This window comes from Cupressus sempervirens, chromosome 4 (genome assembly GCF_028749045.1).
Source record: "Cupressus sempervirens isolate cs-2001-9-10 chromosome 4, ASM2874904v1, whole genome shotgun sequence".
Taxonomy (NCBI): Eukaryota; Viridiplantae; Streptophyta; class Pinopsida; order Cupressales; family Cupressaceae; genus Cupressus; species Cupressus sempervirens.
The window spans coordinates 671,674,339-671,818,517 of NC_143121.1; the positions used below are offsets into that span (position 1 = coordinate 671,674,339).

Genomic DNA, 144,179 nt, shown 5'->3' on the forward strand with positions numbered 1-144,179 from the left:
GTGACACATGTCACAAGGTGAGTGGATGGAGGAAAGGGGAAGGATGAGTCAACAAAGGAGGCTCAAAGGATAATATCTTCATAAAGACCCTTCATTATAGCTTGTAAGAGCTTGTAAGAGTCTTTATGGCTTTTGTAAGAGCATTCATTGTTGGGTGGGTGGGATATTTTGAGGGGAGTTGAGATTGTTGACTTTCTTTGGCTTAAGAAAGTCTTAAGCTTGTTTAGGGAATGTGACAACATTAAGGGGTGGATTAGGCTTGGGTTTAGGATTAGATTAGGGATGTTAGAGATTTGCAAGTGGATGGCATTCATGAGGGTGGGTGAGTTAGTGACTAAGCTTAGTTAGTATGGGTGGATGGGGTGGATTAGGCTAAAAAGAGGGTTTAGGAATAAGTTAGGGGCTTTTAGATTTGAGGGTTTTATTTATCAAATAGGTTTATTTAATAAATGGGGATTTTGGATTTAGATAGAAGAATAGGATTTAATTGATAAATAATAGGTTATTTGATTTATCAATTAGGACTATAGATGATTAATTAAATTAATCAGCTAGGGGATGGCAAAGGATTAATTAAATAAGCATTTAATTAATGATGCCTTTAGAGATAACTAAATAGGATTACCGAAGTGATGTAATCAAATTTAGGTGTCTACATTTTGCCCCTCTTTGACATAGTGTTGAGACAACACTATTTCAAAGAAGTTTGAATGAAGACGACACGAGGAAGATGTTTTAGCAACAAGGTTGCCCCAGTCTCGGATAAGAAGAGGAGAGACTAGACTTAGATGATGCCCCCTCAAGAAGGTGGTGGGGAGAGAAATGAGGCTCGACGACTTATTGAAAAGTACAAGAAATTGAGATGAGCTAAGACACAGGTTGGCAAAGAGAAGGGGCTGAATTAGCTCAAACTCTCACTATGGGAGGATGATAAAGGGAAATCAGGGGCACAAGAGGAAACAAGCTTAAGACTTTTGGGATTGGGTGGGGGGATGAAGGATCAAAGCACTATAAAAGGAATCCAAGATGGAGAGATGGATGAGGGGATTAAAAAGCTAATGCAACAGGATTTCAAAGAGTCAGATTGGCGGAAGATGGGTTTTTGGAGATCCCTAGGACTAGGATTATGGATCTCAAAAGATGAGGCTTGGTGGATTGATTTGATTGGTGGATCCCTCAGACTAGGATTGTGGATCCCTAAAGCTAAGCGTGAGGAGTGATTCAAAGAGGTACTGATGCACAAGCTGGGATAGGTGCTGGATATGGATGGGGGATAATGGAGATGAAGGAAAACCATTGAAGCTTTTTGAGCACGGGGATACTTCAAAAAGAAGTACCACCATGTAGTTGAGCACTAGATTTGCTATAGGACTGTTGGTTAACTTCCAAGGTTACCAAGAACATCAAGGCCTGTTCACCAACTATCCAGAGGATTGACAAACTGACTCGAAACAAACACACAAGGGTTGCCCCAGCATCACACATGAATCCCAGAGGAAGCAGTGCGAAACTGACACTGGGTAACCCACAAGCAGAAAAGAAAAACAAATGAAAGACTTGATCAATACCTTACACTCTAATTGCCCCATTCGCAGCATACCATGATATGGAAGATCGTGGCAACCTTGAGGAGGGAACAAGGAGATTGCTTGGAAAAGATATTTCAAGACCCAAAAGGGAAGATCCCAAATCAAAAGAAAACGCAAATCCAAAAGAGAATTGTTTGCCAATGAGATGGGTAGGACGAGGTACTAACGGACCAAGATCAGACATGAGGAAAGCTATATCCTACAAGGATCTATCGGAGAGCACCTAAGCTGATGGATCTGGATGAGTGATGCATCTGGCAAGCTGAACTAAGAAGGATAACACTTTGGTGACAAGAGATCTAGCTAAAGGATACATTGAAATAGCTAACCAAGCTATGCGGTGTGTGCAAGATGCTGATCAAGGAGGAACTGACACAAAAGCTGGATAGATACAATGGTACTAAGCTAAAGAGGATGTACAAGCTGATGGACCAAGATATGTTACAAATGTACAAGTTTGTTCATGTTTTGGTTTTTTGTGAGATGGAAATGTTTGTGAAGGATGGGATGTCCATAATAGTTGATAGGTGGATAGGTAGATGGTTTGCGAAAAGCTTAAGGAAAATGGGATTCTTTGTGTGCATGTGATAGGATACAAGCTAGGATACAAGATTATCTACAAGCTGGAGTATGGTACAAGTTTTGGACAAGATTCGGATATACAAGGTATGGTACAAGATTTAAAAGGTATAATAAAAGCTTTGGTACAAGATTTATAAGCTATAATACAAACTTTGGAACACCAAGGGAACAAGTGGGTGTTTTATGGGATGGTGGGTGAATGGATGAGGGATAGGATAGTGATAGATAATGGATTAGTCTTAGTACACAAGGTGCCTGAATTACCATGTTTTCACCAAGGTACCTATCCAAGGTGCTTGAATTGCCAAGTTTTCACCATTGGATGCTTATTTCTCTTTACTATTTTTATTTTTTTTTTGTATTTTTCAAAAGCTGGGTATACCAAGGATCTTCAGGCATAGAACTTCTTGAGATGAATGATGTTAGTAGGATCATTCAAGAGTTCTCCTTCTGGTGTAGATAGCTGATAGGCTCCAGAGCCAAAGGATGTAGTGACAACATAAGGACCAAGCCAGGTAGGTTCAAACTTGCCTTTCTTTTCTCGATCTGCTTGGACTTTCATGTTTTCTTTGAGGACCATGTCACCTGGCTGAAAGTGTCGTGGGAGCACCTTCTTGTTGAAATTCCTTTTGAGACGAGTTTGATAGACTGTGAGATGGTCATAGGCTTGTTGTCTCTTCTCGTCTAAGAGATCTAGCTGGGTGAACCGAGCTACTCTGTATTCTTCATCTGAGATTTGCCCTCGCAAAGATATGCATAGTGAGGGAAGTTCAAATTCTATAGGTAATATCGCTTCAGCACCATAGACTAGGGAGTATGGAGTTGTGCCTGTGGATGTACGGAAGGAGGTTTGATAGGCCCATAGAGCTCAATTTATTTGTAGGTGCCAATCGTGGCCGAAATCATTAACAACTTTCTTTAGGATTTTGAGGAGGGTTTTGTTAGTTGCCTCTGCCTGGCCGTTACCTTGTGGGAAATATGGGCTAGAAAAGCGGTGATGGATGCAGAGGGAAGTGCATAATTCTTCCATGTTGAGATTTTCAAAATTACCTATGTGGTCAGTGAAGATGGTGGATGGGATGCCAAAGCGGCAAACAATGTGGTACAAGATGAACTTGGAGACCTGAACTCCTGTAGCTGAGACTAGGGGGACTGCTTCCACCCATTTAGTGAAATAGTCTGTAGCTGTTATTATCCATTTATGTCCATAAGATGAGAGAGGAGTGATAGTTCCAACTAGATCAAGGCCCCAACAACCGAAAGGCCAAGGTGGTGCAATAGGCTGTAGATCTTGTGCTGGAGCGTGCACAAGATTTGCATGCTGCTAACATGGGAGACACTTTCTGACAAAGTCATAAGAGTCTTCTTCAATGGTAGGCCAATAGTAGCCTACTCTAAGGATTTGTCCTGCTAGGACAATACCACTCATGTGGGCACCGCAAAGTCTGGAATGTACTTCTTTTAATGCCATCGCAGCCTCATTTTCATCTAAACATCGAGAGAGAGTATCGTGATAACCCCGACGATATAGGGTATTGGCTATGATAACATAGTGAGATGATTTTCGGATGAGGTTCTGGCGTTGGGTATGTGTGAGGTGAGGGGATATGATACCATCGTTAAGGTAAGCATGAATTTCATAGTACCAAGGGGATTTGGGACCAACCAAGATACAAACACGGTTTGAATCCTCATTCGCATAGGCGGGTGTGAGGAGATGCTCCACTAAAAACTCATACTGTGTAGCTGCTTGGGGAATTTCCAAGAGTGAGCCTATAGTAGCCATAGCATCGGCTGCTTTGTTCTGTATCCAAGGCACTTGTGTAAATTGAAGCCTTGTAAAATGTTGGGTTAGCCGATCAACTAGCTCTTTGTAGGGTAATAGCTTTTCATCTTTGGTTTGATATTCATTTAAGACTTGTTTGATGATGAGTTGGGAATCGCCAAAGATTTCTAACTCAGTGATATTCCATTCTGCAGCTATCTTTAATCCTGCTACAAGAGCTTCATATTCTGCAATGTTGTTGGTGCTAGGGAATTGTAGCTTGAAAGCTTTTGGAATACAATCTCCCTGAGGTGTAACTAATAATATTCCTGCCCCTGATCCATGAGATGTGTATGAGCCATCAAAATAAAGCTTCCATGGGGGTTGTTCTTCAATTAGGCAGATATGCTCGTCTGGGAATTCTGTGAGCAAAGGATATGCATCTACTAGAGGTGCATCAGCTAGGTGATCCGCTATAGCTTGCCCTTTGATTGCCTTTCTATCCACATACTGGATGTCAAACTCACTTAGTAGCATAACCCACTTTGCTAGCTGACCTGTGAGTGCTCTTCTAGAGAGAATATACTTGAGAGGATCAATCTTGGAGACTAGTTGGATGCTATGACTTAGCATGTAGTGGCGAAGCTTTTGAGTTGAGAAAACAACTGCCAAACAAGCTTTTTCCATAGGAGTGTAATTGAGTTCATAACCAACTAGGGTTCTACTGATGTAGTAGATAGCTCTTTCTCTTTTGTAGTCATCAAGCTGTGCTAGAAGTGCCCCTAGAGCAGTAGGTGTTGCTGATATGTACAAAATCAAGGGACGACTAGGAACTGGTGGAACCAGGATAGGAAGATTGGCTAGATACTACTTGAGCTGATCGAAGCTACGTTGACATAAAGGATCCCACTTGAAGTTCTCATTCTTCTTTAGCAAGTGTGAAAATGGTGTACACTTATCTGCAAGCTGGGAGATGAAGCGCCGGACAGATTGAAGTTTTCCCTGAAGAGAGCGAAGCTGTTGCAGTGTTTAGGGAGGAGGCATGTCTAAGATAGCCTTGACCTTTTTGGGGTCGATCTCTATACCTCGTTTAGAAACTATGAAGCCTAGAAGCTTTCCAGATGTGACCCCAAAGACACATTTCTTGGGATTTAACATGAGATGATATTGGGCTAACCTATCAAAGACTTTCTCCAGGTCAGCAAGATGATCCATGAAGGTGTGAGATTTGACTAGGATATCATCCACATAATCTTCCAAAATGCTATGGATAAGATCATGGAAAATGGTTGTCATAGCTCTTTGATAGGTAGCCCCAGCATTCTTTAGGCCAAAAGGCATCATGGGGTAGTGAATGTTGTCTTATGCTAATCCTCTTCTGCAATCTTGATCTGATTATACCCAGAAAATCCATCCATAAGGGACAGAATTTCATGTCCAGCTGTAAGATCTATAATCATATCCATGTTGGGCAAGGGAAAATCATCCTTTGGACAAGCTTTGTTAAGATCTCTAAAATCAGTGCAGATTCTGATGTCACCGGAAGGCTTAGTGACGAGGACCATGTTGGAGATCCACTCTAAGTAGTCGATAGGTCGGATAACCTTAGCAGCTAACATTCTTTCTTGTTCAGCTTTGACCAGTAATGTCGCCTTGGGGTGCATTTTTCTAAGCTTTTGTCTGACGGGCTTGATCTTTGGATCGACTGCAAGATGATGAACTACAAGCTTTGGATCAAGTCCTAGCATGTACTGATATGACCATGCAAATCAGCCAATGTTCTCTCGTAAAACCTCAAAGAGGAGGTCAGCTTGGTCTTGTGATAGGGATGCAGTAATGTGAATAAGTCTAGGGATCTCTAAAGAACCAATGTTGACTTCTCTAGTATCCTCTATTAGAATAGAAGACACCTCTGGTTGATTATCTTGAGGAGGCAATACTAAATCCTCATGTTCTGCTTGTGGCTCTAGATTTTCTTGCTGAGGGGTTCTCTTCGCTGCCTTAGCTAGTCCCAGATTTACCTTAGTTCCAGTTTTGGGTGTATCGAAGCTAGGTTGGGTATTTTCTCCAAAATACCCCTTGGGATCTAGCTTGTAGATGTAGGCAGAATCTGGCTTTGTCTTCTTATGAGGAGTTTCGGCTCCCATGAATCTTAGAAGCACTTCCTCTGATGCGAACTCATCAACATGTATGACACTTGGTTGGTCCCAATGTATGAGTTGTGGATGAGCGAGTGGTAGGTCAATGAGATGGATGGATAGTTCTCGGAGAACAGAGTCTCCTAGAAAGATTTGGTCTGGGATATCGTCGTAGGCTCTCTTTTCTACTTCCTCAGGAATGTCTTCAATTTCAATAAGGTCGCGATGGATGTTTGAAAAAGCATGACCGTTCTCGTTGGTGCCCCCAGTTGTGGATATGCCAAAGCCAAGACCTGACTTTGTTTCCCACTTATGTGCTTCGATGGGACATTGCATGCCCTTTTCTTCTGGTCCTAGTCCACCACCTTGATAGTTCCATTTGTCAGTGATGAGCTTATGTTCTTCGGGATACTTTTGGCTAAAGTGATCAAGGCGTGCTTGATTTCTTTGAGGTGCATCCTTATGTAACCATTTGTTGATATCTGGCGTGAGCCCCTCATGAAGAGGGATTTTCGAGGATACAAAGGTTGTTGGGCCAAACTGTTTGTATCGAGGAGGTGGAATCTCCTTAGCTTTGTGATATGTCGGTCATCCATGGGCATGTGGATCAAGTGGGAGTGCCCCGACAGCAAATGCATCTGACAAACTATACTCTCCACAACCTTTGTTATTGATCTTCACGGTAGACAGGGTAGAGGCGAGGATGGTTTCTGGGTCATTATAAGTGTGGGATGAGCTGGCGATGGATGTGTTGATATCAATTCCAAGGTAATGGTTTGTATATGAAGCTTCAACCGCATTGCAGTAAGCAAAGGGTTCTGGATCGGCATGGATGGTTACCTCAGTGCCTTGATGCAGAAATTTGACGCACTGATGGTAAGTGGATGGAACGGCTTTCATGGCATGAATCCATGGGTGACCAAGGAGGATGTTAAATGGTAGGTTTAGATCAATAACATGGCAGAGTGTCTCTTGGATGACTGGCCCAACCTTGATTGGCAGCAAAATAGTTCCTTCTGTGGTTCTTTCCAAGTTGTCATAAGCTTTGATGGTGATAACCTCACTGATGATATCTGCCTCAGTATACCCAGCTTGTTTTATGAATTTTAGGGTGCAAATATTCAAGGCTGATCCATTATCTATCATTACTCTTTTCACTGCAAAGTTGGATACCATGATGGCTATGTGAAGTGGAAGGGTGTGATCTGGCTTGACCACGGGTATGTCGTTGGGTTTGAACGATAGGGCACATGAGGATGAGAGGTGTCCAACAAGATTACGAAAATCAGTAGCATTGATATCAGAAGGGACACGGGATTCTATGAGAGCACTGTCAAGGATGTTCTTGTACATAGGACTAGTGCGAAGAAGGTCTAAAATGGAGATTTGGGCTGGCATGTTCCCAAGGTGTTCCAAGATATTGTACTAGCTTTTTGATGGAGTTGATGGTGTTGGTGTAACGGGTGGGCGTACGATGTTAAATTGCGCTCTTTGAGTGGTGACTGCACACTCATTATTTGGTCCTTGGATATTGATAACATTGATAGAAGGCTCTTTCTCATATATACAACCTATAAGGCTACCATAGTCTATATAGGATGAAGTGTGGTCATTGTTCTTCCCATGCTGTTGGTTTGGCTGACGGTTGTTGGTGTTGTTGTTGTTGGTTTGGGTAGGTGCTTTTCCAGGATTTTGATTGTTGTGAGGAGGAAAAGCATTTTGATAGATCTGTAAGCCTGCATTGGGAGAGGTTTGGGCACCAACAGTGATTTCCTTCCGATCAATGAGGTCTTGCACATAGTCTTTCAGTTTCATGCATCTGAGGGTAGTGTGACCTTTTACCCTATGAAATTTTCAGTACTCATTGTCCTTGTACCATGTAGCTTTGGATTGGCTTGGGTCAATTTGCTGGGTAGGAGGAAATTTGATGAGGTTTTCCTTGACTAATTTCTCAAAAATGACATCCAATGGCTCACCAAGGGGTGTATAATTTCTAGGTGCAGGTTGGAATCTGGGCTTTTGTCCTGCAGCTACGTTGATGGCATTAGCTTGATTTTTAGACCCTTGAAAGTTGGGTCTTGGATTGTGGCCTTGATAGCTTTGGTGATTCTGCTGTTGGTAGTTGATAGCTTGTTGATTATGTGGTTGATATGGTGGGTTGGACTGGTTGTGAGAAAGACCAACAATATTCACATGTCTGGTGTCAGTGACGCCATCTGTTGCAACATGCCTATTTTTGTTCTCATATCTAGACTTATCATTGGAATGTGATTGATTTTGGTTGGCCTCTTTGTAAATTTTGACCACACCATCTTTAATGAGTCCTTGCTCAAGGATCATTCCTTTCTCTTTGATATCTTTGTAGGTCTGCAAACAGTTCATGGTCATGTGGTGAGCCAGGCTAGGATGGGCATTATCAATAAACATTTTCACCACATGGCGCTCTGGCAAGGTGCAGGATATGTGGGTGGTAAGGGTTTGCTATCTTTGCAGGTATTCAGCAAGGCTCTCTCCACCTTTTTGCTTAGTGTGGACAAGGTCAACTATTGATAGCTCTGTTTCAACAAGATGGGCATATTGGGCTACGAATGCCTCAGATAATTCAGCAAAGCTTTTAATTGTGCCATAGGGGATTCTATAAAACCATTCAAGAGCTGGTCCAACCAAGCTTTTGGGAAAAAGGCGCAAGAGGAAGACATCATTATATGCCACGTCCTGGTAGTGCATGTAAAATTCTTTGATATGTGTGACAGGGTCTCCTTTTCCTCTGAATTTGTCAAATTTGGGTACCTCAAAGTGTTTGGGAAATGGTGTCATGGTAATGGCTCTGTCAAATGGGTAAGGACACACATTCTCAAACTTGAATGTCTTCAGATCATTCCCTTCTTGGATGGCTTTCAGAGCTGTCTTCATTTGCTCCCATTCTGAATTGATAGGTGATGGCTAGGGTGCCCCCAATGTAGGAGTGCCCATAGGTAGGTATGCGCTAGATGGGACCACTGAATATGGATGGCTGTGAGGGATTTTCTGATAGGGATTGTACATTGTTTGGGCAGCTGCATGGTGGATGACGGGTTGCTGAGGGGGAGGTGGTGCATATTGTTGTATGTGTTGTGAAGCTTGCTGTTGATATGGGATTTGAGGTTGGGATTGAGGAACATAAGCTGGCTGTGGGATAAATGGATTGCTTTGTGGAGGTAAGGTATAAGATGGTTGTGAGGCTTGGAGAAAGGATCGGGGGGCTTGTGGGGTTTGACCAATATATGTGGGTTGTGCCCCCATTTGGGATGGTATCTGCAAATAATTGGTGGTTGGCTGGGGTGGTGGATTACCTCCTAGAAGTGGCATTGAAAAGTAGTTGGTAATTGGAGGTAATGGATTAGTTGGTGGTGGAGGTGGTGGGAATTGAAAGCTTGGGAATGGAACTGATGGGGTTTGATAGCTTTGTGGCTGGATTTGGAAGCTTGGTAGAGTGGTGGCAGGGGCTGGGGTCACTTGGGAGCTTGGTAGAAAATTGGCAGTAGCTTGTGGGATTTGATAGCTTTATGGAGTGAAGGTAGTAGCTTGTGGATTTGTGGCTGATGGTATTGAGCTCCCAAGACCTAATGGAAATGATGGGATTATGCTTTGGGTTGTGGTGAACAAGCTGGGGGTGATGAAAGGTTGATTACTTGGCCCCATGGGTGGCATCCCTGTTGTATATTGCTGAGGTTGGCCAAAGATGCTAGCACTGATTTGGGAGATGGGTGGATTTGGAAGGGTGGGTTGGGGAGTAGCAGCAATAGTGAAGGGGGTGAACGGTGAGGTGTTTTGGGTAAAGGGGGTTTGGAGCGGAGAGGCATGAACCAAGGATGGAGTGGTGGTGGCTGGGTTGGCTTGCGGCATGGAGATTTCAACTTGGGTGGATGATGGTATGTTTGGGTCTGTTGGATCATATGGATTGGTTGGAGGTTCTTCTTTTGGCATATATTGAGGATAATTTGGATCATAAGGACCTATGGGTGGTAGCAGTTGCCCAAACAATGGGTGAGATGGATCTGATAATGGAGGGGGTCTTCCAAAGTCAAAGGTTCCTACATTGTCCCTTCGAAAATTAGCCATTATTGTCTCTTTGTTCTTGTCTATAATGGCATTTACCAATACTACATTTCTTGGTTGGTTCATGAAAGCTTCAATGTCAGTAGATGATGGCATAGCTTTCTCTGGGCTGAAGGATGGTTGAGTGCTCAAGGGGGGTGAGGTTGTTCGATCTAAATGATAGGGCTCCATTGTTTCTTTCTTCTTGGCTAAGCGAGTGACAAGTGGCATGAAAAATGCTCCTAGGGATGAGATGCAACAAATGCTGGTGGATGCAAAAGGGAGGAAGGCTTTTCTATGCAAATGATTTCCTTGGTTGAGACAAAGCTATATGACAAAACCTAAGGAGGATTAGGTTGGGGATTCTAACTTCAAAGATATGTTGCCAAAGCACAAAAGGTCTGCTTTCCTATGTGCAAGCTTCGTGGTGATTGTGTCAACTTAAGGATAGACTAATGATCCTTTAGGAAGAACACGATATTGACCACTTGTGGATCCCAACCTTTAGCTCAGGGTGATGAGGGATAACAAGTGGCAAAGCTAAATTACCCTAGACAAAGCTTTGTCAAAAGGGATAACCTTGGTGAGATTGGTGGTTTTGAAAGTTTTTAGGAATGGCAAACTTTTAGCAAGGTGACAACAATTTTGAAAGCTTAGATGTGCAGTTTTTGGATTGCTGGCTAGATGGTTTGATTCTAAATGAGATGGATGAGCTAATAATGCTGAAGGGGATAACCTAAGATGGCTGGATTTTCTACAAAGATGACTCTAAAGTGAAGCTTATCCAAGAAGATGTGGAGAAACAAGGGTGTCTAATCATAGAAATCATGCCTAGTTGGTAAGGCATAAGAAGGATTAACTCCTGGATGTTGGCTAAATTTGATGGTGCACTCTAACCAAGCCTCTTGAAGTGCTTCGTCAGTAGCTTTTTCCTCTACTTTGTAGAGTTTGGCAATTCGCGGGCTTGGTGTTATTTCTTTTCTCTTGGCTGAAAGTTCTTGGTATGCCTGAGATGGCTTGAGTTTAACTTTGTGAAACTTTTTTTTGGGTTTGGATTGCTCTGACATGATTTCTTGAATTTTCTTGGCTTTGAGAGACCTCGATTATTTGGCTTCAACTTGTTCAACTTCTGGAATAGGCAGTGACTACGCTAAGTGTACCCTAAGCTAGGATTGACCGAGTTTGGCAAAAATTCATTTAATAAGTAAAAGAGCAAGCAATAGATAGAAACAACCAGATAGAAGTTTTGATTCCCAGAATGTGATACTTGCGCCAAGGAGTGTGTGTGCTCTACAAATGTTTCGATCAGTCACTTCAAACACATTAACATCTTAGATGGTTGTTTACAAGGCTGATAGTTGGTTTAGCTAGGGAGTCCTCCATATACCCAAGGTACGTGAGGCCCAAATCCGTAGATGAAACCAAAAAGATGTCACACAGCCGAGAGGAGCGGTAACCCACTTCTCCTCTTTCACTTCTCAAGGGTATAAAGTTCCTTGAGGCTTAGCCCGAGTGACAAAATCTTGATCCCAAGAGAGGTGTCTTTCAATTCACCTCTCGGTTCTTATACTCTGCCAGAACGCTGGAGTTGAGGTCGTCCCAAGGGGTGATGAAATCCTCAAGCAGGCCTCCTAAAAAGAAACAATATTTTGGATCCTAATCTTATGCACCCAAGATGGCCTTAAAAGACGACAAGGGGAGAGAATACTTGGATGACCTTGGGCTAAAAAACATGCTTGTTCTTTTACCAACTGACTCTTATGTGTACTAATCTAGACTTTGCAAGCACTCATGTTTAAGAGACAATGTTCAATTCCAATTTGAAGCGCCAACAAAAGTAAATCGATTGAAGAATGCAAACAAGAAGAAGAGTTAGGGTCAACAAAAGCAAACTCGCGCGCCCGGAGGCCCTCCACGTCAAGTATCAATTAATTTTCTTTCAGGCATTCAAGATTGAGTGTGAGTTTTGTTTTAAAGCCCAAAGCAAAGATGTGTGAGACTCGATTTGTCAAGCGCACGCCCGAAGGCCCTCCACGTCAATAGTTGTTCAATTTTAGTGCCCAAACTTGAAGTGTGATCGATTTAATCTAGAGTTTTGATCATTTAAGAATTTTGATAAAGTTAAAGCAAACGTTCAAAGACCAAGTGAGTGAGTTAGATTGTGGAACATTTAACACATTTTTCAAGTAGACCCATCCCCATAAATGGTGCTAAGATTGCAACCAATAGTTGAATTGATGGGTGATTACAAAAGAGGTGAGTCCAAGGAACTACTCAAATTGATTTTTGCAAATTTGTATTTTAACTTTAACAAAGTTTCTTAAGTGTCCAAAAATCAAACTTTACCTAGATTGCATGTGGAAAAGAGATTTGTTTTGTTCAGTTTTAGAAGCTCTAAATAAAGTGTTTGATATTGCAATGGTTAATTGATCCTTGGCATTCAAGATTGGATTTGTTGTTTTAATCATGCATTCAAGGAAAATTTGATTTTAACCCATGGCATTCAAGAGTGTGTTTTTTAGCAACATTCATTCAATAGAAAATGTGTTTAACCATTCAAGTTCATTCCATGAAAAACTTAAAAAACATGATTAGTCATCCAAAAAGTTGCTCCAACCTGCAATAAGAAAAAAAAGAAATTGATTAGTTACCAAAATCTTCAAAAAAAGGAAAGCTTAACTATGGAAGAAAAAAAATTTTAACTTTTTTTGTTGTTTTTCCTATGCATAAAAATCCTTAAAATGGTCTAAATCCTACGGAACCACTAAAAGTCAATTTTTGATTTATACTCTTTTTTTTTTTTTTTTTTTTTTTAAAACTACAAAGTGAGGAAATAAAGATTTTAAAGCAAACGTGCAATAGTGACAGGCGAAGACGACAATTCATCGGGCACAGATGTTGATCAGCAGAGACGCTAATCTATGAAGATGACAGAGGAAGATGCAGAGACGACAGATTAAGTTGGCGACGGCAGAGACAACAGTCTAGGTTGCAGAGACAACAGTTTGTTTGCTGGCGGCGGCGGAGATGACAATTTGACTGATGGCAGCAGCGGAGACGACAGAGTGAATTTTGAATGAGAAAATTGCCAGGTGGAAATGATGGTTAGAGGCGGAGACGATGATTAAAGCCAGGCGGAGACGCTGATTTGCGCAGACGACAGAATTCACTTCGGAGATGACAGTTGACCAGTTGGAGATGCCGATCTGCAGAGATGACACTGCGCAGAATTTGGTTTAAAACACGCAGCTTTTCTTCAAAAAAAATTTGAAATTTGATTTTTGAAGCTTCATTTTTTCTCCCTAATGCTTCCTTTAACCTGCAAGAACAAGATTAAACCCTACAACTCACTCAAATGACAAGAAACATTAGATTATTAGCAAAAAACAATATATAGATAGAAATAGAGGATTAAATGACCCATAGTGGGGTCCCACCGGGCATGCCAAAATGTATATGAGAAATATGTTAGCAAGTAATACTAATCTATTCAAAAACAAAAGCATTAACTAGCATATAAACCATAACATAAATGAGAGACTAAAGAGGAAACCCCAATTGGAAATGTGAGCCAAATGAATAGACTCTCCCAATGGGATTTAGCTCCTTGCTTGGTAGATGGGTCTAAAGATTGGGATGTATGCTCAAGGTTCCCAAAAACTAGCTTCAATGGAGATGAAAAATGGCAAATTGGTAGCTTTGTGAGCTCTCAATTTGGCATCATAAGGGTATGGTTGAGGGCTTTTTGGCTCTCAAAAGGGCATTATAACTTTAGCTCCAAGATTGTGATGAAATGGCTTGGGAGGGGATTCAATTTATAGGCTAAGGGCTTGAGAGATGGAGGGCTAAGATGGAAGGAAAGATGAAAGCTTAAGGAGGGCTAAGATGCACTCAAAAGGGAGCACATGGATTGTGCTTGTTTAGCACCAATTAGGGAGTGACACATGTCACAAGGTGAGTGGATGGAGGAAAGGGGAAGGATGAGTCAACAAAGGAGGCTCAAAGGATAATATCTTCATAAAGACCCTTCATTATGGCTTGTAAGAGCTTGTAAGAGTCTTTATGGCTTTTGTAAGAGCATTCATTGTTGGGTGGGTGGGATATTTTGAGGGGAGTTGAGATTGTTGACTTTCTTTGGCTTAAGAAAGTCTTAAGCTTGTTTAGGGAATGTGACAACATTAAGGGGTGGATTAGGCTTGGGTTTAGGATTAGATTAGGGATGTTAGAGATTTGCAAGTGGATGGCATTCATGAGGGTGGGTGAGTTAGTGACTAAGCTTAGTTAGTATGGGTGGATGGGGTGGATTAGGCTAAAAAGAGGGTTTAGGAATAAGTTAGGGGCTTTTAGATTTGAGGGTTTTATTTATCAAATAGGTTTATTTAATAAATGGGGATTTTGGATTTAGATATAAGAATAGGATTTAATTGATAAATAATAGGTTATTTGATTTATCAATTAGGACTATAGATGATTAATTAAATTAATCAGCTAGGGGATGGCAAAGGATTAATTAAATAAGCATTTAATTAATGATGCCTTTAGAGATAACTAAATAGGATTATCGAAGCGATGTAATCAAATTTAGGTGTCTACACTTTCAACTTCCTCTCTTCAATGGTAGTTATTCCATCTTTCCCAATAAAATTTTAGGTGAACCAAATGGGATTGGGATTTCCATTTTTCATTCTCATTCCCCATTCCCATTCTTATTCCCATTTTCCATTCTAATTTTCTATTCCTATGCTTGTAACCAAATGGGCACAAAGTGAATTTGACTTGACCTAATGTGATTCACACTTGAGATTTCTTCTTGGAGTCTTTTAATGGACCCTAGTCACATTGTTTAATCCATCAATAGGCCTTTCATATTAATTTTGATTGCTTCCATGAATCAAAAAATAAGAACCCCCATAGTTAACCTTAATTGAGTACACAACTATTAAAAACGATTAGTGAACCTAACAAGAAAGTGATTAGTGTGAGAAAACCCTTAAAAGATGTTATACATATGTATATGATGTAGGAGCATCTAATGGTGTAAGGGCAGTCCTATATCACCCAAAAGTATGCATAGTGTTAGTTTTTATTTAACGTGTTTTCATTTTTAGATACCCATTTAGGTCAAATAGAGATTCCAACTCTCATTGTTTCACTATTGGTTCTCTATGTTAGATTTTTTGAGCACCTTGGGATATGTGCCAATGCAAAAAATAGGTTATTTTGTAATCAATCCATAATTATGATGAGTTAGAGGGTTTAAGTTGAAGGGATGATTATACTTGTAATTTAAATCACTCTAGAAAAAGAATCAGGTCAAAAGGCTTTATGGTGTGAAAGTTATTGTAGTTTTAAGTTGCCTGGGGACCCCCTAAGAGTACTTCAAAGTCAAATTTGAGACACTAAATGGCCTTTTATAGGCTCAAAAAATGGGGGATGAGAAAAGCTAGTCAAAATGGTTATAGAGTGCTTGGAGAGATTTCCAAAAATGTAAACAGTTCATCAATTGAAGTCTTGGATCAAAAGTTATGCCTCCCAGAAGTTGGACTACCATTTTTGGATTCTTCTAATTTTACACTGACTTCTGACGTGTTTTTTAGAACCTTCTAATTTGACAGTGGATGCCAAATGGCATATTATAAAATGTATTCCTAACCCTAAACCTAATTTGGGTTACTTAAGGACATTTCTGGCATTGTAAACACAATTTTTGGTGGAGTTTGGGAGAAGATATTGGAGGATGGTTTTCCTCCAGAATTAGACAACACTGTAAGCCCTTAGGGCTTGTCATTGGATCTATTTTCATTGTACTAAATGTAATAGCATATCACTTCTAATAGTAGTATTCCCCTTTTCCTGTTGTGTTCATTTTGGTCTTGGATTGTGCCCTCATCAAGTGGTATTAGAGCGAGTTTTCCTGAGCGTGTAGATAGAGTGCCAACTATGAAGTAGTTTGCACCAATACTATGTGGTTGTGGGTTTTGATATAGCAAGAGGATTCCTCCATGAAGGGAGCGTGGAGGAAGGGTCAAAGTTGTTCCTCCTGGGGCTAGAGCCCTCCAGAGACAAGTTTGGGCATTGCAAGAGGAGATCCATAGAGGGTTGAATATAGCTGTAGGCGATGAAAGTGAGCAAGAAAATGAAGAAGAAGGAAATATTGTGTAGGAAGGGGAAGGATATGGAGATATCCTAAACTAGGTGGAGGAGAAGCTTTTTAGAGCCACTGCCAAGCTTGGAAAAAGACATAAATTGACATCAGCATGTTTTCGAGAAATCTAAACCCAGATCAGTTGATCAATTGGATTAATGAGCTAGAGGAATATTTTGAGTATGAGAATATTAGGGACCTTGATAGGGTTAAGTTTGCAAAGGCCAAAATGAAAATCCATGCCAAAATCTAGTGGCAAGAGATTCAATTGGAAAGAAATAGAAGAGGAAAGGAGAAAATCACAAGATGGGATCGCATGGTGGACAAACTAAAGAAGCAGTTCATTCTTGTTGATTACGAGCTTGATTTGTTCAAGAAGATGCAAGGATTAAAGCAAGAGGGAAAATTTGTCTAGGAATACATAGAGGAATTTTATCGAGTCCTTATTAGGATAGGGGATGCAAAAGAAAAAAAGGAGAAGGTTGCCTATTACCTTAGTAGGTTAAGACCTAGCATTCAGGAGGAGTTAAGTCTGGTTAGAATGACTAGCATTGAAAAGGTATACCAGTTTGCCTTGCAACTTGAGGAGAAGCTAAAAAAAAAGTTTGATGGAAGGAAAAAAGGGCATTTTCAAGGGGGAAGGGGCAGTGGCAAGTCATTTGTAGGCTAAAATGAGAACTAGAAGAAAAATGAAGATGTGGGTACTAGCTGAAATCAGAGGAACGAAGGTTTCAACTACTTCCATGATCAAAACTTTGGAGATTAGAGAGGAAGAGGTAGAGAACATGGACAAGGTTTAGGAAGTGGAGGCTTCCATGGTACATATTTTCATTGTAGTGAAGAAGGTCATCGTGCCTACCAATTGATGCAGGAGCATCTTGGGTTGCACTACTATCCCACATGTTTTAAGTTTTTACCTTGTTGTTGAAACTGTGTTTTCTAGTTTCTGGGTGTCTGTTGCAAACCATGTAACTAATTTTCCTTAGTGAATGAGAGGCTGCTTATGTCAAGTATTAAAGAGGGCCTAGAGCACTATCTATGATTCAAGGAGCAAGTTCTAACTCATTATAAGTTAGGAGATATGGCAATTCTCCCGGAGTATCAATTTTTGGTAGTTCTACGTGATAGTTTTCTGGCTTGACTTTCGAAATGGATGTGCACTTTTTCTTGATGAATCAGCCTTTGCACACTTAAGGGGTTGTAGAGGACCTAAATATCTACCCACATCTTGAAGCATGAGTTCTAACTCAATCGAAGCTAGGAGATATCGTGATTTTTCTCGGACATCAATTTATGGACACTTAATTGTTGATGCAGGTTGACTTGTGCATTTAATTTTAAGTTTATTTTCATTTAATATTTGTTGAGAGTCGACTTGTGGCTTCTCTATGTTCTAGAATTATTTGTAAGCCATTTTGGCTAGTATAAATAGAGTGTTTAGGCTTAGAGCTAGGACAATTTTTGGAGTTTTCTAGAGAAGATTAGAGAACAGAAGTGGAAAGTGTGAATTTGATGTTGGCTCTTTGTGTATGAATGTATTTTGTATCTGGTCATAACCCAAAAGGCCTTATAGCTAGGCATGTATGTTGAATATTTAAAGAATCAATGAAATAATTTTACTCTTCTTCCTCCTTTGGTTGATGTTCTTTGTGTTTACTTCCATTGTGTTAACTTTTGCAGGGTGGATTGGAGAGCTAGGTGTACCATTGGCCCTAGTTTTCCCTATCCTTCCTTGCATTAGGTGGTATCAGAGCTTGTGGTTCATCCTTGTCGAGATTGGATCGTATAGAACCCTATTTTGGATATTGGTTGCAAGGTTGCAGATCTATGGATTTGACCTATAACTTGCAGAGGGTTATGATCTTGCCAGAACCTAATTTGTAAAGATGGTTCATGGTAGAAGAAATATTGATAATGCTATATTGGATCAATTGAGACAAATTGCAGCCAAATTAGATGTTGTAGAGACAACCCAGAGGAGAGGAGCACATCTTGATGATGTAAGTGATGATGAAGCAGTAGCACCAAACCATAATCTAAAACTTGAAAAAGATCAACATGAGGAAATATTGTTGAGAGTGTTGTCTAGGGAAAATTTGAACCCTACTATAGAAGTTTTTCCTTATGATGGAAAATTGGATACCAATGTTGTGTTAGATTGGATCTCAAATATGGATAATTTCTTTGAGTATGAAAACACTCTTGATAATAAGAAGGTGAAGATTGCAGTCACTAAGTTGAAAGGTCATGCATCACTATCGTGGGAGCATTTACAAACTGATAGACAAAGGAGAGGAAAGGAGAAGATTAGAACTTTGCCAAAGATGGTAAACAAGGTAATGAACAAATTCATTCTTGATTACCAAAGATGGTAAACAAGGTAACTGATTACCAAGTTAGCTTGTTGAAAAAGATGCAAAATTTGAAACAAGTGGACATGACTGTGAAAGAGTATACTGAGGAATTCTATAAATTGGACATCAGATCTGGACATGTGGATGATGATGTTGAGAAAATTGCAAGGTACATAAATGGATTAAGATTTGGAATTCAAGATGAAATAAGTTTTGTAAAGTTAGAAAGTGTGGAAGAAGCCTATAAATATGCTTTGAAAGCTAAGGAGATCTTGACAAAGAAGCATGAAAAAAGACAAAGAGGTAGAGGTAGTAGATTCTAGAGAGGCAGAGGTAGATCTTATGGAGAAAGTGGTTGATCTGACAGTTTTATGTAGGATAAAGGAAAATCTAAATGGAAGAATGATGATAAATACAAGACTGAGTGGAAAGATGGTAGTTCTTACTGAGGAGGTACTGGATCTTACCGAGGAAGAGGTAATTCTTATTCTAGAGGTAGTTTTTGTGGTAATTGTTTCAGATGTGGCAAAGAAGGGCATAGATCTTTTGAATATAGATCTTCTGAAAGTAGGCAGAATAATAGAAATTTTGTGATTCAAGGAGACATTGAGAGTTCATCAAGTGGACCTGAGGCTAGAGAAAATCTAATAGTGAGAAGAACCTTATGTAATAAGGGAAGTGATGAGGAACCTATCCTTAGAAAAAGTATTTTCAAGACCAAATGTAAAATTGATGGAAAATGTTGCAAAGTAATCATTGATAGTGGAAGTTCTACAAATTTGGCATCAGAAGAGTTGGTTACAAAGTTGTAGTTGTAGAGACTAAAACATCCCAAACCCTATCATGTTTCATGGATCAAAGATGAGCATAAGATATTGGTAAGTGAGCAATGTATGATGAAGTTCAAAATTGGACATTACTTTGATGAAGTTTTGTGTGATATTATGCCTATGGATTTTTTTCATATTTTGTTGGGTAGACCTTGGCAATATGATAGATATGTTGTGCACGATGGAAGATTGAATCAATATACTTTTTGGTTAAATGGGAAGAAACAAATATTGCTACCTTTGATTGAAAGTCTAAATGAGGTCAATTGTACTACAATAAAAGTTTGCATGGTTATGGAAAGAAATTTGAAAAGGAAGTAAAGAAGAATCAAGTTTGTTTTGTTATAGTTCCTAAAGAACCGAGTGTTGGTAGTAATGACCAAGTAGGAGAAGTTGGTAATGATAGAGCACCAGAAAAAATTATAGAATTGTTGAATGAGCATAAAGATATTGTTGCTGAGGATATTCTTGACGGTGTACCTCCAATAAGAAGTATAAGTCATTGTATGGATCTGATTTCTAGAGCTAGTTTTCCAAACAAAGCATCATATAGATTGACACCTACAGAGAATTAAAAATTTAATAAACAAGTGCATGAGTTGTTGTAGAAAAGTTTGATCAGAGAAAGTTTGAGTCCATGTATTGTACCTATTGTATTAGCACCAAAGAAGAATGGAGAATGGAGAATGTGTATTGATTCCAGAGCTATTAACAAAATCACAGTGAAATATAGGTTTCCTATGTTGAGGATGGATGACATAATGGATTGTTTGAGTGGAGCAAAGTATTTTACCAAGATCATTTTGAAGAGTGGCTATCAGCAGATCAGAATCAAAGAAGGTGATAAATGGAAGACTGCTTTCAAGACAAAAGATGGTTTGTATGAATGGTTAGTTATGCCTTTTAGTTTGACTAATGCACCTAGTACTTTCATGAGGTTGATGAATGAAGTTCTGAAAAGATTCTTGGGTAAGTTTGTGATTGTTTATTTGGATGATATTCTGATATTTAGTAAGACTAAGGAAGAATGTATCTTGAGCATATTAGACAAGTATTATAGAGGTTGAAAGAGGAAAAGTTGTTGATTAATCTAAAAAAATGTTCTTTTATGCAAGAGGAGATTTTGTATTTGGGATTTGTGATTTCAGTTGATGGATTGAAGATGGGTCCTAAGAAGGTTAAAGCAATTTTGGAGTGGCCTACACCTAAGAATATGGGTGAGGTAAGATCATTTCATGGTTTGGCTAGTTTTTATAGAAAGTTTATAAAGAATTTCAGTGTTATTTGTAGCGCTATGACTGAGACAATGAGGGGAGATAAAAAGGAATTCAAGTGGACATATGGAGTTGATAAGAGTTTTGAGACTTTGAAACAAAAGGTTTTTGAATTACCCATCTTGGCTTTGCTAATTTCAACAAGGTATTTCAAGTTGAATGTGATGCAAGTGGTAATGCAATAGGAGTTGTATTAAGTCAAGGAGGTAAACCTATTGCTTTCTTTAGTGAAAAGTTGAATGATGCTAAAAGGCAATATTCTATGTATGATCAAGAATTTTATGTTATTGTTCAAGCTTTGAAGAAGTGGAGACATTATTTGATTCCTAAGGAGTTTGTGTTGTGTACTGATCATAAAGCTTTACAATATTTGGGAAGTCAACATAAATTGAATCAAAGACATATGAAGTGGGTTGAATACTTGCAGAATTTTACATTTGTCATTAAGCACAAGAGTGGAGTTACTAACAGAGTTGCTAATGCATTGAGTAGAAGACATTCTTTGTTGACTAAAATGAAGGTTGAAATTCTTGGTTTTGATGCAATGAAAGAGTTGTATGATGTTGATCCTAATTTTTCTGAGGTGTGGAGAGAGTGCAGAGCACCAAATCTGATAAATCACATAAGTAAGTATGATGAGTATTTCATTCAAGAAGGTATGTTGTTCAAAGGTATTCAGTTGTGTATTCCTCGAAGTTTTATGAGGTCAAATCTAATTAAGAAAAAGCATAATGGTGGATTGGATGGACAGTTTGGAATTGATAAGACATTGAGTTTTTTGAAAGAGAAGTATTATTAGCCACAAATGTATAAGGATGTTTAGAAATTTGTAAAGAGTTGTGGAGTTTGTTAAGTTTCAAAAAGAGTGAGTCAAAATACTGGTTTGCATACACCTATTACTATTCCTGAGAAACCTTGGAGTGACATCAGTATGGATTTTGTTTTTGGTTTTCCTAAAATAGAAAAGGGGTATGATTCTATAGTTGTTGTTGTGGATAGATTTTCTAAGATGGCTCATTTCATACCATGTAAGAAGACATCAGATGCTAAGCAAGTTGCTAAACTTTTCTTTAAAGAGATTGTGAGATTGCATGGATTACCAAGAAGTATTATTTCTGACAGAGATAGTAAGTTTGTTAGTTATTTTTAGAAGACTTTGTAGAAGAAGATGGTATTGAGTTGAAGTTTAGTTCTACAGTTCATCTGCAAATAGATGGACAGATAAAGGTTGTGAATGGAAGCTTGGGTAATTTGCTGAGATGTTTAGTTGGGAATAAGCCAAGTAATTAGGAGATGGTATTGACACAAGTTGAATTTGCATATAATAATTCTGTGAATAGGAGTACAAGGAAGACACCTTTTGAGATTGTTACTAGAATGAAGCCTAGAGGAGTATCAAATTTGAGATATATTGCTAGTGAAGAAAAGAGAAGTGTTGCAAGAGAAAAATTTGCTAATTTTATGAAATCTTTACATTAAGAAGTGAAGTTGAGGATAGAACAAAGTAATCAGAAGTATAAGAAGAATGTTGATCAGTCTAGGAGACAACATAATTTTCAAGTTGGTGATGAGGTGATGGTTCATCTGAAGAAAGGAAGATTTCTGATTGGAACATATAGTAAGATGAAGATGAAGAAGTTTGGACCTTGTAAGATCTTGAAGAAGTTTGACAGTGGAAATGCCTATGAAATTGAGTTACCTAATGACATGGATATATCTCCTATATTCAATGTCATTGATTTATACAAATATCATGAGTCAGATGATGAAGTTATTGTATCAGAGGACTATCCTAAGAAGCAGATTGAAGAAGTTGAACAAATATTGGACTAGAGAATTGGTAAGAGCACAAGAGGAAAAGATTATTATGAATATCTGGTGAAGTTGAAGAATAGACCTATAGAAGATGCTTCATGGATTTCTCAATCTGAGTTGGATTTAGCTAAAGTTGTGAGATCTCAATGATTTAGGAGAATCATTTCTTCCAACCTTGGTTGTCTGATGCAAGAGCATCCTAGGTTGCACTGCTATCCTACATGTTTTTAGTTTTTACCTTGCTACTAAAACTATGTTTTTCAACTGAAACTGTTTTTTTTGGTTTCTAGGTGCCTGTTGTAGACCATGTAACTAATTTTCCTTAGTGAATGAGAGGTTTTTCATTTCAAGGATTGAAGAGATCCTAGAGTGCTATCTATGGTCAAAGGCACAAGTTCTAACTATTTATAGGTTGGGAGATATCGCAATTCTCCCAGAGTATCAATTTCTGGTAGTTCTACACGATAGTTTTATGGCTTGACTTTCAAAATGGATGCACACTTTTCCTTCATGAATCAGCCTTTGTGCACTTAAGGGATTGTAGAGGACCTAAATATCTACGCACAGTTTGAAGCATGAGTTGTAACTCAATCAGAGCTAGGAGATATTGCAATTTTTCTTGGACATCAATTTCTAGACACTTAATTGCTAATGCAGGCCAACTTGTGTATTTAATGTTAGGTTTATTTTCATTTAATATTTGTTAAGAGCCAACCTATGGCTTCTCTATGTTCTAGAATGATCTATAAGCTTTTTTGTCTAGTATAAATAGAATTTTTTGGCTTAGAGCTAGGACCATTTTTTGGAGTTTTCTAGAGCAGATTAGAGAGTAGAATTGGAAAGTGTGAATTTGTTGTTAGATCTTTGTGTATGAATGTATTTTTTATTTTGTCATAACCCAAAAGGCCTTATAGCTGGGCATGTATGTTGAATATTTGAAGAATCAATGAAAGTATTTTACTCTTTTTCCTCCTTTTTTTGTTGTTCTTTGTGTTTGCTTCTGTTGTGTTAACTCTTGCAAGGTGGTTTAGAGAGTTGGGTGTGCCATTGGCCCTAGTTTTCCCTATCCTTCCTTGTGTCATGAATGCCCTCAATGCCAAGGAAGTACAAATAGGAGAGCTAATTGTCAAGCAAGGGTTGCTCATGTAGATGAGGATGCACAATCATCGCATTTAGAGGATGCAAAAAGAGGAGAGGTTCTAGTTAATGAAAGAGTCTTATTAAGTGGTAAGACTAAACCTGGACAAAGGAGGAGTTTTTCTAATACCAGGTACAAGTGCAAGGGTAAATTTTGTGATGTGACTGTTGATGGTGGAAGCACTGACAACTTGGTGTCAAAGGAGATGGTCTCAAAGCTAAAGCTCAAGAGGGAGAAACACCCCCAACCCTATCGTATTGCTTGGGTGCAAGATGATCATAAGGTTCTGGTTAGTGAGAAATGTTTGGTAAAGTTTAAGATTGGGAGTTACCATGACAAGGCTATCTATGAGATCATCCCAATGGATGTCTGCCATTTATTGTTGGGAAGGTCATGGCAGTTTGATAGGCATGCTATACATGATGGTCATGCAAATACATACTCTCTGACAAAGGATGGAGTTCACCACAAATTGAAGCCCTTGATAAAGGAGGGTGAAAAGGTATGCAGTAGTGCTAGGGTATGTCTTGTTGATGGAAGAAAATTTTTGCATGGCATGTGTATATGAGCAATGTTAGTATGCTAATAGAAACCAAATTTAAATAAAGCTTCTACAAACTAAACAAAATTCATAAAGTTCAAGATAGACTAAGATGAGCTCTCAATTGAGAATATGAGCCTTTAATGGACTCTCTCAATAAGAAGCTCTCTTGTTGAGTAGCTTTATCTAAATGGATAGGATGTATGCTCAATATGCTTCCAAAGGCTTCAATGGATGATTGTGGATTTTTGGTGTGGATAGATGGCTTTAGTATGGATTTGGCTCTCAAAATAGCATTATAACTTTACTTCATGGATTGTGTTATTTTGCAAAGGGGAAGGATCCAATTTACAGGCAAGAGGCTTGAGGGTTTGAGGGATAAGATGCAAGGATGGGAAAAAGCTTATGGAGGGCTCAGATTGCATGAGAGGAGAGCACATGGATTGTGCTTCCTTATAGCCAATCAAGGAGTGACACATGTCACATGGTGAGAGGATGGAGGAAAGGGGAAGGATGAGTCAACAAATGAGGCTCAAGGGATAAAATCTTCATAAAGACCCTCATAATGACTTGTAAGAGCAATAAAAGGGCTTGTAAGAGTCATTTATGACCTAGTGGACTTCATAAAGTTTTATGGTTGAGATATTTCGAGGGTGATGAGAGAAAATTTGACTTTGACTTGATTAGGAAGGTTTTAAGCTTGCTTAGGCTTGTGCAAATGATTAGAGGATGGATTAGGATGGTTTAGGATTAGCTTAGGGATAGGCAAGTGGATGGCATTTAATGAGGGTGGGTGAAGGAGGAGATATTTGTTAACTTTGGCTTGGGTTAGGAAGTTTTAACTCATGTTTAGGGAATGTGACAAGGTTAGGAGGGGATTAGGATTAGGTTTAAAGACATCTCTTAGAAGAGTCTAGACTTTGGATGAGGATAAAGACTTTCTAGAATAGTCTAGAATTTTCTAGAATGAGGATGAAGACTTTCTAGAAGAGTCTAGAACTTCTTAGGATGAGGATAAATTAGATTTTTAAGAAATAAATAAAGTTTTATTTATTTCAAGGGTTTGGGTTGAGGAGATATTTATTAAAACTTTTTTAATAAACATGAGGATTAATATTTAATCTTAATTAAATATTTTGAGTTGGGATTAGGGGTAGGAAATGATGGGATTAGCCTTTAATCAAAATTAAAGAAGGATTAGAAGATTTTGGAAGAGGTTAGTGGTTTTAAGGAAATTGGCCAAGTTTTGGGCAAAAAATAAATTTTTTATTTATTTTGAGTTTTTTGGTCAATTTATTAATTAAATAATTAATAAATAAGGAAATAATGTTTAAATAAGATTTAAACATTTTTGGGAGGGATTCTTTAATTAAATATTTTTAATTAAGATAAAGAGATTTAATGGAATAAAAATTAATTAATTAATTAATTAATAAATGATGATGTCATCAGGACTTTTTCAGAAAATAAAAATGCTTTATTTTCTAAAAGTTTTTAGGTGTCTACATTTTGCCCCTCTTTGATGTGATGCCGCAAGTGGCATGGCATCAAAGATAAGAAAATAAGATGCCCAAGGCTAGAGCAGAAGAGGAGAGAATGGACTGTGAGATGCCCCCTCAAGAAGGCAGCGGGGAGAGAAAGCGAGGCTCGATGGCTTCTTGAAAAGTACAAGAATCTCGAATGAGCAAGGAAACTTAGATTGGCAAAGAGAAGGGGCTGAATTAGCTCAAACTCTCACTATGGGAGAATGATAAAGGAGAATCAGATGCACAAGAGGAAGCAAGCTTAAGACTTTAGGGAAGGTGGAGGATGAAGGAGCAGAGCGCTATAAAAAGGAATCCAGGATGGGGAGATGGATGAGGGGATTAAAAAGCTGATGCAACATGATTTCAAAGAGTCAGATTGGCAGAAGATGGGTTTCGGAGATCCCTAGGACTAGGATTGTGGATCTCGAAAGATGAGGCTTGGTGGATTGATTTGGATTAGTGGATCCCTAAGACTAGGATTGTGGATCCCTAAAGCTAAAGGTGAGGAGTGATTCAAAGAGATACTGATGCATAAGCTGGGGTAGGAGAGACAGATGCTGGATATGGATGGGGGATAATGGAGATGAAGGAAAACCATTGAAGCTTTTGAGCGCGGGGGATACTTCAAAGAGAAGTACCACCATGTAGTTGAGCACTAGATTTGCTATAGGACTATTGGTTAATTGCCAAGGTTACCAAGAACATCAAGGCCTTTTCACCAACCGTCCAGAGGATTGACAAACTGACTCGAAACAAACACGCAAGGGTTGCCCGAGCATCACACATGAATCCCAGAGGAAGCAGTGCAGAACCGACACTAGGTAACCCACAAGCAGAAAAGAAAAACAAAAGAAAGACTTGATCAAGACCTTACGCTCTAATTGCCCCATTCGCAGCATACCATGATATGGAAGATCGTGACAACCTTGAGGAGGGAACAAGGATATTGCTTGGAAAAGATACTTCAAGACCCAAAAGGGGAGATTCCAAATCAAAAGAAAGTGAAAATCCAAAAGAGATTCGTTTGCCAATGAGATGGGTAGGACAAGGTACTAACGGACTAAGATTAGACTTGAGGAAAGCTATATCCTGCAAGGACCTATCGGAGAGTACCTAAGTTGGTGGATCGGGATGAGTGGTGCGTCTGGCAAGCTGAACTAAGAAGGATAACACTTTGGTGATAGGAAATCTAGCTAAAGGATGAATTGGAATATCTAACCAAAGTGTGCGATGTGTACAAGATGCTGATCAAGGATGAAATGACACAAAAGCTAGATAGATACAATGGTACTAAGTTAAAGAGGATGTACAGGCTGAGAGACCAAGATATGTTACAAATGTACAAGTTTGTTCATGTTTTGGTTTTTTGTGAGATGGAAATGTTTGTGAAGGATGGGATGTCTATAATAGGTGATAGGTGGATAGGTAGATGGTTTGTGAAAAGATTAAGTGAAAATGGGGTTTTGTGTGTGCACGTGATAGTATACAAGCTAGGATACAAGATTATTTATAGGCTGAAATATGGTACAAAACTTGGACAAGATTCGGATAGACAAGGTATGGTACAAGATTTACAAGGTATAATACAAGCTTTGGTACAAGATTTTACAAGCTGTACAGGAGGTATTTACAAGCTTCATCAGATTTTGGATATTTGGTTGGAACATCAAGGGAACAAGCAAGTGTGTCTAATGGGATGGTGGGTGAATGGATGAGGGATAGGATAGTGATAGATAATGGATTAGTCTTTAGTACACAAGGTGCCTGAATTACCAGGTTTTCACCAAGGTACCTATCCAAGGCGCTTGAATTGCCAAGTTTTCACCATTGGACGCTTATTTCTCTTTACTATTTTTTTTTTTTTTTTGTATTTTTCAAAAGCTGGGTATACCAAGGATCTTCAAGCATAGAACTTCTTGAGATGAATGATGTTAGTAGGATCATTCAAGAGTTCTCCTTCTGGTGTAGATAGCTGATAAGCTCCGGAGCCAAAGGAAGTAGTGACAACATAAGGACCAAGCCATGTAGGTTCAAACTTGCCTTTCTTTTCTCGATCTGCTTGGACTTTCATGTTTTCTTTAAGGACCATGTCACCTGGCTGAAAGTGTCGTGGAAGCACCTTCTTGTTGAAATTCCTTTTGAGACGAGTTTGATAGACTGTGAGATGATCATAGGCTTGTTGTCGCTTCTCGTCTAAGAGATCTAGCTGGGTGAGCCGAGCTACTCTATATTCTTCATCTGATATTTTCCCTTGCAAAGATATGCGCAAGGAGGGAAGTTCAACCTCTATAGGTAGTACTGCTTCGGCACCATAGACTAGGGAGTATGGAGTTGTGCCTGTGGATGTACAGAAGGAAGTTCGATAGGCCCATAGGGCTGGATTTATTTGTAGGTGCCAATCACGGCCGGAATCATTGACAACTTTCTTTAGAATTTTGAGAAGGGTTTTGTTAGTTGCCTCGGCCTGGCCGTTACCTTGTGGGAAATATGGGCTAGAAAAGCGGTGATGGATGCGGAGGGAAGTGCATAATTCTTCCATGTTGAGATTTTCAAAGTTACCTCCGTGGTCGGTGAAGATGGTGGATGGGATGCCGAAGCGGCAAACAATGTGGTACAAGATGAACTTGGAGACCTGAACTCCTGTAGCTGAGACTAGGGGGACTGCTTCCACCCATTTAGTGAAATAGACTGTAGCTGTTATTATCCATTTATGTCCATCAGATGAGAGGGGTGTGATAGTTCCAACTAGATCAAGGCCCCAACAAGCGAAAGGCCAAGGTGGTGCAATAGGCTGTAGATCCTGTGCTGGAGCGTGCACAAGATTTGCATGCTGCTGACATGGGAGACACTTTCTGAAAAAGTCACAGGAGTCTTCTTCAATGGTAGGCCAATAGTAGCCTGCTCTAAGGATTTGTCGCGCTAGGACAATACCACTCGTGTGGGCACCGCAAAGTCCAGAGTGTACTTCCTTTAACACCATCGCGGCCTCATTTTGGTCTAAACATCGAGAGAGAGTATCGTGATAACCCCGACGATATAGGGTATTGGCTATGATAACATAGCGGGATGATTTTCGAATGAGGTTCTGGCGTTGGGTACGTGTGAGGTGAGGGGATATGATACCATCGTTAAGGTAAGCGTGAATCTCATGGTACCAAGGGGATTGGGGACCAACCAAGATACAAACACGGTTTGAATCCTCATTCGCATAGGCGGGTGTGAGGAGCTGCTCCACTAAAAACTCATACTGTGTAGCTGCTTGGGGAATTTTCAAGAGCGAGCCTATAGTAGCCATAGCATCTGCTGCTTTGTTCTGTATTCGAGGCACTTGTGTAAACTGAAGCTTTGTAAAATGTTGGTTTAGCTGATCAACTAGCTCTTTGTAGGGTAATAGCTTTTCATCTTTGGTTTGATATTCATTTAGGGCTTGCTTGATGATGAGCTAAGAATCGCCAAAGATTTGTAGCTCAACGATGTTCCATTCTACAGCTATCTTTAATCCTGCTATGAGGGCCTCATAGTCAGCTATATTGTTGGTGCTAGGGAATTGTAGCTTGAAGGCTTTTGGAATGTAATCTCCTTGAGGTGTGACCAACAATATTCCTGCCCCTGATCCATGAGATGTGTATGAGCCATCAAAATAAAGTTTCCATGGGGGTTGTTCTTCAATTAGACAGATATGCTCATCTGGAAATTCTGTGATCAACGGATAAGCATCTATTAGAGGTGCATCAGCTAGGTGATCTGCTATAGCTTGCCCTTTGATTGCCTTTCTTTCCACATACTGGATGTCAAATTCACTAAGGAGCATAACCCATTTGGCCAAATGGCCTGTAAGTGTTGTTTTAGAGAGCATATACTTGAGAGGGTCAATCTTGGAGACTAGTTGAATGGTATGACTTAGCATGTAATGGCGAAGCTTTTGAGTTGAGAAGACAACTGCCAAACAAGCTTTTTCCATAGGAGTGTAATTGAGTTCATAACCAACTAGGGTTCTACTGATGTAGTAGATAGCTCTTTCTCTTTTGTAGTCATCAAGCTGTGCTAGAAGTGCCCCTAGAGCAGTAGGTGTTGCTGATATGTACAAAATTAGGGGACGACCAGGAATTGGTGGAACCAAGATAGGGGGATTGATGAGATACTGCTTGAGATGGTCGAAGCTGCGCTGACATAAAGGATCCCACTTGAAGTTCTCATCCTTCTTTAGTAAATGTGAAAATGGTGTACACTTATCTGCAAGCTGGGAGATGAAGCGCCGAACAGATTGGAGCTTTCCTTGAAGAGAGCGAAGCTGTCGCAGTGTCTGGGGAGGAGGCATGTCTAAGATAGCCTTGACCTTCTTGGGGTCGATCTCTATACCTCGTTTAGAAACTATGAAGCCTAGAAGCCTGCCAGATGTGACCCCAAAGACACATTTCTTGGGATTCAGCATGAGATGATATTTGGCTAACCTATCAAAGACTTTCTCCAAGTCAGCAAGATGATCCATGAAGGTATGAGACTTGACCAAGATATCATCCACATAATCATCCAAAATGCTATGGATGAGATCATGAAAAATGGCTGTCATAGCTCTTTGATAGGTAGCCCCAGCATTCTTTAGGCCAAAAGGCATCATGTTGTAGCAAAAGGTTCCCCAAGGGGTAGTGAATGCTGTCTTATGTTGATCCTCTTCTGCAATCTTGATTTGATTATACCCAGGAAATCCATCCATGAGGGACAAAATTTCATGTCCAGCTGTAAGATCTACAATCATATCTATGTTGGGCAAGGGAAAATCATCTTTTGGACAAGCTTTGTTAAGATCTCTAAAATCAGTGCAGATTCTGATGTCACCAGAAGGTTTAGTGACAGGGACCATGTTGGAGATCCACTCGGAGTAGTCGATAGGTCGGATAACCTTAGCAGCTAACATTCTTTCTAATTCAGCTTTGACCAATAATGCCACCTTGGGGTGCATTTTTCTAAGCTTTTGTCTGACGGGCATGATCTTTGGATCAACTGCAAGATGATGAACTACAAGCTTTGGATCAAGTCCTAGCATGTCCTGATATGACCATGCAAATCGGCCAATATTCTCTCTTAAGACCTCAAAGAGGAGGTCAGCTTGGTCTTGTGATAGGGATGCAGCAATGTGAACAAGTCTGGGGATCTCTGAAGAACCAATGTTGACTTCTCGAGTATCCTCAATTAGAATAGAAGACACCTCTGGTCGATTATCTTGAGGAGGCAATGCTAAATCCTCATGTTCTTCTTGTGGCTCTAGATTTTCTTGCTGAGGGGTTCTCTTCGTTGCCTTAGCTAGTCTCAGATTCACCTTAGTTCCAGTTTTGGGTGTATCGGAACTAGGTTGGGGATTTTCTCCAAAATACCCCTTGGGATCTAGCTTGTAGATATAGGCAGAATCTGGCTTTGTTTTCTTGTGAGGAGTTTCAGCTCCCATGAATCTTAGAAGTGCCTCCTCTGATGTGAACTCATCGATGTGTATGACACTTGGTTGGTCCCAATCTATGAGTTGTGGATGGGCGAGTGGTAGGTCAATGAGGTGGATGGATAGTTCTTGGAGAACAGAGTCTCCGAGGGAGATTTGGTCTAGGATATCGTCGTAGGCTCTCTTTTCAACTTCCTCAGGAATGTCTTCGATTTCGACAAGGTTGCGGTGAATGTTCGAAAAAGCATGACCGTTCTCATTGGTGCCCCCAGTTGTGGGTATGACAAAGCCAAGACCTGACTTTGATTCCCACTTGTGTGCGTCGATGGGGCACTGCATGCCTCTTTCTTCTGGTCCTAGACCACCACCTTGATAGTTCCATTTGTCAGTGATGAGCTTATGTTCTTGGGGATACTTTTGGCTGAAGTGATCAAGGCGTGCTTGATTTCTTTGAGGTGCATCCTTATGTAACCATTTGTTGATATCTGGGGTGAGCTCCTCATGAAGAGGGATTTTTGAGGATACAAAGGTTGTTGGGCCAAACTGTTTGTATCGAGGAGGTGGAACCTCCTTAGCTTTGTGATATGTCGGTCATCCATGGGCATGTGGATCAAGTGGGAGTGCCCCGACAGCAAATGCATCTGACAGACTATACTCTCCACAACCTTTTTTATTAATCTTCATGGTAGATAGGGTAGAGGCGAGGATGGTTTCTGGGTCATTATAAGTGTGGGATGAGCTGGCGATGGATGTGCTAATATCAATTCCAGGGCAATGGTTTGTATATGAAGCTTCAACCGCATTGCAGTAAGCAAAGGGTTCTGGATCAGCATGGATGGTTACCTCAGTGCCTTGATGCGGAAATTTGATGCATTGATGGTAAGTGGATGGAACGGCTTTCATGGCATGAATCCATGGGCGATCGAGGAGGATGTTAAATGGTAGGTTTAGATCAATAACATGGCAGAGTGTCTCTTGGATGACTGGCCCAACCTTGATTGGCAGCAAAATAGTTCCTTCTGTGGTTCTTTCCAAGTTGTCATAAGCTTTGATGGTGATAACCTCACTGATGATATCTGCCTCAGTATACCCAGCTTGTTTTATGAATTTTAGGGTGCAAATATTCAAGGCTGATCCATTATCTATCATTACTCTTTTTACAGCAAAGTTGGATACCATGATGGCTATGCGAAGTGGAAGGGTGTGATCTGGGTCGACCACGGGTATGTCGGTGGATTTGAACGATAGGGCACATGAGGATGAGAGGTGTCCAACAAGATTACGAAAATCAGTAGCATTGATATCAGAAGGGACACGAGATTCTATGAGAGCACTGTCAAGGATGTTCTTGTACACAGGACTAGTGCAAAGAAGGTCTAAAATGGAGATTTGGGCTGGCATGTTCCCAAGGTGTTCCAAGATATTGTACTGGCTTTTTGATGGAGCTGATGGTGTTGGTGTAACAGGTGGGCCTGCGATGTTAAATCGTGCTCTTCGAGTGGTGACTGCACACTCATTGTTTGGTCCTTGGATATTGATAACATTGACGGAAGGCTCTTTCTCGGATAAACAACCTATAAGGCTACCATAGTCTATATAGGATGAAGTGTGGTCATTGTTCTTCCCATGCTGTTGGTTTGGCTGACGGTTGTTGGTGTTGTTGTTGTTGGTTTGGATAGGTGCTTTTCCAGGATTATGGTTGTGGTGTGGAGGAAAAGCATTTTGATAGATCTATAAGCCTGCATTGGGAGAGGTTTGGGCACCAACAGTGATTTCCTTCTGATCAATGAGGTCCTGCACATAGTCTTTCAGTTTCATGCATCTGAGGGTAGTGTGACCTTTTACCCTATGAAATTTGCAGTACTCATTATCTTTGTACCATGCAGCTTTGGATTGGCTTGGGTCAATTTGCTGGGTAGGAGGAAATTTGATGAGGTTTTCTTTGACTAATTTCTCAAAAATGACATCCAATGGCTCACCAAGGGGTGTATAGTTTCTAGGTGTAGGTTGGAATCTAGGCTTTTGTCCTGCAGCTACATTGATGGCATTAGCTTGATTGCTAGACCCTTGGAAGTTGGGTCTTGGATTGTAGTTTTGATAGCTTTGGTTATTCTGTTGTTGGTAGTTGATAGCTTGTTGATTTTTTGGTTGATATGGTGGGTTGGACTGGTTGTGAGAAGGACCAACAATATTCACATGTCTGGTGTCAGTGACGCCATCTGTTGCAACGTGCTTGTTTTTGTTCCAATACCTAGACTTGTCATTGGAATGTGATTGATTTTGGTTGGCTTCCTTGTAAAGCTTGACCACACCATCTTTAATGAGTCCTTGCTCAAGGATCATTCCTTTCTCTTTGATATCTTTGTAGGTTTGCAAACAGTTCATGGTCATGTGGTGAACCAAGCTAGGATGGGCATTATCAATAAACATTTTCACAACATGGCATTCTGGCAAGGTGCAGGATATGCGGGTGGTAAGGGTTTTCCATCTTTGCAGGTATTCGGCAAGGCTTTCTCCACCTTTTTGCTTGGTGTGGACAAGATCAACTATTGATAGCTCTGTTTCAACAAGATGGGCATATTGGGCTACAAATGCCTCAGATAATTCAGCAAAGTTTTTAATTGTGCCATAGGGGATTCTATAAAACCATTCAAGAGCTGGTCCAGCCAAGCTTTTGGGAAAAAGGTGCAAGAGGAAGACATCATTGTATGCTACGTCCTGGCAGTGCATGTAAAATTCTTTGATATGTGTGACAGGGTCTCCTTTTCCTCTAAATTTGTCAAATTTGGGTACCTCAAAGTGTTCGGGAAATGGTGTCATGGTAATCACTCTGTCAAATGGGTAAGGACACACATTCTCAAACTTGAATGTCTTTGGATCATTCCCTTCTTGGATGGCTTTCAGATCTATCTTCATTTGCTCCCATTCTGAATTGATAGGTGATGGCTAGGGTGCCCCCAATGTAGGAGTGCCTTGAGGTAGGTATGTGCTGGATGGGGCCACTGAATATGGATGGCTATGAGGGATTTGCTGATAAGGATTGTACATTGTTTGGGCAGCTGCATAGTGGATGACAGGTTGCTGAGGGGGAGGTGGCGCATATTGTTGCATGTGTTGCGAGGCTTGTTGTTGATATGGGATTTGAGGTTAGGATTGAGGAACATAAGCTGGTTGTGGGATAAATGGATTGCTTTGTGGAGGTAAGGTATAAGATGGTTGAGAGGCTTGGGGAAAGGATCGGGGGGCTTGTGGGGTTTGACCAATATATGTGGGTTGTGCTCCCATTTGGGATGGTATCTGCAAATAATTGGTGGTTGGCTGGGGTGGTGGATTACCTCCTAGAAGTGGCATTGAAAAGTAGTTGGTAATTGGAGGTAATGGATTAGTTGGTGGTGGAGGTGGTGGGAATTGAAAGCTTGGGAATAGAACTGATGGGGTTTGATAGCTTTGTGGTTGGATTTGGAAGCTTGGTAGAGTGGTGGCAGGGGCTGGGGTCACTTGAGAGTTTGGTAGAAAATTGGTAGTAGCTTGTGGGATTTGATAGCTTTGTGGAGTGAGGGTAGTAGCTTGTAGATTTGTGGCTAATGGTATTGAGCTCCCAAGACCTAATGTAAATGATGGGATTGTGCTTTGGGCTGCGGTGAACAAGCTGGGGGTGATGAAAGGTTGATTACTTGGCCCCATGGTTGGCATCCCTGTTGTATATTGCTGAGGTTGGCCAAAGATGCTAGCACTGATTTGGGAGATGGGTGGATTTGGAAGGCTGGGTTGGGGAGCAGCAGCAGCAATAGTGAAGGGGGTGAACGGTGAGCTATTTTGGATAAAGGGGGTTTGGAGCGGAGAGGTATGAACCAAGGATGGAGTGGTGGTGGATGCGTTGGCTTGCGGCATGGAGATTTCAACTTGGGTGGATGATGGTATGTTTGGGTCTGTTGGATCATATGGATTGGCTGGAGGCTCTTCTTTTGGCATATATTGAGGATAATTTGGATCATAAGAGCCTATGGGTGGTGGTAGCTGCCCAAACAATGGGTGAGATGGATCTGATAATGGAGGGGGTCTTCCAAAGTCAAAGGTTCCTACATTTTCCCTTCGAAAATTAGCCATAATTGTCTCTTTGTTCTTGTCTATAATGGCATTTACCAATACTGCATTTCCTGGTTGGTTCATGAAAGCTTCAATGTCAGTACATGATGGCATAGCTTTCTCTGGGCTGAAGGATGGCTGAGTGCTCAAGGGGGGTGAGGCTGTTCGATCCAAATGATAGGGCTCCATTGTTTCTTTCTTCTTGGCTAAGCGAGTGACGGGTGGCATGAAAAATGCTCCTAGGGATGAGATGCAATAATGTTGATGGATGCAAAAGGGGGAAGGCTTCTCTATGCAAATGATTTCCTAGGTTAAGGCAAAGCTATACGACAAAACCTAAGGAGGATTGGGTTGGAGATTCTAACTTCAAAGATATGTTGCCAAAGCACGAAAGGTCTGCTTTCCTATGTGTAAGCTTGGTGGTGATTGTGTCAACTTAAGGATAGACTGATGATCCTTTAGGAAGAACACGAGATTGACCACTTGTGGATCCCAACCTTTAGCTCAAGGTGATGAGGGATAACAAGTGACAAAGCTGGATCACCCTAGACAAAGCTCTGTCAAAGGGATAACCTTGGTGAGATTGATGGATTTGGAAGATTTTAGGAGTGGCAAACTTTTGGCAAAAGTGACAACAATTTTTAAGGCTTGGATGTGAGGTTTTGATTGCTGGCTAGATGGTTTGATTCTAAATGAGATGGATGAGCTAATAATGCTTAAGGGGATAACCTAAGATGGCTGGCTTTTCTACAAAAATGACTCTAAAGTGAATCTTATCCAAGAAGATGTGGAGAAACAAGGGTGTCTAATCATAGAAATCATGCCTAGTTGGTAAGGCATAAGCAGGATTAACTCCTGGATGTTGGCTAAATTTGATGGTGTGCTCTAACCAGGCCTCTTGAAGTGCTTCGTCGGTAGCTTTGTCCTCTACTTTGTGGAGTTTGGCAATTCGTAGGCTTGGTGTTATTTATTTTCTCTTAGCTGAAAGTTCTTGGTATGCTAGAGATGGTTTGAGTTTAACTTTGTGGAACTTCTGTTTGGGTTTGGGTTGCTCTAACATCAATTTCTGAATCTGCTTGGCTTTGAGAGATCTTGGTTGTTTTGCTTCAACTCATTCAACTTCTGGAATAGGCAGTGACTACGCTAAGTATGCCCTAAGCTAGGATTGACCAAGTTTGGCAAACATTCATTCAACAAATAAAAGATCAAGCAATAGATAGAAACAACCAAATAGAAGCTTTTGATTCTCAGAAAGTGATACTTGCGCCAAGGAGTGTGTATGTTCTACAAATGTTTCGATCAGTCACCTCAAACACATTAACATCCTAGATGGTTGTCTACAAGGCTGACAGTTGGTTTAGCTAAGGAGTCCTCGATATACCTAAGGTACGTGAGGCCCAAATCCGTAGATGAGACCAAAAAGATGTCACACAGCCGAGAGGAGCGGTAACCCACTTCTCCTCTTTCACTTCTTAAGGGTATAAAGTTCCTTGAGGCTTAGCCCGAGTGACAAAATCTTGATCCCAAGAGAGGTGTCTTTCGATTCACCTTCCGATTCTTATACTCCGCAGAACGCTGGAGTTGAGGTCGTCCAAGGGGTGATGAAATCCCCAAGCAGGCCTCCTAAAAAGAAACAAGGTTTTGGATCCTAATCTTATGCACCCAAGATGGCCTCGAAAGACGACAAGGGGAGAGAAGACTTGGATGACCTTGGGCTAAAAAACACACTTGTTCTTTTACCAACTGACGCTTAAGTTTTCTGATCTAGACTTTGCAAGCACTCATGTTTAAGATACAATGTTTATTCCAACTTGAAGCGCCAACAAAAGTAAATCGATCGAAGAATGCAAACAATAAGAAGAGTTAGGGTCAACAAAAGCAAACTCGCGCGCCCAGAGGCCCTCCACGTCAAGTATCGATTAATTTTCTTTAAGGCATTCAAGATTGAGTGTGAGTTTGTTTTAAGCCCAAAACAAAAGTGTGTGAGATTCGATTTCAAGCGCACGCCCGGAGGCTCTCCACGTCAGTTGTTGTTCAATTTTAGTGCCCAAACTTGAAGTGTGATCGATTTAATCTAGAGTTTTGATCATTTAAGAATTTTGATAAAGTTAAAGCAAAAATTCAAAGACCAAGTGAGTGAGTTAGATTGTGGAACATTTAACACCTTTTTCAAGTAGACCCATCCCCATAAATGGCACTGAGATTGCAACCAATGGTTAATATTTGATGGGTGATTAGAAAAGAGGTGAGTCCAAGGAACTACTCAAATTGATTTTTTCAAATTTGTATTTTAACTTAACAAGGTTTCTTAAATGTCCAAAAATCAAACTTTACCTAGATTGCATGTGGAAAAGAGATTTGTTTTGTTCAATTTTTAGAAGCTCCAAATGAAGTGTTTGATATTGCAATAGTTAATTGATCCTTAGAATTCAAGATTGGATTTGTTGTTTTAACCATGCATTCAAGAAAAATTTGATTTTAATCCATGGCATTCAAGAGTGATTTTAGCAACATGCATTCAAAGAAAAGTGGTTAAACATTCAAGTGTTTTCTTTTGAGCATTCAAGATTGAGATTTTGTGTGTTGTTTTAAGAACTTTGAAGTGCTTTGTTTTAACCTTAGATCATTCAAGATTTTTTTGGACTCAAAAGTGAAAATGACTCTTTGGACTTTGGTTTTCATTCAAGATTTTGTGTTCTAGTTTGCATATTTTAAGCCCAAAAATGATATTCCTAGATTGTTTTGATGCATGAAAATCCTAAGAAACATTCAAAATTTTGCAATAAGACATTTGTTTGGAACAAATAACAAAGCTTTTAGGACAATTTTTGGCAACCATTTAGGACTCTTAGTTTTCATGAGATTTTTTAAAAGAACTTTAGTGTGCACTTAGTGTTGATTTTGAACCTTTTGAAATGGAAACTTGAAGTTCTTTTTAAATTTCCAAAAATGAAGTGTTCCTAATTTTGCATGAATGTATCTAAAACCTTGATGTTGCAAGGATGCAAATGATTAGATTGGTTTAGTTTCACTTGTTAAAAGATTTTTTCTTTTTTGCAAATTTTTAATTTTTCAATGGATTTAAGTATGATTTGGGGGTTCATTTTAAGCACTAAAAAGAAGTGTGTATGATTTTGCTTCCTTAAAAAAAAATGGCCAAGATCTCCCACAAGAAGAAGAAGAAGAAGTAGATGGAATAAGAAGAATATAGACAAGAAGAAGAAGAAGAATTTCAAGTTCTTTGTCCACCTATAAGCTTGAAAAATCTGCAAACACTATGAGATAGATTATGAGTTCCTTTGTCTTCTTCATGCTCATGTGGACCTACAAAACCAATTTATACAATCCTAACAATCACAAAAACAAGAAAAATTAGCCAAAATCAGCAAATGACATACAAAATTTGACTAAAAAAGCTAATGAAGATGACCCATGCGGGGTCCCACCGGGCGTGCCAAAATGTATATGAGCAATGTTAGTATGCTAATAGAAACCAAATTTAAATAAAGCTTCTACAAACTAAACAAAATTCATAAACTTCAAGATAGACTAAGATGAGCTCTCAATTGAGAATATGAGCCATTAATGGACTCTCTCAATAAGAAGCTCTCTTGTCGAGTAGCTTTATCTAAATGGATAGGATGTATGCTCAATATGCTTCCAAAGGCTTCAATGGATGATTGTGGATTTTTGGTGTGGATAGATGGCTTTAGTATGGATTTGGCTCTCAAAATAGCATTATAACTTTACTTCATGGATTGTGTTATTTTACAAAGGGGAAGGATCCAATTTATAGGCAAGAGGCTTGAGGGTTTGAGGGCTAAGATGCAAGGATGGGAAAAAGCTTATGGAGGGCTCAGATTGCATGAGAGGAGAGCACATGGATTGTGCTTCCTTATAGCCAATCAAGGAGTGACAAATGTCACATGGTGAGAGGATGGAGGAAAGGGGAAGGATGAGTCAACAAAGGAGGCTCAAGGGATAAAATCTTCATAAAGATCCTCATAATGACTTGTAAGAGCAATAAAAGGGCTTGTAAGAGTCATTTATGACCTAGTGGACTTCATAAAGTTTTATGGTTGAGATATTTTGAAGGTGATGAGAGCAAATTCGACTTGGACTTGATTAGGAAGGTTTTAAGCTTGCTTAGGCTTGTGCAAATGATTAGAGGATGGATTAGGATGGTTTAGGATTAGCTTAGGGATAGGCAAGTGGATGGCATTTAATGAGGGTGGGTGAAGGAGGAGATATTTGTTAACTTTGGCTTGGGTTAGGAAGTTTTAACTCATGTTTAGGGAATGTGACAAGGTTAGGAGGGGATTAGGATTAGGTTTAAAGACATCTCTTAGAAGAGTCTAGACTTTGGATGAGGATAAAGACTTTCTAGAATAGTCTAGAATTTCCTAGGATGAGGATGAAGACTTTCTAGAAGAGTCTAGAACTTCTTAGGATGAGGATAAATTAGATTTTTAAGAAATAAATAAAGTTTTATTTATTTCAAGGGTTTGGGTTGAGGAGATATTTATTAAAACTTTTTTAATAAACATGAGGATTAATATTTAATCTTAATTAAATATTTTGAGTTGGGATTAGGGGTAGGAAATGATGGGATTAGCCTTTAATCAAAATTAAAGAAGGATTAGAAGATTTTGGAAGAGGTTAGTGGTTTTAAGGAAATTGGCCAAGTTTTGGGCAAAAAATAAATTTTTTATTTATTTTGAGTTTTTTGGTCAATTTATTAATTAAATAATTAATAAATAAGGAAATAATGTTTAAATAAGATTTAAACATTTTTGGGAGGGATTCCTTAATTAAATATTTTTAATTAAGATAAAGGGATTTAATGGCATAAAAATTAATTAATTAATTAATTAAATAATTAATTAATAAATGATGATGTCATCAGGACTTTTTCAGAAAATAAAAATACTTTATTTTCTAAAGGTTTTTAGGTGTCTACAGCATGAAGCATCAACATATGTGTTATGCTTTAATTCCTAGAAAGGATAAGAAAATTCGTAGTGAAGTTCCACTTGAAGTTTCAAGTAGATTGAGTATGGAGATGTCATCTCTAATAATATTCTAGAAGAGTTTCTGCCAATAAGGAAAATCACTCATCAAATAGATTTAGTCCCTGGAGCTAGTTTTCCTAACAAGGTTTCTCATAGGATGACTCCTACTAAGACTAAGGAGCTAAACAGACAAGTTCAGGAGCTGTTGAGGAAAGGTTTAATTCGAGAGAGCCTGAGTCCATGTGCACTACCTGCAATGCTGGCACCAAAGAAGGATGGAGAGTGGAGAATCTGTATAGACTCTCGAGCTATAAATAAAATAGCCATCAAATATTGATTTCCTTTGCCAAGGATGGATGATCTTATGGACTACTTGAGTGGAGCTCAGTATTTCACAAAGATAGATCTCAAGAGTGGCTATCACCAGATATAGATACGAGAGGGAGATGAGTGGAAGAATGCATTCAAGACCAAGGAGGTTCTATATGAGTGGTTAGTCATGCCCTTTGGACTGACCAATGCACCAAGCACCTTCATGTGGCTTATGAATGAGGTACTAAAGAAATTTTTGGAAAAAATTGTTATTGTTTATCTAGATGATATTTTGATTTTCAATAAGTCTTTGGATGAATATTTATTGCACATTTGTAGTGTCCTTGAAAGGTTGAGGGAAGAGAAATTGTTGATTAATGTGAAGAAGTGTAGCTCTGTTAAAAGGGAGTTAGTCTATTTGGGGTTTGTTGAATTGGCTAAGGGCCTCAAAATGGACCCAGAGAAGGTGAAGGTCATCTTGGAATGGCCTACTCCAAGGTCTACCACTAAGGTGAGGTCATTTCATGGTCTAGCTAGGTTTTACAAGTTCATTAGGAATTTCAATAGTATATGTGCACCCCTAACTAAAACAATGAGGGGGGGGTAGAAAAGAGTTCAAGTGGACTATAGGAGCTACAAGGAGTTTTCAATTGTTGAAGAAGAGGGTGAAAGAGCAATCTGTGTTGGCACTTCTTGATTTCAACAAAGTGTTCCAGATAGATTGTGATGCTAGTAGCAGTTCTATTAGGGTTGTCTTGAGCCAAGAAGGTAAACCTATTGCCTATTTTAGTGAAAAATTGAATGATGCAAAGAAGAAGTATTTTGTTTATGATCAGGAGTTCTATGCAATAGTTCAGGCCTTAAAGAAATGGAGGCATTATTTTTTGCCAAAAGAAATTGTCTTGTATACTAATCATCATGCATTGCAATACCTAAATAGCAAAGGTAAATTGAATTAGAGACATTTGAAATGGGTAGAGTTCATGCAAAGCTATACATTTGTATTAAAACATAGAAGTGGAAGGTATAATAGGGTTGTAGATGCATTCAATAGGAGATAGTTGTTGCTGACAGAAATTCAGGCTGAAGTGGTTGGGTTTGATGAACTCAAGAATCTGTACCCTAAGGACCCTGACTTTGTAGAGGCTTGGAAGGCTTGTAAAGAACCTGTTACTCTAGATAGGACCAGGTGGCTAGATTACATGGTTCAGGATGGTATATTGTTCAAGGGTAGTCAATTGTATATTCCAAGGAGTTCCATGAGCGAGAACTTGATCAAGGAGAAACATAGTGGAGGGATGGTAGGACACTTTGGTCAAGATAAGACCATTGCTATTATTAGTGAACATTATTTTTGGCCTCAATTGTCACAGGATGTGAAGAAGTTTGTACAGAGTTGTCAAGTATGTCAAACAACCAAAGGATTTAGTCAAAATACTAGACTCTATAAGCCATTGCCTATTCCAACGACGCCTTGGGAGGACATAAGTATGGATTTTTTTCTTGGATTGTCGAGGACACAAAGGGGTAATGACTCAGTATTTGTGGTGGTTGATAGGTTCTCCAAGATGGCACATTTCATTCCATGCCACAAGACTCATGATGCAGTACATATTGCAGATATGTTTTTCAGAGAGGTTATGAGGCTACATGGTCTCCCAAAAAGTATTGTTTCTGACAGAGATACTAAATTTGTTGGGTATTTCTGGAGGACTTTTTGGAAGAAGTTGAAGATAGAATTGAAGTTCAGTTCTGCACATCATCTATTAACTAATGGACAAACAGAAGTGTAAGCAATTTGTTAAGATGTTTAGTAGGAGATAAGCCCAAGGGATAGATTTGATTCTACCACAAGCAAAATTTTCTTACAATAATTCTATGAATAGGAGTAATGGTAGATCACCATTCCAAATTGTGTATGGGAGTAGTCCAAGGACTATACTAGAGTTGAGGAAGATGGAGCAAGGGGAGAGGACAAGTGCTGAGGCAAAAGACTTTGCTAAACATGTCAAGAACCTATATGAGGAGGTACATGCACATATTACCAAGATGAACCTACAGTATAAGGCTAGAGCAGATCAAAAGAGGAGACATAAGGAGTTCCAAGTTAGGGATTTGGTTATGGTATACTTAAGGAAGGAATAATTTCCAGTGGGTACCTACAACAAGCTAAAGATGAAGAAATTTGGTTCCTGCACAATTTTGAAGAAACACGATTCAGAAAATGCATATGATGTGGAGTTGCCAAATGCGATTCACATTTCTCCTATTTTCAATATTGTAGACTTAATAGAATATCATGATGATGGTGCAGAGGAGGAGTTGATGCTGGAGCCATGTCCAATTCCTACTTCTGAGAAGGAAGAGATTGAATAAATTTTGGATAGTCGTGTGGGCCAGAGTTCTAGAAATAGGCAGTATGAAGAATACCTGGTGAAGTGGAAAGGACGACTAGTAGAAGATTCAACTTGGATATCTAAAATGGAGGTTGCCCATTTGGGTTTTCCTCTACCAACTATAAAGTGACAGAGTCACTTTTCAAGTTGCCATGGGTGTCTAATGCAGGAGCATCCAGTGGTGTAAGGGCAATCCTGTACCACCCAAAAATATGCTTAGTGCTAGTTTATGTTTAATGTGTTTCCATTTGTGAATACCATTTGGGTCAAATAGAGATTCCAACTCTCATAGTTCCACTATTGATTTTTTGGGTTAGAATTTTTGAGCACCTTGGGATACGTACCAATGCAGAAAATAGGTTATTTTGTAGTTAAGCCATAATTATGATGAGTTAGAGAGTGTAAGTTGGAGGGATGATTACTTGTAATTTAAAGCACTCTAGAAAAAAGAATTAGGTTTAAAGGCTTTACGGTTTGAAAGTTACTGCAATTTTAATTTGTCTAGAGACCCCTCTAAGAGCACTTCAAAGTCAGATTTGAGACACTAAATGGCCCCGTACATGCCCAAAAAATGGGGGATGAGAAAAGTCGATTTAAAAGGCTATAGAGTGCTTGGAGAGCTTCTTGGAAATGTAAACAGTTCATCAATCGGATTCTTGGATCAAAAGTTATGCCTCCCAGAAATTGGACTACCATTTCTGGATTCTTCTAATTTTACACAAACTTCTAACGTGTCTTCTAGAACCTTTTGTTTTGGCAATGGATGCCAAATGGCATATTCTAAATGTATTCCTAACCCTAAACCTAATTTGGGTTACTTAAGGACACTTTTGGCATTGTAATGCAATTTTTGGTGGAGTTTGGGAGAAGGTACTGGAGGAGGGTCTTTCTCCAGAATTAGACAACACTGTAAGCCCCTAAGGCACGTCATTAGGTCTATTTTCATTGTACTGAATGTAATAGCATAGCACTTCTGATAATAATATTCCCCTTTTTCCTGTTGTGTTCATTTTGGTCTTGGATTGTGCCCTTGTCGGTATAAAACAATACTTCACTTTAATAACAATTTAACTCAAAATGTGAAAGAAATATGATTTGATTTGTTCTAAATGATCATAAATTTAATTATATCCAAAAGACAAAATCACAAATTCAATCCAAATTTAAAATGTAGAAATAAATATAACTAAAAGATGAACCTACATGTTTAAAATGGAAAACACTATAAAAATGAAATTTCTCTAAATCTTATCAACCTGCTCACAAAATAAATCTAATATATATATATATATATATATATATATATATATATATATATATATATATATATATATCTTTTAGACTTTAGGATTTAACTTAGTCAATGAGTAATTTTTTCAACCCAAGCAATGATGCTAGCATGGTATGCCCTCTGATCCATATCCTCTTATATTCTATTGCACAAATTTTAACAAGGTCAATTATGCTGCCACGCCACACCTCTAGTCCACATCCTCCTATAATTTATTGAGCAGATTTTTAACACAATTGATGATACTAGCATACAATACCCTCTACTAAATCTAACTAATTAATAATCTAAAATCAAATTTGTTGCTAAACAAATCCTTTAACATGATCAAGTAATTTTGACGCAATGCACCCTCAAATCTACATCCTCCTATTATCTATTGAACAAATCTTATAAAACAACCAATGATACTTGTACTCCACACCCTTTGATCTACACCCCCCTACACTCGAATTAAACAATTTTTTTGCCAATGTTAAGCATATCATTCATTTCAATAAACCTCGTGACCATTTGTTTGTAAGATACTTTTAACTCAATTGAACTAGAACTATAGCCCAATTAATAGTAAAATTAAAAAGTAAACTAAATATAACATTTTTAGCTAATACTATGTAGCCTCTTAAAACATTTACCTCATAATTTATCTTTTAAAAAGTATTAAAAATTATGAAAAAACAATTTTGTGGATGGATAGCCAGTACCCCATTTTTCTCATCTAAGGTTCCTTGGACTCCGATTGTTTTGCAACAGCCCCCGACCCGGGGGAAAAAAATGAGAAGCAGCCTAGGTACCTTCGATTCTCCAATTCTCTAGACCTCTTGAAGAGACGCGTGTACGGCATTCCCCTCCCAAGCAAATCAAAGCCTCTTTCCCCATAGAAAGTGACCACCAAACGAATGAATGAAGGAGAGCTTTTAATGAATGAGGATGTTCAACAAGACATGCCTGCAGTCAGCCTCGTGGAAAAACGCGAACCCTAGAAGAAAGACTGCTCTCAATCAAATATCCAAGATTTCAACGGGAGATGAGGATTTCACAGCACCTTCCACGTCCCTGAACATGATCATTATAAATCATTCGTCAAAAAATCTCCAATAAAAGACATGGAAAGCGAGCTCTTGGAGACCAAAAAACAATTAATAATAATATTGTGGAACAGTAGGCGTACGAAGAAAAACAAAAAAAGCAATCAATAATAATATTGTGGAACAGTAGGCGTACAGGAAAAAGTCTTCCGCGCCCTTCAATCTGCAATTTGTAAATACTCTGCCCTCCAATCACGGCGAGCCTCAATTGAAATTTTATTTAAAAAAACATCCAACACAATATGGATGCCCTTTCTTATTTCATTAAAAACTACTAATTTGTTCAGTTTGTGCAAAATTTCCTTCTATACTTTTTGTTGGAACAACTTTGCTCGAAACTATCTATGTGGCTACTACCTCACCAATATTTAGGAAATTCTTTAAAAGATCACTTACACTAATTTTATATATTATTGTAATGGGAAATTTTTACTAATGTGGTTCAGATGACATATTTATTGAATTCTCTTAGTATAGTATGTGGTTCTAGAACCTTCGCTTAGGCATGCTTTTGTGGAACTTCTTTAAGAACATTCAAACATTTAATCTAACATTCTAAGCAATTGCATGGTGTGAGAATTAAAATATAAAATAGCACTTTAGTTTAATAGAAAAATCAACTCAAAATATGAAAGACATGTTTTTAATTTAGAATATATGATCATAAATTTAATTATATCCAAAAGATAAGATCACAAGTTCAATTCAATTTAAGACTAGGACCCATGTAGTCGACTTTAGTTGAGAACACTAGGTATACTTATTATACACTTGGTAAATCCAACTCCTTGTGGTGATTAATAAACTTTTTTCATTCGCCAAGAGAATTTGACTTTACCTAATGTGATTCAAAATTGAGATTTCTTCTTGGAGTCTTTTAGTGGACCCAATTCACATCATTAAACCCATCAATAGGCCTTTCATCTTAATTTCAATTGCTTACATGACTCAAAAATAAGAACCCTCACAGTTGACTTTAATTAAGTACACAACCATTAAAAACAATTGGTGAACCTAACAAGAAAGTCCTTGGTGTGAGAAAACCCTTAGAAGATTTTATGCATATGTATAAAACAACACTTCAATATAATAGGAATTTAACTCAACATCATTAGATTTAGAAGATATGATCATAAATTTAATTATATCTAGAAGACAAAAGCACAAATTCATTTCAATTTAAAATATAGAAATAAATATAGCTAAAAGGTGAACATGCATATTTAAAACGGAAAAGACTATAAAAATGAAAATTATCTAAATCTTATCAACCTATTCACAAAATAAATCTAATTAAAAAATAGAAGTTCTTTTAGACTTTAGGATTCAACTTAGTTGATGAGAAAAAATTTCAACACAATCGATGATGCTAGCACAATATTCCCTCCGATCCACTTTCTCCTATAATCTATTGCACAAATTTTAACACAGTCAATTATGCTAGCACACCACACTTATGGTGCATGTCCTCCTATAATTTATTGAGCAATTTTTTAACACAATTGATGATGCTAGCATTCTAGACACCCTTCAAAGTGCCCTCCAATCTATATCCTCCTATTATCTATTAAGCAAATTCTTTTACATGACCAATGATATTTGTACGCCCACCCTTTAATCCACATCTGCATATTATATATAAAGCAAACTTTTTTTACCAATGCTAGCATATCATGCATTCCAGTGCCATGTAGATGAGAGGACTACAAAGATTAGACCTTGTGACCACTTGTTTGTAAGATGCTTTAAGGCAATTGAACAAGAATCGTGGAAGTGTCTATGAAGACATCAAAAAGTGACCGACAAGACAATATATTTAAATTTAATTATTAAATTAAAATTTAAAGCATAACTAAATTCTAATTTTTATTTTATTTTTTAATTTAAACAAATTATCTTGTCATACACCTTTTGATGCATATATAGACATTAATGAAAACCATAACCTAGTTACCTAATAGTAGATCAAAAACCAAAACTAAATATATATTTCTTGATATTGTCTAGGGGAAACGAACCAGTTGCCCATTGCCGCCATGTCAGAAGGTTCACTTTAAACTCTTCACTCACCTAGAAGATTCACTAAATAATCAACTTATAGATCGCTTCCCCTAATACATAAATCTTACCAAAATAATAAGGGTCCCCTAGGCAAGGTTACCCCATTTTTCTCATGTATAAAGTTCCTTGTACTATCTGTACTCCAATGGTTTTGGAACAGCGCCCTACCCAGAAAGGGAAGAAACCTAGGTACCTTCAATCTCCAATTCTCTAGACCTCTCGAGGAGACGCGTGTACGGCATTCACCTCCCAAGCAAATTGAACCATAGAAAGTGACTGCCATTCGAATGAGGCGCTCAACAAAACACGCCTGCAACCAATTCTCAAGCTCTGTATCACTTCGTGGAAACACGTGAACCGTAAAACAATGACTTCTCTCCATCAAATTTCCCTATTTTAACGGAAGATAAGAAATTCACACAGCGCCTTCCACGTCCTTGATAATGACCATTAAAATCATTCGTCAAAAAAATCTCCAATACAAGACATGGAAAGTGAGCTAAGGAGAAAAAAATCAATCGATTTTCTCGGACAACATGCGTACGAAAAAAACAATCTTCTGCGCCCTGCAATTTGCAATTTGGAATTTGCAATTTACTCTGCCCTCCAATTACGGAGAGCCACAATTGGAATTTTGGAACACGAGGCCTCTAAATTCAAACCCTTAAGGAATGTATTTTGCAAGGACAAAGCCCGTTATGGTATTTGTGGCCCATCGTATTGACTTTACTTGCCGTCGTATCAAGCAAATTGTCTGGAATTACGTCACCTGCTTTATTATTTGTGTTTTTGTGGGTGACCTAACACATTGACTTAATCGACATGATTTCGCGGTTGAACAGCCTAGTTTTAGGTCAAATGTTCCTTTGATTTGTATACTTAATGTGTTAACAGCTGTAGAATCATCCAAGATTTTTCGTAACGGTTTACCCGCACTAAACTTTTCTTTATCTATTTTCAACAATGGGGAACTAGGTAACGTGTCGGAGTAGGGCGGTGCGTTCGTAGGGGCTTTTCAATCCACACGACTCGTTATGACTATGAAGATGTTGAAATCGATTATATAAACAAACGCGGAGTGCGAGCGATTTTCGCTGAAGAGTCGTTTCTTTGGAAGAACTTTTATTGGTTTCGAACTCGTGACGTGAGGGCAGTTAGGAAAGTGTTTTTATTTTTATTTCTGGAGAGTTTTTCCGTTGGAAGAGCGCTTGTTTTGCTTTTCTGGGGTTTCGAACTCGGAACGTTAGGGTAAGTAAGGCGAGTGATATCTTTCTGAAACTCTTGTTTTGCATGTCTTGGGATTCGAACTTGGGACGTCAGGGCTGTAAGGCTGGTGTTTGTTTTTTGTTTTTTTGGTCCTGAAGAGTTGTTTCGTCGGAAGAGCCTTTGTTTGGGGATTTGAACTCGGGACGTTGGGAAGAGTATGCATCGCGGAAGCCGCAGGCCATGGAGAAGAGGGAAAGTGGGATTCAGGTGCAGGCCGCACTCCAGGCTTCGAATTTTAAGCCTGTTGGAGAAAATGAAGAAAGCCTACGGTCGTATAATGGCCTCGCTAGTTTCGATTGGAGAATCTGCCTTTGGCTTTAATTCATTTGCGCGTTCAAAGAGGCGTTCTTTCGTATACTCATCTGCTCCTGTGCGGCGCCCCTGCTATGGGGAATCGAATTCTTTTTACGCGGAGGCCATTGCTGACTGTATTGAATTCATTAAATTGTCTTCTTCCAGACAGACTGATGTACGCTGAAATGGATTTGGAGGTGCTAAGAAACGACGTAATTTAAGTTGCAGAGCTGCTCTTTGGCGGGAAAACGGTGCTCTCTGAGTTATTTAGCGGATGATGAAAAAGCACAAAGCGTTTTCTTTGAAAAGTTTTAATGGAGTTTTCCCAAATCTTTTGTTGGGCTCTGAAATTATAACGCTACAAAAGCAGTTCGTTGACTTGAGGCTTAACAGTAACCTTATTGATGCTTGATGCTGAGGGAATATGCTGGTTCCGCACATGGCATAGAAAGTTCTCTTGTGCGAGAAAGTGCTTAGATGTTTGTTGCAACAGAGGGGCAAAAGAAATGTTAATATGAAGGTTTAATGTAATTATGTTAAGTGTCCTTTTCTTAATGTATGGACTGTCTCACTTAATGTATGGAGCATAGGTTTACATTTGCAATGTTATAAATTTCATATTCATGTACTATTTCCTTATCCCGCCCTTTTATTTAAGAGAAAATGTTTTTTTAATGTATAGATTGATTTGTCCGTGCCTTTGTTTTGAGAGAAATATGTTTGTGTTTTTCTAAATGTATGGATTCACTTTTATAAGTAGAGTTTATATTGTACCACTAATCATGAAATTTATGTCATTATGTATATTTTTATATTTTTTTCTTCATTTTCTTATATTCTGATTTGAATAACAAGTTATTAAGTGATATAATTTGTTTCAATGAATTTTATTACAGTAATGTTTGTATGTTTTATTATTATTATCATTTTTAATAAAATTATATTTGACTTGATTTCTTTTCATATATTTAAATATAATATTTAAACTTAAATATTTAAAATAAATGGATGTATAATTTTTATATGACATATATGTCATGAATAGGAAATGGTTGAGTTATTAATAGAAATAACTTGTTATAGATCAAATGAATAAAAATGACTACTCCTATGTCAATGCATTCTAATGTTTGTGTTCATATTTTCAATGACGTAATATATTTTGATTTTATACACTTTATGTTTTCAAGATAGTATTAGAGCATGATTATCATGGTTCTATGAATCTATGATGACTTTGTGGTGATAACAATTGTCGGCCCACCTCATTTGTGTCAACAACATAATTATTGAGGAAATAATTATCATTTTGTGTAATAATAGAAGATTAACAAAGCACATGCATGAATGTGAGAATGAGTCATTGTGCAATGTGATTTGTTGTCTTTAAGTAAAGAGAGGTGAGATTAAGATGTTAAAGAGAAGAAAATGTAATATATGTAGCAAATGAGTCATCTTCCATACAATGGTGGCCTTAAAACAAATAAGCAAGTCACGAGTCCATAAAGTATTATATTAGTTTAGAAAATAAAGTCAAGCTCAAATGCATAAAGAATCCACACATTGTGGTTAACCAACTCTTTTTAAGTTGCACGTTTACATGTTGTAGTACATGAGGTAATCTCTATTTTTATTGATGGTGAGTTTGTGCTTGTAAATATCTCACTTTGTTTTCCTAAATTGAGTTTCTTTTCTATTTGGGTGAAGATTGTGCTTTGTTATTTTTTATTAATCTTTTTTTTAATGAAGAAGATAAAAATAAGTATTAATATGACTCTTTTAGTTGAGTAATAAGTGAATAGATTGGTAATAATATTCATAGTCATTGAAAGCAATAGACAATGAGTTCAAAGAATTCCAGGGTTGATTTATGGTTTTTTAGAGTATTGCATTTGAAGATATTGACATTTTACATATACATGAAGGTCACATTGTAAAAGGTGAATTTAATCAAGTATGACAAATAATACTAACAATGTTTGGCTTGGAAATCCACCCTCCAAAAACTGCAACCTAAAAACCCTCTTGTTGCGAACCCTCAACAATTAGAAGACCTTATAGTAGATAACTCAAATTAGTTGAAGGGTATTACGAATGTGTATAACAAGATCCCTAGATTAACCCGAATGTTTGATACATTAGATTCTATTATATAATTACTAGTGAGCCTCATTGCACAATATAATGTTTTAATTTGATGGCGAGAGTCCATGCATGCCTAGTTTGATGAAGGGTTAGATTGTGACAAATGAAGGCCCTTGTAATCACTAAACAACAAATATGTTCTCTATGTATGAATCCATGTATCAGGCAGGTTCTTGATATGAAACAAGAGAAGTTATCCATGAAATGTGTTGATCCCTAAGCCATGTTGTCTATTAGTGTCAAACACTTAGCCATTCACAAGGCATGATTATTCGCCCATCACTGCGACCGAGTCATCCTATATAAGCTGAGCCAAGGAATGGAGATTTGTACATATTCCAAGTAATGTGCAGAGTAGTAGTTACTACCAAGCAAGCTAATGGTCATCGAGTACTCCAATGATTGTGGAGCTTATCAGAGATAATTGTGATTGCCAAGTTAGTTAGAATTTAGTGCAAGTCGAGTGTTATAAAGGTCAAGTTATTCATTTCATTTCGAGCATAGTTATATGCACGTGTTGAGTAACACAGTTTAACATTTTTATTTGGAATGGCATTGAATTTTATGTTAACCATTTTTGTCAAGCTAGAAGCATGTTTGAAAATCGAAGAGGTGATTATGTGTTCAAAAAGAGATCGTTAATCCCTAGGCATGGCAATCCACCAATCAGAAAAATGCAAAGACCAAACAGTAAGAGGATTAATTTTAGATCATTGATTTAGATCTAGAAGGTTCACCCAATTATCTATTTAATGAGGGTCTGTGACCTAATTCATTATGGATGAGATGTATGTGCATGAATAGGTGAAGAGTGAAGTTTTAGAGGTGAATCAAAGCGTAGAGATTGAGCAGTGCAATGAAGAGTTTTGAGCAGAGACGAGGGAGATCTATCACAATCAGATGATATTTTATTGCATAGAGGAGATTTGTTTTCAAGCATTAAATTGCTAATTGAAGGATCAAGTACTATATATTGTAATAGGTATTTCAGGGTTTAAATCTCTTAATAGAGTAGCTTTTAACGAGCTTATGTAAATCTCCTAACAGAGTACTCACTTCATTGTGATGTAAAAATCCTTTAATCAAGGTAGAACCTAGCAATTCTTTTAGCTTTTAACAAGGTAGACCCCTCACAAGGTAGATCACTAGAAGTGATCAAATCATTGTATTCGTAACATGCACAACTTTACTGTTGCAATAGTGAAGATTTTGTGGGTGTTATCCCCACCACAATTTTGCGTTCACTTTGGAGGGTTTATAAGTAACAAAATCTATGGGCTAATGTGTGATGCATTTATGAGTTTATATTTATGCAGTTAGAAGGTAGACCTAATGTTGTTTTGATGTGATTGGTTTCATAGATATGAGATGGATGTTTAATTGAGAGTTTTATGTGGTGATATCAAATATGTTTCATGTTGAAGTGAAAGAAGTTTTATAGATCCTGAGTCACCTCCTCTCCCCTTCCCACCCCCCCAAAGTGTCACACTTTCCCTATTAGATTTCCAACAATTGGTATCAGAGAAGTGTACTCTTGGTAGAAGTTTAATCATTTGGTAGTAAAAGAACTTGAAGATAGAAGTCTACAAACTCAGAAAGATCATTGAGAATTATAAGATTGATATTCATCTCGCATATGAACAAGTAAAAGTCATAAAGGAAACATTAAGGCAATCCTTGAAGAGAAGGAAGAAGATGGTTATGTTAGAATTCTTTTAGAATAATTGAGAGGGGGGGTGAATTAGTTATTCAAGGTCCAATAATGTCCACTACAATTTTTTTAATAAAATGGGGGTGAATCAGAAGTACTAGCCTTTTTACTTTCTTGTCAAATCCTTAATGGCATATAATTGAAATTATCATGCATGCAATTAAACATTAAAAAATCATGAAAAGTAAACATGCATCACCTCATAAGACAAAGGATTTTGGTGACCCAGAAACCCTCTAGGAATAAGAAGGTAAAACTGGGGTGGGGATGACACCCACAAAATTACTGCGCAATTGATTTCAACCACTTCTGATGGTTTTCCCTGTTAAAGGCTTTACACACTATCAGATGTGACCTTGTTAAAGGATTTCTACACCTTGTTAGGAGTGTGCCCTATTAGAGGACTTAAGAACATTCAACTTAGAATGCCACCCTATTAAAGGATTTACATAGAGCTATTAAGCCCACCCAAGTCCATGGGATTTACAGTCACCTTCTCAAAGGAATCTTTTACCCCTCTCTAAGGATCTCCTATCCTTCTCCTAAGGATCTCTTATCCTTCTCCTAGGGATCTTCTATCCTTTTCTTGAGGCTTAGCCACCTAGCTATTAAGCTAACCTAGCAATGTAGGATTTCAATGTCTAATACAATGGTAAGAAAGTATTAGAAAGGTTTTGCCCTGATAAAGATTGCAACTCTAACCTTACAGATTTCATATCACTCTTCAATTCTTTTCTTTGCTTGGCTTTTCTTCCTTGCAGTGCTAACAGCTTGTCCACCCTTCAAGATCTGTCTCCTCGAGTTCTTCCACTCATTATGCCAATGCACTCTATGGTCACTTGATCAACTCAGAGTCTTAATCCTCTGTACTTACTCCTCACTGTGTCTTCCTTTTGACACTTCACACTAGCCTTCTCTTGGCTTCTTCGCACGAACACACTTTGATCTCTGACCTGTAACTCCTTATAAAGAAGTTCTATTCTTCATTTCCCACTCAAATCTTCCCGCTCATCAATTTGATTTGATCTGAGAGAACGATATTGTTTTCCCTCCAAATTGTTTCTTCCAGAAACTTCATGATAAGTCCATCAGTATTCGCTCAAAGTTGGTTTGCATGGTTTACATGAAATTCTGTGGCATCTACTCATCATCCTTATCATCCAACTAATTCACAAAATTCAATGTAACAAACTTATCATTACTGATCTAGTGAATCTTTTTGTCTTATCAATAATGCAGCAACTCAGCATCATTGGTTTACTAATGCTTGACACCTTCTATGTTACTCGGCTTCTACTACATTGATTAATGCTCAGCACCTTCTGTGTTACTCGGCTCCTACTACATTTACTGATGCTCGACACCTTCTGTGTTACTCAGCACCCAAAGGATTGCTCGGCACACACTGAAGTTGAACTTGCTCAGCTTTAACTAGCTTGCTCGGCACTCACAAATGAACTTAGTTAGGTTCTACAAATGACTTAGTTATACCTTACATCTTTGATGTGTCTTAGTGTGTCCATTCCCTATGTCTTGGAGTATGTCATCAATACACTATTTCATCAATGGCTTAGCTAATCCTTATACTTCATTACAACATCATAACTTCAACCTTTCTCTAGGTGCTCTAGTTACATCTTATTGATTGCCTCCTCCTTGTCAATCAACCAATTGATAGTATTTGGATCACTTAAGCAATTGTCATTCCTGTAAGTAGCAAGTTTGACATCAATGACAAAACAATGATTGAAACATTCTTTACCAGTTCCATAATTCTTCATTCATGATCTTTTCAATCATTTCCAACAGGTTATTCAACAAAATGACACCCAATGCAAGGAAGACACTATTGAAGAACTATTTGATGAAGGAAGTTCTAGTGAATCTAATGCAGCAATAGGAGATCTATTTGAGAGGAACAATACCCTGAATGAAGAAGTTAGAGCATTGAAAAGAGAACATGAAATTCAAGCAGTAAGGCTATGTGAAGTGATTAAACAAAAGAAAAAGGCTAAGGAAGACAAAACAAATGCTGAAAATGACAAGGCATTGGTTGATGAAGACAAGAGACACTTGGTTACAAGACTTGATGAAAGAATCAAAGAAGTACAATAGTTAACACATAATCAGTTTGATATGCTCAATTAATTGCTAAGTGCAAATCATGAGATTACAAGAAAGGAGTACCTTGGACTTCTTGTCAGTGTACAAAGTCATACCAGTAAATACTTGACCTATATAATTGTCTTGCAATTAAAATTATCAGTTATTAACCCTAAACCCCATTCTTATGAGATCCCTCTCAAATGCTTTGGAAACCTATCAATTTATGGAAGCAATTACTTAATTCCTTGAATTAAAAGCAACAATAGATTGACATACAACCTATCTAAGTTGCATTAAATTGCATGAACTTTGCTCACTCAATCCCAAAGTAACAAGCATATGAAGCATAGCCAGTTTATTCTTTCTTCCTATCTAAGATTAGTTTATTCTTGTTCTTGTTGCTTGTTGGCCAAGGCAATTTATTTTCATTTAGTTTAACAAAAAATTCTTCTAAATTTAAAATAGCTAAAACACCCCATATTTAATGGCCCCACAAGTAAATCTAGCTTCTAGGAAAATAAGTTTCCCCTATAAATACAATGAGTGGGGTTCATGCTCTTCAATTTATTTCTTTGTTTGGATCTACTCGAAACAATCAAAATTTACTACACTACAATGGCTCACAAGGGAGAATCCTTAGAAGCATAAGATCAATTATCTACATCTTTTTCATTTTCTGCCTTCGCCTGATTAGGTATTTCCATGGATTGCTGAAAAAATGGATTATTTTTGTTGGTAACAGGAAAGGAACTAAAAGGGATTTCAGCACACCAATTTTAGAGCGGAAGAAGGCAGCCAATCGACTTGTTGTGGATGAAGTCATTAATGATGATAACTCTGTGGTTTGCCTACACCCAATAACCATTGAAAAGTTACAATTTTTTCGTGATGATACAATTCTTACTAAGGTATTTTTTCATTGGCTCTTTTCCCTTTGTGAGGTTAGGGTATTTGTGTTCGGGATTAGGTGCTTAGGGTTTTAAAGTTTTTTTACTTTTCCCTTTTACCTCTCATCAACGTTGTATTATAGGGAAAGAAAAGGAAGGATACGATTTGTATTGCCCTGGCATATGAGAGTTGAGAAGAACCTAAGATTAGAATGAATTCAGTACCCAATGCCGAAGTGTATGAGTGATGATAGCCCCTCTCTCTACCAGGGGCTAATTTTTGTGATTTACCACCATATTTTTTCACATTGCCCTGATTTTAGTAGAAGTATATCCTTTAGGAAGGATGATTTTGGAACTAGTTCCTTTGTGAAAATTCAATAAATTAGCTCTTCTCCCTTGAAAGATAATCCCAAGAATTCTAACACCTCTTCTCACAAAGATGGTAATGAGGAATCCTTGAGTTGAACATCAAGAGACATAATTTTTAGTTTGCTTTCAATTTAAGTATGTTATTTATTAGGCTTAGCTCTATTATTTCCTTGAACAATACTCTTTTTGTTTGTTATGTGAAGAATCTTAGTGATGTTTGGTCAGTGTTGTTATTGTATATGAGCAATGTTAGTATGCTAATAGAAACCAAATTTAAATAAAGCTTCTACAAACTAAACAAAATTTATAAACTTCAAGATAGACTAAGATGAACTCTCAATTGAGAATATGAGCCATTAATGGACTCTCTCAATAAGAAGCTCTCTTGTTGAGTAGCTTTATCTAAATGGATAGGATGTATGCTCAATATGCTTCCAAAGGCTTCAATGGATGATTGTGGATTTTTAGTGTGGATAGATGGCTTTAGTATGGATTTGGCTCTCAAAATAGCATTATAACTTTACTTCATGGATTGTGTTATTTTGAAAAGGGGAAGGATCCAATTTATAGGCAAGAGGCTTGAGGGATTGAGGGCTAAGATGCAAGGATGGGGAAAAACTCATGGAGGGCTTAGATTGCATGAGAGGAGAGCACATGGATTGTGCTTCCTTACAACCAATCAGGGAGTGACACATGTCACAGGGTGAGAGGATGGAGGAAAGGGCAAGGATGAGTCAACAAAGGAGGCTCAAGGGATAAAATCTTCATAAAGACCCTCATAATGACTTGTAAGAGCAATAAAAGGGCTTGGAAGAGTCATTTATGGCCTAGTGGACTTCATAAAGTTTTATGGTTGAGATATTTTGAGGGAGATGAGAGCAATTTCGACTTGGGCTTGATTAGGAGGGTTTTAAGCTTGCTTAGGCTTGTGCAAATGATTAGAGGATGGATTAGGATGGTTTAGGATTAGCTTAGGGATAGGCAAGTGGATGGCATTTAATGAGGGTGGGTGAAGGAGGAGATATTTGTTAACTTTGGCTTGGGTTAGAAAGTTTTAACTCATGTTTAGGGAATGTGACAAGGTTAGGAGGGGATTAGGATTAGTTTTAAAGACATCTTCTAGAAGAGTCTAGACTTTGGATGAGGATAAAGACTTTCTAGAATAGTCTAGAATTTCCTAGGATGAGGATGAAGACTTTCTAGAAGAGTCTAGAACTTCTAAGGATGAGGATAAATTAGATTTTTAGGAAATAAATAAAGATTTATTTATTTCAAGGGTTTGGGTTGAGGAGATATTTATTAAAAAAAATTTAATAAACATGAGGATTAATATTTAATCTTAATTAAATAATTTGAGTTGGGATTAGGGGTAGGAAATGATGGGATTAGCCTTTAATCAAAATTAAAGAAGGATTAGAAGATTTTGGAAGAGGTTAGTGGTCTTAAGAAAATTGGCCAAGTTTTGGGCAAAAAATAAATTTTTTATTTATTTTGGGTTTTTTTGGTCAATTTATTAATTAAATAATTAATAAATAAGGAAATAATGTTTAAATAAGATTTAAACATTTTTGGGAGGGATTCTTTAATTAAATATTTTTAATTAAGACAAAGGGATTTAATGGCATAAAAATTAATTAATTAATAAATGATGATGTCATCAGGACTTTTTTAGAAAATAAAAATACTTTATTTTCTAAAAGATTTTTAGGTGTCTACAGTTATTAGCTATTTTTGATAAATTTTATGGAAGGTATATGTTACATGGCTAGTTTATGATAATTTGTCCTGCTACTTGGCGATAAGCACCAACAAAAATGCCAAAAATGATTACTCTCTGTAATGGTTCTATGGGTTCAGGGTCATCTCTCTACCTTCTTTATCAAAAACAATATTCATTGTGCCAAATGTTTAGACCTTTCAAATTGATTTTTAAGATAATCTTCAAAAAAGCCAACAAATATGTTCTCCAAAGTAACACACTACTTCATCCATCCTTAATGGAACAGACTAAAAGGAGGATATAACATGTTAATTAACAAAAGTAGCACCTGTAAGTCATTGTGTACTATCAAAACAATATTGTTTCCTATAAAACATTAATAAAAATATATTTTTATATTGCCCTTCCTATGGCTAATCCTATAGCTTGGATACTTCTTATTTGTTTTTGTGCACTTCATATACGTGTGGATTTTTCTATTTTAGAACTGATGATAATAAAAGATTAAAAATATGTTCTACTGGAAACCATAGCTGAATAATTAGCTAAAACAATAGAAAACAAATTTCTAGCAATAGACAACCAATTCACATTCTTATTTATGTTAGAGATAGTTTTGGATACTAAATTCTGAGGGTTCATTTGGGATACATCATTTCTGTTCACTAATGCCATGATGTTAAGTACGGAAAGCACATGCATATTCTTCCCATTGATGATATAACCATTGATAATACAAATGGATCTTCAATGACAATTTTGTCATATCTTGAGTTATTCCTAAGTTTATATCAGTAATGTATTAGTTTCAAAGAATATTAATACCGTTGTGCAATTTTGGGAATACAAATGGATCTTGAATTACAATTATGTTATATCTTGAGTTATTCTTGAGTTTATATTAGTAATGTATTAGTTTCAAAGAATATTAATACAAGGACGGAATTATGCAATATATGTGTCTCTAAATTTTGCTATTGGGGATAGATTTGAAGAAAAGAGTGTGAGTGAAGGAATTCTAAAGTATAATATCAAATAACTAGTCATTTCCATCCCTAAGGTCTGATAGCCCTCATTTTCACTTTGCCAATTGTCTAAAAAATTTAAGGTGAGAGTGCCTTGATTTGTGTTATGCAGTAAAGATGATAAGTTGTGACCTGGTGATTACTACTGCAAAGAGCATGAAATGTTTGTTTGCTTAGTCACATTGTCAAAGAAGATAAGAGTGATTAAGTCAATGACTTAGTGATGCGGTCAGCTTAGAAGAAAATACATGTAATTGCACTATCGCAGTGATAAGAGGAAAGTGATTGAAACAAGTTGTGACATGGTGAAACTAGCTAAAAGGCACCTATTCGCATGGTAAAATAGTTAATGAATGTAATACATGATCAAAATATGACCATGCGATGTAGTCAGATTGAAAGCAGAATGTAAAGGGTCGTCTAGTGGTGATGTTAAAGAAATAGAAATAAAGATAAACAACGAAGCAACAATTGGGTTAAAAGAGCATAAAATATCCTTTGCTCACATGGTCACAAAGTAAAACTATTATTAAATAAGCCAAGCTATTATTAGATAAGCCAACTATGGTTATGTACATTGCATTATTGGCACAACCTTTTGGTGCTACTAATGCAGCCTCCTCAACTGCACACATGTTTGTGCCTATAATTGTACCACATGTCAAAATATATGATTTGATCCCCACAATGACCTTGTCAAGGACCCTATAGAAACCTAAGAGTCTAAGGTTAGTGATATGGGTGGCATAATACATTCAATAATAGGAATTTAAGCATACCATGGAGAGTCCTCGTATGCGAGAGATGAGGAGGAGCAACCATCATTTATTCCTCATATTTTGGCAAGACTTAACATTTAATGTTATAGTGTATTTAATTTTGAATGAATATTTTTATTATAAAACTTATTATGATTGCACAATTATGTTTTAATACTTGATCATACTATATTTAATTGATGACACTAGAGAATATGAGAGAGGTGTAGGAGACTGCACTCTCAACCATTTCATTTGTTCTTTAGAGCTCTATCGTATATATTTTTGCACTCAATCATTTACTTTTTTTATCAGTATACATGCTTGTCATTTAAATTGTTATAATGTACTATCTTAAAATGGAAGCACTTCGTTTTGAGATCTTTTAACCTTCCTTAGTGTGGTTTAGTCTCTCTGCCTTCTTCCGATATTTCTCAAATTATTCTAGGTCATCCCTAATTTCTATGCATGGCCCTTTAGGTCCTATTTTATCACCTTTTTAGTCATCTCTTATGGTGATTTCAATATTTCTTGAATCTTTATGCACTTTCCCCAAGACCTCAAGGTTCCTTTTCCTCAGAATACCCTTGGGTATAGGTTAACCAAGTTTACCTATACCCAAAGGGATTTAGGTCCTAGGTCCTTAAGTGTCTTGAGTGTTTGAAGTATTTTCTTTTGTTCCCCAATTAACCTGCTTTGTTTTCTATCCCAAAAACTACTATACATGAAGGCTTGGTTGTTTCATTTTCATCCATCATTCATACACAATAAATCAAGAGAAAGCATACACGTGTACATGAGAAATCAAGCCAACATCCTTCAAAAACTCTTCAAGCATTCATTCAAGATCTAGCATTTCCTTCTTGCATCAAGCATCTTCCTTCAAGGTGGTAGTAGAGTTTAGTTTCTAAGGAGGAGATGTTCTTTTCATGCTTTCAAGTTCTTCTAGACATATCACAAACATTTCCATTCATGAGGTTTTGACTTCCATGGTTTCTTTTTTTATTTCTTTTAGTAAATACTATTACATTTGCATACTTGATCACATACTAAGTTCAATTGCATCTATAAAGGTAATTGTATTTCTCATTGTTGATTTAGTTCTACTACTTGCTAGAATTTCCTTTATTAATATTATCATTTCAATTTCAAGGTTGATTACTCGGTCTAGGGCTTGGCCAAGGAATAACCTCATCCAACAAACAAAACCCATTTTCACACAATCTAATCCAGAAACTGATGCACAAAACCCATTTTTCTCATGTGTGGAAATAGATTATCATAATTGTGAATTTGGATCTAGAAACTATCAAGCAAGGGCTTCAATAAAGATCTAGGTCAACTTTATTTTTGTGCTTTAGGAAAATGTCCATCATCTCGTAAACCACCTGGTAGACATCACCCAAATTGACCTATACCTTGAGATTTAAGATATTAAAGATTTTCTGGGTTTCTTTGTTCTAATCCTAGATCCAGAGTTAGAATTTTTGTAATAGTCATGCACTATATAGTTTTTGGAGAAAAAAAACTACTTTCCCTTGCACATTTTGGGGTCATTTTTCTCTCTCCTTCTTGTCTCATATCATAGATTTTATTTCATACTTTAATTGGTTTGATTTCCTAGATGTAGCTTCTAGATCTATTGCATCACTACCATTTAACTAGTTGGTTCAATTTACATTCACATTGCACATCTAAAGTTAATAAACATTGCATGAAAGAGGACTTTCTTATGTACATTCCTTAGTATCATTTGGGTTTAGCATTGGCACCCATTCATTCTCTTGGGTTTCTCCAATTAAAATTGAGTTATATTGAGAGTTAGTCTGGAATCCCCTCTTTCTCTTGTATTTGAATGTTTATGAAGTGGAAGTCTTATAACTACATTAAGTGTTTCCATTTCATCACTTAACATTTTGGTGAACCTGACTTGTGCCCATTTCTTTATGGAGTTTGATTTCCTCTTTGTGCATCTTTATCTATTTCTTACACTTTGGAGTTAGAATTGGCTATCTTGTAACAATGTCATTCTCTAAAATAGCTTGGTGCATAATCATCTCTATGGTCACTTTAATTCTTGCATCTATTTATCATGCTTATGATGTTTATGCAAGTTTCTTTTATTTCATAATGTTCATGTCTTTACATGATTTTATGTCTTATGGTATTATGAGGTTAACTAATACAAGGTTTCTTGATAAGTCTTATTTCAATACAATCATTAAACTCTCATTTGGATTCCTTATTTATCTTTTAGATGACATTATATATTTTGTTAATGATGCTCTTAATCTCATGCCTAATCTTATGCCACCTACTCATGATCAAACCCCTCATACCTCTACCACCTTCCAACACCTTCAAAGTATGGATTATGGCCTTAATATTAGGTAATTCCTAGACGATCTATCTTCTTCACCACCTCCCACGAATACCCCTCACTCTCCTATACATGAAACTACTCATTAAGTTCATCCTTACATTATATATTTGCATAGACCTCAAGAAATTGTTAGCATGAATGTTGATTGTATTCCTATAGGGGAGTATATTAACAGTTCTAGAGACATGATTCAATGGTTGTAAGTTGCATTCATGATTATGTTTGTCATTGATGTCAACATGTTGGTTATTCTTTGAATACTAGCAGAGTTACAAAGGTAGAAGTGTTTGGCATGGTTTGAGGATTGAAGATCATATTATTCACACTTGAGGATATGTTCTATAGTATATCTAGATTCTACATCTAAGAATGAATACAAAAATATGCAGACTGGATAAAGTTATGAGGATTTTAGTGAAGGCATCTTTCAGACAACATTTCTAGAAAGTGGGTACTACTGTTTTGATTCTATCTCCTCACAAAGATGGAATTGTCTTAAGAAGATTGAGATAGAGGTTGAAGTAATGTTATAGGTTCCTTTTGCAAGAGGGCATAATCATAAGATCATTGAGTGGAAAGTTATGAAGAGTGTGAGCCAATAGTTTGATTGTAATCTTGGATAAAGTGTAAAATTGTAATGTAATGTATATTGTAATATCTTAAGATGGTCCTATATTATTACTGTAAATCAAGAAGGCCTCAATGCTAACTCAATAACTTGTTTTAGGACATGGTATAAAGGAAAGATGTTTTCCTTGGATGCAAATGTGGTATGTGATCATGCCTTTGTAATATGCATTGTGCGATTTTGATATCCGAACTTGTGAAGATCAAAGCAAAATTTGGTGTGATTGAGGCACAATGAGATTACAAGGAACTGTATTTGGCAAGACAATTTTCTGGTTGGATAGTTGTTCCATACTTGTATTATTTAGAAAGAATAGTATAGAGCCTATTTGGACAATTAGTTCAGTTGTCCTCCTTTCAATTCCTAACAAGGTTGGAATTTCCTAACGGGGATTCAAAGCCTCCTAACATGGACTCATATGTACTGATTGTATTTAATTAACCCCTAATAGGGTCTATCCTTTCACAAGTAACTTTTATATTAGAACATCTTTTTTCTAGGTACCATCCCCACCGGGGTTTTCCCTCTGATCAAGGGTTTCCCTAGTTAATGTATATGGTGCTATTGTATAGGGTTATTTTTCTAGGGTTGTTGCATCCACTTTTTTCATGTTTCAAAATTAATAAAGATAATGAGAGTTTTTTAATGTGTATAACTGATTCACCCCCACCCCTCTCCTAGTTATCGTGGTGGACTTTACTTTGTAACAAACAAACCATTTTCTCTATCTACCATTTGAACTACTTATAGCATATTATCAATAGACAAAGTTATAAGGGCCTAGGACTTCACATTAAGATTCCCATTTGCCTTCCTCAACACCAACATAAGAAAGGCATTGGCTATGTTCTCTCTCCCAATGTTTCTCTTACCTTCCCTTCTCTATGACCTCATCTTCGTCTTCTTTTTCCAACTCTACCTTTACTTTCCTATGACACTCGAGAAGCTTTAGCATTGAGATTATATCATTACCTTTTGACTGCACCTAAACTAAGATATCATCCTTATGGAAATAATTTTATTAATATACTTTCATGTTCCTTTTGCTACAATGATGAATATTTACTTTGTGTTTGTGCTTTTATGATGAAGTTGAAAATAGTAAGATTTATTATACATAAGATAGTCTAGTTCTTCTTCATAATATTACTTGGCATTTCTAGTCCCTATTGGGTCTAAAATTTTTTATTCTATGTAATATGTTTTGAGAGTAACACAATAGGACATTCTATGTGTTCCTCTTAACTGGGGGAAAATCCTTATCATTTATTGGGATATATTTTTCTCTTTGCTGCATGTTTCTCTATGCTTTAATATCCTTTTTGGGAAGTGTATATTTGCTATCTAGGAGAATTTTTTTTGGGTTCTTAAAATGTGATCCCTCTCTTTCTTTCTCTTCTTGAGTATTTATCTTCCTCACGTATGTGTATTCTTTATAATGTGCTTATGTTACATTGATTTATCGTGTTACATTTCTATGTACAACTTTATCTTTGTATCTAATATGTTAGAGGATCTATCCTAGAGGGGTTATCTCTCTCACATTTTTCTCCTTTAAGGACCTTTCATCTCTTTATTGTTCCTCTCATGATCACTAAGTAGGCACGTAACATGGTATCCTTTCATCTACTTTATTCATTTATCTATATATTTGCATTATTTTACTATACATTACTATTTTTGGGTACTAATAATGTTTTGTTACATTACTATACATTACTATTCACTTCTTACAATTTGTCTTTATATTTTTTTTAATAATCCATCATGGACGTCTCATTCTTCTCATTTCCCATTTATGGTTTGTTGCCTCTATACTTGGGGGGAAAGGTTGATTGTACATTCTTTATCTCTTTCTCTAAGGATCAAATTTCCTTAATATAACTATAATTGTTTATCATGTGACATTCTTTTCCTACAAGGAATTGATGTCCTAGTCAATACTCTCTCTTATATAGAAGAGGTGCATGTCTTTGATAATAACCTCTATATTATTTGTAAAATTATGTTAATTTTTAAAAACAATCCTTACTTTGTTCTTTAAAGTTTTTCATCCTTCATCTATGGATCCCTATTCTACCTGGATACAAAGGTTGAATAGGTGCATTCTTGTTCTTCTCCCCCTTCTTTTCTTTTGAAATTGGTATCCTTGTTTAGACACTACTCTTGAAGGTAAATGTCTTGCTAAAAAGATCTCTTCATTTCAAGGGGCTCTTCTCATAAGTGGCATATCCTTTCATAATTACATCTTTTCTTAGCTTTCATGAGCCAACACTCTTCGATAAGTTTGTGGTCTACATTATCAACTAAGGATGTATCCTTGCATCTAGAAGTAGTTATCCTTTATTTCCTTCCTTCTGAGGTCTATAGCCATGTAGTCATCATAACGAGGGGGGCATACAAAAACCATCCTTGTATTATAGTTTACTTTTTCTGCACATTCATATTGACATAGAAACATGTTACTCCATAACAATTATAAGTGACACTTATCCATCCCAAGGAAACACATTTATACACACAATTATCTTCGTGGATGATGGAACCTTGTCCATCCATGGAGAGAACAAACATATTTATATAATGTGGTGATACCAATGAATTGATCCATGGGTGCACACATACATATATACACAAGCATGAAAAAGTCACGATGCACATGATTAACTACTAGGAACATAAACCTTTTAGACCATTTGATCCTTTTTTTTGTCATTCACAATTAGGCACCCACACAACCAAATGTATTAGTGGTGGTGGTTTGTGCCTATGAAGAATGGAAAGAAACTTGGGCTACCTTACAACTTTCCATTAAATGATTCCCCTAAAAAACCACTTGGAGTCTTGAAAATATGAGATATAATATTGTAGAGGTACCCCTCATAGTCCTAAAATTTCAAATGATTCATATGTGGGTGCACTAGATTGAAAGAATTGCCCCAACAAAATTTATCTCTTTTATGCACTTAATGCACCTAAGGGACACTATTATTAGGGTATGGTACCAACTATTCCAATGAGTGGGGAGGAAAAAATGGACCATGCCTTGAGTAAAATTTTCCAACCAAACATGTTGCTAGTGGTGGTTCATGCCCACAAAAAATGGATAGATGTTTAGGCTACCATGCAACTTTCTATTGAATCCCTCCAATAGTTTTTGCATCAACTAAAAAATTGGTGCCCTAAGAAAACCACTTGGAGTCTTGAAAATATGAGATATTCTCTTGTAAAGGGGCGTCTTGCGATCCTAAAAATTTATATGGTTTATACGTATGTATACTAGATTGTGAGAAATACTCTAACAAAGTTTGTCACTTTTATACACTTAGCGCACCTAAGGTACATTATCAGTAGGGATATGGCATTGACCATTCTAGAAAGTGGGGAGAAAAATATGGACCATCCCTTAGGTACACATTCCCAACTAGACATGTTGGTGGTGATGATCTATGCCCATGCTGAATAGATAGATATTTGAGCTACCTTGCAACTTTCCACTAATTCCTCTAATTATTTTTGCATCATCAAAAAACTTACTACCCTAAAAAATAAAATGATTTCTTGAAAATATAAGATATAGTATTGTAGAGGGACATCGTATGGTCTAGTTACTTTAGAAAATTCATACACATATGTACTTGATTGAGATAAATACTCTAGCAAAGTTTGTTACTTTTGTGTACTTTGTGCACCTAAGGAATATTGTCAATATGTTATGGCACTAACCATTTTGGTAAGTGGGGAGCCAAATGTGGACCATGCCTTACATAAAATTATCCAATAAGATGTATTAGTGGTGTTAATTTGTGCCTATAAAGAATGAACAAATATTTGTACTATCTTGTAACTTTATAGTGAACACCTCTGACAATTCTTATATCAAAAGGAGAATTGCCACCCTAAAAGACCACTTTGAGTCTTGAAAATTAGATATAGAATATTTTTAGAGGGGTTTTGTATAATACTAAATCTTTCGATGATTCACATGCATGTGCCCAAGATTGAGAGAAATACTCCAATAAAGTTTATTGCTTTTGTGCACATAACACATGTAAGGGACATTGTTGCCAGTGGATGACAATAATTGTTTCCAGTAAGAAAGGATTTGAAAATGGACCATGTCTTGGGTGAATTCATCTAATCAAATGTGTTGGTGTTCATGTTTCATTCCTAGAAAGAACACACAAAGATTTCTAGGCTACCTTGCATCTTTTCCTTAAATGCCTATTTTTATGTATTGAAAGAAAACTTGATTCCTTAAAAAAACCACTCAAGTCTTGAAAATATAAGAAAAATAATTGTAGGGGGGCCTCTCTGATCCTACAACTTCAAATTATTCATACACAAGTGCACTGGAATGAGAGAAATGCCTCTACAAAGTTTGTCACTTTTCTCCAAAAGTCGACACACCTATAGGACATTGACACAAACTATTACAATAATTAGGGAGAAAATAATCGACCATGTGTTAGATAAACCCAGCCAACTAGATGTTTTGGTGGTGGTATTTCATGTCCACAAAGAAGGGACAATCATTTGGGATGCCTTGCAACTTTCTATCGAATGCCTTTGACAGTTTTTGCATTGAAGAGAAATCACTGCCCCCAAAAAACCAATTGGAGTCTTAAAAAAATGAGATATTAAATTTTATAAGGGCCTTTCATGATCCTAGAGATTCAAATGATTCATACATAGGAGTACTAAATTGAGAGAAATACCCTGACAAAGTTTATCACTTTTGTACACTTAGAACACCTAAGTGACATTGTCGGTAGGGTATGGCAACAACTATTGTAACAAGAGGGAATCCAAAAATGGACCATGCCATGGGTAAACACACCTAAATAGACTTTTTGGTGGTGGTATGGTGCAGCTGCACCCATGAAATATTTAATTCTAATCATTATCTATCTACTGTTATGCAAAAATGTAAGCCTACAGTTCAAAATGGGTGAATGTCATAAATATCACGCCACATGTAACAAGAATCTTGTGAATGTAACTGAAAAATGGAATACAAAGCATCTAAGGGAAAACATACAGTTTTGTAACTGTTACAATTATCTTTATATAGATTATTCAATCAGAAAGGGAATCGATAGTGGAATGTAAATGGTTACATAAAATTTTATAAAAGGCAGAGATTGTCGATAGGAAGGGAGATAGTTTGGTTTCAGGAGGCAAGATTTGAGGAGAGCCACGCCATGTAAATCTGCAGATGAATAAAAGATTTGTAGAAGTGTCTATTTCTGAATCCCATACCTGGCATTCAGGTTATCTAATCTATTTTTTTTTTATATCTCATGTCGTTTCATTTTTCTGAATCCTATCGATTTTGTTAAGTTTGTTAATAGTTTCAATCTTGAATCAGTTAAGGTGGAGGCATGTCTGATTAAAACCATAATGGCTTGGATCTTAACAAGGTGGTCGCAGTCCCAAATGTAATTGGAGAGTCCATGACCCAATAACACCAAAGGAAGGAACTTTGTATTTCTTTTTTTTGTTGCATGAATGCCTTTGCTCTTGGAAAATGGTGGTTGGGTAAATCACCATGAAAGTGATTTGAGTTTTAAACCCGATAAGTAAGAAGTCCCATAATAAAGGATGGATGTAACGAAGTGTATGCAGCTTGGCATAAGGAGAAGAAAAGTGGCAATTATTCTATATACATGCAGGTTCCATTTAGAGACAACCACGAGATGGTGAATGCAATCTCAGTCCAAAGGAGACTGTAAGGTATGGAAATAAGTCATGGCGGTAAAACGGTAATGATGAGTTGGCGCGGACATTTGAGAGTATTATAATACACTCCAATTTGATATATGGAATGTTGAGTCTTAGAAGATACAGATTGGTGTCATTATATTGTTGAGTTTATAGTCTTTGTTGAAATATGGAAGGGTTGAATGCTTCTAATCAAAGTTCGTATAGGAAACTAGCAAGTTTTTGCAAGAGTGAATTGTTCGATCAATGCCTCTGCATCATAGTGGTATCAGAGCCTGGTTAAGATTTGGGCTTAATTTGTAAATGTTTCAGACTGCTGAAGAATCAGTGGGGGAATCAAACATGGTGACCAATGTGGAATTGGCCAAAGAAGTAAATGAACAAAAGGAGAGAAATAGACTCCTTGAGGAAACTCTAGAGCTTATGAGAAAGCCTCTAGATGAAGTTGCTGGTAAAGTAACAGGAGAAGCAGGGAGTTCAAGTAAAGGGGAAGCTGTGGCTGAGGAGGATGTCATACTAGAACCAGACCCTCCTATACAAGAAGAACCATTCTTGAAAGCCATTAAGGCATTAAGTGGAAAAGCATTGGAGGGAGTACCTGTATTTGCTGGTAAGATGGATACTGAATTAGTAATGGAATGGATAGAAGGCATGGAAAATCACTTCGATTGTGAAGGGGTAACTGAAGCAGAAAAGGTAAAAGTCGCTAAGTCTCGATTGAGAGGAGCAGCATTGACTTGGTGGAAATTCCTCCAAGAAGAGAGGAAAAGAGAAGACAAAAAGTCCATCGCAAACTGGCAAGCTATGGTGACAAAGATCAAGGAAAATTATCTTCCTGAAGATTATGAGATACAGCTCCATAAGAAGAGGCAGAGTCTAAAGCAGAAGGACTTGGATTTGGCTGCATATACAGAAGAGTTTCATAAGCTTTGTTTGGGATCAAGGGTGCAAGAAGAAGAAGCTGTGAAAGTTGCTCGGTATACTGGCGGATTGAGAGCAAATATTCAAGAAGAGATAAGTTTATGGGCACCAAATACTGTGCATAAGTGTTTCCAATTAGCTCTGAAAGTGGAAGAAAGAAATAAGAAGAGGCAAGAATCCAACTCTAATAGAGGCAGAGGCCGAGGTTTTCATCGAGGTGGATATAAGGGTAGAGATAACGAGACTAAGACTCAAGAAGATTCTAAACCAGTGGAGCAAAACCATCACAACAATAATCATAGAGGAGGCTACCAGAGAGGTAGAAATTCGTATAATGGAGGCAGAGGAAGACATAGTTATGGTGGTAGAGGTTCACATTTTTCCACTATGAAGTGTTACAATTGCGGTAATTTGGGGCATCCTGCTTATAGGTGTCCAGATAAGCCTTCATCTTCACAAGGTGAAAGGAGAAATAATTATGTCCAAGAAGACCAAGTTAATTGCCATAACCAAGAGGTGAATCTTGATTCAGAGAAAGGAGAAAATCTCATGTTCCGTAGAATATTGCTGAAGGAACCAAGCCAGGAGGAGACAAAAGAGAGGAGATCACTTTTCAGAGTGAAGTGCAAGATACTTGGCAAAGTTTGCAAAGTGATTGTGGATTCTGGTTCTATGGACAACATCATCTCGGAAGAAGCAGTTCAAAAATTACAATTGGTAAGAACTCCGCATGACCATCCTTATAGAGTTACTTGGTTAAACAAAGGCCACAAGGTGTTAGTAAATGAACAAGCTTGGGTAGACTTTTCCATAGGGGGTTATCAGGACAGAATTTTGTGTGATATACTTCCAATGGATGCATGCCATCTGCTATTGGGTAGGCCATGGCAGTATGATAGAGATGCAGTCTACCATGGAAAGAAGAATTTATATACTTTCAAGAAGGATGGAACAACCTTCAAGATACAGTCTCTAATAGAAGATGGAGACACAGTAACAAATCAGAAATTACTACTGATGAGTGGTAAGGAATTCTTGAAAGACTTCAAAGAAGAAGAAGAAGTTGGATTTGCTGTTCTGCTGAAACCCAGAGAAGAGGAGATAAAGAAACCCAATGTGTTACCTGAGGAGGTCCAGGATATATTGGACAAGTACAGAGATATCATTAGTGATGGTACACTAGCTACACTACCACCACAGAGAGCAGTAAGTCATCAGATTGACTTTGTACCAGGAGCTTCATTGCCAAACAAGGCAGCCTACAAGATGACTCCCGAACAAAACAAGGAAATTGCCAGGCAGGTTCAAGAACTGCTAGACCAGGGATTGATCAAGAAAAGCGTCAGCCCATGTGCAGTACTAGTTGTACTAGCACCGAAGAAAGGAGGTAAGTGGAGACTTTGCACTGATTCTAGAGCAATAAATAGGATAACCATAAGATACAGGTTTCCTATTCCTAGAATAGAAGATTTAATGGATTGTCTAGGCAGTGCACAATATTTTTCCAAAATTGATTTGAAAAGTGGTTATCACCAAATTCGAATGAGGGAAGGTGATGAGTGGAAAACAACCTTCAAAACTAATGAGGGTTTGTATGAATGGTTAGTTATGCCATTTGGGCTTACAAATGCACCCAGCACTTTTATGAGACTAATGAATGAAGTGTTGAAGCATTATATAGGTAACTTTGTAGTAGTTTACCTGGATGATATACTGGTTTACAGTAAGAGTAAAGAAGAGCATCTCAAGCACTTGGAGATTGTGTTGAGAAGGTTGCAAGAGGAGAAATTGTCCATTAACCTGGAAAAGTGTGAGTTCATGAAGGAGGAACTAGTTTACCTTGGTTTTGTTGTGTCACAGAGTAACTTGAAGATGGATGATGACAAGGTCAAAGCTATTCTGGCTTGGCCTACACCGAAGACAGGTACAGCTGTCAAAAGTTTCCATGGTTTGGCTCAGTTTTATAGGAAGTTCATTAGAAACTTCAGTGGGATATGTGCTCCGATGTTGGATACTATCAAAGGCGGAGTGAATACAAAATTTGTGTGGATAGACAGAGCAAATGAAGGATTTGAGAGGCTGAAGAAAGAGGTAGCTACTAAGCCAATTCTAGTACTACTTAGTTTTGAGAAGCTATTTACAGTGGAGTGTGATGCTAGCAACATTGCTGTTGGAGCAGTCTTAAGTCAAGAGGGAAGACCTGTTGCCTTTTTCAGTGAAAGGCTAAATGAAGCAAAGTCCAGGTATTCTTCCTATGATCTTGAATTGTATGCATTAGTGCAAGCCTTGAGAAAGTGGAGGCACTATTTATTGCCCAAAGAATTTGTAGTGTACACTGATAACCAAGCCTTAAGCTTTATAAATACTCAAGAGAAGCTCAGTCTGCGACATATTAAGTGGATGGAATTTTTGCAATCCTATACATTCACCATTAAACATAAGAAAGGTCAGGTGAATAAGGTAGCAGATGCTTTGAGTAGAAGATTGCTGACAGTGCAGGAAATTCAATTGAGGAGTATTGGAATAGAAGAATTTAAAGATCTCTATGCAGGTGACGAAGATTTCTCAGAAGCCTACAAGGTATGCTCATTTTTTGAAAACCATTTTCATAGTGAGTTCGCTAATTATACCTTGCAGAATGGTTTGTTGTTTAAGGACAATCAGCTGTGTGTTCCAAGGGGTTCAATGAGAGAGAACCTGATACAGGAGAAACACAATGGAGGCTTGAGTGGGCATTTTGGATTAAACAAGACTCTAGAATTGGTGAGTAGATACTACTACTGGCCGAAAATGCAGAAAGATGTAAGAAGATATGTGGAGCAATGTACAATTTGTCAAAAGGCGAAGGGGACCTCATCAAATGCTGGACTGTACCAACCCTTACCCGTACCTAATAGACCTTGGGAATGTCTGAGTATGGATTTTATTGTGGGGTTTCCTAGGACAAGAATTGGATTTGATAGTATATTTGTAGTAGTGGATAGGTTCAGTAAAATGAGCCACTTCATACCATGTAAGACCGCTAATGATGCCAGTCACATTGCCCATTTATTTTTTAAAGAAGTAGTCAGAATTCATGGGTTGCCAGTCAGTATGGTGTCTGATAGGGATGTAAAATTCATGGGTCATTTCTGGAAGACATTATGGAAAAGATTGGGAACTAATTTGTCCCACAGTTCTGCATACCATCCTCAAACTGATGGTCAGACTGAAGTTGTAAACAGAGTACTGGGAAATCTTCTCAGATGTTTGACAAAAGAATATGGACAAACCTGGGATCAAGTGATACCACAGGCAGAATTTGCTTACAATGATAGCATCAACAGGACTACAGGGAAAAGTCCTTTCCAGATTGTGTATGGAATGCATCCACGGGGAGTCTGTGAACTTAGAGAGCTAAAAGAACAGGGAGTGGTCAGTGGGCATGCTGAGGATTTTGCTCAATTCATGATGGAGGTGCATGACCAGGTGAAAAGAACTCTGGTTGAAGCAAATAAAAAGTTGAAGGAGAAGGTAGATGAAGGAAGGAGAGAAGTACAGTTTCAAGTTGGGGACTTAGTAATGGTGCATCTGAATAAGGCCATATTGCAGAAGGGGGTTCCTACCAAATTGCAGATGAGAAGAATAGGTCCTTGTAAAATTTTGGAGAAGTACGGGCTGAATGCCTATAAGGTAGATTTACCTAATGATCTAGATATATCACCTGTTTTTAATGTGCAGGATCTAATTATTTACAGGGGACCAGAGATGACTAAGAGCATTCAGAAAAGAGAGATAGATAGAGATGTTCGAGACATCAAAGTACAACCCCAGCCAAAACTGCAAGCGGAGAGAGTACTGGATTCACGGGTTAAGAAGACAACTCGACGCAGGGTTTATAGAGAATACCTCATACAATGGAGAGGGTTGCCAGCTGCAGAAGCCACATGGTTGGATGAGGAAGAATTCAGAAGAAAGGGGATTAGTTCGGCATTGCTGCCGACTAACCAAAATTGACATCTCCTTCACAAAGGGGGGAGTATGGTGTAGAGCACCCTAGGGTTTCACTCCGAACCCTAGTACCCAGTTAGGTAATGACCAAGGAGTAGGTCATACGAATAAAAGTTAAGAGATTATCGGCTTAAACTTTAAACAGCTCAACACAAGGTCACAAGATCATACAAACTATAAACTGGAAGCCACATTCACAAACAAACCAACCGCATCAGAACCTTGGAACCGATAGATGTTGATAACGATGAAGAACAACAAAGCAATGAAGAGCCAGAATCTTACCTGTCACACCGTCGCAAAGCAGAAAACTATCAAAGGAAGAAGGGTTACGATACAAAAAATAAGATCATCATTTGCAACAACAAAAATAAAATAGAAAAGTGTCAGGGAAAGACAAAAGGATGACTGACACGTTGGAAGAGCAGACTACCAATGTCGACACAAAAAGGAGAGGAAACGTCGACAGTTACAGATGGAAGAATACGCAGAGTCATGGTGGTTGGAGAATACAGGGTAACAAGAAACCGTTATAGCAAAGAAAAGAGCTGATAAATGGGAGCCGAATGATTCTGGGAGGAAGAAGTTTTTCTTTTGTCCTTGAGAGTGCATTGAATAGCTAGGAAAAACTCTTAGGAGAAGAGATATTCTGAATTGCATTGTCATTTTCAATTTTTCAATAAAAAGGAAGAATTTGAGTGTGTACAGTGTGTTTTTTTTTCTCGAGTTGCATACTAATTTCTGTTTGAGGTTGTATAGTAGAGTTGTGCTTAATAGTGGTTCTATAGATGGATTTCTCTTGACTTTCACACTCCGTCTTACGGAATGTGTTAGTCAGGAAGAATCCATCATGGGTAGGAATATAGTTAGCTCAGGAAATATGGAAAGGCTAGCCAGAAAAAGTAAACAAGTCCTAGGCGAGCATTGATGGCCCGGCTAAGGAACTTGTAGAGCAGAAAAGATACAGAGAGGGAGCATGACTGACTCTATTCAATCATGGAGAGAAGACTTAAGGTGAGAGGTGAAACATTTTGATGGGGAGGGATTCTGAGAGAGATAGATAGTGAAATTGGTTCCTCTAATTAGGGTCAGTGAGATACCCTAGGAGACTCAGTGAGAGTCCAAGGGATCCTAGAAGAAAGTAGGATCTAAGATTGGGAAGATTTGGTAATTCCCCATCATGGTAGTTCATGCCCACAAAAAGGACAAATATTTGGACTACCATGAAACTTTGCGTTGAATGTATCTAACAGTTTTTGCATCAAAAGAAAAATTGACACCCTAAAATCACTTGCGATCTTGAAAATATAAGATAGCATATTTCACAAGAGCATCTTGTGATCCTACAACTTTACATGATTCATAAGTTGGTGCCTTGGATTGAGAGAAATAGTCCAGCAAAGTTCACCACTTTTATGCACTTAGCGCACCTAAGGGACACTATTGGTAGGGTATAGCACTAACCATTTTAGCAACTTGGGATCCAAAAATATACCATCTATTAGCTAAACTTTCCTAATTAAATGTGTTGGTCATAGTGTTTGTGTCCACAACAAAGAAAAAATATTTAAGCTACTTTGCAACTTTCCACTGAATGCCTCTAAATATTTTTATACCCAAATGAAAAATTGTTCCCCTAAAAAACTAAATTGGATTCTTGAATATCTAAAATAGACTATTGAAGTGGGGCCTCTTGTGGTCCTACAAATTTGGATGATTCATTTTCAGGTGCACTAGATTGAGAGATATACTCTAGTAAAATTTATTACTTTTGCACAGTAATTAGTACACCCAAGGAACATTGGTGATAGGGTATGACACTAATCATTCTCGCAAAATTAGGGAGCCAAAAATGGACAATTCCTTAGATAAACATGTCCAACCAAATGTTTTTGTGGTGGCAGTTTGTACCCGTGAATAACAAGAAGAGATTTAGTTCATCTTGCATCTTTTTATTGAATGTATCTAACAATTTTTACATCAACAACAAAATCATTCCCCTTAAGAAAACCACTTGGAGTCTTGAAAATATAAGATGGATTTTCGTAGATGGGTCTCTCACAATGTTACAAATTTAGACAATTCATATGCAGGTGTCATGGATTGAGAGAAATAACTCAATAAAGTTTGTCACTTTTGTGTACTTAGTGCACCTAAGGGACACTATTTATATGGTATGGAAACATCTAATATGAAAATTGGGAAGTAAAAGATGGACAATTCCATGGGTAAATCCACCCAACTAGACATGTTAATGGTGGCATTTTGTGCCCATGAGGAAAAAACCTAGATTTGGGATACCTTGCAACTTTCCATTGAATGCTTCTAAGGATTTTTGTACCAAAATAAAAATCATTTTCCTAAAAAATACACTTAGAGTTTTGAAAATCTAAGAAAAAGCATTGTAGAGGGGCCTCTTATGGTCCTAAAACTTTAGATGATTCATATAGAGGTGCAAATTAAGAGAAATGTCTCAAAAAAGTCTTTAAAAAAAATGTACTTAGCGCACCTAAGGGACATTGTCAATAGGGTATGCCATTAACTACTCCAACAAGTGGAGAGGAAAAAATAGATCGTATTCTAGATAAACCTACCCAACCATACATGTTGGTGGTGGTGGTTTGTAGCTATGAAGAATGGATAGAGATTTGGGTTACCTTTCAAATTTCCATTGAATGCTTCCAATGGATTTTGCATCAACTAAAAAATAGCTTCCCTTAGAAAACCACTTGGAGTCCTAAAATTTAAAAATGGTATATTGTAGAGAGGGCTCTCATGATCATACATATTTAGATGATTCATACATGGGATTGAGAAATACCTCAAAAAAGTTCATTGCTTTTGTGCACTTAAAGCACCTAAAAGACACTAATCATAGAGTGTGACATTTACTATTTCAATGAATGGGTAGATAAAATGGACCATGTCTTAAATCACCCAATTGGATGTGTTGGTGATGGCAACTCATGCCCAAAAAGAATAGATAGAGATTTGGGCTACCTTGCAAATTTCTATTGAATGCTTGTTTCAACTTTTGCATCAATACAAAAATTTGTGCCCTTAAAAACCACTTGTAGTATTTAAAGTCCAAGATAGATTATCTTAGAGAGGTTCTTGTGATCCTACAACTTTAGATTATTCATATGCAAGTGCATTAGATTGAGAAAAATATCTTGACAAAGTTTATCACTTTTGTGCACTTAAGACACCTAAGGACGGTGTTAGTAGGGTATGGTCCCAACTATTCTAATGAGTGAGGAGGTAAAGATGGACCGTGCCTTGGGTAAACCTACCCTTTTTTTGGTAATGGTCCATGCCATGAAGATTGGAAAAAGGTTTAGACTACCTTGCAACTTTCCATTGAATGCGTGTAATGATCTTTGCATCAATAGAAAAAATTCCACCCTTAAAACACCTCTTGTAGTATTAAAAATACAAGACCTACTATTATAGTAGGGTATGATATCAACCATTTTGGCAAGTGAGGAGCCAAAAATGGACCATTCCTTGAGAACCAATGGCCAACTAGACACCATGGAGGAGGTAGCTTTTTCTACAAATAAAAATAAGAGATTTGGAATACTTCACAACTTACCATCTAATTCCTTTGACAATTTTTACATCAAAAGAAAATCATTTCTCTAAAAAACCATTTGGAGTCTTGAAAATCTCATATAGACTATTGTAGAGGGTCCTCTAGTGGTCCTATAACTTTGAATGATTCATACACATGTACACTAGATTGAGAGAAATTTATCTTGGTAAAGTTTGTTACATTTGTGCACTTAACACACCTAAGGGACACTACTAATAGGGTATGACATCATCTGTTCTGATGAGTAGGGAGATAAAAATGTACCATGCATTGGGTAAACCTACCCAACCAAATATGTTAGTGGTGATAGTTTGTACACATGAATAACAAACACAAGATTTGGGCTACCTTGCAACTTTCCATTAAATGCCTCTGATGGATTTTGCATCAAGAGAATAATTATTTCCTAGAACTACCACTTACAATTTTCAAAATACAAGATAGACTAGATTATAGAGGGAACTCTTACAATCCTTCAATGTTAAACACTTAATACACAGGTGATTTGATTGAGAGAAATACCTAGATGAAGTTTTTTTTACTTTTGTGTACTTAACGTGCACCTAAGAGACACTTCTAATAGGGTAAGGCATTGATTGTTCCAATGAGTGGGGAGCCAAGAACGCATCTAATATTTTTTGCATTAAAAAAAAAAGGATCCCTAAAACATCTACTTGGCATCATAAAAATTAGAGACAAAATACTGTAGAGGGGCCTCTTGTAGTCCTACAACTTCAAACAATGCATATGCAAGTGCAATAGATTGAGAGAAATAGCTTGGTAAATTTTTCACTTTTGTGCACTTCGTGCCCTAAGGGACATTTTGGTAGGGTATGACACTAACCATTCTGACAAGTGGGGAAAAAATAGACCATGTCTTGGATAATCCTATTGAACTGTACATGTTGGTGGTGGCAATTTGTATCCATGAATAATGAAATAAGATTTAGGTTACCTTGAAACTTTCCATTGAATGCCTCTAACAAATTATGCATCACCAAAAAGATCGTTTCCATAGAAAAGCCACTTGGAATCCTAAAAATTTGATATGGTTTATTATACAGGGGCCTCTCTCGATCCTACAACTTCAAATAATTCATATGTAACTGGCTTAGATTGAGATAAATACCTCAAAAAAGTTTAACACTTTTAAGCACTTAGTGCACCTAAGGGACATTGTTGATAGGGCATAGCATTGATCATTTCAATGAGGGGGGAGCCAAAAATGGACCATGCCTTGGGTAAACTTGCCTAATCAAACATGCTTGTGGTGGTGATTTTTCCCACGAAGAAAAGAAAAAGATTTGGGCTACCTTGTAACTTTCCACTTAATGCCTTTGATAATTTTACATCAACAAAAACAATTCTACCTTGAAAAAATAGTTTCGAGTCTTGAAAATTTGAGATATGCTATTTTAAAGGGCCTCTCACAATCCTACAACTTTAGATGACTCATACACATGTGAACATGATTGAGAAAATTATCTTCGACAAAATTTGTCACTTTTGTGCTCTTAGAATACCTAAGGTACACTATCAATAGGGTATGGCACTATCCATCTAGTGAGTGTAGAGCCAAAAATGGACCATGCCTTAGGTAAACCCACCCAACTGATGGTGGTTTTGTGCCCATGAAAAATAGAAAGAGGTTTGGGCTACCTTGCAACTTTTCATTGAATACCTCTAACAATATTTTTATCAACAAAAAAATCATCGCCTTAATAAAATCACTTGGAATATTGAAAATCTAAGACAAACAATTGTAGAGGGGTCTCTCATGGTTGTATAGCTCCAAACTAGTCATATGCAGGAGAATTGTATTGAGAGAAATACCCTAGCAATTTTTTTCACTATTGTGTACTTAACACACCTAAGTGACACTACTGGTAGGATATGACACATACACATACACATACACATACACATACACATACACATGGGCATACTATACTATATATGTATGTACTAGAATGTGTATGTAAACCCACCCAACCAATGGTAGTTTTGTGCCCATGAAGAATAGAAAACGGTTTGGGTTACCTTGAAACTTTTCATTAAATGCCTTTGATGATTTTCGTATCAACAAAAAATTGCTGCCTTAATAAAATCACTTGGAATCTTGAAAATCTAAGACATACTATTGTAGAGGGGTCTCTTGCGGTCCTATTGCTTCAAACTAGTCATATGTAGGAGAACTGTTTTGAGAGAAATACCCTAACAAAGTTTTTCACTGTTGTGTACTTAGCACACCTAAGGGACACTGCCAATAGGGTATGACACATGCGCACACGCACACATACACATATGAGTATACTATATGATATATGTATCAATAATCATGTGTATGTATGTACATACATACACATATTAATAGAGTATTTTATAGACTTATATATACATGATTATACTATATATACCTCAAACACAAGTATATATATACACACACACACACACACGCATATATATATATATATATATATATATATATATATATATATATATATATATATATATATATATATATATATATATATATATATATATATATGTATGTATGTATGTATTTATGTATTTATGTATATGTAGAGTATATACATATATATATACATTAATTATACACACACACACACACACATATATACACATATATGTATATACATGCATATACATATATATGTATTTATGTATATATATAGTGAGAGTATATACATATATACTCTCTCTCTATATATATACATAAATACATATACATATAAACACACACATATATACATATATGCATATATATACATGTATATATATATACATCTATATATACACATACATATATACATACACACACATATATGTATACATGTGTATATATACATGTATATGTATATCTATGTATGTATACGTATGTATATATACACATGTGTATATATGGGGAAAAGACATTGAGGAGTCAAGACAATGAAGGGACAAGACAACGAAGGGTCTTCACTTTGTAACGTTAAGACAATGAAGAGTCGAGGCAATTTTATATATTCTTCTAGGAGGAATTCGTATAGATATACATGGATTGATATTCCTTTTAATGTATAGTGATCTATATGTAGGAGTATTCAAGTTGTTAATTCAATATTCTTTGCATTTATATATGTATGTATGTATGTATGTATTGACAATAGAAAAGTTGATCTATTTTAGCAACTCTTCTACATTTCTACAATTCTAGAGGAGTGTCAAGGGAGATATGATGTTTGATTATTTGTATAAAATCTAGAGATCATTTGCTAGTAGTAAAAATATGTAAACCCACTTAAAGATACTGCACACACCAAAAGTTGTGCAACAACTACAACCAATATGACTAGAAGAAACCAAGCCATAATTTTATCGCCACCCAATCTATACATACCTATATCCACCACATAGTTCATGCCCAAGCTAAGTTGTTTGGACTAATTGCATTAGGCATAGTATTTGGAAAGTCACCCTTTGATACACTCTTGCTTATTTCTATTCATTCCACCAAAAGCTCCAACTAGGAAGAGGATCCATTTCTTACTAGAGGGAGATGCCATTGTGGTTTAGATGCCCACATCACTACAAGACCCATAACCCAAAACCTCGCAACTCAAACTCTAATTTGAGTCTTATACATCTTGTTGTGAGGCTTTATACCACTCATTTCATAGTAGATTTATCTTTGTCTAGGTCAAGCATTGAACTTGAACAAGCTCGAAGGACAATAGTGTTTAACTATTTCCTTGATGTTTATAACCACTCAAATTGGTTCCTCATTCCACCTCATTATATTACCTTGTTTCCATCAAGGTAGTATTCCATGACTTGTCTAACTAGTATCTTGTAAGTAGCCAATAATAGTAGCTCATTTGTTGCCTCTTGTTGCTATTTAGTTTTTTTCCTAGGTGGATTTATATTTTCATGTTTTTGTTTGTAGATAATTAGTAGTTATGTTTATACTTATTTTAGATGTTTTAAAAGATAATAAAAATCAAATCTTTTTGTTATATGCTTATAAGTTTCTAAATGGAGTGTAGATTGATGAAACATATTGAATCAACATTCTCATTTGTATCGTTATGTTTGTGTTTGATGTTTAATTTCATATGAATTTTTTGTTTTACTTGGACACAAATCTTCATAGTAGATCACATGCAAGTCAAATTGGGTTAAAAAGTATAATTGTTAACTCACTTTGAAAAACTTGTCCATAATAAAACAATTAATATGCAAAATAAGGTATTTTGGCATGCAACTTGGCAAGTTAGCACAATCTTAGCTTGATTCCATATAGTCTCATTCTCAAGATTGAGACTTATTGTTTAGTTTATTTGTGTAGCCATCATGAATTAACAAAATGCAAGCTATTTGAATTCCACAAACAAGTGTTGCATTGGAAAAACAAATCCCAATTCAATTAAAATTTATGTGTATTGTTGTTGATACTCAAAACCACTCTTACGAGTCACATTAAAATGCTAATTATTCATCGATTAATAAAATAATTCTTCAATTATTTAAGTACTTGTCTTACTTATACTATAACTTAATCTTTTAACCACATAATCAACTTCCCAATATTGATTAAATAATTAATATTATTTAATTAATCAACATTAATTAATTATTCTCTAATAATTAACTAAATTCAATTCCTATAATCCTATAGTTTGAATAATTATATTTGATTATTCAAATTATTTAATTATCCTCCTTAAATGAATTTAATTTCATCTCAGTTTTCAATCTATTTCATTTCGAGCTAATTTGAACTAATTTTTATTAATTTCAAATTTCACCTTTTCTCATAACTTAAATTAAAAAAATCTAAAAAATCAAGGTTATGAAGTAATTAAATTTATTAAGTTTAAAAAATTCCAAAATTCTCATAAAACAAAAATCAAATTTCCAAAATAGTGTATCTCATTTTTTTCTCTCTCTTCTCAATTCAATATTTTTGAAACTTTGTATTCAAAATTCAAAAATATATTCTCAATCATATCTTCTCCTTTGTTTTCCAAAGACACAATCCTCCATTCAACATCAAATTCTTATATAAACCACTTCATTTTCATCTTTCATCAAGAAATTTGGTATCAAACTTATGTTATAGATTATTTCTTTACTTTCCTTATGATGCTTACATTTATGGCTAGTAGGATTTTAAGTTGATTAATAGTTCATTTATTTTATAGCCTAGTTCTATTAATCTTTTATTTCAACTTGTGTAGATTTCCCCTACAACAATTGTATCTTAGGCATACTACATAATTGTTTGCTAAGAACATAACAAAATTTTTTTATATTATGATGTTAGTTAAAATCTGTTTGTTCAATTAATCTCATAAATGCTCTTGCAATTGTGTAATTGATTCTATAATGTAAATGAACTAAACAATCATACAATTATTTCTCTAATTCAAAAAAGTCAATTAAAAACCCTTTATATTAAAAACATATCAATATAAAATTCAACAAAATAAAATCAACATTAAACTAAAAACTAAAAACTATTTATTATTTATACATTTACATTAATGTCAATGGTCATAATCAATCTCTTCTCCTAAATAATTTCTTTATCAAATTATATTGCTACCAAAAATTCACCTTTACTATTAAAAAAAAATTAGAAAATAAGATTTTGTTTTCTATTTGCCGTAACAAATAATATAATTAAAAAAAAAAAATACACCTCCACGAACAAGCTATAAGAGAGGCTTGAAGCTTGAAAGGCTTTTAAGATCAGTTGATATATGTCTTATTCAACATTAATATGTCATATTTTAAAAGTTAAAAAAATCATTTACGGCGACAAACAATATAATACTATCATTAAGCATTAGATTAGTTACATAAATGACATTTTCCCACAAGAACGCAAATAAGATTCAGAATTTTTGGAAGAAAGCTATTTTTTTTCTCAAAAAGCTAAAATCTAAAATAATTAAATTGTCTATAAAATTAATAAAATGGATCCCCTAATAATAAAAAGAGAAGTGAAAGCACGGTGAACGAGAGGCATAGCCACTTCGGAAGAATTGAACCCTGACAAATTCACGGTATTGAGCCAAAAATAGTGAGAAAGCCTGGACACCTGGGCAAAGAGGTGGAGGCAGCGTTAATGTGCTCCGGCTCAACTATGGGATGGCAGAGAAGTGTGGGAAATGTAAGATCATTTGTCTCCAATTCCATGGGAGGTTTAAGAGGCCGGAATAATTTGGCGTCTTGGATAGTCGCTGGCACACTTGCTTACTTCCTTTGGATCAAACCCGAGCGGGAGACTCGCAGAGACCAGGAGGTTTTCACTTCGAACCCTTCCCCTTGCCCTCTTTTGTATTTTCTTACTTTTTCTCTCACGGCATTTGAATGTAATTGGACACCATATTGTTTCAGGCCAGGGCTGCTTTGGCCACTAATTCAGAAAGTTATGTTGAGAAGCGACGACCCATTCCCGATCCTCAGGTAACATATACAAAATTTTCAGGGAAAATAATATGAAAAGATCAAGAATTGAAAATTTTCTGCAATTTACAGGATACTGGACTTGTCTATGGTAAGGGGAAGCAGTCTGATACATCCGATGGCTAGCGTGACTTTGCTTTGGAGAAAGAATATCGTAAGTCTTTGAGATTTTATTCCTTCTTTTCAAGTCTGGATTTCTTTTCAATGAATGGTGGAAATTGTAATAGGATACAGTTCATCTGTTGTCCGAAATTCAAGATTTATGGTTGACTAGCCCATGCGAGGTTATAGATTGAGGTTTGCTTTGCTTTAGGTTTTCGAGGTTGGGAGTTCCGTAAAGAAAATCTAGTCTTTTGCACTCTGCTGCGTGACACGGAATACAAATTCGTCGTGCTATTTCTGTAATTTAAATAAAGTTAAACCGTTTAATCTTTGATTTTGCTTTTCTCGTATATACCTTCATTTTTCAAAGTACATTTTTTATTTTGCCTTAAATCTGTATTTGTTTGTCTTTTTAATTTCTCTTATTTCTGTTATGACTGCTTGGTTTTTCTACATTTCAGTAAACATTCTTAAGGCTTTGCTATAGAGATAATTTTTGGTTTCACTTATTTCTATTATGACTGCTTGGTTTTTTTGATTCTTATTTCACCAGTGTAACAAGGGGACTTGCACCCCCCTCCCAAACCTTGAAGTACTTGTCCCCGAGACGTCCCCTCACTGGGTACTTGCGTACCCAAGTACCCCCACACCCCACCTCCGCCATTCCGCAACCACATTGCCCTGGGATGTGTACTTGAATTTCTATTTGAATTTTGATTTTTGAATGTTACTAATGGGTATGTAATATGTTACTATGTTGAATGTTCAATGGTTCAAGTTCATGCTGTAATTTTGCTATGTTCAAGTTTTTTGATTTCGTATGTTCTAGTGAAACATCATTTCATAACAAGCATTTTGAGTTCTATATGTATACTATACAACACCACTCCCTTGCCCCGTCCTCCCATTGTCGCCATTCCCCTGCTGTCCCGAAAATGAGGTCCATTTTCTCTGTGTCCCAGAAACAATTTCAATGTCTCGACATACCCTGGTGCTGGTGTTACAATGCATTTCAATAAACAATTTCAAGGCTTTACTATAGAGAATGACTTCATAGAGATTATGACTACAAAAGCTCCCCAAGATTTTACATTTTTCATCTGTATATTAGAGATAAAAGATCGGGCATATTAAATTGCTTATTTTGTCACAATATTTTCAATTTATTATAATCTTCCTTGTGTCTCCGAAGGATAACTAGTTTGTAGGTTCGCTTAAGTCTTAAATTTCATTCTCCAACTATAATCTTTGGAGATGCCCAAAATGGCCTCGTGTAAACTCTTATAAAATTACATGTCAATAGGTCCCCTGCTTAACAAAATGAAAATTATATTCACCAAACACAAAAAAAATCTGTAAAATATTTGCTAAACTTTCACAGAAAGTGTGGGTAAGTAATCTAATGTTTTTCCTCACATATTGCCTTGTAATACATGTAGACGGAAAGATTTTCCAACAACCTATTAAATTTTTTTTCATCTCTTTAATTTTATGTTGAATCGGGTTCTGAAGTATTCTTGTAATACCACCAATAGTAATATTTATGCTGTTGAAGCAATTTTTTATATACCATATATGATATATCTTATATAAATTATCAAAGATGTCCACTCTGATTTCAGTGCAAGCTTCATTTGATTCCTTTTTCTGTGTATTTCTAAATCAATCATCCTAAATCAAGCTTTTTTAAAAAGGGACCATCTTTGTGAGAATAGAGGTTTGGAGAACTTAGGTCAACAATAACTCAGTTTGGATTCTCAATTTTCAATCTGTTAGTCATCTCTGCATACCTGTTTGTCTGAAGAAAGTTTCTCGTCTTCAGAGTGATCATTACTAATCAGTAATCAGTAATTCTGCTACAGACTTCTGTCTAATAACTAATTCTACTACACTTTTCATTTCTGTCCAAATATATTAACTTACATTGAATCACCAAAGGTAAGTCAGTCTGATACTATTGTATATCACTGCATCTAGATTAGCTCATTGTCAGTTAAATTGGCTTCTTCCCTGTCAACATGCTAAATGCTGATATCTTGGAAGGGCTTGGAGATTTTAATGTGTAATCCAGGATTTTTTTCAAGTGCTTTTTTTATTGCTTTAATTATTACTTGAGAATCAATGTCTATGGTGCTACTATTCAGTCTTTCACTATTAGGAATAAAAAGTTTTTATAGAAGAGTGTCACCTTCTTCTCTGTTGTTGGTAGGATCGTAAAGGTCCATGACATATACAGAAGAATGTTTGTCCATGGTGATGCTATTCAGTCTTCAACCATTCGGAATAATAAGTCTTTATAGAAGAGTCTCACCTTCTTCTCTGTTGTTCGTAGGATTGTAATGGTCCATGACATATACAGAAGAATGTTTCCAACTTTCCCTGATGTTCTTGTGCATCTTTGCTGGCCCTTGGTTTATCCGGGTTGCCCTTAGATTGTCATCAAAGCTGATATTCAGTCTTCGTTATGCTGGCTTTGATAATTCCTCAAACTATTGTCGTTGTTGACAAAGGTTCTTGGAACTAGGAAAACCTCCAACCAGCCATAATCTGCCTAATTTAAGTCCAGTTTTCCCCAGATTTGAACCATGAACACCTATTTGGTTTTATAAAGAGATGGAAGGCTTAGACATCTCCAAATTTTGCCAAGTTTTGAATTTTGGTGTTTTGAGCAATTAGCTAAGTAAATTGAAGGGAAAACACAGCCAAAGGAAAATTTTAACTTGATGAACCTTTATGTTATATGATATATCTCAGATTAATTTTTATCATAGAACATGCATCTGTGGCTAAGATCAAGTCAAAAATAGGCACTTAAATGTGATCTGCCTACATTGGTTCTAGTTGGGGAACGTGTGCCTCTTGCAATCATACTGATAATCTAGATCTCTGGAAGTAGACCAAAACAGGAAACAACATAAAAAATTAGTAGATTACATGAATTGATCAAGCTAGGAAAAGCCAAGAGGGCTTCCCATGAGAGAAATTTGTTGAGACAACAAAAGATGAAGTACCTCTTTGGCAAGAGGGCTATCATGAGAGAGTTTCAGATTGTATACCTTATCCTTGTAGACTTCTAGGTTAGAAGACAAGGGCAAACATAGAAAATTTGATTCCCCATCGGTGTGGCCTTATCAAATTGTTTAAGGATGCAGTCAAGGAGTATTGTACCTTAGGAACCTTAATGGAGATTTCATGGAGTTGCCAATTCATGGTCAATGCATCAAGCATTATTTTTCCGAAGGGTGGAGTTTTCTGGTGTTGTTTTTTGTTGTGCCCCTGACATATAGTTATTTTCAGGCAGTCATGACCCCAATATTTTAGAGACCATAATCTTATGTACATTATCATTAGATGTCTACTCTGACTTCAATGCAAGCTTCATTTGATTTGTTTTCCTCTGTATTTGTAAAGCAGTCGCCTTAAATCAAGATTTTCTGAAAATGGACAATCAGTTTGGATTCTCATTTCTCAATCTGATGTTCATCTGTGCTTCATTTTCATCTAGAGAAAGTTTCTCGTCTTTAGATTGATCATGTTTAATTCTGCCACAGATTTCTGTCAAAGAAATAATTCTACTCCTCTTTTCACTTCTGTCCAAATTTCAACTTCAATTGAGTCACCAAAGGTGATTTAGTCTGATAGTATTGTAGATCTCTGCATCTAGATTAGCTTCTTTGTCAGCTGCATTGTTTTTTTTACCTGTAAACATGCTTAATGATGTATCTTAGAAGGAATTGAAGATTTCAATGTTGTAATCCAGCATTCTTTCAAGTGCTAGTTAGTTGTATTACTTCTGAATCACTGTTAATGGTGATGCTAGTCAGTTTTTTAGTAATAGCAATAAAAAGTCTTTATAAAAGAGTATCACCTTCTTGTCTCCTTGTTGATAGCATTTTGAAGTTCCATGATATATACAGAAGAATGTTTCCCTGATGATCTTTTCCAACTCTTCCAGCCCTTGATTTATCTGGGTCTCCCTTAGATGAACCATCGAAGTCGGTTTCAGTCTCTTGCTCTTTCTGGGTGATCTCATGTTATGCTTTCTTCTCAGTTTCTCCTGACCGAGCTTAGTAAATTCATTGTTAACTGCTACTTTATTTTGTGGATTTGTGAAATTGAAAAAATTCATTGTTATGGTGCCCGTCTAAGAGGGCCTACAAAAGGATTTGTGCAGTTGGATGTTTATGAATGTAATAAGGTCCTATGGACCATTTTGATCAAAGATGTAACCCTTAAGGCAAATTGTAGGGCCAAATGAGCCAATTTTCTAGCTTAGGGACTATTAGGGCTTATAGATCAGCTTGAGTCAACTGAGTCAAAGAGTAGGAATATAGTAGAACTTGTGATTTTGAGTCTCTTTTGCCATGTAGGACACAAATGCAATGTAAAAATGAGCATAGAATAGGTAGAATGTCAAGTTGTTCCAAAGTTGCAAAGTTTTCAAAAAGTTGTGAAGCAACTTTTGCAACTTTTAGCCGATCAAAGACAAATTTGAGTCTAAATGGTTAACTAATTCAAAAATGAGTTGGTTTCGGTTGTCAGGGGCAAGGAGTGTCTATTTAAGCCTCAGAGGAATGTGGACACTCAGGTTGGATGTAATTTTGAAGAAGCAATAAAGGAGACCTTCAGTTTTCTGTTATTTTCTGCCTTTTACTGTGTTGTATGGATTAGTTGGATTGGGATTTCGGATCAATGCACATTTTTTAATAGCTTGAGGAGTGACCTTTCCATTGCAATTGATTTGGTGAATGTTTATTAAGTTTTGTTCAAGTGTTTTTTCACAGGCTGGTTTGAAACCCTTAGTAACCTTGGGTTTAAATCAAATGGAATATTAATCTGTCATTCCACTGGCCAAAATTGCTAATTCTCTGGGGAATGACAGGTCTAGGGGTGTACTTTAAACTTTTTTGAACATTGTGGTTTTATAAAATGGCTAATTTTGAGAGCAAGCCCTAAGCCTGACATCTCTATGTGACAAGCCTAGGCTACAAGGAGAAGAAGTGCAAAGTGTGTGACAGTGATATGTTTGCAGGGTTTAGGCACTAACCCAAGTTAGATTAGGAGTTGTTAGAGTGGTGCGAAGGTGTTCCAAGTGTCGATCAAGGCATTTCAGATATTTGCCATAGGGTCCCTTTGTAAATGGAGACCTGATTCGCTAATTAGGACTTGAAGATCATTGAACGTTATCCCATCAATATGGTCTGACCCAAACTTGATTCTGATCTATGTAATGTAAGTTCCAAAAGGGTACTTCGAATGGTGATATGTTTTGGAGTTTGGTAAAGGGGTTTTGAGTTGAGGTCAAAATACCTGAGTATGAGGACTACAAGGAAAGTAGGCCTATAAAGAAGGAAGGGTGCCTAAAAGAGTTGTGTGCTCTATTTTGTCGATTCAGACAAAGTTGTTCGAGTCCAAATAAGTGGAAAACCAAGAGATTTCATGTTTGGGTCATGATTGTATCACCTCTGTCTAAACCCGATAAATCAAGCAATAGGAGTGTGATAAAGGGAAGACTACCCTTCGGGTAAGGTTGAAGTCTTTTAGTATCCAATCGTGGGAGACTTATAGGAGTCTTGGAGTCTGTCAAAACTCATGTATTCATTTTCTTGCAGAGGGGATATGCTAGGTAGTGGTATGTTGTTTTGAGGAAAGAAGAAAGCTTTGTTTTTTGTGTTGAGGTCTCAAGGAAGTGAGTGGTTTCCTCATCTTTTTTTTGGGTAATCTCATATTATGCTTTCTGCTTAGTTTCTCCTGATTGAGCTTGAATAAATTCATTGTTAACTGTCACTTTATTTTGTGGATTTGTGAGATTGAATAAAGTATTTGATGCATTCTTTTTCACAGACTTGTCCCGAAATATGCTTTGGTATAGTTAAAGGTATGATCTTGATTGCTCATTGAATAAGGATTCTATCAAATATCAACTTATCTCTTTGTGACTTTTTTAAAAGTGGAGATCAACTCAATCGTAACCCATCCTTTGAAAGGTATGAAAGTCCATCATTGTTTGACCATGCCCATCTATCTCTCCACTATTTCTTAGGAAGATCTCCTACAAGAAGTAGATGCTTGTGTATTTCTTTTATGTTGTTTACAGAGTATACATAGTGGTGGCTCAAGGAAACCCATTTTGGAGGATTTTTTGGGTAAGTATTTTGTTCTTCACAGCCCAACAGATAAAATGATTGCCTTGGCACACAATTTGATTCAAAATGAAGTGGCATATTAGGTTGTAAAGCATTTATGGAGACGATTTTATGTCCATTACCAATCCATTTTTAGTATTAAATAACTATGAGCCAAAACTACTCTTGGCCACGATGTCTCTTAGAGAACTGGAAGAAGCATATAGAGCCAACTTGGTCTAGAGTAGCTTCTTTTGTGTCTGTTTTCACAATCTGAATATATGGATTTTGAAGGTGGCTAGGCATGATGAATAGTGGAGGATGCAGCAAGCTCACGAATTTATGGGGTCTAGTGGCAGCGCTCCCAACAGGGTCAAGGGACAGTACCTGGCACAGGGTTTGGCGACAATGCACAGGCCTCATTCCCAAACTAAATCCTTTGAAACCACAAAAACTTTCATGAGGTATGTCATTTTCACAATTTTATCACTTAAGGGAGAAATTATGTATGCATGCATACTTTTGTTTATAAAAATATTGAATTCAAATTTTTTTTTTTTTTTTTTTGGGGCCCTTGCATGCTCCTAGGTTTGCCTTAGTTCATCTTAGGCTTGCCCAGGGTCCCTCCTGAGCACCTGGGGTTGCCTATGGTTGCTTCAAGGAACCTAGGGTGCCTAGAAGGGATCCAAACTAAACTTAGTGGGGAAGTGGGAATTAGCCTGGGACCCAAACTTGAACTGTAAATGGGTACTGGGGGTGGAGGGGTATAGAGTAACTTGGTACTATAGACCCAAACCTGTTGAGCATTTATATATTAATTTATTAGTAAGTTATTTAATAATTTATGATAATTATTTTAGCTATATGTATATTAGGACTTTTTAAGTTTATTTATGTTAAAGTAGATCGATTTTTCATTGTTGTAACTTGTAATAAGGATGCTTTATGTATTTTCCAAGTTACTATACGAATGAATATATATGTGATCAAAAGGGCATGTCTCTTGAAGAGACATGTCTCTTTAATATATTAACTTACATTAGTTATAACAAAAGTAAAATGTACCCTCAATATATATATACACACACTCTTAACATAAGTTAATTATTCCATATATAATATTTGCCATATATTATTTATATATCTCATATATATAATATAATTTATTCAACAAAATTATAACATTAACACTCCCTCTTAATGAGGAAGGATAAAACACATAGATATTACACCATAGGTAATATTTCAAGAATAATACATATAGGAAATCTTTGATTAGAAGATTTCCAGTATATGATATCATATAAGTATTGGTTTATTAGAATATCAAAACATGATATTCACCAATTTCTATTTGATATCATAATATGTAACACAAGCATTGGCCTATCAAAACATCAATCAAATGATATTCACCAAGTACTTGGAGTAATGGCCTATTAGAACATCAACTAAACGATATTCACCAAGTACTCAATGCAGTAATGGCCTATCAGAATATCAAGGCAAGATATTCATCAAGTACCTAAAATACATCTATACAAACAACTTGTAGATAGTCAAGTTAATGAAATCTAACACCTAGTTGTTGATTTATAAGATAAAGCCTTTCATGATTTATTTCAACTTTTGCACAAAATATATATCATGATACAAGTTATTGTAAGGTTGTCACCTTTCAATAACTTCTCCAAATACAAGTGGTAATCATTTAGAAGTCGTCACTTCCTCATGATGTACACAGGGGATGAGATCATACACGTATGACATCAAAAGTTCACATGAAGTCACTATGAATACTATCATGTGGTGTTGTCATGACATCCACCATAAAACATATGAGAGATTGAGGTTTCACCTCAAACTTGTCTCTTATAGGCAAGAATATAATACATAGGATTTCACTTGGAAATTCTTCTTCATGAAGAAACACTAACTTTTTGATCTTCTTGTCAAGGTTATTGATAAAGTGCTCAAAACTCCAAGTTTGATATCAACTTTTCTGACCTCTTAGTACAAGGTTCTCTCCGATGAAGTGACAAACTCCCTTTGAATCTGTTATCATCCTTCTAACCTCCTGGCAACAAGTCATGTCATGCTTTCCTAGTTCAATAAGTATCTTGATAGCATAAGGCCTTCCAGCTTAGATACATGAAAGTTTATCCCTTGAATCATGGTCCTTTAATTGCTCTAGTTTCTAATCAGTGGAAAATCCATCTCGACATGGTCTACTCCCTCTGAATCAATACGATAAAGATCATCAAAAGTTTAACTGAAGCATATCTTCTATCTACTCACCCTCTTTGTCCAAGGTTGTCTCTATAGAATTGTCAAACTCCCTCTTGATATAAAAGGATACTCATAATCTAAATAAACAAGGATATCTTGCTTCAAGAGCCTCATGATCATTGTTCCTCTTCTTTGATATCTCCCCTCTAAGCATAGTTCAAATTGGAATGGAACATTGTTTATTATTTACCCCACAGTGTAAAATTCCCACTCTAATATCGTGGACAATTTTGCATCACATTAAATATGACAAGCTTCATTCCGTTCTTCCCTTTTTAAAAAAAAAGGTATCATCCAATACTTATCTTAAGATGCTCATAAACATCCTTCCTAATGGATCACTAGTGAGAATATCAGTTCCTGCACTGTAACCAAGTCTGGATCAAATGCATTCCTAGCAAGCTCTGACTCAGTAATCAAGTTTTCAATCTTAAGTACATCAAATAAATTCATTATTATGTAATGCATATGTCACAAGAAGCTGAGACTAGTATATTCATGGCACTCATTATAGGCTCTGTATACGATAGTCAGCAGCCACTCCCAACACCTTAGTATCACAGGTCTTTCACAGTCAACATGCAATAGTGACTGCTATGAGACTTGTGCACACTTTATTAGTAGCTCCTGACACTATATCAACCGTGTTGCTTATGTTTCTTTCGCTTTTTAATTTTAGATCAGATTTGTGCAAGAAAATTGATTTATGTTCCCTTGACAATAGGTCTGTACTGCTACTGTGAGTGCAAACTATTCCTTTTATTAACACTTAATCTCTGCCGGTAATCAAAGACTTGAAAATCGTAGAGATGTATGTCTTCGTTGTTAAGATCCAATATTGGAAATACTATTGCGAATCCTATTATGTATGCTGATGCATCACCACATTAGTGAGCCAATTCACAAATCCTGGAGTCTTCTTTATTGCCCAAGAATATTATTGGGATTCTTTTAATAAGCCCAAATATCAAAGAATTGTACTAGCTGACAAAACTTCTTATCTCCACATTTTATTCTTGTCACAGGTTAGCCCATGATATTGTCTTCGATTTCCAGAGTGAACTAACGACTTCAATACATATTGGAGTCTCAATGGGTGTGACTCAGATTCTGACCCATTCATTACTTCTCCATATATGACGGATGAGTTAATCTCAGGCGGTTATATTATTCAGTAACAATTTGTATATAATAGACTAGGTATATAATATTATATCCGTCTTTGGTCTTCTCCAAGTGCGGGTTCAAAAAATTACTTATTCGATTAGGTGAATGGCTGGGTGAGTATGCTGTAAATGAATATTGTGGTCCCTGACTGTCCCGACTGGATATGTGTAAATCCCTCTGTATTTCCAACTTTATACTCCTCTTTGCTGACAAGACCAAAAGAATGTTGATTCATTCCGCCAGCCTAATTCTCACCGTTCCAAGGAGACTATCCTTTCTAAATTTCACTCGCTGATTATTCCTGTTAAATAGATGGTCCAATGGGTCAGTGACGACATGCATATATATAAATCTCAAATTCTCGATGACTGCTTATCAATTCTAATAAATGTTGATGGTTCCTGTATAAGCTTCCAACAACTTCAGAGTATAGGTTGATCAGCATGTGGAGTATAGTGGATCAAGTGTGATTGACAATTAATAGGTCGTGGAGTGTGTGAGTTTAGTAGTGGATCTCGGAAGTGATCCTATTGATGACGTCTGATGGGGTGTTGTTACAAGGACAAGGGAAAAAAATTGTTTCCTAATGAGTTGGGTTAGGGTCCACTATTTCTCTGCATACCAAGTCTAGGGCAACCTTGATTTTCTAAAGTGGAGAATTTGAGGAGGTGGCAGAACTTAATTGATGAAAATACACTACTTGTAGGTGAAGATCCCATAGTGATTTGGAAAGGAAAACTAGGTACACTTGATTGAGTGAGGTCTGTCTTAGCATCTATGGCTCAAAAAATTAATGAGTTCAAGGATAAATTTAATGCGGCTTTGGGCAGCTCATATATGATTGTGGAAGAATAAATAAAGAAAATTATTTTTTTTAGGATTGAATGATAAACTTTCAAAAGATATGATGCTCAATACCTATATATATGATCAAAGCTTTAAACCATGGGGAGAATGTTTAACAAGAGAATTCTTGAAGATTTGATTTGTATGGCTTGGAAATTACAAATGTATATGAGGAATATTTGAAGTCTTGGAAAGAAGGGAAATACATATGGTAGAAGGATTAAGGAAGGGGATAAACATATTTTTTATGTTAACAAACAAGAGTTGTTGAATTCTCCCAAATATCAAAAATCCCTAAACTTTAAATCCATGTCATAGTTGCTCTAAGTTGTTTGAAGGTTTGCTTATGTAATCCAAATTTTTTATGTGATTGCAGATATGTATCGTTTGAAGTCTAAAAATGAAAATACATCTGAACTTAGTGATGGTGTAGAGAACCAAGAGTGAGTCTTTTGTTGGATTTAAGACAAGCAAACCATTTGTATCCCCCTTTGCAATGTGTTGTGAGGTTTTCACAACATCGCCCCAAATTCTTTGGGGACCCCCCCCCCCCCCACTTTTTTTATCGCCCCAGCAAATTTTTGGATTTTCCAACAATTTTGATTTTTTCGAAAATTTTGAGCCTTGGACACTTTCGGGCCAATGGGAGAGACTTAGCTTATTTTTACTCGAATTTTTTTTAACTTGATTTTCTAGAGCCACCAATTCTATCCTTAGGCCGAACAAATTTCAAAGTTAATTCCAACTTGGCAGGATAAAATTGTGAATTTTGTACTTAGACATTTTCTTTTTAAAATTTGGATATAATTGTATAAATTTGGATAATTTCAAAAAAATGAAATTTTTGTTAAATTTGGTCTTTTGGAAAATCTTAATTATTTTTTGGTGAAGAAAGTTAATTTTTGTGATGGTGAAGTCAAATTGCAAAATTGATTTTTAGGCTCTAGAGAAATAATTTTATTTGTGTTGTAATGCTAAAATTGCTTTGCAAAATCGATTTGAGTTGAAATTGCAAAATTTGGCTTTAAATGGATTAAATTGCCTTGAAAACTTTTTTGCCATTTAATGAAATTGGTAATTTATATTGAAAAAATGGCTTTTGATTAGCCAAAATCCAATTTTAATGATGTATTAATTACTAAATCCTCATTAAATGGAAGCATTTAACATTTCCAAGGCATTGTTTAATTTCTTTTTGCAAATTGAAACTAATTGGCAATTTAAAAAGTTAAATTTTCATCATGGCAAAATTAATTTTAGCTAAGTATTTAATTGTGGGCCATAATTTTGCATTAATTATTGTTTTTCTTTCTCCCAGGGTCCAAGTTGGCCAGCTTGGGGGGAATAAGAAAGTTGGGTATAAGAGGAGGCCTCTCTTCCATTTCTTCCTCACTTCTCACTTCTCCTTCTCAAGGTGTTGGTGATTTTGCAAGAGCAGATCTAGACTCTTCTTGCTTGGCGAAATTTGTGGGAGCCGAATTTTGTGGAGGGCGAAATTTGTGGGAGCCGAAATTTGTGGAAGATAAAATTTTGATTTTTTCAAGAGGCTGCGATTTTTGCCCTAGGTTGGGTAATTTTATTTGGTGGTGAATTGCATGATAAATTTCTGATTTGCAAGGGATTTGAAGTTTTTAAGGTCAAGTCCTAATTCCGAAAAGTCGCTGTAAGATTATTGGTTAAGGTGAATTTTCATCATCTAGAGTTGCAAGGGGTCCTTAAACTGACATCCTTCTTTCGTTCTAGTCTAAGGATTGCTCCTCTTGGTTCGTCTTGCCTTCTGGTCCACCACTCTACCATCCCGTAATAGGGCGACGAGCATGGAGGATGTTAGTGCAAGTAAGAATCCCAAGCGGGCAAACGCTAAGAAAGACCAAGAAGATATGATGCCCAAAACTCCCTTCTTGAAAATGAAGAGAATAACCGACACCAATATCGGTACAGTGGACATGATACGGATGAGGGAAATACTGAAGGAAGGACAATCCCCCTTGGCAAAGAGGATATCAATGAGATAGATTTTGGATCGAGATTGGATGAGCTGCGAAAGGTTGTCATCAGGAAGAAGCATTTGGGCACCCTTTCCTCTCACAATGCTTTTATTGGATTTGAGAAAGAATATGAGAAGGATCACGAAAGGATACTACAAGTAGCAAGTGGCGTGGTGAAGTCAGCGGAACTCAGGGCAAAGCACACACCTGTCCTCCTATGGAAGAAGTTAACGAAAGGCTAGCTAAGTTCATTGCCTTAGCTAAGAAAATGAAAGAAAAGGGAAGATTTATATTAGAAGATCATTTGATGTAAGCCCAAGTGGCAAATTTCCCCTTTCTTCTAGAATAGGACAAATTTCAATTTCTGATTGGCCACCATTTTGGTGCCTTCTCATTGGTTGCCACTTTTTGCACTTTTTTCATTGGTCCATTGATGAGGTTGCAGCTTCTCATTGGCCGATGGGGTGGCAACCCTAATTAGGGTTTTGAGGATCCAATTTGGATCATTGATCTTGTTTTGATCTCCACCGTCCGTTGTATTTCTGGCCCTTATAAAAGGCCATTTGCTCTCATTTGTAAAGTGGTTGGAGAAATTGTTGCGAAGATACTACCAAAATTTCTCTCTTTTTCATTGTTGTGATTTGCATGTTGATTAAGAACATTGGGTGTTATTGCATGTTTTCTACTTCCACATAGTTAGATTTCTTTCAAGTTGTTGAAGCAAATTGCATTTGAAGTTGTTTAAGTGAAATTAAAGTAGATGGATAGAGGTATGGTAGCATTGGTAAATGTTTGATAGGGGTCAATACTAGGCCACTAGCATCCTAGCGGCTGGTTGGGAAGCTTTGTGTGGTAAGCTAGTTTATTATTCTTTTGAATCATTGCACTTGTGGAAGTGAGGTTGCTGGTCAGCTCTCATTAGGTTCGATCCTCGTCTGTTTGCTAACCTTCCATTCATAGGAGTAGGAGTAGAATAGTGAGTAGCTGGGTAGTTGAAGCTTAGAGAGGGAAGTTAGAAGGAGTAGGTCAAGCATTAGAACACATCCATTCACCTTCCATGACCATCGCTTTCCCATCAACATCACCATTAGCAGACACATCCTCCATCATCGCTACCATCAACATTATCTGCCTCCTCACATTTCACAAACCGAGCCACCATCACCTTCATCCCACCAAAGTCCAAGTCATCCTCAACAATTTGCATAAGGCTGCCTACGTGATTACCAGCAAATCACATCGATAAAACTGAGCGAGTATCCAACAGTGTAAGGAACATTGGAGCTATTGCTTATGTCTTCATGGGTAATAACTTTTCAAGAGAGGAGTTGCATGTTTGATATCCCATATTGAATATTCAAATCCTAATATGTTATGTAAGTGATACAAAACTCGCATCAACATTATCTGGCGCTAGAAGGAGGGCCAACTTAAATTCGTTCTTGAGAAAATTGGAGCATTGGTGAGGCATTCACCCTCCATCGTCGCACATCAACATTATTTGGCACTAGAAGGAGGGCTAACTTAAATTCATTTTTGAGAAAATTGGAGCATTGGTGAGGCATTCACTCTCCATTGTCGCGCATCAACATTATCTGGCTCTAGAAGGAGGGCTGAATGATTTTCATTTTCGGATCAACTTGGAAATTTAGAGTAGAGATTGAGGAATGAGCTTTTAGGGTTAGATTTGAGATGAGAGATCTCTTTTAAAATCAAAAAATCAAAAAATTCAAAAAATTCAAAAAAAAGAAAAAAAAAGAAAGGTTTCTCAGTGGATAGGCGAGTGGACGTTCATCCCATTTGGTCTGATTTGAACAAAAGGTTATCTCCATTGAATTTGTCTCAACTTGTAGCACCAAGGAAATGTAGGATACATGGTACTACGGATCATGGGGAGATGGATTGTTTGGTGTTTCTCTTAAGAGTGGACATGGCATTAAGAGGAAAATTTTCTTTTTCACAAATACATGAGCCTGTGGTCTTTGTCCATTCAGAGGAAGATTTTCTTGTTTTCAAAGAAGATATCATTAGGGAACCAAGGAACATATGTGGAAAATGTTATTGGTGCCTTGCACATAGTCTCATATATTCAGAGTCTACTTGCCCATCTTGCCAAGACACCATTGACTTGGTCAAGTTTCAGTTGGGTTGGTATGAGGAAATATCAGTAGGGGGTGGTAAACATTTCTTTCAGCTTTTAGATTGGACACCAAAGAATGAAGAGGGTGAGATATATCAAGATGATGTGGTTGATTCTAATGTTCAAGATAAACTAGTGGATGAACCTTCACACATTATATCACAAGGTGGAGAGGTTGACAAGAAAATCGAGGGAACAATTGAATTTATCCGAGAGAGAAGAGACGGTAAGCAAAGGAAAGGATTCCACCGAGATCCTGATTGAGTCAAATCCAGATGCTTCATCCGATGAGGGTGAAGGCATGTTTGAGAGCTTCAAGAACTTTTTGACTAGAACTGTATAGCAAGGAATGGAGTCAGGTAACCGAATATCAGTAGAGAACTTATTATTACCCAATTGGTGTAGAATTCACAACGCATTCCACTCGGAGTTATCCTGCTCTTTGTGTAGAGTGGCCTTAGAACAAGTAGAAAAGAGAATCCTAGGGGCTCTAAAACGAGAAGATCAACATGGAAAACATAAGGTTGAGATTCAACAAGTTGATGAAGCAAAAGGTCAAGATGCGAGGGCACATGAGGAACTACTAATGGAACATCAAAAATTGGACGAAAAGGAAATCTTTGGTGAGCCTTCATGCATAATTCAAGGGGTGACTCTTGAGGATGGGTTGCAAGAAGTTTCAAATATCCTTAAAGAGGAAGATAATCAGGTGGGAAAGTTGAACAAGGAATTACAGGATATCACAAGAGAGTTCAAATATGAGGAAAATATTGATAAACCAATGCAAGGCGCTATCTCCACTACATTCTTTGGGGGGATGCTTGAAAATCCTATAGAAGAAATACAAAAGGAGTCATTGCCCAAAGCCTTTCAAGGTGACCAAGTTGTTGTAGGTGGTATGATTCACCATCAACTTCGAACTTTAGAAAATTTGCCACTTGAAATGGAAGTTGATGGACAATTCACAAAGACGTATGATAGTTCTCCTATCAGTCTTGAAGGTGCTATGTTTGATGAGAGTATACATGAAGAATGGCAAGATATTCCTGAGGGGAGTTCAAAGGGAAATTACTTGCTAGATGATGAAGCTTCTATTGACGAGGATATGCAAGGATTGTTAAGTGGTGATCAAGTTGCTCCCATGGAAAAGGAAAATAAAGAACAGTTTGGGTTGATGCTATAGTTGGATATTGTGTTCGAGCAACTTGGAGAGATGTTTGATGGGGAGAATATTAAGACATCCTTGATTTTTGAGAATACACTTGAAGAGATTCACAAGGATTCATGGTTCACTGTTCACAGGGACAAGCCCCCAAAGGCGATATTTCATGAGCCTAATTCCAAGATTGATCCTGCCTGGACTACCAATGAGTTCGATGCAGATGTTAGGGGGAAGATTCATCACCAATTGTGACCTCCTGAAGTTGTGGATGATCAATTGAGGTTTAAACAAGAGCTACCACCTGAAGCACACCAGGTTGTTTCTTTCCCTGCTCTTAAGGATGAAAGGTTTGAATTTTTTTATTTTGATTATGGAAATTCTGGAGAAACAACTTGTATTTGGATTAATCATGGACCCTATGGGTTGCCTCAATTGTTAGTCTTGCATGATAATTTTTTAAAGTTTGAGTTTGAGGTGACCAATTTTTTTTTAGAGTACAAGGATGAGTTTGCGAGATTGAGAACTATCACCCAAATCTTGTTACTTTTGAACATCTTGAGAAACCATGTTAGATCCAGTGTATATATTAGATCGGTTAGTGTTGTCACTTTAGAGTCTTGTACATAGTTAGATTAGATGTGCTTTTGGTTGATAGTTTAGTTTGCTTTTAGTTCTTTAGAGTAGAGTTTGTTTTGGACCATTTGGCCCAAGAGTTTAGAGTAGTTTCCCTTCAGTTGTTTAGTTTAAATTTGTGAGGGAGCTTGAATTTGATTTGCATCAAGTCATTTGAATTGAAATCTTTTAGCCTCCCTTGGATAACCGTTTTGGTTTTGGGTCTTTGCAAGTGCAAAAGGGGGTCCATGTTATCACTTGTGCGCGAGGTGTGTAGATTATACATTTTTGGTGACAAAATAGAGTATGTCTTGTTCATTTCTCGAATACACTTAACAAAGTTTAGAGGTTAAAGGATGTGCTTGGTCGTTGGTCTATGGTAGGACTTGTACTAAATTTGGGTTAGACTTGATAGAGGTTCTTGAGTTATCTCTGGCATGGTTACAACATTCTACGCACACTTAATTGCTTTGAGTTCTTGGTATTTTGAAGTGAAATTGACTTAGTAAAAATCATACACCTGCTTCAGTGCCATTGCGGTCTTCCAAACCCTCCGCAAGCTTCATTGCCTGCAAACCAAACGAAAAATTGAGAAGAAAAGAAAGAAAAAGAGAAAATATCATGAGAAAGGAGACAAAGCAATATCAAAGTGAAAATAAAGATGAAATTTGGTTCAAGGGTGTGCAATCATCTCTACCGGTGCTATAAAAATAATCACTAAAGATAGAACCATGATTGTGGTGCCACAGCGATAACTCCATCTGGCTATAGACGCCTGACTGGCTACAAGAGTATTTAATTGAGTTAGACTTGAATCTGTCAAAGGAAAGGAGAAGACATGCCTTGTTTGCCATGGCATCATATAATTTCCAGACTGCATAATTTATGTAGGCACAAATCTCCTTTGGTGGAAAAAAAATTGAGTATGGACATTTACCCCTGTAAATAGGTCTCATTAGTGTAAGGTTTTTTTGTTGGGCAAACATGGAGGATACTATGTGCATTGTGGCAGTCTTTGGCATGTTGGTGAAATAAATCTAAAACCATTCCACCCCAAGTCAACTAAACCTAATGTCACATCAATTATAAGTGGAAAATTGTATCAATGGACTTCCTCTCAATTTTGCTAAGATTTAAAGCTAAGGACGAATAATTGTTCACAGTGGATCAGTTGACCAAGTGCTGCCCATTTCATTCCTATGATAAAGGCAGTTCAATGGACCTGAGCAGTTGGAGCTTTATTTCTAATATTTATTGGATCCTATAGATGATCATGTGTGATTAGTATTATTCTCTCCAAGTCAATTTTCAATAAGATTCCTCTTGATTAGCAAATGCCGTTTAACGAGTATTGCTTATCATCCCCAAATGAATGATTAAGTGGTGAATAAATGTTTGGAAGGACACTTAGAGGATGCATTTAAGTGTAGTGTGGACTGAAAAGTAATTTCTGATAGAGTACTTGTTGAAGATTATAGCTACGATAGAGATCTTTATCTCTGATATTGCTAGAGAAGAGATTTATGATGTTATTTCTGTTATATTCATTTGTATCTTTCTTATAACCAAGTGAGTATAGTGTGACATTCAAGTTGTGCTAGGTGTCTCATCTTAAATATCTAACATTTTATTATGTGAAGAGACATGTGACATGCAGAGGGACAGGAGTTTGGAATGGAAAATGAAGGGACTTTCGGTTATGATATGAAGAGTCTCTCAATTCGATATACATATGATTTCTTTGTGTGGTAAGTATGATATTCAGTTGAAAGCATTGTACGTGCACTTTGTTGTGACTAAACGTCACCCACCGCTCACTATTGGGACTTCTATGTCTGCAGGCTTGGTTGCTTACACTGTGGAGCCGAATATATTGGGAGTGTAAGTCAACAGCAAGGAGGGAATAGTCAAACATTACTTATCCCCGACACCTTCAAAACTGCGCTTATCAAGACCTTTGGAGTGCAATTTCATGCATGCTGGGGAAAAGGTCCAAAATACAAATTCCTTGACCCCCTCCAAATTGCGCTTACCACAAAAGATGGAGCACAATTTTCTATGTGCCAAGGAAAGTAAAAATGAAGTAAAAATTCCTTGCTTGGGTGAACTCTGTACTTTCCATACTCCTTGGAGCGCAATCCCAAGGAAATCAAGGAATTGTTTTTTCCACAATCTTACCAAAGTTGCACTTCTCGCAAAATCCAGAGCCTTTTTTTCTCTTTTTTGAGGATTTTATCCATAATAGAGTACACCATACCCCGCAAAATCTTGTTCTTTTCACATAATGGGGAACTTTTTTGGAATTGCTATAGATTTTATCTGTGATTGCGACCCGATTTTTTTTCTTTGAAAAAACCCACCCCCCAATTTTTTTTTGGAGTCATGGAATTCCTTCGAGGGATAAAATCCCTAGTCATCAAAAAATCATTGCCTGGATCCCATGGCTAGGATGCATTACTTGCAAAATCTTCCAAAAAATCTAAGAGAGCTCCAAATAGGAACAAATTGAAAAGATGAAAAATTCGGAAAATTTAAAAAAATTCCAAAATTGTAGAATTGTCATGGGAAAAATCTGAAAATTTTGGAAGATGGGGGAAATCTAAGAACTTGAAAATAATGGAAAAGTTGAAAATTCTCAAAAATTTTGAGAAGTTTAAAAAACTTGAAAAAATTCCAAAGTTGTGAAAATTGTGGAATCCAAATGAGATATTTTTTGGAACAGTTGGAAAACTTAGAAATTTGAAAAAATGGGAAAGTCCAAAAAGGGGTGAAAGTCATGAAAAGTCAATTTTTTTGGAAAGTTTGAAAAAATTTCAAATTTGAAAAATTTGAAAAGAAATCAATCGAAATCGAGAAAAGCGAAAGAATGGAAAGGTTGGATTTTGAAAAGCGATTTTCTTTTGGTTTTACATGGGAAATTGAATATTAATTTTCATTAATATTTAACTTAATTATTTTTGAATAACAATCCAAAAAATAAAGTATTGGAAGGAAATTTGATTGTTTGCTTTAAAACATGAAGATCAATTAAATATTTATTTTTAATTGATATTTAATTAATTAATTTCCAAAAGGTCAAAATTGGATGAATTTGGACATAACTTCGTCATGAAGTTGAAAAGGGAAAAAAACAACCTTTTGAAAAACAAGGAGAAAAAGTGACAAGTGGCACAGAAATGGAATCTTGGTGGTTAAGAAAAGTAGCTGCCTAATCTTAGCTTCCAGCTTTAACGCCAATATTTTTCAGAGAGAAAATTTATATAAGAAACCATTTCATTCTTTCTCACACCCAGAAATTTGAAGAGCGAATTGAGGAAAGGAGCAAAGTCTTGAGAGGTTGGAAGGAAGATTTTAGGAGAAATCTTTGAGATCGTTGAGGAATTTTCTTGGAATTCATGCCAAAGGATTTTGAATTTTTATCAGAAAGGAACTTTTTCAGTGAGCTATAGAAAATTGCATGTTTATTGAGAAAATCTGGAAAAGTGAATTTTGAGGAGAAGAATTTGGAAATCTTGACGAAGTTCTAGAATCGTTTATCTTTTGGATGAATTGTGTCTGCTTTTTATGCTTTTTGTATATTCTTACGTGTGGGCATTTCTTGTTTGCAGGAAGAATGGCAGAACTCTGAAGAATAGGAGAAACACGAGCACAATTGATAAAAAATGGAAGGAGAGGATTCTATCTCGAATCCAAAATCATGTCAAAGTGGGTAGAAATTGGAGATACAAGCCTCGACGGCCTTGATTTGAAAGAATTTATTCAAAGAATGTTTGGATACAATGATCATCATCCAACACAGCTAGCTACTAGAATTGTGAGAAGTGGAAGTGTTGCCACAGCTGGTTTCCCTCCCACTTTTCATCATTTGGAGTTGATCATGGAATTTGCCAAACACTAGAGTCCCAGGGACAGAACAATTAGGGATTCTGAATGAAATATTATTGTGGATTTTTCTCCGACATCCATTTTTGAAGCATTTGGGATTCCTTCTCACGTGAGGATGGTCACGAAAACACAGGAGCATGCACTTAGAATCTACACCTCTGGAGTTCATTTCTGTGAGGAAATAATCAACAAAAGATGCTTGAAAAAGAATAGATCGCATCATTCCAAGATTCCTAAGGAAATAGTATGACTCAAAATGCAAAGGGAGTATAGCGACATGATCATGATGCTGAGTCGCATATTTGGAATGCCTCATTCTTATAGGTTTGAGTCTTGGATGTGGTACTTTTTTGAGCAGGTGACAAAAGAAGGTGACAGGATAGATTGGGCTGGGCTCATAAGTGACAATCTGAATTAACGGTTGATGAATCTAGAGCATACAAGGAAATTTTACATGAGCTTTTATGTCATCTACATGCTAGCATAGAGGATGAATTATGATGGACTACTATGCAAAGGACCAGTTGGAAGTGGAACCCAACACTGGAAAGTTCATGAATGCTACCTGTAGTCATATTTATATTCCAAGGATGATTACATAAGAGTTAATGATGCCTTTGCCATGTGCATAGTGAGGACTGCAAAAGAGACTACATATGAGAGTGACAGTTGGCGCAATGAAGTTGGTGGAAGATTATGGTGCTTGGTTCATTCAGTTTCCTATCTTTTCATACACCCGAGTTCAGGGATTTTCCATGGAGCCATACAAACTTCCTAGGTACCCAATGGATAAGATGGTCTTGTTAGAGCTTACTCAACAACTTATAGTCTATGACAAGATCCAAAAAGGGAAGAAGAAGTTGGGATTGCAGTTTCCAATTTCCATAGAAAGAAAAACTGAGGTGTGCCCATGCTTGAAGGCTGCAGAGAGATCATTGGATCAACTCCACTTCTTCCGTCTTCCACTTTATCCAAAAAGGCTTGATTTTTATCCCTACAACAAGATCACATTAGTAGCAGGATCAAAGTACCAACACAAAGTCCACCTTGAAGATTTTTGGGCAAATGCTGTAGATGAGAATGATATTAGAAACAAGATGCATTCAAGATTATTGTTGAACATTATCAGAACGTGCAACATATTTCAGGTTCCTGATTAGATGGAGGAGGATCCAAACGTGATGCGAAAAGGATTCAATCCAGAAATGATAGCTCAACCAAATGATTGGAAAAGGGAAGAGGTTACAAATCTAGAAGCTCTTTCAAAGTCAGTCATGGATTTTACAAAGTGGTGGATTGAGTGTGAGCTTGAGAAACTAGTTGCACTAGCAAATGGATTCACATATAGATTGATTGGTCATCGACCGCTTAGGGATGAAAGACCGGGACAAATATTTGAAGGGACTGTTGAAGAAAGAGGAACTCCATCAAAAGGTATAGAAACTAGGAAAGGGAAAGAGATAGCTTGAGAAAAACATTGTAGGAGTGAGATAGACGTCCAAGAGCCTCAACAAAGAAGCAAAAGTTTGGAAATGCTCCCTCTTCTCCGAGTCACGCTTTGAGTGTTCAAGAGATAGAAACATTTGAAAGGTAGGAAGTAGAGACCATCATAACGAGATTCGAGCGAGAAGAAAATTTGGATAGGCTAATGCATGATAGATCAAGTATAAATGCCTATGAAAAATCTGTGCAAGAAAGAAGAAGAGATCAAGATATAACTATAGAAGAAAGTCTCGCTACAATCTTAGATCGAGAAATGATGGAGGCCGATGATGGTCCACTAGGGGAAGAGGCTCCTGCAATAGCAATACATCTTTTAAATGTTGAAGCTTTAGTTCCTGAAGTAATGGTGGATAGTCTAGGAGGTGAGGAGGAGATTGACGTTTGAGCAATCCAAAGGAAAGAATAATTGGTGATTTTAGGGGACCAGAGTATACCCATTCCAGAATGGTTGAAGCAACGAATTTAGAAGAGTCAACAAAAGGAGGTTGATCCAACAATTAAATTATAGGAAATTTTGGACCGAGCAAACTGAACAGAAGAGCAAGGGAAAGCAAAAAGATTCACTAAGGTTGTCAGAGGAGAATCGGGGTCCAGAATCTTATAGATTACAACTGCTATGGTTGACAAGAGCAAAAATCAGATTGTTCCAAATGAATACCTTGTTACGGAAATAAATCTTGGTTGTGGCTCTTGGGAGCAAATATTAGAAGAATTTGATGACTCTACACAGGGTTTGAAGGATAGACTGAAGAAGGTGGAAGAAGGGTACGAGAAACAAAAAAGAGAAATCAGAGCCTTATGTCAATACATCAATGGCTTGCCTCATACAGTAAGAGAGGAAGGTCCATCATTTGTCCCTCTGACAGGTGTTTCCATTGAAGTGGTAGATGACATTGAGAGGATCAAGCAGATTGCTTAGGGTGCAAAGGTCTGGGTTGAAGGAATTTAGGAGGAAGCCTTCAAACATGTAGAAGAATTAGTGCAAGTGCATAGTACAGCATTAGTTGCACTCTCTAGGATCCAATGCATGGAGGAATCATGGGAGGATGAACATATTTACCAAGATGAAGTGATTTCCAACATTCAAAATATGATGGAGACCCCAAAGCAAGCATTGATCGATGGTCAAGTTAGTAGTGAGGGGAATGTCTATGATTTTCTTTGATGGTATAGTGCAGTAATCATAGCTAAGGAAATGTTTGAGAGCTTCACCAAGGAATCGACTCGATGGAAGAAGATTATTGACAACATCAAGCAAGGGATATCCAACATAGTTGCATCCTTGTTATTGTAGAGATTGGTAGAAGATGAAATGACAACTGAGAATTTGAAAGTCAAGTTAGAAGAGTTCTTTGGACTGAATGTCTATGAAAGAGATGACTTTGAGAACTTTTCCATCTTCTCAAATACAATGCCCCCTACTCAGAACTTGCTACCAGATTGGGAGGAAAGCTTGGGAAAAGTAGAAAGAGCAATTGCATTTCTAAAATTCAAGCAAATATCGGCACCAAGCATCAGTAATAAGAGTTGGAGACAGTGTTGGATCGAATCCATGCCTTCAAGAGGGGGAATCAAGGATAGATGCATTTAATGCACAATGGGTGTTCTTAGTGGTCATTTATTGCACCCCACTATAATTAAATTGATCTTTATTGGTGGAGACTAACTAAATTGTATTTTCAATTTGAGCTAAAGATCTTGAGCAATCTTTGTTTCTTATTCTGAATATTTGATTACTTTCTTCTTATGTATATCTTTTTACTGATAGTAATAACTCTTAATTTATGCGTGTAGATCTTCCTTATACAATGCTGATGCAGATTTAATTTATTCAATAAATCTATACTGTTCTGATTTTCCAGACTGAGATCGATATGCCTTGTTATTGATATGATCTTTGTAGTTTGAAATGCACATATACATATGTATTGAAACATGATCACGTAGGGGCATGACCCTATGTGGTCATGCCTCATTACATATCTATAGTGCTTGAAATAGCACTGCTTCATAAAAAATGTAATTAGTAACCCACCCGATACATATCCAATGTAATCGGAGGTAATGTCACACAATACATATCAAATATAATCGACGATAACTTGCATTCGATACATGGTGTTAGATAACAGATTTCCACTGATACAAATGATCAGTTACTTTGCAATTTGATAATATAATTTATGACAGTTATATATGTATATTATAATCAACCCTTTATAATTAGATTTATTATCAAAAATATAATATTATCATATATTATATTTGCTTCAATTTACTACGAGGCTAACATTCTCAACACCCACTCCCTTCCTAAAAGAGCATGCATAGTGGGCATTTATTACCCACTCTAGTAGTGGATTCCTTGTTGCATTAATGTAGATTCCTTTTCTTGGCCCTAACCTTAATTAGGGCTGATGTGGCGCGATCTAGGCCATCAGTTATTGTGATCATCCGGGTCATCTATTGTAATTGAGGACCTATATAAAGGCCTCACTTCTCATTTGTAAGGGAGGATTTTTTTGAGATTGTTGCTATGAGCTACTGAGATATTAGATTTCTCATTGAAGCTCGGTGAATACTTGATGTGTCTTGGTGCTTTCTTGTTCTCTTAAATTCCCTCATTTAGATTGAGTTTAGTTTAGTTAGATTGTTGTGATTGCAATGGAGAATGCAATGGCATTTTGATGAATTCCTTTGGTTCATACTTTGACGTTTTAGTGATTCTAAATCATTGTGCAAAGTTAGCTTGAACCCCTTTCATGCATATATTTCACTTCTATCTTTCATATACATTGTTCTTTATGATGGTGTATGTGGTGGTATGAAAATCTTTTGCATAACCCTTCAAGATTGCACCAATTCACACATAGTTGTATAACTTGGCAAAGCGGAGCTCAGTGATTTGAGAAATTTGTCCACCAGAGTACTATTTGTTGTCATCACTTCCCTTAATAATAGATTAGAATCTCTAAATGCTATCCCATTTCATTTCTGCATATTTTGTGAAAATCCAAAAAGTACTTCATTGCAAAAGCTTAAGATAGCTCCCACATCCAGTATGGTTTGATAAGTTGATATGAATTTGAGTAAACATGTAAGGCCCCTTGTGATCATCAAAAAATCACATCAACCACCGAGCTTATCTACAGTCAATGACGTTAAAGGAACCTTGAAGTCATCGTATGATCCTCTAGCAATCTTAGCATACACGAGACTTTATTAAGAGAGGATAAGATATTTCAGTATTTTGTTCTACTATTTGGTGGGTCATAAAACACACATCAACACACTTCTATTATTTAATAAAAGAGATTTTTTTTTTGGTGTCGCTGTGTTTTTCCCCTCAAGTTGGAGGGTTTTCGCAAGATAAATTGTTGTCTTTATATGTCCTTTTTGTTTATTGCTGTATCTTTATTTCTTGGCAAAACATTAACATTTATTAGAGCAAGGTCAGTCTTGACTCTCTCATGAGAGGGGTTGAAACTTGAGTTCACTTAAATTCTACTAGCTGTAGAATTAGAGTTATGTTTATATGTAAGTTTTCAGTGGAGTGTGGATGATGACTGTTATTAGAGATGGGCAATTGGGTTTCAAGGGGTAAAGGATTTGTATGCAACTGTGATGTTGGCAGTGATAAGTAATTCTGTGATTGTTGTTGTTCATGCCATCTACTGACTTGCATTCTTAATGAATGCATTTGGCTTCCTTTGTATGTGTTATAGTTATAGCTAAAAAAACTGTTCTTCATCTCTTCTTTTCTTTCTCTATGTTGCTCGATTATGTTAGTTTGATGGCTAGATGCTTTCTCATTTTCTTTCCTAGTCACCACGCCACGTTTTTGGCTGACTGGATACTGTCTGTCTGCTTATCATCGGTCAAGGTTCTTGCCTTTAGTTTCGATGGTGATGACTTCATTTCATTGTTGACGTGTTTCTTGTGGGAGTCAATTTCTTGCACTGTGGGGTGATGCATCAGATGTGTTTAGGCAGGTTATTATGTGGAGGTTTTATTGAGCATGTACATCTATCATATTGCGATTAAGAAGTTTATCATGCTCAGTTCTTGTGCATCTAATTCAGCAGTTTAAAATTATCTGATCTCTGCCAAGCTTTTCATGTATTCTAGATAACAGTTTTATTGCTCATTGAAGTTGTTGGTCATTTATGATGCCACACTATATTCTCATTTTATGTGTCTTTTGTTATGCTCTCCTGGCATTGGTTCATTGTATGCTATGTATTGTGGTCTGTCTGCTTAACGGTGACAACAATTAGTAGTGTCTTCTGTTTAATCAATTAGGTGATTGAAGTTTATGTTCAAAGGTAAACTTTCATATAGATGGTAGAGCAGAGTTGTTGGTTGTAGGATGATGTGTGATCATTACAGCTATTGGCAGTTGGTTATTCGATCTTTTCTGTAGTTTTTGGCAACAACCAAATTGATATATTCACTTTCTGCAGTATCATGAGGAGGCTATAGGTCAGATATTGTCATATAATCATGTGTTGTTTCCATCAGTGCGATATCTCATCTGCTGATCATCATGGAGTTACAATCTGGGAAGTTGTGATGATTGTTTAGTCGATGATCCCTATTTAAAATCACCTATTGTAACTATTGTGTGATCCTATAGCTTTTTCTGAGTAAGCAGGCATTCTAAGGCAAACTTCTTGATATTCAGTTGATGTCGTTATTTCTTTTGTGCATTCTATCTGTTGTGCATTTTAGTATTGAATAGGCAATTTATGTCTGAAGTCTGTTGTTTCAGTTTAATGTGCATGCGATACAATTTTTTATCTGCATGTGATTATTTTTTCTGTATTGTTTTGTATGAAGACTTTTTTATCAGTCCTTGAGAGAAGCATTGATATAGATGCTGAGCCACAAAGTATTGATAGATATGCTGAGTTGTGAAGTAGTGCTTATGTTTTTTGAGTAGGTTTTCTTTTATTGATGTCAATTCATGTTAATTTTAATAAAAAGTGTTGATTCAGCATACATTGGGATGGTAGTCTATGTATCATTGTTTTTCTTGAAAAAATATTCGAAGGTATTGTGTATTTTGTAATCAGGTCTGTGTCTGCAGAAAAATAAAATGTATTGAAGTTAAGTTTGAGAAGAGTCCAATTCATATGAGTTAGTGTGTTGGGTTTGTTGCTGAAGTCATAGTGTGTGTTTTATGAAATTGAGGAGTATCTCTGTTATGTGTATTGAGCACGATTCATTCAACAGAGGGTATTGTTAGCGTTCTGATAATCCTTTTGATGCGTTTCTACTGTGCATATTATTCAGATCATCCTCAGAAATATTTATTTATCAGTTATTTCAGACATGCAGAGATTTCAGTATTTCTGTCTGTGTTTCAAATATGAGGCAGCAGTTTCCTTTCGTGACTATCAACAACCATTATAGATCTCACTACAAAGAGATATGTATTCTATGATTATACCTTAGAGTATAGATCAGGAATTTTTTTGTTATATAACAGGAAATATTGTATGCTTTTAGCATTGATCTCTATGATAGGATGATTTTATGAGTTATTATTAATCTCTCTTGGTTACAAGATGGATAGGAAGAAATGGAATGATGAGAGATTATATGATAAGTAATGCAGATTGTAGAAATGAACATGGGGACATTGCTCACTGGACTTAATGGATGATACATGCCCTCATTAAAGAGGAAGAAATGATATTCAGAGGAAGACTATTCAGCTTCAGAGTGAGTTTGTGTGACAGATGGAGAATGTCTAATTCTTTGCAGGCTTGTGTGTCAATGTGACTGCTAAAGCTCCTTGTTTGGTCAACTTGGAATTAGCTCGTTTATTGTGATAATCAAAGCAGTGAAAATGGTGCTCCTGTTGAGAGGGAGTCTTTGTTGAGAGAGAATCTCAGCCATTCTTATACATGTTGCTAATGAGTTCTTCTCTGTGAAGGAGAAGTTCGAGGTGAAATCCCTTGCTCAACATTCTACAAGTAGGTATGGTGTTTCTACCCTCTGCAAGTAGGCATGGTGGAAATGCAGTCTTATCTCAGAGAAGTCTGAGGTGAAAGCCCTCGTTCCACCCTTTGCGAGTAGGCATGGTGGAAGTCATGTGTGTGACTCCATGACTTCAATCTTATGCTTTTATGGTTCACCCTCTAGAAGTAGCTATGGTGAATAGTTTTATGCTGAGATAACAATGTTTTATTGAGAAAATCAGTGATGAGAAATTGTTGTTGAAGTTTTTGGTTGTAGCTATTTACGCCTGCCATATAAAGATCTCTCTCTTGTTAAGAGGGAATGTTGAAAATTATAGCTGCGATCGAGACTTTATCTCTGATATTGCTAGATAAGAAATTTATGATGATATTTCTGTCATATTCATTTGTATCATTCTTATAACCATGTGAGCACGATTTGGCATTCAAGGTGTGCTAGGTGTCTCATCCTATTTATTTGACATCTTATTATATGAAGAGAAATATGACATGCAAAGAGACGTGTGTTTGGAAATATGAAGGGACATGCATTTGGACAATGAAGAGACTTTTGGTTATGATATGAAGAGTCTCTCAATTCAATATATATGTGATTGCTTTGTGTGATAAGTATGTTATTCAGTTGAAAGCATTGTACTTGAACTTCTTTTATTTAATAAAATAGATTTTTTTTTGGTGTGGCTGGGTTTTTCCCCTCAAGTTGGAGGGTTCTCCCAGGATAAGTTATTGTGCCTTTATATGTTTTTTTTTTGTTTATTGTTGTTTATCTTTATTTTGTTACGATAAATCAATGTTTTTGTAATTGTATTAAACAAAGAAGATGGAAGCTCCTTGTATAGGTTTAGAAAGATAGTGTTTCTAAAAGAAAAAATCGTGAACTAAAGATAGAAATAGGAACTATCTAATAAACTAAAGACTAAGATGACCATTAAAGAAACATCATAATATTCTAATACGCTCCCTTGATGGTCATAGTCTAAATATTGTCTTTTGGTCACATATTCTTCAAAACGTTTTGCTGCTGCTAAGACCCCCTTGGCTTTGCAAAATGTAAATGACTAAGATGTCAAAATCTGTTCATAAAGCTTTGTAAAAAGAAATAGGAGTCTGCCACTAAGCCTCCTAGAATCAACAAAGCACCTCACTAGAAATCATCACAGAAACATCCAAACTTGATGTTGGATAATGGATCTGCTCTTTCCTGGAGATAGAGACAAAAGCTAAGAACAACTAGCATGGTTTTGAGGAATAATCAACAAATTGTCCAAACTTTGAAGATGAGCATGATGTCCCAAAACATACGACAAAAAGCCACAATTTGCTTTGGAGAAAAACTAAACACGATTTTTGAGGTGAAAAATCAATCAAAACCAGAGAACAAAATTTGAGACATGGATCAAAGAATACAAAATGTTATTTTTTAGGAAAAACACTAAAACCCAACAAGACCCTGTCATTGACTCTACCATTGAGATGAGTCTTCCACTAACCCTTTTAGAAGAATCAACAATATCTGATCAAAAATCATCATAGAAACATCCAACTTGATGTTGGATAACAAAGCTTCTCTTCCCTAGAGACAGAGACAAACAGTGAGAATATCTAGCATGATTTTGAGGAAAAAATGACAATCCCCCCAAACTTTGCAAATAAGCATGATGCCTCAAAACATACTGCAAAAAGCCACAATTGTTTTTGGAGAAAAAGAAAAAAAAGCCAAACACAATTTTTGAGGTGAAAAATTGATCAAAACTAGACAATAGAATTTGAGACGTGGACCAGAGAATACAAAGCGTCGTTTTTAAGGGAAAAGGGTAAAACCCAACTTATAATTTTTTAGGAAAAAATTATAAACCCACTTGATAATTTTTGAGGAAAAGTTTTTAAACTCACAAAGGAATCCCACAAAACTTTGCAAATTACAGAATCATAATATTTTTGAGGGAAAAAATTATGAAAACCCATCAAAAAAATTTCCATGTGGCAAAAATACGGGACTTCGCATGGTAAAACAACAAATGCAAGCAACATGCAAGTAACAAAATGCATATGCAAAAAACATGCAACTCACATGTAAAAACATGCAACCTTCGAAAATAAGAGACTTTTGCCCAAACCAAGAAATTTTGCAATCAAAACCTTCAACTAGGCTTGCAATTTCCAACAAAAATCTTCGATGTCAAACCACCAATTTTTCATAAAATACCTCTAACAATATTTATTTCAAAAAATCGAAAACAAATTTTTGGAAAAATTCTAGACCAAAAGAAACTTGGTTTTTCCTAAAAGTTTGCCAAATTTTATAAAATCCCATCGACCTGCTCTGATAACATGTTATGGTAAATCGATGTTGTTGTAATCGTATTAAAGTTAAACAAAGGAGATGAAAACTCCTTATATAGATTTACAAAGTCGATGTTTATAAAAGAAACAATCGTGAACCAAAGATGGAAATAAAAACTACCTAATAAACTAAAGACTAACTAAGATGATAATTACATAAACATTATAATATTCTAATATATTTCCGTGCAAAATGTTAACAATACCAGCTACAATTATACATACCAGTCAATCATAAAAGTGTCTCCCGTCAAGCCATTATTTGGGTACATAATCTCATTGTCATTAGATTGGGTGCTATTGGTGTTATTGGTTCTTGCAGATTTGTTGACATAGGGAGATGTAGGATGTTATATGACAGTGGACGGTCAATTTGGTTGTGCAAACTAGATGCGTTGGGGAGACAACAAAGGTACGGTGAAGCTTTAAAAATGGGGGAGATTGTTCCAAACAGTTAACATTAAAGGAGGGGCAAGTAAAAAATTCCATGGCAATTCCATGTATATGTAGGATTCAAATGTTAAGAATGTGGTATATGGTCTAGACTCCAAACATCCCCAATGCAATGTCTCCTTTGGGGATTTTTTTAATTTTCTCCTAAAACCACAATTTCATTAAAATAAGAACTATATTACATTTAAGAACACAAAATTTGCCCACTGAATTGCCCTTTATAAGATAAGTCCTGGTTGAGCTCCTGCACAATATTAGTCACAGGAAATTGACATTAAATCATAAGGTCATGGTAATAAATATCTTATTAATCATTAGTAAACATCATTTTATCCATAAACAATATTCAAATTGAAATCCACATAAAACTTATCGGTTGCAAAGTAGATGCCTATAATAGTCTCATTAGAAATTTGTTGAAACGTTTGCAAGTGCACTCTCAAGGTTGGTTGCCTTTGTACTGCAATAGCATGGAAGGTGTGTCGCCCTTCCATCCCTTAGTGCACGTTGGAGGTTGTCAATCCTTGTTCAAGCCCAAGGGCATGGAAAGATGGTCTTCCACTCCTACTCTTGGCCCAAGGACATGGAAGGCTGACCGTCCATTCCATCTTGGGGTAGTGTACTTGATGGGACCTCAAGTCGAAGGGTACACTAAGCTCCTTGGCGCACAATCATGACAATTATCTTAGTTTTCCCCTTCTTTTCTTTGATCCTTCCTTGCATGCATCATCACCCTTGCCTTTGTAAAGGTTACACCTCGTAAGTGTAACTTATGATATTTTATTTTAATTTTAATATTAATTTAATTGATTATTGCCAAGTAAATGAATGTGGGTTGGCTGCTTGAAATGTTGCTATTAAATTAATTGACTAAGTTGGTCCTTAATTAATTGTTTATACTTTGATCTTAGTTGGCATTAGCACAATTTCTATAAAGGTCATGATCTGGGTTTTGAAGACTACAATTATATCTTACAAAGGAAGCAATCTCATATAGTGGTGGAGATATGACACCCAAAAGGGAGAATTTATGCATCTTCCATTTGTAATGTTTGAGTTGCACATATGGTATAATAGATGAAACTTTTTGTTATTGATGAAGAAGGATATATGGTCTTGGAGCCAGTATGCATAATTGGTGAGAAGTTTGAGATTTTATGTAAAAGAACAACTCAATTTTGGAAGGTGAAACCCATGAGATCGAAGTGTTTCTAGGAAAGCATCCAAACTTGTGATGTTATTGGAAGATGTGCCAAAACATGTGAAGGGGCTTGAGCTGAAAAATATCTTATTCCCATTCTTGAGTTTTATTAAGTTGCATTGATTGATGTGCTAGTTTGGATCATACTGACTTGGTGGTCATCGACTCTATCCTTAAGATGTACACCACTCGCTTGTTCAAGAAAGACCAATTTATTATTTATTTTGTGTGCTTCCCTAGAAGTCGACCTTCTTAACACTATAGAGCATCTCTTACTAGCTATAGGAACAAAGATCTTTAAGGGTGAAACCATGTTGTGCATCAAGGCAGCGCCATTTATTCTTCTAATGTTTTAAGTTGGTTAATCCCTTTAAGAGGAACTAAGTTCTAGTTGATATGGCTTAAGCCAAGGTCAATTTAAGGGTTCCTTTCTTATTGAGTCTATAGTCAGGGAAAGACCTAAAAGATTCACCTTTATTGGTCTTATTTTGTAAATGCAATAATGAGCAAGTGTAGTCAATTTTTGGTGGGCAGGTGCAGTCCATGTTTGAAATGAGCAGGAGTTTTCATCTATTTCCATGTTGTCTGTTGCTCAATCTTTCTTTAAATTTGTTGTTGTGATCTGATTAGGTATGCAACATAGTTATGCTGTGTGATTACAGCTGGTGATATGTAAATATCAAGACTATAGTCCCTTATGAAAACTTTTCAAATGAATGAAGTGCTTGTAACCAGTAAACTATGGAACAATCAAGAGAATAGATTCTTATTAAGAGCTTTTGAATGAGCCAAGTGATTATAATTAGTGATTATGGAACTATTAAGACCACAATCACTTAATAAGGACTTTTAAACGAGGGATAAATCTTTGGTTGTGTAGATAAATGATTCACTTAGGTTCACATGTTTGTTTGTCTTATAATGATTCAAGCTTCATTCTTTGACATTTATTATGCCAGAGTTCATTATAGTTAGTTAGTCCAAACAATGTGCCAACAAGCTAATAAAATACCATATCATATTTGCCTACCATAATATTATGTAATGGTTTCATAATATTATAGTAGTGGTTTTAGAAGGCTTAATCTCTTGGGAGTGATCAATTTTGATTCGCTCGTAGCAAGTATAAAGACCTGAATAACCACATGAAACCTATAAATAGGGAAGAAGTAAATGTTTTATTAAGATTGGTGATTCTTTCTTTTTAACGTGTTCTACTATAGGATAGTGTTATATACTTAAAATGATAGCATAGAAACAACCAAAATTTCCACTCATGGAGACTTTCTTTAATGTTTCCTTTCTTTATTTAATGTTACCTTCGCTAAAATCCCTATGCTTGGTCTACATGAAAATGAAAATCTCTTGAATAATTAATTATCATTGAAAAAGTGATAAATCGTCAGGCTCAAAGTAAACTAATTGCCCCATCCCACTTGCTATTAGTATGCACCAATTTTTGTAATTTTTTGACAAGGAAACTATATTTTGATCATTAAAAGTAAATTATTTTAGTTAATTTGGATCATAATAACACCAGCCCACTTGTTATTAGTATGCACCAATTTTGGTAGTGTTTTTTTGGAAACTCTATTGTGTACATTTAAAGTGAAATTAACTTAAGTAAATATTGATAATGGTGTTATTATGATGGCAGGTGCAATGGCCCCAAGAGTGCTAAGAATTGTGCGTCATTCCCAAGGGTGGTTCTTGTTTTATAGAAATATATTTAAATGTTTTCTTCATTGAATTTGTCATATCAAAATATTCTTTAGTTCTCAGATTGCCTTGGCTCACGTGGGATATTATATGACCTGGACAAGTTTTATCATGATACCCAAGACGTCCATTTTTTACATCAATTATTTTTTTAAATAATAAATGTTGAAAGTTTCAAGCTTGATCCTTCTTTTTGAAGATGTTCTTGATAACAATAGTCCAGTACTCTTTAGTTTTCTCTTCATCTTTTAGTTTTCCCATTGCCTTCAAGTGGACTGTACTACAACATGACCTTATTGATGTACACTAGATCATACATTTTACAATGTTTACAATGATAGAGAAATCAGTTCTCTGCCTACAACTATGCACATGATATAACTAGGATGATGGTTTGTGGACATTAGAATAATAAATATCATCACAATTATTTTCTTTGATGTACTTATGCTCATCCATGGCAAATAAAGTGCTTTCCTTGATCGTACAAGTTGCAAGTGGAATAAGTGTCTCCTTGTTACCATATCAAACAAGGGAGACATACTAATGCTACAATGTTTACATTGCCATGGAATGGAAATATGAAATACATTACAACACCCAGAAACATGTGATAGTTTTCCCATTATTAAACGTGAAAGCATACATGCTTACAACAACCAAGAACTTGCCAGATCGCTACCCATGCTACCCTAAATTGTCAAACTGTCATGCCCCTACCATGAAGGGGATATTGATACCTTAGAAAAACTATCTTGCTTCAAGACTTCACAATTTTTCTAAAGTGCAATCAGAAACATTATTGATGGACAACAATTTGGGGATGGGATTCCTACCTTTTCTTTCTTAAAATGGGTTTGATGATAAATATCAATTAGATGCATCGATCTTGATTAAAGAAAAGACTTAAGTAATTAGTAAAGAACAACGATCCATAAAGATGTGCAACTATAAGAAGACCTTTTGTGATGACTAATAATTAGTGAAGAGACATCCAAGAGGAGGCTCAACCCCTCATGAAAGGACAAACATTCCCAAATCTTGCATAACATTAGGAGAATAATAGGAGATAAAGCCATGATGGGAGAGGGCAACAAGGGGAATTGAAGAATAAGAAGAAATAATCTTAGATATTTACAATGTTCAATGAAGGAAGCAGGTCCAGACTTACCATATCTAACAATTAATAGCATTAGAACTATCTTGTGGGTGAATACTAGGGTAAATCCAGAAGGGACATTACAATTGGTATCAGAGTTTGTGATTTTGCTAGCCTATGAAAACAACACTATGCAATATACCTGATGTTAGCGATCAAGAACGAATAGCAAGAAATAACAAGAGTCATAGTGCAAATCATTACTCAAAGATTGCAGTTGACACTTGATCATTTGACATCATTCAACAGTCTCAAACAAAGAGGGTTGCACATGGATGTTCTATGTAAGATAGTGTTGCAGTGTTCCCAAAGAACCACACATAATGATGGTCCAAAAGTTGCATACCCAACATGGGGGTAGAGAGTGCAATATGCATTGCTTAATGTAGAGTCAAATAGATAAACTAGCATGGATGATAGCAAATACTGAAGGGCATTTAAGTAGGCAAAAAGGTTCCAGCTCATAAGCATAAAAAACAAGGAAAACATCAAGAGAGATATGATTACTGAAGAAAAGTGTGAACAATCCACCATAGTCATGGAAATAATGTTGACTGACAATGGTGGTAACAAGATAATGGTGGCGACTCTGTGTGGGATTTGCTTGATACACAAGAGATGCCTACGAGATCTACTCTTTGGAACAATGCTACTAGAGCATATTATTGGATCTGGTGTTTGTTGGAAACTGGGTTCTTGTAGATTAAATTCTGGGAGGATGTCTGGATTGGTCATAAACCTTTATGCAATCATCTAAATTTCAGACCTTTTATGATGGATTGCATTGCTAGATTTGGTCATTGGGTTGGCAATTATTTTATTGATGGAAAGTGGGTAAATCTTCTAGATGTTAGTACTGACTTACTCCCTCTTCAAATTTCTTGGAATTCGTCTGTGATTTTGCAGCAGGGTGTTGATGATTGGATGGTCTGGGAGTACTAATTTCTTGGTGATTTCTCTGTGGCCCTGTGGCTTCAGCAGTCTCTCTTCAGCATGCTACCCTGTATCCACCTCCTCCTTGGGCTGGATTGTGGTCACATGTAATCATTCCGGAGATCAACATATTCTTTTGGATCATGCTCAAAAATAAAATATTGATTCTTGACAATCTCTGCAAGAGAGGTTTTTGTTTACCAAATAGATGTTTTCTAGGCAAGGAGGTGTTGAATCTACTTCACATTTGTGTCTGCACTGTGCCTATGCTTGTGAAGTCTGGGGTCGTCTATTCTAGAACTGGAACTTGGATTGGGTGGTCCTGTCTTTTCTGCTGGATCACCTTACGATGGAAAGATCCATCTTCTAATCAAGCCTTGAATTTTTTGTGGTCCCTAACTTTTTCTCATTTGGCTTGGGGTTTATGTAAAGAGTGAAACAACAGAATATTCAGGGATTCTGCTCTTCCTCCCAATCTTGTATCTAGTAAAATCATTGGAACCATTATGGAAAACTATTAGTCTGCCAGAGCTAAGTACACCAGTAAGGCTAGTAAGTAGGCTCTCAATATGACTTATGGGGTAGCCTCTACTTGGAAAATTAATGAAGATATTTCCATTGCTTTCATACCTGTTAAGACACCTAGGGATAATGTTCATTGGAATCTTCGTCCTTTTGGATGTGTGAAAGTCAACTTCGATGGGGCAGCCAAGGGAAATCCTGGACCAACTTGGTGTAGGGGAGTGGTTAGAGATGATAAAGGAAGGCTCCTTATAGTGGCGACACTTCCCTTGGGATGTCAGATTAACAACCTCCTTGTTGAAGCTGCTGCTGTTTTCCATGGCTTAATACTGGATAAATTTCTTAATTCTATGATGGTGTGGGTAGAGGGTAATTCAAATAATATAATCCAATGTTTAAAGGGCCACCAAAAATCGTAATGGACTATGGAAAAGTGGATTTAAAACTCTTTGGATATTGTAAGGTCCTTTCAAAAAGTTCATATAACTCATGCCTACCATGAAGGCTATTGGGGTTGCAGACTGTTTTATGCAAATGAGGGAGTTCCGACTGACAAAATGATGATTTGGCACCTTGGTGACAGTGTGTGCCCACTGATATTTGGGATTAAAGGCAAAAACAGGTTTTGAAGGGATCCGAAACCCTTTACAACAAAAGCCTCTTATAGGTAGATACACATGAGAAAGACAGTCATAATGCAGTTACCAGCAAAAAGCAAAAAGACAACTAACAAGAAGAAACTATGCAGTATAAACAATAGAAACGACAAGAGTGAGACAGTCCAGCAAAGATACAGAAAACCAAAAAGACTAGTACAGAAAAAACTAGGAAACTAGGCCAAGTTCAGGAGAAGATGCTCTGTTTGATTTCCCAGATCTTCCAATTTCTGCAGAGTCTGAAGGATGGAATCCTCTTTAGGCTCTTCCACTTTAGTGTTCTCTGTCTTCTTTCTCATATTGGCCCTCGTTCTCTTGCTAGGACCCATGATTTCATCAGTGTCTACCTTGTCCTTGTCTAGATTAACAACCTTCTATTTTTGCAGCATTTCGTAGAGCTTTTTATGGTTCATCCTGGACGCCTTTAATTGCTCGTGATTATGAAGCAAAATGGTAACCAACATAGTTTCATTCTTTTCTGTCCTTCCAGTCAAATTCTTAATATTGTTCTCTATTTCCTTAACCAATCTACTCAATTCAGTATTCTTCTCACTTCCCATCACTGATATCCTTCCTAGCATCCTTCATTTCCATTTTAATCGATTGAATTTCATTGACAAGCCAGTTGTCAAACTGAAGGGAATTAGAATACCTGGCTTGAGCAATATCAAGAATCTTCAAGTTACCCAATTCCTTGTCCTTATTTCTAGTATTGAACTGGTCCAAAGGCATAATATCCTGGGCTTTGACGGTGTCCTGTTGTCACTAATGTCATTTAGAGCTTTCACTGCCATGGCTTCCATATTGGTGTGCTGACTACAATTCACATTCTCCTAAGATCTGGGAGACGACCCCTTAGCTTCCTCAGTGTAGTCTTCCTCAATCTCATCGCTGGCATACTTTCATCCTCCAGAATCTCTGTCTTCCACACCATACCCTTTGTCAAGATCAACATTACCCTCCGCATTATTATCATCTTTTTTTTTCCTGCTTTTCTTCCGTCTTATCCTTTACCTTCCCCACATTTGTATTCCGTGTTAATCTTTTCCTCATCCTTAGAGTCAGCATGATCATCATCATCAGGAGCGCTAACCTCCTCCCCTTCAGAGCTACCATTTTTCTTAGTATCCTGGTCCTCAGTCTCCATTGAGGTTGAAATATCGTCTGAACTATCAGAAGGGGTGGACGAAGTATTCCTTTTCGATTCACACTTTGAATTTTTTGTTCTTCGTAAGGTTCTTATCTGAATTATAAGAGCCATCCGAGGAGTCCTCCGGGTCCGACATGACAACTCTACTTTTCTTGTCCCGTTTCACAGATGTTAAAGCCTAGATGATATATGATTTTTCTCGAGTATAGAGAGTTCTCCCCCTATGAGATAATGGTTACGTATTTTGAGCTGTGGTCCTTTCCATCATTATGAGGAGTATTATAGGAAGTTTGGAGTTTATTAATGCTTGTTTGCCATAAGCCCCCTGCATGCTTTCTGGGTGCTCTGTAAGCTCTTTTGTTATGTCTCTATTCTGTATACTGGTTTCATGGTGACTTCTGTTACGATGGGTGGTTATAGGTGAAGAATTGAACCTCTTGATTGTGAGGAAATCAGGAATAATGCTCTACCATATGGAGAATTCTTAAGCAAGGTGGTTGAACCCATTTCATTGAGAAACTTCATGGGCTGAGAAAATGAATTGTATTATGGTGTTTTTTCAATTGGACGAGGAAAAAATTCTACAATGAACAGTGGAAGAAAAGTAATAGAAATAGTTATAAGAAGCACTAGAGGCTGGAGAGGAACTGTAAACAACAATAAAAAAAGATTATAACAAACCAGCTAACTCATACTGCGGGTCTAGGAACCAGTAGTAAGCTACAACCCTCTCACAGGAAGAACATATGAAATCCAAATTAAATTAATTTTTGATAATTCTCCTTGATAAAAGAAATTAAAAAAACTATATCAGATATGAAACACGTACGCAGTTCTTTTCTTGATGTAGCCTTTCTTCGCATGCTGCTGTGTACAGAAGTAACTTTTCAGGAAAGAATTTTGTACGACAGGGAGTTGGGGTGTGTCAGTGCCCCACCTGTACTAAAGTATATATATTCTTTGGTTTTGATAATATTTGGAAAACGTTTCTCAATTTGAATTAAGGAAATAAATGTTACAAGAAAATAAGAAGAAATCAAGATCAATAAAAATAATTATAATAGATGTATAAATAGGGTGGTATAGAATGTACAAAGAACCAATAATAGTGGTGACAATTCTTAGTATAACATAAAAAGCTTCTTTCAATGAATAGAGAAGATGTCAACATCATCCTCACCATTCAAACTACAACTTTTTGAGGTGAAAGAAACTTTAGATTAAAACAATTATGAATTTTTATAATTTTAATTTACTACTTCACTCGGTAGGCATAACTCAGTAAGCATATGCGAAATCATTTTCTTGCTTCACATGCCAACATGTCCTTAGGTAAGATTATAGAAAGATTATAATTGTGAGGCTTGCTTCATATGTCAGCATATCCTTAGGTAAGATTATATAAATGTTGCATAGAGATTTTACAATGTGAGTTAGTAAAATAAATTCCGGAGGGATGGCAAGGTTAATTCCACTATTCAAAACTGCCTCTCTCTATGTACTCTTCTCTCTCCACGTACTCTAACTTTCCTTTTGTTACATACAACTGTTCAAAACTATCTTTCTTTATGTACTAAAATCATCTCTTACTATGTACTAACACCTTTTTTTCTCCATAAACTCAAACTTTCCTCTCTCTACGAACATTAACTTTTCTCTCTTCACCAACCTTAACCTTTAAAAAGAAGTTGGAGTTCGGATTTCGATTTGTTCAAGACACATTTTTCAGCAGCGATTATTAACCTCTGTATTAAGTTGATGAAGGTTTGTGTTTGAATGACTTATTATCGGTGATAAAGAGATTATGAGAAGCACCAAAGAGAATGGGAATCCTTCGATGACCTTAGTAAATCCAAATCTTGCTATCCGAAATGCATAGTGCAGCGGATTTGCAAAGAATGTCAATTGTTTGATAGAATTACTACAAAGGAAATAAAGCAGTTCAATTCTTTAAATAAAGGAGATATTCAAAGCCTCAACATTGTTTCATGCTGAGGTTGTAATGATTGTAGAGCATCCATGATAAAAGTTTGAAGCCTTCAGGAAGGTGTAGCGAGCAATTGATATAGAATTAGCATTGATAGATGACTATACAAATTGTGGAATCATGATCATGATGTAGGTTTTCTTAATAGGATGCCTCAACGAGACTATGTCATAGATCACCATACTTGCAAGGATATGCATATTTATCGTAGACATAAATTTTTAGTCTCTAGTGGCACAAGCATGACTCCAACCTCAATATTTAGCCCACGACATTCACACAAGAGCAACGATAAGGCATGATAATTGCTTGATGAAAAAAATCTGGCATTAAGATTTAGTATGGGGTTATATATAATGCATTGATCTGTTTGATCGAATGCCTCTATCTACCATGCAAGCCACCACCTACACAAAGATTACCAAATGAACAAATGGAATGGAATACTTGCACAAGTTTACAATTTAAATGAAACATGGACGAAGTTAAACTATTTGGTATTAGGTTCTCCTTGCCACATGCAAAATTCAAATATAAATAACATTGGTTGAGTTCCTTATAGGCCAATGCAAAAATGTGATGTTCTTGGAGTTGTCACTGTGTGGAATGTGGAATGTAGAGGATGTACAACATATGTTTGAAAAGATGCCTCATGGAGATGTCATCGCATTAGATAATATGATTGCAAGATATGCGCAAAATAGATTTGCCCAAAAATGCTTCAGAGGTCAATGGGCCCTTGGTCTACTGGTGAAGTTGAATGACTCACAAAGAGTCCACCAGGGATCAAGTCTTGCTGAGTGCAAGGCTTCGACATCATAAGGGATGAGGCTAGGATCGTGCCTCAGGTGATTTTGACAGCATGGATGCCCCTTAGTCCTTGGCTCTAAGCTGGAGAGGTTTTAGGCACAAGTAGGCCTGTATCGGGTCCCTAAAAAGTCTATGTGGTGGCCTTCGTTGGTTGGTAGTTCGCAGGCTTTGTGCCTCACTAGGTTGCCTCGCAGGTCTGAACCCTCCATAAAAAAAAAAGGCTTCAGAAACTCCGGTCATCCCAATAGAGGAAGTGTGCTATTTGTTTGATACAATGTTGCTGTGGACACTCCGAGCTTCCCAAGTTTTAATACACTTCCCTCAAACAAGTTATGAACACTACATGAGAATGGACTCCCAAGAAGATCACTCGTTTATGAAGTTACATGTTTTAGCTCAAGCTTGAGATTTTACAATGATGTGATTGCATAGCATACAAGTCACTCCTATTGAAGATGGGTATGAATAAAATAGATTGTTGGATATCTGCATGTGAAGTATGAAGCCTTATTGCCTCTATTAAATAGCCGACGTGACTATGATAGGAAGTGTTGAACTAGATTTAGGAATACATCTAAAACATATGGAGTTTTGATAAAATGTGCTTGGTCTCTACATATCGTGGAAAGTAAGATCCTTGCCAAACAAATAGAGATTCCAAACAAATATATGAGAATTTTATTTGATAAATTTAATTGAATTGGTTACAAGGACATCAAAAGTCAATTGAATTGGGAGATGATGATTCCACTAGATCGTTGCATTTGATCATATGTTCATTCATTGGCAACTCAGTTCTTTTTCCATCAATCATCTACTTATCATGGGAGTCAAGTATGGAGAGCACATGAGGACAATCATTTAACCAAATGAAGCTATAAAGTCACTAGTCAAGGCAACTTTGGTAAAGTATAAGCATGGCAATCGCTTGACAAAATGTTGGAATATGAATACAAAACATAAAGCTTGGACAAGGCACTATCTCATGTTTTAAGATTGTTGTGAAGATATGTCACATCAAGGAATGGTATGATACATAGGTTTTCCTATGAAATCAATTTTTTGGGCTCGATGAACAATTTCATTCTTTCTATTTACATACGAGGAGAAGTTCAGACAATGGCTACTTTCAAGAAGACTTTCAAAGGATTATCAAAAGCAGGGCATATAGAGATAAATCAACGTCAATAGGATCAATGATGTTTTTGATTTAAAAAAATAGGTTTTGAAGGGTACTTGAAACCTTGTACAAAGCTAAAGATATTCAATAAGCACTATCTTAAAAGAAACAACGTACCTAGGAAAAACAGGTCATCGAACCAATAGAGGGGCAACCCTGGTGACAGAAAAGACAATCACCAACCAACTCAAAACTTAAAAAGGCCTATTATAACAAGGGAACATACGATTTACTCTTTGATTTAGAGCCTCCCTTGCGAGACCTGAGATTCATATCTAGAGGAGGAACAAAGGACTTATATTTCTTTCTTTTTATAGCGGTCCATCCGTCCTCTACCTTTGTGGCCTATTGTTGCCAAAGCCTTGAAGACACTGAAGAGACAGGAGGAGTAGAAGCAACCATCACAACTTTCTCATTTGGAGAAACCGAATTAAGTAGGCCCACAACAAGAGCAAAAGGAACAACAGAGTCAGGGATAGGAGAAAGGACAGGATCCTGACTGGTAGTGAGGATAGGATATGATCAATGATGTTGTTCAAGTCATGGTTTTCAAATTATCTTTTTTGTAAAAATGACTTATGTCATTTCTTGTATCTCATAAGTTAGGATCTTAGCTTTCTTTTAGTTTAGGTTAAGCTTTAGAAGTCGAATTTTGCATGAGTTAGGGTTAGTTTTAAAATGCATGCCAAATTCAAAACTCTTAACTTTTTGAGTGCTTATGAACACGAAAAGTTAGTTGAGCTAGGATGACTTATAAATTCATGAATCTCAATGTAATAGGGGACTTTTTGGATTTTGGAATAAGGGAACACTTATGTTATGGTTTGGTGATAAGATAATTTTTGGAAAGTGTGTATAGAGGTAGTCTTTGTAATCAAAGTTTCTGTTTGTGTTCTTGTTGCAAGGAAATAAAGGAACGTGCATTTGGGTTCTTTTTCCATACTTCTAATTTCTTAAAGTGTTGATTCTATATTTTCATGGTATTGTGTAAATATTCATGAATCGTTGAATTAGCATGGTGTTGATGATAGCTTTCACGCATAGTTTGTGTTTGTTTTTTATTAGCAGTTTACATCAATTTTAGGGAAACTTTGAAGTCGTGTGGTGCATTCGTCATCAATAGATTCTTTTCTATCTTCTAAGTTGTAATCCTCTTTATTTGAAAATCTAAAAAATAGATCTTATGAGGGAGCTGCCCCTCTAAACGCAGAGGAACGCCAGATATCAAAGGCCTATCAAACTATTGGAGAAATTGATTTGCCATGTATTCCATTGGGCCAAATCACATACTTTTCAAGTGACAAATCTGTTTACCAACAAGAAAGAGTTATAATTGTGAGGCTTGGAGTTGGTATCGGGTTTAGAAGCCCATCCATAGTAAAATATATATTATCTAGAGTAGGAAAATGCTATACTTTACCTTAATGTTATTTTATTTTTATAATAAATGTGACTTTTGTTCACTTGGAATATTTAGGTTATATGGATATTGGTTGTTGAGTTAAAAAGTTGAATTAATGTTAAATGAAAATTTATGGTTTAAACAACGATAATGGAATTTTCTTTTAGTGCTAAACAATAATGTTCATCTAATATATATTTATAATATGACATTTTTTGATATAATTATTTTAAAATTCAATTATAAAACTTCTTAGTTTTTGGGGTAACATTTTCTTATTATAACTCCATTTCATCCTTATATATATATTTTTAATCAATTGTATCACGAGCTCAATGTTAACTATTATATTCAAGAAATTATTTCATGGATCAATTAGTTTTTTTTTGTGGGTCTATATGTCTAACGGGGTCTAGAGATGGGTGTGAGAGCAATTGCAAGATAAATGTCAGGTTTTGAATTTATTTCACACCTTTCATATAATACTTGATTTTTGAAAATATAATATATTAGCATTTGCGCCAAAAGGAGGTGCAATAGTTATGTCATAGCTAAATATATACATTAAATATTATGTTGAAAAGTATAATTTTTTTTAAAAGTTAGCTATCTATTAGCCTTCAAAATATATTTAATTCATGTATAAGTTAGAATAAATATATTTGATTTAGAACTTAAAATGAAAAATTGTAGTGAAACTTTATGAAAGCATAAAATATCAAATAATGTTTATGGTTTTATATTATATAATTTTTAAATTAATTTAAAGATTAATTTTAATTGATTGTTATTGTAATTTTTGATTGATTTTAACTTGAGATCTATTAGATTTCCACAATCCATACTAATGTGCTTTCAAATTTTCGGATTTGATTATGTATTATTAGTCTTCTATAAATTTCTTTTGGAATGAACACTTTTTAATTTTTAAAATATATTTAAGAATCTCACCAAACTTTTTACTTTTTATTATACTAAATTATTATTATTTATAGCTATTTCAGATTTGAACACACTATTATAGTTTTTAATTTAAATTTTAAAATTATAATGATAATAAATTTATATTTATAATCAATTGTTGATTTTATTTTTGATAAAATTTGATTTTATTTAAAATTAAATATGATTATTAATAGCAAATAAATGCATTAGCTTAGCAAATTCTTCTTTTCTTCTATATTTATAATTAATTGTTGATTCTATTTTTGATAAATTTTAATTTAATTTAATTTAATTAAGACTTTATTAATATATTATTTTTAAAATAAAATTATATAATAAATATTTAAATTAATTATTAATACAATATTTAACTAATAATAAGTTCAACATAATTCAATCTGATAAAATATTTTTATATCATTTTAGTTAAATAACTCAATTATCTAATCACTAATATAATTATTTAAATAAATAAATAAATAAATAATGTACCAAACAAAACTAAAATTCATTGCCTTTTAAATTTTTGAAATTGAGTTTCAAAAAAGATTAAATTAATTTTTATTTGGCAAGATTCTATAATTTGATTTTTTAAAAAGTCACGGCAAATAAAACAGGAGTTCAAACTGTCACAAAGTGGACTGTACCCAGCCTAAAACATCATCAGAATTATAGATCTTTAAATATATTGGAAACCATTTCCCTCAAGCTTCCTATATATATTTTACTGTTTGCTTTGCTGGATAGACGATGAAGTGAATGAATTATGGCTTCTTTTAATGAAATAGAAAGCAATATTCCTTTTGTTGCTCGGTTATAAAATTGTTTCAATTTCTGAGCCATGGTTATCTTTGAAATTTTCCTCGTTTTAAGCTTTAAATTGGTCTTTTCATGTTTGAGTTTTTGAATGATCTTGTCCTTCACTATCTCCGGCTCGTTCCCAGCTCTGCACAACACTTGAAATTTTTAAAATCTGGCTTCTGAGCTCCAACTTATTGCAAGTTAATGGAGAGACCCAAAATACGCATTTTCAAGTCTATCATTAACCATTAACCTCTCAAATAGGTTAATGGTAACTTTCAAAACACGCATTTTGGAGTAGGTTAATTAACCTCTCCAAAAACGCGTATTTCTTAACCTCTTTGAGACGGTTATTAACTTGTTTGAAAATTTCTCTAACATGTTTGAAATTTATCCATGAGAAGTTGGATATGTGAATGGTTTGAAATGAAACAAAGAGAAAGATCTGTCTGACGAGCTGAAGCAAAATAAGAAGGAAATTAAATAAGCATGTAGAAAGCGGGGAGAATAAAGAAGATAAATGTATGGCACTACCAAAGAGAAGAGGTCTCTTATCTGCTACCCTGCTGCACAAAGCAAAAAGAATATCATTGCAATGCATAGTGGCAGAGATGACCATGATGCTGTCATTGACATGGGAGATCAGCCTGTGACACCATTTGGGAGAATCTTTAGGAGATGGGATATGATTATCTATAGCATGGTTTTCTTGAAAAATGAAGTGGATGAAGACGTTCTAAGGGCAGAGTTCACCAAGGCCATCTTGATCAATTCTAGGTTCTGTAGCATCCTGGTCAGAGATGAAAGGGGGAAAAAGTTTTGGCACAAAATAGAGATATACATTGAAAAACATATTACACTTTCTGAATTGTCCCCTGAAGAGGCAGAAGATGTGAGCTATCCGAACAGACTCCTTGCTGAGTGTCCCTCGGATGAGCAGTGTTCGCAATGGGATGTTCACGCATTTTGAATGAATTTGAAAGATGCAAAAGGTGTTTTTGTCATCCGAGTGCATCATGTTGTTGGGGATGGAATTTCCCTCTTATCGTTTTGCCTGGAAAGGTGCCGAAGAGTAGCTAAACGAGATGTTCCACTGGCACTTTCTAACCCCATTTAGTTCCCAACATACACTTCTGCACATAAGTTCAAGGTTTTTCGCTTCCTATATTTGCTGTGGATGTTGATCTTATTTGTATGGAATACATTCATCGATGTCATGTATTTTGCTTCATGAATAATATGGCTTCAAGACAGCGAGATGCCTGTCAAAGGCTACCCAGGATTGGAGCTGTCGGCCTTTTCTGGGCCCTTCTCCTCATCACAAGGTTTGTGCCTGTGCTATTAGACTTGGATTTGAGGGCGATGTCTATGTTTGGAATGAGCTTATAGATATGTATGCCAAATTGCGTTGCATGGAAAAATGCATACAAAGTGTTTGATACAATGCCTCGACCAAGATATGCACAGCTTGGGTTAGTAGACAATGCACTTCAATTCTTTGCAAAAATGAGGGAGGCTAGTTTGAAAGCTAACCAGTTTATGTTTGGCAGTGCTCTTAGTGCATGCGCAAACCTTGCTATCCTAGAAGAGGGCAGACAGATTCATTTATACATCATCATAACTGGACTGGAATCACGTATGCCGGTAGACAATTCTCTCATTACCATGTATTCAAAATGTGGTAGCTCACCCCTTCTAATTGCGGGATATGGTCAGCATGGTTTATAGTAGAGCAGGCCTAGTGGATGAGGGTCATACACATTTTAATTCAATGAATAAAATCCATTGTATAGAACCAATTGTGGAGCATTATGCTTGCATGATTGACTTTCTAGGTTGCGTTGGACACTTGAGGAAGCAAAGAAGTTTGTTGATGAAATGCAATGTGAACTTGAGGTTGTCGGATGGGCTACTTTGCTTGGTGTCAGCAGAATTCATGGCAACATATTTCTAGGGAAGCATGTAGCAAAACATCTTTTTGATTTGGAAGCCCATGTAGGAAGCAAATGCCATTAACTTTTTGCCAATATTATTTTAGAAAATGGCAGAAACTTTACTTCAACAACAGATGTAGCTCTTGGACAATGAAAGCAACGATGGAATTTATAATAATGAGATATGAGACCAAAGACTGAGACAAAACTATCAGACCAGACCTTCAAGCTATCACATGTAATGATTTAGAGTTGTGTACAGAATAGAGTGTTCAACGTGTCTTAAGCTTATCTCAATAAATTGCAAATAGTGAGCATGGATGCTAAACTGCCACCTTGGTTGTAGTCATACCTTGGCTATAGCCATTGACATCAAGTTCATCCTTTGATTCTATTTGTAAAGCTAAAGGAGGAGCCATCATCGAGAAGAGTGGTGGATATATGATCAAAGTTTAGATGAAGAAATTCTTTGACGCAGTCCAAGTTCTAATTATTCATCAAAGTTAAGACTACAAAGTGTTATGCTTGAAAATAGTGATTTTTATCACTTTTGGCCATATGCTAAGGATTTTATCATTCTTGGTTACTTTTTTTGAGGTTAATTAACCTCACCCAAATCACGTATTTGGGAGGTGGTTATTAACCACGAAGAGGTAGTTATTAAACTCTGTGTCTATATAAGGGCTCTTTTGGGCTTTGTAAAGGGACTTTTTGGCTTTAGAAGAAGGGAACACTATGCAGAAATTTTGATTAGAAGATGATATTTGGAAAGTATGTATAGGATTTGTCTTTATAATTAGAAATTCCTCTTAAGTTCTTGGTGCAAGAAAGTAAAGGAATGTGCAATTTGAGTTCTCTGATTCTAAATCTAAATTGTTAAGAATGTTGATTCTCTTTGTAGTGAGCATTCTCACGGTATGGTGTAGATGTTTATGAATCTGTGGATCAACATTGTGCTAGTAATAGTTTTCAAGTGTAGATCTTGATTGTTGTTATTAACGGTTTTAATTTAGTATTTTGGGAAAGCCTTGAAGTCGTGTGGTGCATTCGTCATCATGAGCTTTCTCCCCTTTCAATTTTAATTTTATATCTATTTGAAAAGCTTCAAAATTATATCATACGAGGGAGCTGCCCCTCTAAATGCAGAAGAAGGCCGCATATCAAGGGCCTATCCAACTGTTGTGAACGGTTTGCCACACACTCGATTGGGTAAATTCTACTGTGACAAATCTGATTACTAACACCTTTTGAATGGTAATTTTTATAGGGATAAACTATAGTAGATCCTCCCTAAGCCAATCCATTTTATTACTTCTGGAATTTCTTGTAAAATAGTCATGAGGGTGCTTGTTTTGTAAGAAAAATTATGTGGTGATGAATTGTGCTTTCTAAAAAGTTTCACCCAAATAATTGCCGCTACCTTTCTTTTTCTTTAGTAATTAATAATATGATTGTCTTTAACTTGAATGTGTGCAAGATAATGTTTACATAAGGAGGACGTTAATGTTTACACCAGGGAAAGGGAAATGAAAAATTGATTGATTGAGTCAAGATTGATCGAACTGTTCCAGTTGTTTTTGCTAATCGTGTTTTACTTTTCGTTCACCGAAAATGTTTTTTTTGGTGTGTGACATTACAATTCGCGGTCGAAGTCCACTGTATAATAGCACACTTGTGTTTTGCATATATTTCTATGAATTTCTTAAAATTTAAATTATAATTTCCAATAAGATATGGTTCAAGTGCACTACCATACCTAGTTTTACATAAATGTATCCAAGAGCTATCTCTGATTGAAACCTAGTTGTTATTCTTAATTCATTGTGTTATTTTGAGAGAGAGGGGTTGTTAATTTGTTTTTACTAAATATATATTGTCTTTAAGATAGAAATTAATAATATACTTTCTTTTATAATATATATACATTCTTTTAAATTGGAAACAAATAATCAAAACTTTGCTAAATATTTATTTTTATTTTTGTACACATTCTTTTTGAACTATACAAAATTATAAAGTCTTTAAGAACTCTTAGATAAATTTAATAAAAAAATGGATGTATTTTTTTCACATAACTCAAATTTATACACCAAATCTTAGTTACACTTTGATCAAATTTATGGTGAAGAGCTCAATTTAAGTTTCACCAGTATGGATCAAATTAATGGTAAAGAACTGAAGCTATATACATTGACTTGACCTCTAAACCTGTAGTGTAATCTAAATAATAGACCATATGATCTCTCACAATAAAAGGAGTTAAATATTTTAATTTGCACTTTTAAGATTACATTGTTTCTCTTCATGTCAAACTATGTAGGGATGTCAACAAAATAATAGGCAAATTTCTAGAAATCTTAATCCATATTTCTTTTAACCATTAAATAAAAATGTATCGCTAATGATTTCATCTTGTAATGTTCTATAATGAATGAATGATTTGTGAATTCCATGATTATAAAAGATGTATATGTACATTTCTCATCATTAAATTTTGTCCACACTTTGATTTGCATATTGTTGGTTAAGAATTTTGTTCGTTTTGGAATAATGAATAAATTGACTCTCCTTTTTGAATAGGAGAACAAATTGCTAACACAGTTGGAGAGATCTCCATTAATTGGATGGTCTTCCTCTACATTTTAGAGGTATAGCTCCCTCTTATAATATAATTAGAGGTTTTAGGAGTATACTTTGAACTTAAAAATAAGAAAGAAAAAATAACACCTAAACATATTTATGATACAAATATAATAATGAATTCGGAATAAAGAGAATATCATTTTGTTAGATACCTAGGAATACCTTTCTCAATAACTCCCAACATTAATAACATGTAGACATGGATTAAAATAAAACTAAAAAGAAGTTAGGTAAATGGAACAGGAACCACCTATCCCTGGCTAGAAGAGTGCAAGTTTGCTAGAAAATCCTAGTGGCATACACTATCTACTATTCCTCAGAATGGCTTTCCAATTTGGCCCACATCAATTATATTCAAAAAGTAATCAGGGATTTTCTTTAGCCAGATGGCAGAGATAAGAAGTGAAATGAGAATGGTGTATCAGAAGGAAAGAAATTGGAGGCTTAGGATTGAAAGATTTAAGGTGGCAAGGGTGTGCACTTGTGGTGAAATGGATTGCCAAAGCTCTCCAAGGTAATGAGCCTTGGAAGATCCTAATTAGAAATAATGTCTCTCGGGGGGTCCCCTACTAGGGAAAAACTTGGAATAATATGCATATCCATGATCTTCTATCGGGTAAATGGAAGATCAAAGTATGTGCATCTGTAGTGTTTAAATCCATTTGGAAAGGTTGGGAACAGGTGAGGAGTGGACTTTCTCTATTTCAGAAAGTCTCATTTTTTGCTTCTGCAAAATCACATGCTTCCTCTTCCATGGTGCATTGGGAAATGAGCCAACCAATAGATTTGTACCACTTTGCAGATTCTTCTTTTGATGGGTTGCTTTTGATCCAATGACTTACATTTTCACATTACCACTTGGGCCTCTTGTGAAGATGCGACGATCATTAGATTTGGATGCATCTTTGGGGTTTCTTTGTTGCATCTCAGCCGCCTGTTGGAAATAAAGATCTTAATCAACGGTTATGTTTTAATCACGCATTGGGGAGATTTTTTGCAACATCTTGGTTGTTTGTTTCAAATGAGAATATTTTCATTGATGACTCATCTTTTTTGGGGCAAACCAGATTTATTCCACGTAGGTCAACTCTGCATTTTCACGGTGGGTTAACATATCGTGTTATCCCACCTCACATTTTTTGATAGTAGCGTGAATTGATTTGTTGTGGCTATGACATGTGACAAAGACTATTTCTTTATTGCAAAATGACATCTGGGGCCTTGTTCCACGATGCTAATGCATCTCCATGCCTCTATTACATGTAATGATCATATCTTTTGGATTTGATCTCTCTTGCGACTTGGTGCATTGATTTGGGTTTCTTCTTGTCACTTCATGGGTAGATTGTATTTCATGATGAGATTTAGTTCTAATTCTTCATTTATTGCTTCTCTGCAACTTGAGTCCACCTTGGTTGGGGTTTGAACTCCATAGTTAAATCTGAGTTATGCTTGATCTATAAAGGCAAGTTGTAAATATCTTTTCCATGTTCTTCTCTGGTTCTCTTGCAGCTGCTCATGCTCTACAATTGTAAAGTTCTTGTTTTGTCTTACATTAATAGAAACCCTTGTTTTCCTCTTCTTTCCATTTGATTATCTTGTGCATGTTTCGCCTTTTGTTTAATGTTTCTATTTCATCATTTAAGTTTGTATGTTGTGTTTACTTGCTCATGGATGTTGTGTTGTGAAATTCTTCTTCCTTCCAACATCTCATTTGTTTTAACCTGCATATGAATCCTTAAAGGAGAGAATTAGAGTTAAGATCTGTGATGTTTGGTGTCTTTTGTTAATCTCATGTGCATCTACAGGAAGAGATTGAAACTACATTTGAATCTGCTGCATCGCCTCCCCTTTCCTTTCAGCATTTAATTTCTTGCATCTCTCTCCTTTTTCCTCCCAAGCAGTAGTTTAGGTGCGCTTGATAGTAAGGAAGCTAACCTTCTCCAGATATTCAACCTTAGAGCGCAAGTCCCACGCTTGGAAGTCATTTCCATGTTACACAAGGCCGCTTGAGGGTCATACCTCAAGCAAGGGTGCAGACTTTTGTGTCAACAGGTATCCAGATTACCAATTTTAACTTTTTGATCAAGAGTAGAAATGTCCATAGTTTGTAAACAAAAATTCAACACATATATTTGTACAAGCTAGAACTAGCCCTAGTACAACAATCTTACTAGGTTTCGCATGATAATGAATCTATAGCCATATGAAAAAGTAATTTCTCATATGATAAAATCCCTTTTCCATATGATAGAATGTCTCTAGTACGACATAGTACTTATTTTGTACAATAAACTATTGGATGATCATTCAGTTAGGAAAAATAAAGCCTAGAAATGAATCTAACTCTACACTAGAAAGTACCAAAAATGCACATTTTGAGGAGAGACACTTGATTGCATCATAATCATAATTAGAACACACCTCTAAGAATCTAGATTAACAATAACATAAATCCATGAATCTAAACCATCATAATGAGAATAGACAAAAACAACTATATACATGTATAACAACAAGAGTAAACTGAAAGAAGTGAGCAAGAGACCTCTAATCCTATAGCTGGAGGGAGATCATCTCTATACTTTGATCCCCAATAGCAGTATATGTTAGCAACACCTCCTAACCATGTGGAATTTGAAGGCTTACATCATAATGCTCATGGAGATAGTAACTCGACCACATTCATAAATGACACACACACACACACACACACACACACACACAAGAGGCTTCACACATGCTAACCAATGGATGACTCAAAGTACAAATATGCCTATGAAGGTCACAATGTAATATTCCAAGTTATTAATTAGAATGCACTATAGGCTACTATGTAGGGACTCTAGTGGAGTGCGTACTTGGCTCGTAATAACCTATGTAGCATTGAGCCTTCATTCCAACTCCATTGGGAGGCAAGACTCATAATGTAACTTGGATCAACTCTCTCAAGAGGTCATATATTGTTTCTTCACTCTAACTCCTCCAGGAGGCCAACTACCATCTAGAACACTACCCTCACACCAATTCCCCCAGGAGACAAACTACTGTCTAGGTGGTCAAATATCTTATATTTTCTTTAAGTTTTATCACCCTATATGTTTATTTTGGTTATCACTTATTAAAACATCTTCATGTTACCATGAGAAGTCACTCCACACATCTACCCTGCATACCCCTTTGGTTATACAACAAGAGTGACATGAAAAATGTAATTTTCCAAACCCAACCCCAATGCACAAGTTACTCAATTGACCTTAATTGAAGAGTTCATATTTCATAAGATCCCCTTAAAGCATGCTCACATGCTTGTAGGTGGGCACAAACATCACCATGTTTCTCAATGCAACACAAAACCATGCAAGGGCCTATATTTTCCAACAATGCAACACGACATGAAAAGGCACAAAACCCTCAATCTAGGCATATTGCTAGGAGTACAGATTCACCTACATATTTTAAAATCACATGGTAAAACCATAGGATGATTGGAAATATGGAGGATAATATATTTTTAATATCCAAAATTTGAGAGAAAAATCTTACCTCAAATTAGGGTGATACACAAAATGAGGCAATGTAAAAACATTGAAAATTCAACCATCCCAAAAATTTGGCAAAATTGAAAACCCATGAGCAAAACCTGCCCAAACTCCCAAAAATTAAATAACAATCAAATTTTGTGGACACCTTCAAAATTTGATAGCGTAACAAGATGAAAGCTCCATTTCCCACAAAAAATTAAATAATTACTCATACCTATTTAGTTAGGTCATAGAAATATAATAAATTGTAGGGGAACACTATTTCTTAATCCATGATCCTAAAGAAAGTAAAAGAAATTAGAAGGACAAAGCAAATGATTAATTCTTGAGAGCCCTACCTCAATCAAAAATCTCAAAACCCCATAATGAATAGAAGAAATCAACATAAGCACCAAAAGGGATGAACATCACAACAAGGGTGAGGAATCTCAAGAAAAATCCAATGAGGCACTCCTCTCAAAAACATAATGAGCCAATCTCACCCAACAACCAAAAATTTAGATTTCTCCAAGAGGGTTTGGAGAGAAAAAATCAAAATTTCAACATAAACATAAGAAGCGATTTTGAAAACCTACTTTTTTCCTAGTATAAACACTTATGTAAAAAAGATATATAAAATAGATTATTAACCCACTTAATAATATTTTGGACTCTTTTGCAATTAAATAAATTCATTCTAGGTATATGGAATCCAACTACGATAAATTAGTTGATAAAATAAAATAAACAATTGAAAATGCCCAATTTTTTTTTTTTGAAGTCAATATTTTAACTCAAAACCTTCTGCAATGATTGTAAAGCTCTAAATGCATAGACACACTCATTAGTCTAATCACATAATGCAATATGAAGTCCAATAAATATCCACATGCACCAAAGGGATAATAATATAACCATAATATGTATGAGCTATCCATACAAGGATGACATTGACTCAAAATGAAAGGTCAAGGTCAATATCTCTTGCTATTGCTATCCGTGATACATGTACAAACTTAGTTCCTACAATTTAGGATGAATTTTCCTAGTACATTTTTAGTAAACAATTAACATCAAGTGTACATGCTCAATATATAAATGGCCAAAACACATAAATAAAGAAAACCATGATTGAAGGAGATTGAGACACCATGAAGATCTTGGAAGAAAGGGATTGTGATTCCATTCCCACTTCATTATTCTTTAACGACAAGAATCCTTTCAAATTCCTCTCTTGAAAATCTAGTCTTGGATCAACTCCATGGTTTTGGGCGATCTTGCGACCTACTAGAATCTTCTCAATTGAAGATAAATGTGTTTGTTCACAGGGAGGCCTTTGCTAGTTTTGACCAATTTTAGATAAGATGTTCAATCTATTTGTTGTTTCAAAAAATAACCACAAAAGAGATATGTTTTTGGTATTTTATGTTTTATGATGAATGCAATCTAATCAATGCAACTATATGAATTCCTAATTTAACCAAGTGTTAGAAAAGAAAATAACAAAGATAAGGTAATGAGAGATTAAAGAAAACAACTTGAAAGGGAAATTCCTAACAAACATAAACCACAGTAACAACACGTCTGTGAGTTAAATCATTGAAAAGATTGGGTAGGAAACTAATGAAAATAGGAGCAATGCTTCCTCAAATCCATCGATGCAATCGTCGATGGGATCTTAGTAAAAATTGAAAGATGTTTCACTTCTCATTGAATCGCAAGGCCATGGAAAGTGCGCTCATGCAAGACAAGAAGCTATGTAGGAACTATATCTCTTCTCCAACTCGATATGACAGCTAAATTCATCAACACACGACAAGCACCATAACTAAAAGATCCCACAATCAAATCAACACAAAAACCATTGGCTCCATCATTATTCATGAACATGCATTCACAAAAATAATACACTCTAACAAGAATAACTACACTTAGAATGAGAGCACCAATAACATATTGCATCAAAATAACAATCTGGAATAAATGTTACATTCCTAAATTTATAAGAAATCATCTCCTCAATTTGTGTTGAGAGTGAGAGATCTCTTAAAGAAAACATATGCTTCTAAACTAATAAAACAAATCTAATTATATACAAACTGACTCTCGAAATGGTGCTTAGTAGGACTCCACCCTTGTTTTTATCAATTAATGGATGCATGAGCCTTTACATGACTTAAAAACAATAAAAGAAGAAGTAGATAAGAAGAACGAAGCTGTAAGAGGATTTGAGAGTCACTGGAAGCTCAACCTTGTCTAATCATTTGTAGGAGTTAAACTGCTACTAGAATGCATTTCCGATGCATGGAAAGCTCTAAATTAGCAACTAACAGTTAACTATTGAATCAGTGTTACTTCTTCAAAATTGTTGGCACACCTTGCGCACCTTGTGCACCTTGATGACAGGTTCAAAAAATCCAAAATTTTCTCAAGTGTAAAAAATGAATTTCCAACATCTAGATTTTTTTCTCTCTTTACCCCAAAACGATTTTTGGATGCTTGCTTTTGAATTTCTCTATAATCTTAGCTACTTGGGAAGTGTCCAAAAAATCTAAAGCCTCATATTTATGCTTGACTATTTGTTGCTAACTATTGACATCCATTTGAGTCTCCACAAAATTGTCAAGTCTAGTGTCCAGTTCTAACAATACCTCTTCAATGTTAAATGCTTGCCTAATATCTTCATCAAACAAAGCATCCTTGAAAGTTCTTTGGAATTGTTCAACCACTGATTGCACTGACTTGAACTTTATTTTTGACTCATCTTCAAAAATCTCAAGGGCAATAGCATCATAATACCTCTTTGCTTCCAAAATTTGCTCTTGAGTCTGGTCTTTTAACTTTTGAATATCTACATGAAGTCCTTCCATGAACTTATTCCCCACATCTATCTTCTCAATCCAATCTTCTAATTTATCCAGCTCTTCCACTATATATACATCCACAAGAGTGTGATATCTTTGACCCTTTATTACTTTCAAAACTTTAAGATCCTTAACCCAAGTCTACACTTCATCCATCAAACCAAAATCCCGGTTCACTATAGATACCAGTTTCTTCGCACTAGATTGAATGCAATGTAATAGGTTTAGATTACCCTATATTATCTATACACCTTTCTGCTCAAAATTGCCATGCAATTGCTGACATGCTCTAAAAAATGAATCAACTTGTACCTTCCCTTTATATTTCTTCTCCAATGCCACATAAAGAGTAAGTTATGTGTGATCTTGGTCCAAAGGGCCTATAATGCCACATAAAGAGTAAGTTATGTGTGATCTTGGTCCAAAGGGCCTATAATTTCATGTAGATAGCCTCTTGGAATCTCATTCTATTTGCATATCATCACCAATTCAGATTCATTTTCATCTAAATGCCTGAACACCTCCTTGACACTCGTAGTGATCATTACTTTAGCCATGTTTATTGTGGGCTTTCCTAATAGGACTTCTTTAATCTAATAGTCCTTAGGAGTCAAATATTCGATATCAACATGTGGAGGAGGGATGACTATATGGGAAAGTAAGTCCCAATATTTATTCTTCATTATGAAGGACAATTGTTGCTCATCACCCGTAGGTGGCTCAATCTTCTTGATCACTTATACTAGCTCATCCATATTCTCCTCAATAGTCATGTCCAATAGCCTCTTTTTCTGAACCATAACCTCCCTCTTTAGCCATGCCGGTGAAGTGTCCATGGGAGACATGTATTTGGCTAAAGAGGAGGTTTGCACTAGTAACCCTTTAACCTTATCGCTCCTTTCTGGAGTCTTATCCTTCTGAGAGAGATCTACATTGGGAGTCCCTGTATCTATTGTAGCCAAAGTCCTTGCCTCTATATCCTGAGAAGTTTGCTGAGGTCCTTTAGGTATCTATCCCTCCTCTGATACTTCATTGACTGACATCTGTGTGGGCTTTTCTTCATGCACTTCTTGTTCTTGTTGTTCAGTGATAGGAGGGAGAGGAGTGGTTGAGCCTTTGTCCAAGAAAGACAAGTTCTGAAATGGTGGTGCTAGTGTAGCCAGAGACCCTTGTGGTAGAGGTGGCATTTGGTTCCAATCCTCTCCCAAAGGGTAGTTCATAGGTGTATCTTGTATCTTATCACCCATCATTTCAGTACCCACAGGTATAAAATTGAAATAAAAAATGTTGAAGACATCTGTTTCTTGCCCTTCTTTTTCTTCAATCCACTATTGCTGCTTATCTTTAGAAATGGTAACTTGAATAGGTTCCTTAGGAATAAATGACAACGTTAGGTGGAGCTTCTTCTTCTTATTTCTTGAGTAGCCCTAGCCAAGCGAGTCTTTTGACTTAAGAGAAGATTATCCTCTTCTTCTACTTCTTCATCTTCATTGTTAGCTTTAGGGATTGTATCTAGAACTAAGGGTCCGTTTGGTTGCTAGAATATAAATTAAGAATTGGCATTCAGAATGCTGGCTTTGGGATTCTGGAATTTGGAATCCAGATTATGATTAGGGAATCCAATTTGGGACTGTTTGGTTGACCGAAAATTCATTGTGAGAATATAGATTTTCTTCGTTTGGTTGCACATTGTGGAATTGGAATACTAACCAAAATAACATGTAAAATATTATCATCCAACTGTAGCATTATCATCATGCAAAAAAATTCAGTACTTATTTGGTTTGTTGAAGTCCAAACATTATCATAACAGATGAGGATGAGATTGTACTAATGGATACTAAAACTTTTATGACTCTTGTTCTAAAAAAAAAATACCATTGATTATAATTCACATAATTACTGATATGAAATATGTATATTGTTCAAGTCTAGTTGAATGAATCTGAATGACAAGAGTTAGAAACATCCCATTATATATATATATATATATATATATATATATATATATATATATATATATATATATATATATATATATATATATATATATATATATATATATATATATATATATATATATATATATATATATATATATATATATATTTGTAGAGATCCAATAAAAAATTTGATCATCACAACATTCAAACTCACAGGTGCAAAGTCTAAATGTTTATATTAAAGTTTTATAAAATCTTACATGGAAACACTTTTACGCCAGAAAAAAATCAACAGAGTACATTTTTTTTGTCCTGCATATGATTCATTTGACTGAGAAACAATGTATGTGAAAAAGTTATTTCACCAAACATTTTTGCAATAACTAACGAGATGGATCGAGTGGAAAAATCCTGATAAATTACTCAACAGTGGCAAATATATGAGCAATTAATAGTGTAAAATTTTCCCCCAATTTAAAAAAATTAAATTTCAAAAATTAGTGGAAAAAAATGTGCCTCCAAATGGGCATCCAGATGTCAAACCCAATTAAATTTTACTTTAGTTGAAATCCTCATTTTCAAAAAATGGGATTTAAAATGGGAATTAAAACAGGAATTCCAAATAACAAGTATTTTGAAAGAATTTGGAATCCTTGTTTTGGAGGTCAAATGGGGATACTGGATTCCACTTTTTCCCAATTCTAATTCCAATTGTGCGGACCCAAACAATGGATTAGATTTTTTTTAGAATTCCAAATGCCAATTCCATTTTAATTCCAGCTACCAAACGGGCCGTAAGGGTCCTTTGATTCCTAGAAGACGACAAGAATTGGCTTTTTTAAAATTCGGATTTGAAATTTTTTATGTTTGTTTCAAAATTGGCAAAATGGAATTAGCATACCAGACTTCCAATTTTTCCTCAAAACCACGTTTTCCAACTTCCTACTAGCAAGTAGGAATTGAAAATCAAAACTTGGTTATGTTTTTTAAGGAGTGTAAAAAATATAGATTGGACTACTTTTTAAAAATTTCCTTCAACTCTAAGCTTAAGCATAAAAATGTGTCTTCACATGCATCTTCCGAGTGAAATAAACGGTTCAAGTAAAATCCCCAAAATTGGAATGAAAATTTGCAAAACTTTGATTTGGCTAAACCAAGGTTTGTAGAAATCCCAATTTTTTAAATTCCACGAACCAAATGGACCCTAAAGGAATGTGAATAACTTTCTTTTGTAATCTCCCCCTTCATGTCCTTTTAACAATAGGCACAACCTTAGCCTTCTTAGCAGTTGAAGGAGTGGCTTCTTCCTCTTGACCAGGTGGTGACACCTCTTGTGCTTCTTGCTTTGGTTGATGTTCATATTCCTATTCAGGCAAGGATACTTGTTTAGTCTCTTGATCTTGAGTTGCTTGTTCATCTTAAGGCTCTACTTCTGTTGGATCTTGCTGAGGTTGTTGAGATGGCTAGGCCTAATCAATTTGTTCACTACCCTTTATTTCCCTCTTTCTTTTATTCTTTCTCTTATCCACCCTAAAGTACTCAACTTCCCTCTCATGTTAATGCACAATTTCCAATCTAACTAGGGATTGAGTAGGGAAAGTTGGTACTGTAACTTTTGTACCTTTACCCTTAATTGGGTGTGCTGTGGCTTGAAAGATAATTGCCTAAGGAACTGGATCAAGTTTAAAGGGTTTCTTAATCCATTCTCTTGTTAACTGGATTATATGCCTAGCCCTATGGTTAATATCTACATCCTCATTCCTATCAATCTCTGCATTCATAATTGGCATGTTGTATATCTTGTCGTAGTCATACAAGGGATACAAGACATCCTCAATGTCCTACTGGACAATATTAAGTAGGATCTTCATTTTAAAGGTGCTTCCTGCTAGATATAGAGTCATCTTACAATAATCCCTTATTCAGATATCATAGTCATTTATTGCATTCATCCAATGGTCTTCTATAGAATCTTCGTGCACAGACTACTTCCTTGCCAAAAGTTGAACTCTGCCAATATTGTCAAAATAAGGATGAGGGGAGTTGTAATCCTCTAAGGGATATTGATCCCATAATCAAAGGTCATGATATCTTGTTTTTGTTTGACCTCAAATGCACCTATGGTGATTGACCATACCAATGTCTTCTTAAGTTGTTTCCTCACTCTATCATACATAGATGTGAGTTGTCTAGTAATTTCCAACATAATGAGTTTGTCCAACATATATCTTGGGAGCTTCTTTGGGTTCACTTATGTGCTAGCTACCCTTAGATAAGTGAATTTTTTAAATTGAACGTAATAGGCACTGATCTCTACGATCCTTATTGCTACCTCTACAAGACACTTTGCAAGAGGTTAGTACATATACCACATTAAAAAACATATATCCATTTCAATAACTCATGAAAATCATTAAATGTATAGACAACTAATCTTTTCTCATGACATATGGCTATAAGAACCTAGCCCATAAAAGCTTTTAAAGAAACAAAGAAACATTTCCATAATTATACACACACGCGATTTCTTTTAACAAGCATTAGTTCTAACCATAGTGTTAGAATTATAAAACTACAATGTCTTCAGAAACCATAATAAAGCATAGTAGTTATAGGATTATACAAAATATATAATAAAAAGTCTTTGAACTTAAGGGAAAAATCCCTCCAATAACCATAAAACCTATAACAAATAATTACTAATATATGGTCCCATCAGATAACTCCATTAAACATTAGACTCTCTTTCTAGAA

General features: G+C 36.3%; 2 protein-coding genes across 2 annotated transcripts; both read left to right on the forward strand.

Annotated features, from left to right (window-relative positions):
• The first annotated feature begins 47,938 nt into the window (after nt 1-47,938).
• On the forward strand, nt 47,939-73,387 carry LOC149563045 (uncharacterized). The gene is made up of 9 exons (XM_089828061.1): nt 47,939-48,152; nt 48,444-48,699; nt 48,816-48,989; nt 49,058-49,186; nt 55,716-55,881; nt 68,783-70,778; nt 71,073-71,315; nt 71,415-71,971; nt 72,188-73,387. Exons 1-9 carry the CDS (start codon nt 47,939-47,941, stop codon nt 73,385-73,387), a joined length of 4,935 nt encoding a protein of 1,644 aa, XP_089684187.1.
• Nucleotides 73,388-82,963: 9,576 nt separating this feature from the next.
• Nucleotides 82,964-117,154, forward strand: LOC149563046 (subtilisin-like protease). The gene is made up of 4 exons (XM_089826466.1): nt 82,964-83,286; nt 83,382-83,450; nt 83,523-83,604; nt 116,911-117,154. The coding sequence occupies exons 1-3, from the start codon at nt 83,110-83,112 to the stop codon at nt 83,574-83,576; spliced, it is 300 nt and encodes a 99-aa protein (XP_089682592.1). The 5' UTR covers nt 82,964-83,109; the 3' UTR covers nt 83,577-83,604; nt 116,911-117,154.
• Nucleotides 117,155-144,179: the final 27,025 nt, after the last annotated feature.

Bases quoted from the DNA above. Each gene is read 5' to 3' on its own strand.
- LOC149563046 (XM_089826466.1), top strand. From the start codon at position 83,110: ATGTGCTCCGGCTCAACTATGGGATGGCAGAGAAGTGTGGGAAATGTA. The intron at 83,287-83,381 runs GTTTTCACTTCG...ATATTGTTTCAG, and splicing joins AGACTCGCAGAGACCAGGAG to GCCAGGGCTGCTTTGGCCAC. The intron at 83,451-83,522 runs GTAACATATACA...TGCAATTTACAG, and splicing joins GACCCATTCCCGATCCTCAG to GATACTGGACTTGTCTATGG.
- LOC149563045 (XM_089828061.1), top strand. From the start codon at position 47,939: ATGGAAAGTGAGCTAAGGAGAAAAAAATCAATCGATTTTCTCGGACAA. The intron at 48,990-49,057 runs GTATAATGGCCT...GCGCGTTCAAAG, and splicing joins AATGAAGAAAGCCTACGGTC to AGGCGTTCTTTCGTATACTC. The intron at 55,882-68,782 runs GTATTTTTTCAT...TAAATGTTTCAG, and splicing joins ATGATACAATTCTTACTAAG to ACTGCTGAAGAATCAGTGGG.